At 31.3% G+C, this 144179-nt stretch overlaps 12 protein-coding genes and 2 pseudogenes across 12 annotated transcripts; 4 read left to right on the top strand and 10 right to left on the bottom strand.

Annotated features, from left to right (window-relative positions):
* Positions 1 to 8068: 8068 nt before the first annotated feature.
* LOC149063282 (uncharacterized) lies at positions 8069 to 9307 on the bottom strand. Its single transcript, XM_089215599.1, has one exon. It carries the CDS (start codon positions 9305 to 9307, stop codon positions 8069 to 8071), a length of 1239 nt encoding a protein of 412 aa, XP_089071725.1.
* Positions 9308 to 19623: 10316 nt separating this feature from the next.
* On the bottom strand, positions 19624 to 20832 carry LOC107171813 (uncharacterized). Its single transcript, XM_015522068.2, has one exon. It carries the CDS (start codon positions 20830 to 20832, stop codon positions 19624 to 19626), a length of 1209 nt encoding a protein of 402 aa, XP_015377554.2.
* Positions 20833 to 24534: 3702 nt separating this feature from the next.
* LOC107171812 (ATP-dependent DNA helicase PIF1-like) lies at positions 24535 to 25275 on the bottom strand. Its single transcript, XM_015522067.2, has one exon. The coding sequence runs from the start codon at positions 25273 to 25275 to the stop codon at positions 24535 to 24537; it is 741 nt and encodes a 246-aa protein (XP_015377553.2).
* A 7-nt stretch (positions 25276 to 25282) lies between these two features.
* Positions 25283 to 26397, bottom strand: LOC149063283 (uncharacterized). Its single transcript, XM_089215600.1, has 2 exons — positions 25515 to 26397; positions 25283 to 25317 (listed from the first exon to the last, which is right to left on the bottom strand). Exons 1-2 carry the CDS (start codon positions 26395 to 26397, stop codon positions 25283 to 25285), a joined length of 918 nt encoding a protein of 305 aa, XP_089071726.1.
* A 155-nt stretch (positions 26398 to 26552) lies between these two features.
* Positions 26553 to 26906, bottom strand: LOC149063284 (uncharacterized). The gene has a single exon (XM_089217588.1). It carries the CDS (start codon positions 26904 to 26906, stop codon positions 26553 to 26555), a length of 354 nt encoding a protein of 117 aa, XP_089073714.1.
* Positions 26907 to 27003: 97 nt separating this feature from the next.
* On the bottom strand, positions 27004 to 31534 carry LOC107171811 (uncharacterized; annotated as a pseudogene).
* Positions 31535 to 51068: 19534 nt separating this feature from the next.
* Positions 51069 to 55313, top strand: LOC149063285 (52 kDa repressor of the inhibitor of the protein kinase-like; annotated as a pseudogene).
* Positions 55314 to 60653: 5340 nt separating this feature from the next.
* LOC107172208 (uncharacterized) lies at positions 60654 to 61586 on the top strand. The gene is made up of 2 exons (XM_015522494.2): positions 60654 to 60851; positions 60984 to 61586. The coding sequence occupies exons 1-2, from the start codon at positions 60654 to 60656 to the stop codon at positions 61584 to 61586; spliced, it is 801 nt and encodes a 266-aa protein (XP_015377980.2).
* Positions 61587 to 77712: 16126 nt separating this feature from the next.
* On the top strand, positions 77713 to 78826 carry LOC149063286 (uncharacterized). Its single transcript, XM_089216979.1, has one exon. The coding sequence runs from the start codon at positions 77713 to 77715 to the stop codon at positions 78391 to 78393; it is 681 nt and encodes a 226-aa protein (XP_089073105.1). The 3' UTR covers positions 78394 to 78826.
* A 34-nt stretch (positions 78827 to 78860) lies between these two features.
* On the top strand, positions 78861 to 79960 carry LOC149063287 (uncharacterized). The gene is made up of 2 exons (XM_089216476.1): positions 78861 to 79726; positions 79787 to 79960. The coding sequence occupies exons 1-2, from the start codon at positions 79121 to 79123 to the stop codon at positions 79868 to 79870; spliced, it is 690 nt and encodes a 229-aa protein (XP_089072602.1). The 5' UTR covers positions 78861 to 79120; the 3' UTR covers positions 79871 to 79960.
* Positions 79961 to 80024: 64 nt separating this feature from the next.
* LOC149063288 (uncharacterized) lies at positions 80025 to 81281 on the bottom strand. Its single transcript, XM_089215601.1, has one exon. It carries the CDS (start codon positions 81279 to 81281, stop codon positions 80025 to 80027), a length of 1257 nt encoding a protein of 418 aa, XP_089071727.1.
* A 1189-nt stretch (positions 81282 to 82470) lies between these two features.
* On the bottom strand, positions 82471 to 83373 carry LOC149063289 (uncharacterized). The gene is made up of 2 exons (XM_089215602.1): positions 83238 to 83373; positions 82471 to 83180 (listed from the first exon to the last, which is right to left on the bottom strand). Exons 1-2 carry the CDS (start codon positions 83326 to 83328, stop codon positions 82471 to 82473), a joined length of 801 nt encoding a protein of 266 aa, XP_089071728.1. The 5' UTR covers positions 83329 to 83373.
* A 2891-nt stretch (positions 83374 to 86264) lies between these two features.
* Positions 86265 to 87915, bottom strand: LOC149063290 (uncharacterized). The gene is made up of 6 exons (XM_089215814.1): positions 87687 to 87915; positions 87494 to 87626; positions 87254 to 87430; positions 87088 to 87192; positions 86558 to 87032; positions 86265 to 86500 (listed from the first exon to the last, which is right to left on the bottom strand). Exons 1-6 carry the CDS (start codon positions 87879 to 87881, stop codon positions 86452 to 86454), a joined length of 1134 nt encoding a protein of 377 aa, XP_089071940.1. The 5' UTR covers positions 87882 to 87915; the 3' UTR covers positions 86265 to 86451.
* Positions 87916 to 88033: 118 nt separating this feature from the next.
* On the bottom strand, positions 88034 to 91228 carry LOC149063291 (uncharacterized). The gene is made up of 5 exons (XM_089215603.1): positions 91072 to 91228; positions 90831 to 91013; positions 90575 to 90757; positions 88225 to 90456; positions 88034 to 88164 (listed from the first exon to the last, which is right to left on the bottom strand). Exons 1-5 carry the CDS (start codon positions 91226 to 91228, stop codon positions 88034 to 88036), a joined length of 2886 nt encoding a protein of 961 aa, XP_089071729.1.
* Positions 91229 to 144179: the final 52951 nt, after the last annotated feature.

Consider the following 144179-nt stretch of genomic DNA (forward strand, 5'->3'; position numbering starts at 1 on the left):
ATCAATAATAGCAGTAGTCAGTTGAACAAAGCTGGTATAAGATGAGTTATGAAACTTTAATATTTGTTAATCTACTTGAATGTGCTGAGGTGAGATTTATGAAAGAAAGTCCATTATAACTTACTGTGAAATGGATAAGTGTTCTGTTCATTTGTTAAAGGCACATTTAAAATAAATGTGAGTTATAACTTATAAATAACTGTAACCTTGCTTATTGTGTGTGTGTGAACTATGCAAAAGAAACATACAGTTCGTTACAGTTATACCTTAACAACATATTATTGTACATATTATTCAATTGTAATTTATATGAGCAGTAGAACAAAACAGAAGAACGTTTAATTGGTGTGTTCATACATACATATTCATAATCTTTATAATAATTTTTATTTATAAGTGTTTAATATGCCTATGAGTTTTGCAGAAAAAAAATTTGTTGTTGACTCTACAACATTAAGTGCAGGCACCCATTACAGAATTTGGAATGATGGAATCCCTAGTACACGTCTCACAAATAAAGAATTCAGTAGAAAGCCATAATCAATAACAGCAGTAGAACAAATTATAATATTATATGATAAGTCTGAGGTGAGATTTATGTTATGCAGAATATTTATATCAGATACTTGTATAGTATCATGTGAGTGTACAGTATACATACTGTGAAATGTATAAGTGTTTTGATAATTTGTTAAAGGTAAAATAAAAGTGAGTTATAACTTATAAATAACTTAGTGTGTGTGAACTATGCAATAGAAACATAGTTCCACACAGTCCTACCTAAACAACATAAATACGGTCAACATTTTCAATTGTATTTTAAAATACAGAAGAACGGTGTGTTCATACATATTTATAATCTTTATATTAATTTATTTATGTTGATTAGGCTGAAACAATAAGTGTTAACATGCCTGTGTGTTTCGCAGTTACAAACGTGTTGTTGACTCTACAACAGTAAGTGTAGGCACCGATAACTATCGACTGCATGATCTACATTTATGTTTTAAACGAAGTTAGTTGGATAGATTGTTTTGACAAAAACATTATTGCAGCAGCATGTTAGTGTAAAACTTACAAATACAGAATTTAAAAGTGTCAATTTGGAATAATTGTTAAGCAGTAAAAATGAAATGAAATTGACATAATTTATTGTTTGTGTGACTTGCATTTGAATAACGAAATACATTTGAAACCACTGCCTAGATGATAATCTTGAATAATAATTTATTAAACTTTATGCAACCGAGTTACCGCGGTAATAAGTCATAATTCTATAAACATTTTCAACCGATTTAATGATATACTTATATGGTATTATACATAAGACGTGTGTCACCCCGTGATGTAGCAAATGCAAAAATTTAGCCGACGGTACAATAATTATCATTTATGTTTCCATTTCGTCGCGAGACAGAAAGTCGCTATTTTGTCGGCTTGGTGTAAACCCGGCATAATAATGTACGGTAATGGCGTACACGCAATATATTGTTAGAAGACGTAGGTACGATATGGATGGCTTTGAAACAGACTCGCGGCCAATAAAATTTTTTTTTTTTAAAACGTTTCCAATGAAAAATTCGAAAAAAAAAAATGCAAAAAAACACCGACCGTGCCGATTATCATTGCCGCCGCCAAATCGACGATCACGGTATCGATCTACACACCTACGGTTACTATGCCTAACGCCTAACGGGACCTACCTACTATTCGAGTTGTTAATCTCTGTGGAAACTACTACTGTTAAGCTGTTTTTTGATATAATTAATAATGAATCGTATTCCATTTAACCCATTGAATACACATGTGAATTCTATAAATCATATATTCTTACCTCTCGTGTATATATATACCGTTGTTTTATATATTATTGCATAATGCACTTATTTTACAATATATGAATACTTACACACACCATTGTTTTCATCAAATCATATACAATATATTATATATTTATGTATTCCAAATACTATTAAATATTGCATTTTAAAGGTGATCATAGTCATCCAATACGAATACATTGTGTTTTGTTAAAAAATATAAGTCATGTACTACATATTACAATATATATTGTTGTGCATTAAATACTTGCATGTTTATTTGTTTTTTAAAACATAAACAACACATAAGAGCAGCGGAACATTAACGTCGCTTACCAAATGAGATATAGGGATCATTGAAAAGAGTACAGCATGTGGAATGATGAAGCCATTTAGCAGAACTCAACATGTATTTATGTATGTATTTAAGAATTTGACACCAAGGGGCAAAAAAAATAATAAAATACGCCTCATTAATCATTATAAAAAATACAATTAGCTGCCCTCTCAGCTGCCTGGGGCAACAGTACCCTGTATCTTCCCCCCTAAATACGGCCTTAGTTATGTATATCCAGACAATTAACTGTGTAAGAAAACGTATGAGTATAAATTGATATGGTACCTAGGGAGTTATGAGTAGCTAGGTAACTTTAAAATTGTAACACTGCAGCTAATCGTAGGTGTGTGTGTGTGTGTGTTTTACCTAATTAATATTAATACAATCATAGGCAACATAATCAATAACAGCAGTAGTCAGTTGAACAAAACTGGTATAAGATGAGTTATGAAATTTTAATATTTGTTAATCTACTTGAATGTGCTGAGGTGAGATTTATGAAAGAAAGTCCATTATAACTTACTGTGAAATGTATAAGTGTTCTGTTCATTTGTTAAAGGCACATTTAAAATAAATGTGAGTTATAACTTATAAATAACTGTAACCTTGCTTATTGTGTGTGTGTGAACTATGCAAAAGAAACATACAGTTCCATACAGTTATACCTTAACAACATATTATTGTACATATTATTCAATTGTAATTTATATGAGCAGTAGAACAAAACAGAAGAACGTTTAATTGGTGTGTTCATACATACATATTCATAATCTTTATAATAATTTTTATTTATAAGTGTTTAATATGCCTATGAGTTTTGCAGAAACAAAATTTGTTGTTGACTCTACAACATTAAGTGTAGGCACCGATAACTATCGACTGCATGATCTACATTTATGTTTTAAACAAAGTTAGTTGGATAGATTGTTTTGACAAAAACATTATTGCAGCAGTATGTTAGTGTAAAACTTACAAATACAGAATTTAAAAGTGTCAATTCGGAATAATTGTTAAGCAGTAAAAATGAAATGAAATTGACATAATTTATTGTTAGTGTGACTTGCATTTGAATAACGAAATACATTTGAAACCACTGCCTAGATGATAATCTTGAATAATAATTTATTAAACTTTATGCAACCGAGTTACCGCGGTAATAAGTCATAATTCTATAAACATTAATAATGAATCATATTCCATTTGACCCATTGGATACGTAATATGTGAATTCTATGAATCATATATTCTTACCTCTCGTGTATATATATACCGTTGTTTTATAAATTATTGCATAATGCACTTATTTTACAATATATGAATACTTACAGACACCATTGTTTTCATCAAATCATATATAATGTATATATTTATGTATTCCAAATACTATTAAATATTGCATTTTAAAGGTGATCATAGTCATCCAATACGAATACATTGTGTTTTGTTAAAAAATATAAGTCATGTACTACATATTACAATATATATCGTTGTGCATTAAATACTTACATGTTTATTTGTTTTTTAAAACATAAACAACACATAAGAGCAGCGGAACATTAACGTCGCTTACCAAATGAGTACACTATAAAATCCAGTATATTACAGCAGAGTTTATAATCTACACATCACATATATTTAATTGTTATGTACCGTGTTTGGGTGAATCGTATCACAGACAACAGAAAGCACAGCAAACATAAATACCCAATTCGAATACATTGTAATGTCTGATGTGTGTTTGATAAAGAATAAAAGTCATGTACTACTTGTTTTACAACCTCTCCGGTGTATATGTTACTCCAATTAGATATATTATGCTATTAGTCACGCGAAGGCATACCGAATGCGAATACATTGCAATTACATACACTGTATATATGCGTTATTATTGTTGTGTATGTATTGCTCAATGCACCAAGTCAAACAGAATTGTGTAATTCTATAACGATATATATACAGCCGTTAAAGTGAGAACGATTTGTTACGTTGAGCTGTGATGTCCATTTGTATTTGGTCACGTAGGCACTACACATCACTACAACTCGCTCGTTTAATTGTCAAGTAGGATGTATCACATCACAGAATCGTGTGTACATCAGGCGACGTGCAGCTGTTTGCTACAATAAAGATTAAAGTTATTCTCCCGATGGCATCACGATCTGTGTCCCCGACCAACCTATGGGCACGGTACACGTTAATTACGTAGTACGCGTGGCAGTACATCCTTCTGTATGTCTATAACAACACACGTTATATTGATGCGATACACTGTCTTACGACTAAAGGAAAAAACGACAAACGCAAGGCGATATATTATAATAATGTGATTTATTGAATTCAAACAAAATCGTGTACAGGCGTAGGCACGTAAAAGACGGCGGGGAAGGCTGCGAACCGAAAAAAAGCACTCGCGGCCTTTAAAGAGACGAAACGGATCGGGGAAAAACTAAAACGTCTGGAAATCCGGGCGACTGACGACGGGCGGCGACGGTTCTGGCGATCGACGTCTCGGCCCCGGCGGACGGCGCACGGGAGAAGAGCGGACCGCGCGGACGGTAAAAACTCGCGGGGAACGCGATGAGAGCTCGAACGGGGCCGAAAAAAGGTCGAAAACGGTAGTGCGGGGGGCGAAAAGCGAAAATGTCGGCACCCGCCGGCGAGAATCTGAAGAATCGCACTCGAGTTATCAATAACGCGCAAACATCGGAAAAGGCGAAAAGCGATAAGCGAGAATCGCCGTCGAATTTTGTGATTGGTGATTCGCTATGGGACGAAATAATCGACACCGGGACGCGCCACCGTCTTAGCGTTTTATAATATACTAGCCCTCCGTGCTAGCTGGGGGAGACCCCCAGACCCCCTTGGTCGGTGAAAAGTGGGTACCGATGGCGGAGACAGAGTCGTTTGAATTATTAAAATCATTGCTGTACTCGCTGGTCAATAATCAAAAGTCGTAGAAGGTGATAACGATTTCTGTAAGGCGTAGAGGTATCGTTTCGAAAGCGGCAAATTTGAAATTCCAGTTTAACAGTCGATACGGTCCAGTCTTGTGCTGTTATGAATGTCGAAACGAAAAGCGTAAAGCCGAAAGCCGTATTTAAATGTCTAGCAAGTCGGTCACGTCAAGTGAATACCGATTTCGGAGAGTATATAGTTAGAATTATGTACGTAGCGCCTGTAACGTCGCACTACGTCCTACCATACTGCTAGACGATATGAGTAGGTAATACGATTGACGTCGCGATATGTGGATTAATGATAAAGGGTTTTTGATGAGGCCCACCGGTGAGGTGGTAATCCATCGAAAGCGACAGTATTTGAAAACCGTGTTCGAGCATCTATCCATTCGTTAGGAAGTTGGTAATCAAAAGTAGACCTTTTAGTGGGTCCCGCATGAAACGTTCAAAACTGTAAGGTTTAATGCTGTATCATATACAATATCTCAATACCATAATTAGTCAATTAATCAGCCACACCGTCACAATACAAATTAAAGGATAAATGTTAAAAAGTACCAATAAAAACGAAATGAAACCGACAGACGAATGCGAATACATTGCAATGTCTTATGCGTTTTGGCAGAGAATAAATTAAGAATAATTGTTATCGTCATTGCTCACCAAATGAGTACACTATAAAATCCTGTACACATGCCATAGTGATATACCCCCAAACCCCCTTGGTCGGTGAAAAGTGGGTACCGATGGTGGACGTAGAGTCGTTTGAATTATTAAAATCATTGCTGTACTCGCCGGACAATAATAAAAAGTCGTAGCAGGTGATAACGATTTATGATGAGGCGTGGAGGTATCGTTTCGAAAGCGGCAAATTTGAAATCCCAGTTCAACAGTCGATACGGTCCAGTCTTGTGCTGTTATGAATGTCGAAACGAAAAGCGTAAAGCCGAATGCCGTATTTAAATGTCTAGCAAGTCAGTCACCTCAAGTGAATACCGATTTCGGAGACTGTATGGTTAGAATTTTGTACATAGCGCATGTAATGTTGCACTACCATAATGGTAGACGATATGAGTAGGTAATACGATTGACGTCGCGATATGTGGATTTATAATAAAAGGTTTTTGTGGTAACCCATCGAAGGCGGCACTATTTGAAAACCGTGTTCGAGCGTCTATCAATTCGTATTAGAGAGTCGGTAATCAAAAGTCGACCCACATGAAACGTAAAATATAATACCATATACAATATCTTAATATCATAATTAATCAGCCACACTGTCATTTTTGTCGAGTGCACTAAAACAATACAAATTAAAGGATAAATGTTAAAAATTACCAATAACAATGAAATGAAACCGACGGACTACTTGTGTTGGTAAGAATGAACGTAAAAATGTCCGACGTGCCAATGACATAAAGTGAATTACACACATACCTTCTTCTTCTTCTTCGGTAAACTCGGCCACTATGACCATCCCGACATACATCCTTGCCTCCAGTTTTCTCTATTCGATGCCTGTAATCTCCAATCTTCTCCTCCACCTAATGCTTTCACATCATCCCTAACTCCATCCTCCCATCTCCGACGTGGTCTTCCCAGCGGTCTTTTTCCATTAGGGTTCTCCTCCAGTACCACACGTATGAGTGGGTTTTGACTACGCCAGGCATGCCCAGCCCAAAGCAATCTTTTGTTCTTTATCGTTTCGAGTATACTGGGTTTATGAAAGAGTGTCTCTAGTTCATCATTCTTCCTTATTCTCCATTCCCCACTAAGCCTGTCCTTTACTGGTCCAAAGATCTTCCTCAGTATTTTTCTTTCCAGAACTAAGAGTTTTCTTTCATCACTTTTCCTTAATGGCCACGCCTCAGCTCCATAAGTAATAACAGGTCGTATTAATGTGATGTATAATTGTAATTTTAACTCTCTTGAAAGTGATCTTGATCCCAGTAATTTCGCAAGACCATAAAGGCATTTATTTCCTGACTGAATTCTTGTTCCTATTTCTATTTCGATTTCATTTCTCTCTGAAAGTATGGATCCTAGGTACTTAAATTGTCTTGTTCTTTTGAAATTTCGGTTGTTGATGTTAAGAGTTGGATATAATCTTATAGTGTCTCGTCTTCCTACTACCATATATTCCGTTCTGTCCTCATTGATATGGAGTCCAACTTTCAGTGCTGCTTTCTCCAGCCGGTTTAATAAATCTTTTAGTCCGTCTTGTGAATCCTCCATGATCACCAGATCATCTGCATAAGCCAGAAGTCCTATGGAAGTTTCCTGGAATTTAACTCCTTCTTGCGGTGTAATATTCATCTCTCTTACGACTTTCTCTACTACTATATTAAATAAGATTGGTGACATAGCGTCTCCCTGTCTTAATCCCGATTTAACTAAAATTGGGTCTGATTTTGTATTTCCAACCTTAACTTTGACAAATGTATCCAAAATGCTTATCCCAACCAATTTTATAAGCTTGTCCTGGAAATGGAATTCTCTCAATATGTTTATTAAGCTTTCTCTATGGATGCTATCAAAATCTATGAAAAGAACGTGAATTTTTGAAATATTTGTCTTAAAATAAATATCTGGTCTGTGGTCGATCTTCCCGGTCTGAAGCCACCTTGGTAATTGCCAATAATTTGTTCTGCTTTTGTTTTTATTCTTGTTAATAGGCAATTTGAAAAAATTTTATACGCCACGTTTAAGAGGGCTATCCTACGATAGTTATTGCAGTCTTGTTTACTTCCCTTTTTATGAATTGGACAGATCACCGCTGTCTTCCACTCTTTAGGCATTTTTTCAGTTGTCCAGACTTCGTGAATTACCTTCCATAACCACATTACCATTTCCTCTCCGCCTTCCTTTAAGAGCTCTGATTGAATGTCATCCTCTCCGGGGGATTTGTTATTCTTTAGCATGTTTATCTGTAATTTTATTTCTTCCAAGGTCGGTTATTCACAATCCTGTGATTCTTGGATTTCCTGATTAAAATTAAAATTAAAGGTTTCATTCGGTTCTTCACAGTTTAGCAAGTTTTCAAAGTAGCTAGCCCATTTCTTTGCCAACTCTTCATTTGTAGTTATCAGGGAGCCATCATCATCCCTTAGAAATCTTTCTTTCTTTTTGTATCCACCTCTGAGATCATTCACTCGCTTATACATATCCCTAGTTCTGTGTGTTTTATAATCGAGTTCTGCTGTTTCTAATATGTTTTGAACGTATTTTCTCTTTTCACATCTCAATATCTTGCTGGCTTCTTTTTGGCGAGTTCTAAATCTTCTCAGTGTTACTCCGTTGTTAGTGTCAATTAACCACTCTTGTCTTGCTAATTTTCTTCTTTGTACAGCTTCTTCACAAATCGTATTGATCCATGGTTTTGTTTTCGATACTTTTTTTCCCAAGACTTTCGATGATGCTTTATTTATGCTTTCTTTTACATGTTCCCATGTTTTATCAACATTTAAGTTTCTTTCTATATCTAGTTGTTTACTTTTAATAATATTCTGAAAGCACTCTACATACTCTTTGCATATTTGTTTGTCCTTTAGTTTATTTATATCGGTACGTCCTTTGTTTGTTAGATTACCTTTCTTATACTTCTTAATTTTTACTTTCATCCATATACCAACCAATAGGTGGTCCGAGTCCATATCAGCTCCCCGTAAAGTTCTTATATTCAGGATACTATTTTTGAATCTATTATTTATTAGGACATGGTCAATTTGGTTTTTATGTCTCCCATTCGGCGAGATCCATGTATATTTATGTATGTCTTTTCGTTGGAACATAGTACTTTTGACCACCAAACCCTTTCCTAAAGCGAAGTCGATTAATTTAGTACCATTATCGTTGGTGCTGGAATGAAGGCTGTAGTTTCCAATAGTCGATTTGTAGCGCTCTTCCCTTCCTATTTTTGCATTGAAATCACCTAATACTAATTTTATATCACCTTTTGACGTGCTAAACGTATCTTCTAGTGTTGCATAAAACAGCTCTTTTTCTTCTTCATTCTTATCCTCAGTTGGAGCATGCGCGTTGATTAATACCATGTCAAAATTGTCTGTTTTAATTGTTAAAGTTGTAATTCTCGGATTTATATCTCTAAACTCCTTTACTGAATGTATAATTGATTCGTGCACAGCAAAACCGGTTCCCAGTTTATGACCTTTTTCGCATTTTCCGTTAAACATACCTAAACAATACCTACATCATCATGAGTGTATAGTGTAGGTACATGATAAATACCCACGCATGGAAACGCCATCGACACCGTCAACGTTTATACAGATCACACAAAGTCGAACCAAAAGTGACATTTTAACATTTTAAAAGCAAACAGAAACAGTTGTTTTTAAATATTATTTGTACATGGTACATTATTATTATTATTGCATTACTATTATTTTAACGTCAAAAGTAACATGACATCATAATATTATGGTGGTATAGAGAGTGGAAAATAACTTCTAAAAGGCAGTGATTGAAAAATATATGTGAGGGGCTGAAGGCCTCCCAATTTTTTTACTCTAATTGCGTCTATGTGCAATACAATTGAAGTACGGTTAGGTTAAAATACAGATATAAGAAGATGAGTTGATTAGTTTGTACATTCATATTTATAAAAGTAAGTGTAGATACTATAAATTATATGGTAAGTCTGAGCCATCTGAGGTGAATATTTGTATCATGTGAGTACTATGTAATTGTATGAAAGAAAGTCCATTATAAACTATATTGCGAAAACGTATAAGTGTTTTGTTCATTTGTTAAAAGTACAATAACTGTAACTCTACCTTTTATTGAGTGCGTGTGTGAACTATGCAATAGAAACATAGTTCAATATCAATACGGTCAAATTATTCAATTGTATTTTGTTTTGAGCAGTAAAACAAAACAGAAGAACTACTTTTTTGACCACTGATAACTTGCTTTATCTTACATATAAAATCAGCAACTTTCACGGCGTATATAGTAATAAACGTTATATAACAAATACAAATAGCAATTCATGGTGACACATAATAATAAGTTAACTTAAGCATATACGATGTACAGTTAGTTCTAAAGTATAGGGAGCATTGATAAGAGTATAGCATGTGGAATGATGAAATCCGTAGTACACATCTTACAATTAATAAAGAATTCAGTAGAAAGCCATTTAGCAGAACTCAACTGTTTGTAGTTAAAATACCTAGGTACCGATGTGTTATGTATGTAGGTACAGACAAACAACTGTTTAAGAAAACATATAAGTATAAGTTGATATAGTTGTGAGTTGTAACACATTTAGTGTAGGTGTAAGTGTGTGTGTCTGTCATAGGCGCTGTAGTGGGGGAGGGGCTGTAGGGGCTAAGCCCCCTAAAAAACATTCAAAGTCCCCCTAAAAACCACGCAAAGCTTTATATTAAAAAAACAATAAGTGATTACTATTGAAAAAACGAATAATAGAAAACTTGTTAACTTTGAAGGATCATCATTACTTATAAATCAATATTTGTTTGAAGTTATACCTTATGAATTGAAATGTGAGATGATTGTTTTGAAAAATATGAAGAAATGAGTTACTATAATATATCTAAAGATACAGTTCCAAATCTTTTTGAAATGATTCAATTGGCTTTCACTCATCAGGTCAATTCCGTCTACTTGCAACGGCCATTTTCTGCAATGAGAAGAAATAACAATTACCTCAAATCTACTATTATGTCAAAGGAGCGGTTTTCGAAATAAGCAATACTTCATATTGATAGAGATGTTATATTGTTGACAACGAAATTATTTTAAATAGAAAAATAAGAATATAAAATGTAAAAACTGTATTAAATCTGTTACCTATACTTATAAAAGTTTATTATTGTTTTATTTTTAAGTTTTACTTGCCTGGCAATTAGCACGTTTTTATAGAGGATAAAGGATAACTTCTGATAGTCAGTGATTGTAAAATATATGTGAGGGGCTGTGGTGTGTGTGTGTGTTCGTATGTACACAGTTTTACCTAATTAACACTAATACAATCATAATGTTGGTTAATCTACTTGTGACAGTAAACTTGAGACAAAAATTGTTGAATGTTCTCATGTGTTGTTAACTGTACAGTATAGTCTATACTATATGCATTAAGTGGGTAAGATTTATGTTTTGCAGAATATTTATATCAGATACTTATAGTATCATGTGAGTACACCTACAGTGTACTTATATGGAAGAAAGTCCATTTTAATATACTGTGAAATGTATAAGTGTTTTGTTCATTTGTTAAAGGTACATTTAAAATAAAAGTGAGCTATAACTTATAAATAACTGTAACTCTACTTATTGTGTGTGTGTGTGTGTGTGTGTGTGTGTGTGTGTGTGTGTGTGTGTGTGTGTGTGTGTGTGTGTGTGTGTGTGTGTGTGTGTGTGTGTGTGTGTGTGTGTGTGTGTGTGTGTGTGTGTGTGTGTGTGTGTGTGTGTGTGTGTGTGTGTGTGTGTGTGTGTGTGTGTGTGTGTGTGTGTGTGTGTGTGTGTGTGTGTGTGTGTGTGTGTGTGTGTGTGTGTGTGTGTGTGTGTGTGAACTATGCAAAAGAAACATAGTTCCATACAGTTATACCTCAACAACATATTATTAGGTACTTTAACAACATAAAATTTTTAATTGTATTTTATACTGAACAGTAGAACAAAACAGAAGAATGTTTAATTGGTGTGTTCATACATACATATTCATAATCTTTATAATAATTTACTTATAAGTGTTTAATATGCCTATGAGTTTTGCAGAAACAAAATTTGTTGTTGACTCTACAACATTAAGTGTAGGCACCCATATGTAGTGTTATGTAATTAACTTTCAACAGTATGATTGGAGTGAGAAATGTTTATGTCTTGAGTACAGAATTTGGAATTATGAAATCCCTAGTACACCTCTCACAAATAAAGATTTCAGTAGAAAGCCATTTAGCAGGACACAACAGGTGGTTTTAACTGTTTGTAGTTAAAGTACCTATCGATACCAATGTGTTATGAGTAACATTAAAATTGTGTAACACAATTTAATGTAGATGTGTATGTGTGCGTTAGTATGTACAATACAATTAAAACATGGTTTTACCTAATTAACAATAATGCAATCCATAGCCAAAACTGCTATAAGATGAGTTATAAAATATTTGTTTATCTACTTGAATGAGCTTATGTGTTAGTAACTGCAGTAAGTGTAGGTACTATACTATATGTATTAACTATTAAGTGAATTTATAAATTACATAGGTATATGATTGTAGCATCTCATGTGAGTAGAGTGTACTTGTAAGAAAGAAAGTCCATAATGTGTTTTGTTCATCTGTTATTGGTATATTTTAAATAAAAGTTAGTTATAACTTAAAAATAAAGTAACTCTACTTATTGTGTGTGTGTTTGTGAACTATTCACCTAAACAATATTAAAATACGGAATATTCAATTGTATATTGTTTTGAGCAGTAGAACAAAACAGAAGAATGTTTAATTGGTGTATTCATACATGCATATTTATAATCTTTATATTTATTTATTTATGTTGATTAGGCTGAAACAATAAGTGTTTAATATGCCTGTGAGTTTTGCAGAAACAAAATGTGTTGTTAACTCTACAACAGTAAGTGTGGCACCCTTAGGTATATGAGTTGTGAATAATTATCAACAGTATGATCGGAGTGATGCGTGCCATGTCAGTGGCGTAATTAGGAATTTGTCTTAGGGGAGGGAGATAAACATACTTAGATTTTCAAGTACAAAATCTGGGAAAACTATTTCATCAAAAATTCTTAAACTAATATATATGTACACAAAATGTATTAATAAATTTGTTTTAAAATTCTACACAATTTAGTACCTATACAATATTATAATAATTTCTTCAAAATGTAAATTTCGAATATATTAGAATTAAAATTTACTTTTAAACTAAATAATAATTTCCTAAAACCTAACGCCTAACGGGACCTACCTACTATTTGAGTTGTTAAACGTATGAAAACAACTACTCTTAAGCTGTTTTTTTCTCTAACGAATAGTGAATTAAATATTGTTAAACCGATTAACTTTGTATGAATTGTGTAGGTAATAAAACCTATTCGGCATGCGTAAGCCCCATAAAAAAACATTCAAAGTCCCCCTAAAAACCACGCGAAGCTTTATATTATAAAAAAACAATAAGTGATTACTTTTGAAAAAACAAATAATAGACAACTTGTTAAAATTAAACTTTGAAGCATCATCATTACTTATAAATCAATATTTGTTTGAAGTTATACCTAATGAATTGAAATGTGAGATGATTGTTTTGAAAAATATGATGAAATGAGTTACTAACTATATTTAACCGTCGAAGAAAATATATCTAACGATAAAGATATACAGTTCCAAATCTTTTTGAAATGATTCAATTGGCTATCACTCTTCAGGTCAATTCAGTCTACTTGCAATGAGAAGAAATAATAATAACCTCAGATATACTATTATGTCAAAGGAACGGTTTTCGAAATAAGCAATACTTCATATTGATAGAGATGTTATATTGTTGACAACGAAATTATTTTAAATAGAAAAATAAGAATATAAAATATGTAAAAACTGTATTAAATCTGTTACCTATACTTATAAAAGTTCATTATTGTTTTATTTCTTATTTTTAAGTTTTACTTGCCTTGCAATTAGCAAATTTTTGTAGTGTATAAAGGGCGGTAAAGAACTTCTAAGAGGCAGTGATTGAAAATATATGTGAGGGGCTGAAGCCTTTGGTGTGTGTGTGTGTGTGTGTATTGTATTTGTATCTACATTATGCAATTTAAACACTAAATATATAATACTGTATGCAGAATATTTATATCAGATATTTGTAGTATCATGTGAGTACCTACAGTGTACTTATATGAGAGAAAGTCCATTATAACATACTGTGAAATGTATAAGTGTTTTGTTATAAGTGAGTTATAACTTATAAATAACTATAACTCTACTTATTGTCTGTCACACACAGTGTGTGTGTTTGTGTATGACCTATGCAATAGAAATATTCAATTATATTTTGTTTTGAGCAGTAGAATTTTCGCAGTGTATAATAGCAATAAACGTTATATTGTTGTATAACAACATTAAAATATACATTACACATTATTTTTTAAATCTATATAACATAGTGAAATTAATTATCAGTGCCTACTATACTACAATACATTATTAAACAAATTTCAAATATTAAGTTAACCTAAGCATTTACAACGTACAATTAGTTCTATCAACACGGCAAATAAAGTATTGAAATAATCTAACGACATAGGGATCATTGAAAAGAGTACAGCATGTGGAATGATGAAGCCATTTAGCAGAACTCAACATGTATTTATGTATGTATTTAAGAATTTAACACCAAGGGGCAAAAAAATTAATAAAATACAATTAGCTGCCCTCTCAGCTGCCTGGGTCTACAGTACCCTGTATCTCCCCCCTAAATACGGCCTTAGTTATGTATATACAGACAATTAACTGTGTAAGAAAACGTATAAGTATAAATTGATATGGTACCTAGGGAGTTATGAGTAGCTAGGTAACTTTAAAATTGTAACACTGCAGCTAATTGTAGGTGTGTGTGTGTGTTTTACCTAATTAATATTAATACAATCATGGGCAACATAATCAATAACAGCAGTAGTCAGTTGAACAAAGCTGGTATAAGATGAGTTATGAAATTTTAATATTTGTTAATCTACTTGAATGTGCTGAGGTGAGATTTATGAAAGAAAGTCCATTATAACTTACTGTGAAATGGATAAGTGTTCTGTTCATTTGTTAAAGGCACATTTAAAATAAATGTGAGTTATAACTTATGAATAACTGTAACCTTGCTTATTGTGTGTGTGTGAACTATGCAAAAGAAACATACAGTTCCATACAGTTATACCTTAACAACATATTATTGTACATATTATTCAATTGTAATTTATATGAGCAGTAGAACAAAACAGAAGAACGTTTAATTGGTGTGTTCATACATACATATTCATAATCTTTATAATAATTTTTATTTATAAGTGTTTAATATGCCTATGAGTTTTGCAGAAAAAAAATTTGTTGTTGACTCTACAACATTGAGTGCAGGCACCCATTACAGAATTTGGAATGATGGAATCCCTAGTACACGTCTCACAAATAAAGAATTCAGTAGAAAGCCATAATCAATAACAGCAGTAGAACAAATTATAATATTATATGATAAGTCTGAGGTGAGATTTATGTTATGCAGAATATTTATATCAGATACTTGTATAGTATCGTGTGAGTGTACAGTATACATACTGTGAAATGTATAAGTGTTTTGATAATTTGTTAAAGGTAAAATAAAAGTGAGTTATAACTTATAAATAACTTAGTGTGTGTGAACTATGCAATAGAAACATAGTTCCACACAGTCCTACTTAAACAACATAAATACGGTCAACATTTTCAATTGTATTTTAAAATACAGAAGAACGGTGTGTTCATACATATTTATAATCTTTATATTAATTTATTTATGTTGATTAGGCTGAAACAATAAGTGTTAACATGCCTGTGTGTTTCGCAGTTACAAACGTGTTGTTGACTCTACAACAGTAAGTGTAGGCACCGATAACTATCGACTGCATGATCTACATTTATGTTTTAAACGAAGTTAGTTGGATAGATTGTTTTGACAAAAACATTATTGCAGCAGCATGTTAGTGTAAAACTTACAAATACAGAATTTAAAAGTGTCAATTTGGAATAATTGTTAAGCAGTAAAAATGAAATGAAATTGACATAATTTATTGTTTGTGTGACTTGCATTTGAATAACGAAATACATTTGAAACCACTGCCTAGATGATAATCTTGAATAATAATTTATTAAACTTTATGCAACCGAGTTACCGCGGTAATAAGTCATAATTCTATAAACATTTTCAACCGATTTAATGATATACTTATATGGTATTATACATAAGACGTGTGTCACCCCGTGATGTAGCAAATGCAAAAATTTAGCCGACGGTACAATAATTATCATTTATGTTTCCATTTCGTCGCGAGACAGAAAGTCGCTATTTTGTCGGCTTGGTGTAAACCCGGCATAATAACGTACGGTAATGTCGTACACGCAATATATTGTTAGAAGACGTAGGTACGATATGGATGGCTTTGAAACAGACTCGCGGCCAATTAAATTTTTTTTTTTTTTGAAACGTTTCCAATGAAAAATTCAAAAAAAAAAAATGCAAAAAAACACCGACCGTGCCGATTATCATTGCCGCCGCCAAATCGACGATCACGGTATCGATCTACACACCTACGGTTACTACGCCTAACGCCTAACGGGACCTACCTACTATTCGAGTTGTTAATCTCTGTGGAAACTACTACTGTTAAGCTGTATTTTGATATAATTAATAATGAATCGTATTCCATTTAACCCATTGAATACACATGTGAATTCTATAAATCATATATTCTTACCTCTCGTGTATATATATACCGTTGTTTTATATATTATTGCATAATGCACTTATTTTACAATATATGAATACTTACACACACCATTGTTTTCATCAAATCATATACAATATATATATTTATGTATTCCAAATACTATTAAATATTGCATTTTAAAGGTGATCATAGTCATCCAATACGAATACATTGTGTTTTGTTAAAAAATATAAGTCATGTACTACATATTACAATATATATCGTTGTGCATTAAATACTTGCATGTTTATTTGTTTTTTAAAACATAAACAACACATAAGAGCGGCGGAACATTAACGTCGCTTACCAAATGAGTACACTATAAAATCCAGTATATTACAGTAGAGTTTATAATCTACACATCACATATATTTAATTGTTGTGTACCGTGTTTGGGTGAAATCGTATCACAGACAACAGAAAGCACAGCAAACATATATACCCAATTCGAATACATTGTAATGTCTGATGTGTGTTTGATAAAGAATAAAAGTCATGTACTACTTCTTTTACAACCTCTCCGGTGTATATATTACTCCAATTAGATATATTATGCTATTGTTATTGTCATTGTCGTTTCTTACCAAATGAGTACACTATAAAATCCAGTATAGGAATTTAACAATATAAATCTAATAACTTTATACATGTCACAGGAATATACCTAGCAGCATACTAAATGTGAATACATTGCATATGCATTATTATTGTTGTGTATGTATTGCTCTAAGTCCAATGCTTAAAGCTATGTTACATATAATATGGTCACTGGCCAGTCTAAGGCATATATATTGTATTTTATTCGTTACCTATGCACTATGTGTGTGTGTTAAGTCAAACAGAATTGTGAAATTCTATAACAATATACAGCTGTTAAAGTAAGAACAACTTGTTATGTTAAGCTGTGTACTAACCTGGTTATGTACTACACATTACTACAACTCACATGTCTATTTGTTTGTTCAATGTATGATGTATCATATCACAGAGTTGTGCGTACATCAGTTGTTGACGTTTAGAATGTACAATAATTACTGCTGTTACTCATTATGCTTTATTTATTAAAGTTATTCTCCTGACAGTATCACAATTTGTTAAAATTAAGCTTTGAAGGATCATCATTACTTATAAAGCAATCAAGTTATACCTAATGAATTGAAATGTGAGATGACTGTTTTGAAAAATATGATGAAATGAGTAACTATTTAATATAATTAGCAATACTTTATATTGATAACTATTATTTTAAATAGAAAAATATATATATAAGAATATAAAATGTAAAAACTGTATTAAATCTGTTACCTATACTTATAAAAGTTTAAGAACTTCTGAGAGGCAGTGATTGAAAATATATGTGAGGAGCTGAAGCCTATGGTGTGTGTGTGTGTGTGTGTGTGTGTATTTGTATGTACATTATGGAATTAAAAAACAGTTTTACCTAATTAACACAAATGCAATCATACTTATTGCAACAAAATCAATAACAGCAGTAGAATAATACTAAAATTGTTGAATGTCCTCATGTGTTGGTAACTATACTATATGCATTAAGTGGGTAAGATTTATGTTTTGCTATTCTCCCGATGGCATCACGATTTGTGTCCCCGACCAACCTACGGGCACGGTACACGTTAATTATGTAGTACGCGTGGCAGTACAGCCTTCTGTATGTCTATAACGACACACATTATATTGATGTGATTTATTGAATTCAAACAAAATCGTGTACAGGCGTAGGCACGTAAAAGACGGCGGGGAAGGCTGCGAACCGAAAAAAAGCACTCGCGGCCTTTAAAGAGACGAAACGGATCGGGGAAAAACTAAAACGTCCGGAAATCCGGGCGACTGACGACGGGCGGCGACGGTTCTGGCGATCGACGTCTCGGCCCCGGCGGACGGCGCACGGGAGAACAGCTGACCGCGCGGACGGTAAAAACTCGCGGGGAACGCGATGAGAGCTCGAACGGGGCCGAAAAAAGGTCGAAAACGGTAGTGCGGGGGGCGAAAAGCGAAAATGTCGGCACCCGCCGGCGAGAATCTGAAGAATCGCACTCGAGTTATCAATAACGCGCAAACATCGGAAAAGGCGAAAAGCGATAAGCGAGAATCGCCGTCGAATTTTGTGATTGGTGATTCGCTATGGGACGAAATAATCGACACCGGGACGCGCCACCGTCTTCACGTTTTATAATATAAGACGCGCCACCGTCTTCACGTTTTATAATATAAGAAGATCGCTATGGGACGAAATAATCGACACTTGGACGCGCCACCGTCTTCACGTTTTATAATATAAGATAGCTGCCATCGGAAACTCGGAGGCCCGTTGGACTCGCTGGAAGTGGATGTCGATTTTGGGGTCAAGTTGTTGGATTTATAAAAGTCGAAAGTTTATGGAGGTGATTGAGGTTAGGATTTTTGATTGTGATAAGAATTAGTGATAAGGCTTGGAGGTTTGGCGCAATGTTTGAAAGTTTCAGCTTCAAGCAATCCGCTTCGGCCGTTGTGAATTGGTTGGAAACAATTCCCCAGTGTTTTACCTGTGCTCTCTCGTATGTAAAAATGTGTAGGCCGATTGTCTAGCTATCAGTCATCACCAGTGTAAGTCGATAGCCGACTGGGCAATCCACTCTTGCCTTATTTGGCTATATATGTACTGCCTTCATTTGTACAGTGATTTAAAAGTGTAGAGTCAATAGTTTGGTGTTTTTAATTGTCTAGCTATCAGTCATCAACGATATAAGTAAATAAATAACCGAAATAATATGGTCAATCACATGTATTTTTTTTACTATGATTCTTTTTGTTTGAGGTTTTACATTATTATTAATCTAAAAATTTAAATTAAAAAGAAAAAAGTTAATACAGAAAAATATATTCCGCAAACATATATATTTGTATTTATTCAAAGATCAATAATACTACATATTAATAATATTTTTAAGAAACACAAATATAAAATAATTCAAATTAAAGTAAGTATATACATATTACATAAATAAATTATATGTCGTCTTCCTCATCGTCGTCATCACTACTGCTGTCACCTGGTCGTATTGTGAGAATAATAGGCTCTAAAATTACTTCTCTATGTTTTTCCTTTTCATAATCTTCGTCCTGTATTCTTTCGGCATGACGAACGCAATTTACCCAATTTTCTTTATTCACCGAATCTATTGCTTCGTGCATTAATTTTTCAACATCAACCATCTTGAACGTTGTATTTTTAGATGCAACTTGTCTCTTAACTTGTGCCCATATCATTTCGATTGGATTGTACTGGCAATGATAAGGTGGTAACCGTACAACTTCATGTCCCATTTTAAGGGCCAATTCATCCAGCTCGTATTTTTTTTCGGTTGGTATTAAGACTTTAAGTCTTTCACGAAGCTCAGCAACTGTTTCAAGTGGAGAAAAATCAATATTTTTTTTGGTGAACCATTCTTGTATATCGGCTTTTCGGGCATTGCTTTTTGGAAAATTATCTTCCAACATTGAGTGGTATGGAGCGTTGTCCATGACGATGACACATGATTCTTCAAGGGATTGCAACATTTGTACGAACCAAGATCTAAAAACTTCAGCATTCATTTGATTATGGTAGTCTTCTGTATTGCCTGATTTGCTACGAAAAATTAATTTTGCTTCCTTAATAAAACCATAATGACTTGAACCTGCATGGCAAACAATGAGCCGACCTCCCTTACCGGTTGGTACTTTTAAACCTTCAGTTTCATCTTCATTTTGCCATATATACTTATTAGAGTGGTTTTGATTCACCCAGGTCTCGTCTAAGTAAATTACAGGACGGGAATCGTTATTTTTTCGGAATGTACACATCGTACGCAAAATGTTACACCTCAAGGCAACAATGTCGTTTCGCTCCATTAAAAATTTACGTCCGTCGTTACATTTTTTATACGTAAATTTTAATTTTGTCAACAATCTTTTCATGGAAGCAAGACTACCTTTATAATCAAATTTTTGTTGAATAGAATTTAAAATTAATCTTGATGTAGGATATTCACCTTTTTCATAAAATTCATACACAGTTCGTCGAACAACATCGTTATCGAAATCGTCCAGTTCTGTGGCATACTTTTTCCGTTTATACGTTTTTCGCGGTGAGTTAAATGACGGTCCAGGTTGTGACGAGTCTGAGACATCGTCAGTAGTAGAAGATCCTTCTACACACACTCGTCTTACTGTCATAAGAGATACCACACGCGTCCGCAGTAATTTTTTGAGTCTGTTTAAAATATTGTTTTAAGACCTCGTCATCTGAAGTAGCCAGATTTTTTAAATAATTGTACACATTAAAAATAACTTTTTTGGTTTGACTACGAGTGTCATTGTTTTTAAAAGGCATTTTCACAATTAAAAATTAGTATTAATTGAACAAACTATGTATGGTTATAACATCAAAAGCAGACCGAATATTGTATTACTGTTAACTAAACACGTGCGTTCACTATGTCGATCTCACGAAGAATGACAATTGTAATGTTAAACACAATGTAGGGTCTGCTTTTTAAAAAGGTAGAGTAGCAGCTGCTAACATAAAAGGAATGTCTATTGAATATGGTTCCCCCAAAACGAATCATGGATCATGAGACGGCCAGCGGTAGGTACATAGTACAAAACGGAGAACCCCTGGTTTCAACAACATTTGGACACCACCCATCGACCTTGAACGTCACTTTTCGTGAGCCGGACTGTAGTATTAGTAATAACACAATATTGAAATAGTAGCACAATGTAAAGATACTATGTATTTTATATGAACAATATTAAATTGGCATTTAGACATTATACTGTATTTAATTTACATTACATATGTTTAAAATAAAAACCAATTGGCCACAACATGTAATGGTATAAAAATACAATGGTCAAATTACAATTATGTACATGATATTTTTTTACATACTGTGGTGATTATGATTATTATTATTATTATTATTAGTTGTCTACGTTGTCCGCGTTGTCGCCGTGGTCGGCATGCATCGACACACCGATTCTAGCCGACCATTAAGATAACGAATTATGTATTATTACTCTTTTTTTTTTTGATCTAAAAGTTGTCGTACTTGTTTTGCACACAACGCACTCTCGCTCGTCGCGTTTCGGTGTGCGTTGTTACTGTTACAGTTGTAGTTAGTTATGACTTATAATAAAATGTGATTATTCTCTCGGCATTACCGTCCTATTATAAACAATTGAATAGTTTCAAATTGAATAGTTTAATTACAATAAATATAATACACATTATATGTTTATATATGTATTTTATAAAAACACATTAAGTTGCTTATAAATTTATAATGCATTTAATTTTCATTTAACAAACAAATTAATAGGCAGCAACAATTACAGAGATAAGATGGAACAAAAATGTAGTAATAAAAATATGCATAATTTTTAATGAGTATATTCAAATTTTAAAAGATATGTTTGACATTAGTTACGAATCCGCTTTTCTGCGGATTCGCATCCAGCGAGAACCACATGGAGGTTGTCGAACTTTCTCTCCGCAGTGGACAGTCGATTACTCAACAGTCCATGAAGTTCCCAAATATACTGATCCCTAAGGATTAGGGAACCTCAATGGAAAATAACGCCCGGTGGATCACATGGATCCATGACGGTACAACATAAAAATGTTGTAAGTATTTCTGTAGTCTCGGGTTAGTAAGTCTCAAAGAAAATATATCATTCAATTGAAAAAAGCTACTGTGAATATATATATAAAAAAAAAAAAATTATTGGAAGGTTGACATATTTACTTTGTTGACAATTCCCCAAGACTACTACCTGTTGGGTAATACTTCTCTGTACACAACGTTCTTTGTGACAAAACGACCGTTGCCGTCAGCATACATGCCGACTCTGACAGATTGAGCATTTCTTGCTCTCGAAAACGCAACATACAACTGCCCGTGAGTGAACACGGGAGAGGGCAGATATAAACTAACCCTGTCAAACGTCTGACCCTGAGATTTATTGATGGTCCTTGCGAATGACAACCGTACTGGAAATTGGAGCCGCTTCATTTCAAAAGGCAGATCATCCTCACTGCCCGAAGTGACCGGAATTCGAGGTATGATGATATCGTCTAGTGCGTTGTCACCACCAGTGATGTAGTCGTAATTTTTTTAGTGAGTATACGCTTAAATGTGTTTGATATGTAAACGTGGGGGCTTCGCCCCCCCACACCCCCCTATATATCCTTCGTTACTATTATATTTATATTTTAGTTGCATTTGCATACGTATAATATGTATGCTAAAATATGAAAGTAATGTGCTAACTCGAAGCTTATTTTTGTCTGGTTCCATATTTAATGATTAATATAACGGTTAATCAGTCAAATATGTAATAAAAGTTAGAAAAATACAAGACATGCACAAATATGAAATAATTATTGTAACTGGTGGTCTAAGCCGGGCATTGTTGTTCTGTAGTATCTTATCAGTTAGGTACATACTTACATAGTTACATATTATAATACGTTTTCCCACAATGTTTATAATTAACACTATGGCCAGGAGGGCGATTGTAAACTCTCCCGGATTTAGTCCAATACTACCTGAAGGGAACATGTAAACTCTCCAGGGTCTAGTTCAGTACTACTAAGCTAGCTGGGGAGCATGGGGTATTATTCGTGGCTACCATTGAATTGGCTCCCAATTTTGGGTAAATATAAATTCGATCTTTGAATTGGCTCCTTAAATTGTTAAATATTATTTTTTAACCAGGGATTCTCATATTATAGGCGTTTACTTTTACGATGTAAAATCCAAATATATTCAACTTTTTATATATATTATATAGTACTCAATCTGATACAAAAATTATTATAATTATAGACCCCGAAGAATAGTCTAATATAATATTTTTGTTTAACTTATTGATGTTTATGTATAAATTTTATAATGACGCACTTTGCTAAAATACTGACTGTTTTTTTAATTTTTAATTTATATAATATACATAAATTTTATAATGACGCACTTCGGTAAAATATTTTCCGTTTTTTAAATTTTTTAATATAATTTTGTGTAACGATATAAAATATACATAGACCTTATACTTATATACCTTATGAGTATAAGGTCTATGAAAATATATGAATTACGAATTATACGTACTTTAAATTATTAACATATTGGCAATCAATAAATTTTTGAAAAAAAAACGGTAGGGAGCCAATTCAAAGGTACTTAGTAAGGGTAAAATATTGACTAACAAGGGGATCCAATTCAATTGCTCCGTTATTCGTTTTACACAGTTAGAATTGGTTGAGTCATTGAAGTCGATATCGTTTTAAATATTTAAATTAAAAATACTTTAACGGTAATTAAATATTTAAATGACAAATACAGGTTAACACAAGATAAATACAGATTAAATACGGTAATACAATTCATAATAAAAATCATAATCACAATCTCTGCAGTGTAAGGTGTAACTAATTCATAGGGTAGCAATAACATTTTAAATAACTCGGGAGAGTTTGCACATTTCTTTCAGGTAAACATAATATTTACCCGGGAGAGTTTACTAATTTTAAAAATCGGGAGAGTTTACCACCGCCCGGCCAAGATACCAGCGGCTATATTGTATAGGTAATAGATATTAATGTCTAATTACAGTGTAATTCATTCATATATACTAAAATACCTTTAGTATAACAACTGTATAAGCAACTGTTTTCATTAGGGAAACCGTCAAATCGATAAGGTTTGTACATTTAAAAAAAAATTATTTATCAAATTGGTTTATAGAATAAATGCATTTCCATACGCGTATACCCGCGTATCATGTGTTATTCTATAAGTATACGCACTTACAGAAAAACAGAGAAGTGGTTATACGCCGTATACCCGCGTATACGCCCCACTACACCACTGGTCACCACTGGTCACCACCAGACAACATCTTCGCCTTGAAGTTGTTTTGCCTAAGTTCGGTGACCACCAGCCTCGTGCCATTACACAATCGTCTCCTTGAATCGAGATTCCTTAGCAACATAACTATAGCACCGACCCTGAGGGTCAATGTGTACGGTGGTAGTCCATTCAGTTCTAGAGAGTTGAGGAACTCGGTCGGATAGTTGGCGGCCTCGTTGAGGTCGTCGGCCACCACCGTGTCTATGGCATGGTAGGTCCTTTCGACTCCCACAACACGTTGTAACACTTGGTGATTTATTTGACGGCATTCCTCGTTTTTGGGACAAAGAACAATTTTCCGAGCAAAGCCGTCGACGTTAGCCAACGACATTTGCTGCGGGTAAACAAAATCAACAAAATCGTCAATATTACATACCATTTCCCTGGGGATGTTGGCCGTGTCCTGAATACCGTCGACCTCGAGCAGTTGACCGTTGCCGAGCAATAGCAACCAATCCGCGAAGTCCCGGTCGTTGCCGGCGCGCATGTTTTGCGTCAGTTCAAACTTTTCCGTGTTCCTCCACAAAGAGTTTTGTTTGATTGACGCCAGGACGATGGAACTTCTTGTCCCCCTTCTCACGACGGGCAATATCTGCCTGAAGTCACCCGCGAACAGGATCGGTTTACCGCCAAACGGTGTTTGTGATCCCATGACATCCCTGAGCTGAGCATCGACGATCGTGAGCTGTGTTCCCGGCGACATTGGTGATTCATCCCAGACGATGAGTGCCGCCTCGCGTATCCTCTGCGCGCGCAAGGACTGCATGGTGATGTTGGATGTGTCGTCGTCGGTCAGCGTTCCAAACGGCAATCCGAATGTTGAGTGCACAGTCATGCCACCGTCCATTAGCGACGCGGCTATCCCTGTGTATGCCACACACAATACGGATCGTCCTTGATTGCGGAGCGTCCATATGAGGCAACCGTAAAGCGTCGTCTTACCGGTACTTCCGGGTCCGTCGACGTAGAATGTTTTTGCCACGTCTCGGTTGTCGTCGACTGCCGCCATGACGCGGTCAAACACTATTCTCTGTTCGTTGTTCATGTCGGTCACTCGTTGTGCCCAGCGAGCCACCGCGTCTATTACACCGAACAGTTGATCATCCTGTTCCGGTTCCAGTAGACGGACGTCCGGGTTGGGAAAACCGTAATCGCCGAACGTTTTTCCGTGTACCCGAAGAAGGTCTCCAATGGCGTTCAGAGTCGCCGCCCTCGCGCGGTCAACGTCTTGCAAACGGCGATTGAAGTCTTCCATCATGCTCTCCTCGTTGCTCGTGTGCAACCTCAGCGGTTCCGCTGGATGGCAGTGCACCAGTATCATGACGAAGAGATACCGAAGTTGCAGGGGAGTATCCAACGCCGCAGACTCTTCCATGCACGCATGCCATGCGTGGTCGTCTTCTATGAGTCCCAGAGCGATTGCCGCAGCCCCATACGTCTCATGTACGATCCCGTCGACCGTCCTTATGTCTTGGAAAGACTGTGGGCCTCTACGATGAAGCAGCAACAGTCGTAGGTGGAATCGGTGCTGATACATTGGGCTGACGGCATACATGCGAGCCAACGTCTCATTGGCCATCCGTCGTCGCCGCGGCGACCATCTCCTGTTCGCTTGGTTCCAAGTGTAATGTACCGGTATCTCGTGATACAGGTACTGTCTTGCCTCCTCGTCGTTTGTGTTGAGTGTAAAAAACTCCGTTAGTTTCGTACGACGCTGGTTAGCATCGTGTAACCGTTCTTCGGCACGTCCAGGAGCAAAGTACACAGTCTGAAGATCTTCTAGGTGGACCGGTAGTCTAATGATTGTGTGACTTCTCTTGTGCATTTCATACGAAAACAACCGCCATATACCTTCAGGCGGCCCAACGTACCTTGAGTTGACATAGCTGAAATATATAATGGTTATAACACTAATAAAATTAAAAGCTGTATATGATACTATAAACTCTGTGTATGAAAACAATAAATGATTGAATCTGCTTACCTTAACAACTCATCGCCATCATGAATAGCCAAAGTAGCAGCATCGTGTCCCTTGAAGACGTATTTATAAAGGTATTTAACACTCTTAATGGTCGAGCACACCTCGACGTTGATGTGTGCATCATATTTGGCCAGAAGGCATGGATTGTATGGAACGACAAACTCATTACCGACTTCTTCTCGCCTGATAAGGGTCACGCAACCATTATTCGGACGGCGGTACATTGGATAGCCACCGTCAGAGACGCACACCGTCTCATCACTGTATGGTTTCGGATACTTCTTTGAACAACTGTTTTCTACCATACATAGACTGTTGAGGTTTAGTGGTCCACACGGTCCGTGAATCATGTGCGACGTAACGCAGTCAAACAGACGCCGATTAGTCACCGGGTCTGGTAAGGAGGCCCGCACAACATTGTCAACGGCCTCAACATCAAGCAACTTGCTATTCTCCTCGAGGATGATCAGTATGTGCGCGTGCGGCAAACCACGTTTCTGAAATTCAACAGTGTACATATAAGCATTTACATTACCAAAAATTTTATTGACCGTTATGTCACGTATCATCTCCTTGAGTTTAGCGTGGAACACCCTAGCCACCAGGTCAGGTCTGTCGTTTGCTGAAGTGTGTGTCCCTAGGTTCTCCGTGATCTCTCGCCACCTAGGATTGCATGTAAAAGTTATAAACAGGTCAGGCTTACCATATTTTCGCACAATGGCCATAGCGTCATGATAACACTGTTTCATATAGCGAGGACTTCCAACGAACGTCGACGGTAATATGACCCTTCGGCCGACGGCCAAAGGGTCCGGGGCGTCCAAATGGAGCTGTTGGTTGACGTGGTCCACAAGGCCTTGATACGGTTCTGCAAGGAGTGTACCCTGATTCTTACGAATGTAATTCAGATTGTTCGATTCCATCCGAACATACAGATTGCACACGTACTGCTGTAACAAAAAAAACACCTCTGTGTAATATACTAAACTGGACATTACGCAAGTCGTTGTTTTCCTGGTATCGAATAGCCATTCGATAACAACCATACTCTCGGATAGTGTTCCGTACGCGAACTGCATTGACACGGTTTCCCACTTGCCTCATGTTGATAGCCAGCCGGCTTCACCGTATGGAAACAACACTGGATCTAGCATAGGATCAGCATGAGATGAGTTCGCAGATAATGTCTGCATCCGATGTTGAGGGTCTATTGGATTCCTGTCGTAGAATACCAGATTGATGTCTCTCGGTGGTCGCCCATCATCACTGTAGGAGGGGCCTTAGTCCTACACACTAGGAAACTCACAAGCCAATTATTAAAACACAATTAGATATTTATTAAACATGAACATTATAATTATTATTAACAATTTATAAAAAGACAGCGAAACGGCCGAAACGTAGTAAATAATAATCACGCGAACGAGTGCAAGGCGGACGACTCGTCCGCTAGCGCTCGCACGACAACGACGACGACTGTGGACGAGTGTGTAGTGTCCACTCGCGCACACACACTACTGCACAGTCGTTTAACGTCGGACTGTAGGCCGACGGCACAAACAAAATATCTTATCTATGTTATCATACTACATCACCGACGAACACGGCCGCAATTTCATCTGCGGTAGGTAGACCATATCGCCATTGGTCTCTGGCTGCATCAGAAACAAAATGCATAGTGACTGGCCTCGGTGTCACTGCGGGATCATTTCTAGCCCGGGCTTGTTCATCCGAAAACAACTGACTCATGTTCCTAAAAATATATTTTTAAGTTTATTAAAGTTTATTACTAAAGCAAATTCCACATACCAAAGCAGGGAGGAGAAAATTAATATATAGATACATAATAGCTATATACTTTGTTTTGTATAATATGGTATTACAGTAGTGTTTAATATTAAGTATATACCTAGAAGTATACAGAACCACATACAACAGAATGCAGTTGGAATATTATTAAAATGAATAGTGCAAAATAATTCAACACTTTGTTCTATGCATGAAATTCTGCGTCCAAATGGATTAAGAATTAAATTTAGTGATGCATATGTAGGTTTAAAAACAGTTTGTAAAAATCATTAATAAGTGTATATTTGTACACTGCAGAGAATTTTATAACTGTTGGAAAACAATGTGAAAAATGTTTATTAATGTATTTATGTTATGTGAGAAGAATAAACAAAAAATTGAATTATTGTCACTGACATGATGGTCTAAGAAAATTACATATGAATAATAAACCCAGACTTAGGCCTGGCGCTGTAGTTATAATAGTAACTTAAGTCAGGTAGTTTAAAATTCTTGGAGTGCTACTTGGAAATTATTTTATTTTTCTAAAATATAATTATTTTACCAAATTGTGATTAACATTACACAAATATGAATTTAAAATGAAATAAATGTTAGTGAGCACTTGTGTATATAAAAAGTCTGTACAAATTATTAATTATACCTAATAACCACATCGAAATAATGAAATTGAATCAGCTTATGAGTAAAAAAAAAATTAATAATTTGTCGAATTAACTGTAATGTGTTAGAAATATAAAAATATAAGTAATGTGTTAAAGTTATGAACTCTAAGGCGGAATAATGATTGTAGATCACTTTTAATGTGATGAGTCAATTTCAAATAATTTAATAAATTTAATGACTTACTGAAATGCTTGGGCGTGTGGATTGTTATCTCTAAAAACTTGGTCTAGATCAACAATCAGTTCCTCTAACAGACGACCTGGATTCTGTTTTAGGCGAGCCAGGTTTGCTTGCGCAGAACTCACGAAATACAATTCACAATATTTCGGTTGCCTGTCTACGTTTGCAGCATCATCATTGTTAGTCCTGTAATACATCTGTCCATGAGCGTAGAATACCCTCGGGCCACGACCTGGTAGACGTCTGGGGTTGAAGTCACTGGAAAACGCAGCGAATGCCAAACAGCTGTTGTACCGACGGATTTCAGCTCTAAAGCTCTTAGCTTCCCTTGAATCAAAAGTAAACAAATTCATTAGAAACATTGGTGCGGGTTTCAACATTTGGTGACCTGTAACAGTCATTTGAACGTTGTTACAACATGTAGAAAAATGGCCAGCTATGGTTCGCTCGCACTCAAAGTGACGGGCTTGACAATGCCTACAGACAGCATTTAACATGCCAACGTAATGCTGTTCTGGAAGTTGGTGTTGAACTCCTGCAGGATGGTACACGTAGCCTAGGCTGATTGACAGGTACACCCAGGGGAATTGGTTCAAACTGAAATTATAAAATCATAAAATTGTAACAAATTTTATTTTTCATCTATATTAAAATAAAGAAATATTCACTGACCTCTTCATCAACGGCAGTTGCTGCTTTAGGTAAAGTTGTATTAAATAAAATAGTCTGGAAGGTTCCGCATATTACTGTTGATGACGAAGAAAGGTTAAAGTTATTGAAACTTGTAGAAAAAGAAAAAAGTTTGTTTATTCCTTTTAGATCTTTCGAAACTTTTGAATATCCTGAACTCGGAACTACTAAAAAAGTAGTATGGAACTTGAAAACCGCTTCAAAATTAGAAAAACCACGATTTATTATAATTGGATTACAAAAAGGTCGTAAAAATACAATAACAAAAGATTGTAGTATATTCGACCATTGTAATTTAAGACGTTAAATTTAACGTTAGAGTATATCTTAATTCTATAGCATATCCGTATGATAATTTGAATTTATTTTTCGAAAAATAATTTTACCTTATTATATGATATGTATACATCGTTTCAAGAATCGTATTATAAAAAAAGTATACGGAACCCTATATTGAGTCCATCTACTTATTGAGATTTTTTCGTTACACGGTAGACGTATGTAGAAATGTTCGCTTGAACTAATGAAATCTCCCTGTAAAAAAGGTGCTCAGAACATACAAATACATACTACTTTCGTACATAATGTTAAGTGTGTAGACGTGTAGTACATATATATATATATATATACTCAGGTATCATGTAACATATTATAATTGTTACATTACCCCCTCCCTTAAAAAAAATGAAAAATATGGTGAAGGTGGACTGTTAATTGAAGTTTACGTGATTTTTCCATGTTTTTTTTACATTTTTATACATAAATATACATTATCAAATTTAATTGGTTTTTTAATTTCTAATATTTATAACTTTATGATTGATCTAATAGCTCAGTCGGTTTTAATATCTGTGGATTTATCTGTTCTCTGTGGGCTGTTATTACTGTGTTTAATAAAATTGAAGTTTCTTTTGAAAACTGATTGATAAGCTCATTGTATATTGATTCATATTTAATTCCCCTTTTCCCTCTCATTTCCCTCAATTGCAATATTAGCAAACGTCTATTATTTAAAAGTATTATTATTATTGAAAAAAGCTTAATATTATTATTATTATTCGCGCTCCATATTTTATACTATTCACATGCTTAGATGGTTAGGTTAGGTTAGGAGCTGCGTAATTTTTATTATTATATTATTAGTCGGATGTGATCAAAAGACACATCCTGACGTATTATTGCTTAGCGTCACTGCGAATGTTGTTCTTTTATTATTTTCCAAATATTATTCTTATTATTTGTCTACCTGCCATGTGCCCCATATTATACTATATTATTGCCAAAACCATTACTGTAAAACCATTATATTATTAAAATCAACTGGTAGTATTATGTTGCAATTATTATTCTTTAAAATGAAATCTTTATTATTTAAATGTATTCTGTTAAAGTATATATTATTCTTTATTACCGTAATCCAGGCCATGTTTTAAATTATTTATTCGGGGTACCCTATGTCATTATATTATAAATCTTCGACATTCATTTGTCGATGCGTGTATCAAAACCTGTCAGTTCAACCGACGTAAGTCTCACGACTTACCACGCGGTAAGGCTGGCAGATCACGGTTTCAATGCCCCTTGGAACCTTGGGTGGTTTGTGGGGTGTAAAAAACCCCACATTCTCACACATGGAGACTCCGGAGAGATATATGGGTTCCCTGAAAATCCCCTTTTAATATTTAAAATATCTCTATAAAAAATGGTAAAATTATTATAAAGATGGCAACTTATTATTTTATTAAAAATGCAAATTTATTATTTTACACGTGGATGTGAATTATTATTTTAAATGGTAAAATTATTATGTAACACGTGAATTATTTTTTATTATTATGGCAAAACACATGGCATGGTGAACTATTATCCATTTCAATCTTATAAAATATTATTGTCCTATACGAAAAAAACATTTGATATTATTCTCCATAAGTCCCTCCATATTATTAATCCCCAAACCCCAAATTTTTTTATTAATTATATTATTACAATGTGACTTTCATGTTCTCCTCTTGTAAGAGATCATTTTATTATTATTATTTTGTTATTACTGTGTTTAATAAAATTGAAGTTTCTTTTGAAAACTGATTGATAAGCTCATTGTACATTGATTTATATAACATAATATATTCTTTTATATTTACTATCTTTAATTCTTCCTTTTGACTATATACTTCGAAGTTTATTTTATTTATATAGTCATACAAATTATTTTTAATTTTATCAAAATCTGACGAAATTGTTGTCATTGAATCAAGAGTACTTTCAAAAATTTTTATTTGATCTTTTTGAATTAAAGGTGTTTTTAATTGTTTTTCTTCCCAAAGTCTAATTTTATTATATTTTTTATCGATATTTAAATATTGTTGTAGAACGTCTCTTTCCTCATTAATTTTTTTAATAATACTGCGCTAATTTTTTTTTCAATTTATACATATATCATTAATGTCTGTTGATTTATTTTCAAAATTTAGGCAAATTAGTTTAAATCTGTTAAAATATATATTTATGAACTCATAACTATTTTTGTAATTCGAAATATTATAAAACGTCAAAAAATTCCATTGAAAAATAGTTATGTGTAGGTAGTGGGGGTATATTTTCGAAATAAATACCTGGCTTGGTGGTGAATTGTTCGTTTTCAAAAGAATTTGGATTTCCCTTAGTTAACTCAAATGCCATAAATGTAATTATTGTTAATTTCGTGTTAATTGTTTTAACTTTTTCTGGTCGGTAAATTATACTTATCCGTAACAAAGAATCTCCTATCGTCGGTCGTTTTTTTTCCAGTATATTATAGCGGTATTTAATACGTTATTATCTGTGTTTTTGTGTTTAGAGATTATTGTTAAATTTTTATTAAATTGGTCTGCTAAATATGCCAAGTCATTTTCTGTCATATAATATCCCGATCTCGTATTTGGTATATTAATTTTTCTCAGTATTTCTATTGTGGATACCTTTAGCCCTTCTTCTCTCAAACATGTGTGTGTGTTAATATTATTGTATTGAACAGCAGTTAATCGTACATAATGTTAAGTGTGTAGACGTGTAGTACATATATATATATATATATACTCAGGTATCATGTAACATATTATAATTGTTACAGTAATAAATATAAATACGTTATAATACTATTAGCTAGTTATTGATTTATCTATGATATACATTTTTTTTTTTTAAACACACCCCATTCTGAAACCCTACGCACGGGCCTGATATGAACAACCACGTCGTAGGATTTACATAGGTGGTAATGTTAAACACTCAGTACATGTAATTAAATAAGTCTAGACTAATACAATTATTTTTTTGTTTTTATATTACAACTGTAGTAAAATAACAAGCTGATTCACTAAAAAATATACATGTTTGTATTGATAGGAAATATGTTAATAATTGCTAAGCATGAAATTATATGAAATGAAAGATTGTTTACACAGTTACTATGTAATGCAAAAGTAAATATAAATTTTAAACTAAAAAATAAAAAAATAAATTTCTGTTTTTAGTAATAAAAATATTATACTTGTAATTTTCCAAGATATTATTATAGATCTCTCTATCATATGTAAGTATTCTATTTTTTTGTTTATCTATTTTAAATATTTTATTTTTATTTTTTAGATTTTAGGAGTAGGTATTTAATATTATATGCCTAATTTAGCCTGTTGAACAATGGATAATTTAAAGCATAATGACACTAGCTACAATTCGAATATATGTGACAACGTGGATAATTTTACTTTGGAAACTTGTTTAAGATTAACGGAAGGGCGTAAAAGTATGTTGCAAAGGAATGTTTCCAATTATAACCGACTTAAAGTTGAGATTAGGAGTATACATATGGAATTGGAAGATCTTCAGCAAGCGACAGCTGATATAAAGAAATATTATGATCAGTCTTACAATGATATCAATCAAGACTTAGAAGCAAATTCATTGAAGTATAATGAAGTATTGAATAGAATATATGTGTTAGAACGTATTAACCAAGAATTAAAGTATAATATAGGATATAACATGGATAAAAAAAAACAGATGATTGAAAAATATAAGAAATTAGAACTTATCTGTACAGAAACGTCAAAAGACAACAATAAACATAAAGTTAAAATTCATAGCGAAAAAGTAATATATACAATACATTAATACAACATAATTGACACATAATATTGCTATTTTGTTGTATTGTTAACGTTAAACATATTGTATATTCTAACCCTAGATTTAGAATAGGTAAAACATCGTTTACCATTCTCGAGTTAACTTTTAATTTTAATATCCTAATATTACTAACCGTGCATTTTTTTAAGTTAAATTAAATTTTTTATTTGTATTACATAGGTAACCACACTGAGAACCTAGTTTTCAGGTTTTAACTTATATATCCAGTATAATATACATCGGGATTTTATTTAAAATTTAAAATTAAGACACTTATGTACTATAATTTAAGAAATTAACTAGGTAAACTATAAAAGGTTCATAGAGATAATATAATTTAAATATATTTGCATGAAATTTACATATAAAATATTATAAAATTGTATCTGACTATGATTGATTATATTAAAAACGCCGCGATAAATTAGTTTCACAATCTAATCTAAAGCTCTTAAATTGACATATTATCCAATGTGGTTTCTGTGACTCAGGAAACTGCAAATTTGCTAAAACAGCAACTATGTGATATGGAGGACATGGTAGTTTGTAAATCAACGGAAGAGAACAAGTTGCGTAGCATCTTAACGGACAAAGAGACAGCATTACATTTCGATAACAAAAGGCTAATTGAACAGCAGCGTCAAAATTATATCAGTAATCGAATCCTCAAGTCACTGACGACTGAATGCCAGGACAGAAAAGCGGAACTGGTGGCGTTGAAAAAAGCAACTCTGGATCAAATGACCCGGACAGAACAGTGTTTAGTTGTTGTTTGCCAGGATCTGGCCACCGTAAGTGCCAAAGCAGCTAATTGGAAGAACAAAGCCGAACAATCGATCCAAATGTTCAATGAATTGAAAGCGTACAGTGAAGCAGAAATGTGTGGTTTATGGTCCATAATAGAGGAAACTTTAAGCGTTCGAGATCAACTTATTGAGCAACAGTTGGACATATCAAGCCAACTTGAAGAAACAATAGCCGATAATCAACGGTTGATGGCTGATGTTAAAACTGTGGTTGATCGGAAAGCTGGTCTAGTGACCGAAATTGAACGGCTAAAACAGAAACTAGGCTGTGACCGATTCGCGCTGGTGGTACAGCGGACAAAGTGCAATGCCGATGCTGTTTTGCATGAGGACTATATGACAGTCATGTGGCACACACTTACGTCAATTGAAAATAAAGTAGTGGTGTTGAGGCAGGTGTGCAAAGACCGTGAATCAGCAATCAGCGTTGTACATAGAAAACTCGATGCCAGTTGTTCAATCGGGTGATAGTGATGGTTAGTACGCGAAGTGTACGATCAGTGGTATTATGTAATTTACGTCATCAGTAGCTGGTGCAGATAGCTAGTTTCACTGCTTATTTCAACTTTGACGGATAGACGTAACACAATTTTAGTAACAAAATAAAACAAATAAATTATGAAATCTATTGTTACTATATTTAACTACCTATTTAATTTAAATAATATTGTTAAAATACATACGGAGGTATATTTCTGTAGCGTCCCAACATACAAGAGGACGAACGACTGGTGTTGAGGTAGATGGATTGAGTGAAATAAGTATAACAACTTGATTTGTGATTATTTATTAGATATTTATTTGATTGAGATGTGAATAAAACACAATTATTGAACAAGAATGATTTAATTGAAAAATAATTCTAAGTCCAAATGATTAATTTAGAATGTTGACTGGTGTGGAGGTGCTTGCACTGCAGTGTTGTCAGGTCAAAAATATAAGTTTCACCAGATATCATTTTGAAAAATCACCAGAATTCACCAAAAAATTAACCTCAATACTAAATTATAAGATAATGATAACAATTTGATAAATATTGAAATTTAAAATATATAAAATAAGTATAAAGTAATAACAACAAATTAACAAAACTATTTAATATTTATTATAATTTATAGTGGTAGTGTACTAGTGTGGTACCTATGGTATAATAAATTATATACATTTTGTATTATAGACAATAGAATAATATTAATTAATTTATAGTGAAAAGAAAAAAATCAGAATATCAGACATCGGTACATAACTCTTTGCCATTATTTTATAAAAACAATAACACAATAATTTTTTACACATTTTATAATAATACAATAATAATATACAAATGTCAAAAGGTAATGTAATTTATATTTTATACAATATTGTTTTAGTCATGATTAAGTCATACACCGGATACATAATACATAGCATTATTATGCTTCAATAATAAACTTTCAGATATATCATAATCATAACAATTCTGATTTGTTATTTTGTTTATAAATTGTTTGGTGTGTAATAATCCACTTAAAGTTTCCGTCGATAACCTGTTTCTCGTTTTGGTTTTGTTCAGGTTGATCACACTAAATATCCTTACCACGCATGCACTACTATGTGGAACGCTCAATAACAATTTAACAAAATTGTACAATTTGGGAAAAAGTAATTTATCATCACCCCTTTTAACTTTTAAATTGTTTTCCCAAAAAGATACATAATCATCAATAATCAATATGTTTTTATCATTTAAATATGATTTTAGCCACAATTTTGAAATAGTCGCCATTCTCTGTTCAATTAATTGAGATTGTTAACAAATGATCCAAAGTAATTTGCTACGGGACCCAACGATTGTACTTTGGAAATATTGCTTGGATCAAGAAAAGTTAATTCTTTCAACGCTTGGACTTCACTACTGTTAAATGGAAACCGTTGATGGAATTGCTTAAGCAATTCACAATAAAAAATCTAAACAGTTGGTTTAAAATAATTTTTTATCACTGTCACTTAAAATATTTTTTTGAAAAGCTATTGCCACTTTTGGACCAAAATATAAAGAATCTGCTGGTAAAAAATGTTTAGGGTTACGAAATTGTAATTTTGAAATTTCAATTGAATTAATTATATCTGGTTTAATGTTACATGTTAGAACAAATTTGTATGCAGATTCCATTCGTGAATATAATAAAAATAACTTTGGGTTTTGTGATTGATATTCTTTGTTTAAATCAATTATAACAGGAAATATAAAATGGAGAAATTCTAAATAAAGCTCATTTACTGGATTGTTTAGTTGAAAATATATTTGCTTAGCCTTATCATGGTTCAATGTGTCATTTTCAAAATCTTGAAGCCTGAAATATGATTATAATGCTTCATATTGTTCTAGCACTTGACAAACTACTGCTTTCAACGACAACCATCTCGTTTGTGACTGCTGCAGCATTTTGTGAGGTTTCAAGTCATGGAATTTCTGGAATTCTTGAAATTCTTTTTGCCTTTTATAACTTTGGTTCATGAAGTTATAAATATTTCTAACTAATTGTTCTACTTTATCTGGAAGTTTTAGGCATGCATAGTTACACAATGTGCAAGAGAATGGCAGATACATTTTATAACAAAATATTAGGGATATCTTTGACCAGTAATGTCTTCAGAGAATTTTTGTTTCCCATCATTGCGTTAGCCCCATCGGACGCGAAACCAATCAAATTTTTAATGTACGGTACTTGGTACTCTGTAAAAAAATGTTTTATAGCATCATACATACTCTGCGCAATAGCGATGTGAAGTGGAATGAATTAGTTGTAAAAAATAATCTTTCACCTTCCATTCATAATTTATTCGAACAACAAGTGCCAAATGCCACTGCTCCTAGTTGATGAGTCTACTGATGTCAACTAGGAGCAGTGGCGTAGCTAGTGGGGGGCATAGGGGCCATGCCCCCCCCCCATCGGCCGTGTTGTTTTAGAATTACGTCCATAGAGTATAAAAGAAGTCTAGGCAATATTTCAGTTGAAACTTGATACCATTATGATAACACATAGATGATAATAAATTATATAATGTAAATGTAAGCAAACAACAAACCGTTTATTGTAGAGAAATCATTCATAACAACACTCCTAGACCACCAGGTAATCATTTACAACATCAACACTAAACCACCAGAGATCGGCTACCAGACAGAGTGTCGCTTCTATATTCAGTGTATTATTCTGTGGTCTATGCGATCAGCAGTGAATTTTATATATGTTTCTTGCGGTAACCGACCGCGCTCCATACATATTATCTATGCCACGCTCGCGATTCCCAACCCCCCCACCCACCACGAGCGCCAGCTTACCACGCTGCCGGCATGTTACGGATAGCTCGTACTCTAATCTCTAGTATAGACGTATAGTTTACGACTTCGACAAAATCAATTGTAACATTCTCATCTTTTTATAGCTTCCTATAGCTTTACGCGTTTGCCGCTTAGTTTTAAGATTGTCATTCTCGACTTCTCGTTACCCGAACGTATCTAAATTGTTGTAATTTTTGCTATAATCCTACAACACTGGCTACAAAAGCGTTGATAAAATATTTACAAAAAAATCAAAAATCGAAATATTTTTTAAGTAATCGCTGTTGGCGTATTTTAAGCAGTCCAAGTGCCCACCCTTTGCAGCGTTAGCGCACGTTGTTGCGTACCAAGCACAACCGTTTTCGCGAGCGTATGCCAGGCACTATATACATCTAATATTGTACATCGTGAATATTAAAAAAAAAGGTTAACTACCAACTAGACGATCACGGCGGTACAACAAAAGCTCTGCCTAGTACAACTTTGGTTTCTTACATTTAATTAAATTAGGATTACTTAGTATTTATGTATAATCTCATTAATTGTCAGTGGATTAGGGCTATTGGCGATACCACTTAAAAAAAAACGCACCACATGCAATGGCCCCACACCAGGGCGGTGTGGAACGATTGCAAAAAACTTGTACACTGCCAATTTGGAAAATATATGCGCCAGGACCCTTGTAGAGTAAACAAAAACAGGTATGAATACAAAATTGCTTGCATTTGTTTGTGTTTCATGTAATTAATGCATAATTCTTGCATATATACTTAACTGAATATATTTAATGTAATTTATTACATTTACCATGGTAAAACATTACATTTAGATTTAGAGGATAATCCTAGTGTAACACATCCAGGTCTGCATACAAATTCATTTAAAACATTGCATTACTACATGTTTGTGTTACATGTAATTAATGCATATTTCTTGCATATATACTTATCATATATATTTTAATTCATTTTTGTAATTTTAGTTTCAAAAGAACGTAATAAAACAGTGATGATATTCTTCAATGTCAGAAGATACCTCAATACTTACCTTTACTTGTTCTTATTACAGTGGTGCTGAAGTCGAGCTGTTGGTGGTGCAGGATTAAACTTATATTGAAGACTTCTCAATTGAAAGTATGAAACATAGTTAAAGTATAATGATGTCAATTGTATAAATTATAAAGTTATATAAATATCATAAAAATCAATAACACGTGTCACAAAAAATAATACAATAATTAATATAAATGTCAATAAAAAAAATATAACAATGTCAATCCATATGCAGTCAATTGTATAAATTATAAAATTATATAAATGTCATAAAAATCAATAACACGTGTCACATAAAAATAATAAAAAATGCAAATGATTAACATATATAGTTAATCTGAAAATTATAAATGTATATATATATATATATATATAAAAATAATATAATAATTAATAAAAATGTAAAAAAAAATTATAAAGATGATAAACCATATACGGACAACTGATGGTCCAAAAATAAATCAAATGTGGTGCTGAAATTATAATTAAGAAATTATTTTATTAAATAAAAAATAAATAATTATAAATATGTTACTTACAGTCCATAGAATAATTGAGGGTTTATTATTTTAATTGTTGGGGGAGGTTGTTTGGTTTCTATTGTTTTTTTGTGCCATATAGATTTGTTTCGATTTTCGTGTATTATATCTTCTAAGCCATATTTGATTGTATTATATAATTCTTTTATTTTTAATGAATATAAATTAATTATTTTGTCCGATGTAGTGTTAAAATTCACCATAATTAAATTGTTCATTGCATGCTCTATTATTTTAATTTTATATATCATTGTGTTTTCAACTTTGTTTGTTTTAGGTAAATTATAATCATTAGGGTAACAATTAATATTTAAGTTGAACATTCTTGTATTCATCTAGGATAAGAATGTTATTATTAGTATTATTATTATTAAGAGGATGTCAGACTCGATTATGTACAATTTGCTTTATCATACACATAGAAAACATAAGCGATTGAGACATCCTCTTAAATATATCATAAACACTGTGATGGATATATATATTTACCTTATATATATGCGCATATACTTGCATTTGCTCCTTGGTTAAACTATAAAAATTGCTAATAATGCAATCTCTCATCCTTAATTCTTTATCATATATAATAGATTTAACTTTGGGGTTAGCGACATTAACATTATATATATATGCTGAGTGGTCATACCATTTATATCTTAACAATATATTTTGTTCTATCAATTTATCTAATGTGTTACTGATGAATATTTTACAATTGTTATATGTGTCATTGTTTTGTATAATATTCATAACTAACACGAATGATTCACATATATATTTAACCTGAAAATTTTGAATATTATTACATTTAAATAATAAATAATGATATTATATTGTTAAAAATGATGAGTTATTACTGTAGCGTTACGCAGTGCTGTATTTGTTACATAAACATACACAAAGTTTGTTAGCATGACATCTGTCTAATCCAGTAATTCTGATTTGATTTTTGGTGTATATATATCAAATATTTTGTTTTGTATTACCAATTGTTTATTTTTTTTAAATATACTGTAAAAATTTTTAATGTAAATATACTGTAAATAATTGTTTATTAAATGTTCTTGTACTTACGAATTAACTTTAAAATTTGTATCTAAATTTAAGTTCCGGTGAAAATATTTAAAATTTGTCTTAAATTCATAAAATTTACATTTTATAATACTGTAATATATATACCCATTGTCAACATAGACAGTTTTCTTGTATAGATTAAATATATTTAAAAATTTTGCTATACATTGTAATTTGCAACACTCAATATATAAAATAAATATTTTTTTTAAATTGTTTATACAATTGACTATACCACATCTGTAAATATTTGAATTATTATAATAATTGTTAAATACCTAATGTTAAATACTAAATGCTTAATACTCACGAATCTCTGTACATAACCATATTTAAATTTGAAATATTTGTAATATTTAATACAAACTTAATCATATTTATATAATCTACTGCATCTTTTATTTTGTTTTCTTTAATATATGACAAACAATTGTATGGTACCGTATTATTTTGAAATTGATCTATTAAAGTATTAATGCAATTTGATGTCGGATAAAAAATTTTTATTTTGTCGTCCCATTTTATATCCTTGCTATCACTATAGTTTTTTAATAAATTAATACATTGTTAATGTTAAGTTGATTGTGTAATGTATTGTTGGTATATAGTATAGCTTACTTATTTGTTAGTTCATATAATTTTATTAAATTTTTGAATTGTTTACTATTTATTTTCTGGACTGTCCTTTTATATGCAATTTTTTTAATTGTTTGACTCTTTTTTTGGTATTTAGGATGGCCATCTACAAAATTTTTGGCTAAAACATTGGTGTCATTTGTATTATCATGATCAGTAATGTGATTGAACAATTCATCATTCTCATTCGTCAGTTCGAGGGTTGACACATTACCATTGTGAATATTTATTTGGAGTATACAACCATTCTCCAAGTATTTGGGTACGTCTGTTTTATAGTGACCATAACTATTTAATATAATATTTAGTTGGTCTGTTGTCAAATGTTCATTATCCGTTTTATTATGTAATAACCTGTGCCCCAACATTATTGCCCCTGCTATATTTTTATTTGTTTCCTGTGAATGTGTACAAAAATTAATGTTATTGGAAAAAAAATATATATATACTCTATTTATACTTACATTTTTGAAAACATATTTCTTTTTTTTTTTTTGTGATCACAACAGACGAGGGTAATGCACATTTAATGGTCACAAAATTGTCTTCCGGATAATCATTAAATGGCTCACGGGGTTGCTCTAATATATATTATTATACAAAAATATATTAATTTATAATATTTGTAATTATTGTTGCACAGATTATTAATATTTAAATATTTTTTTTATTTTTTTTTAAAAATTTTAAAAATTTTAATTATTTAAGTTAAATTATTAAATATGTTTTATATATTTAAATTTAAATATTTAAATAAATTTATATATTAGATAAAATTTGTAATTAGTGATGTATAGATTGCAAATTGTCTTTTTTAATAAAAAAAAAAAAAAATTTATAATATTATAAAAAAAATAATGACTCACCAATGAAATCAGAAAATTGTATATAATCAAACACATTTCTATATGTATAGTATTCAATTATGTTTCGTTTTGATAAACCTACCATAATTAATGTTCTCTTTTTGAACATAATATAAGTTTAAATTAAATTTAAATAAATTAAAAATAAATAAAAATTTAATTTAAATCAATTAAAAAAGAATACAAATTTAATTTAAAAATATTATTAGACAAAATGGGACTTCTCAAAACTCAGACGGTGGACAACATAGATTTGGATAGTGGATCAGTAAGATTTTCAATTATATTTCGACAAGCAAACAATTTATCATCTATTGATGCGATAACAAGTGCGGGGGACGGAAAATTACGTTTATATATAGTGGTGGCTAAAAGTATCATTCAACCGTAGTAATCCTGCACCGATATACCGTTTTCTGGACAACTCGACCTCACCACAACTTTATGCAAATTGTAAGTATCCAAAATGCATTTCCCAAAAAGGGGACATCCTAACGAAGCCAGGGATGTGCTTGGCTAAGTCGTAGTACAATATTTCGATTTTTAATGAATTATAAACCGATTCGTTTCTACCGGAGTAGTGCAAATTACGTTCGCCGGCACTTATAATATGAAATAAAATTACTAAAAATCCAAATTTTGTACTACCGCTTTCAAAATGGTATCCCTCGACTCTAAATAACTTACTCTATACCCCCAAAAGGTTTTAAGTCCCCTGGTAAGCGAATTAGACTTGTAGTGGGGGCAAAATCAGTATTTTACCCATGTAATCCTGCACCGATATACCGTTTTCTGGACAACTCGACCTCACCACAACTTTATGCAAATTGTAAGTATCCAAAATGCATTTCCCAAAAAGGGGACATCCTAACGAAGCCAGAGATGTGCTTGGCTAAGTGGTAGTGCAATATTTTGATTTTTTATGAACTTTTAACCGAACGTGTCTACCGGAGTAGTCGATATTACGTCTTATTGATACATATCATACGAAATAAAATTACTTAAAATCCAAATTTTGTACTACCGCTTTCAAAATGGTATCCCTCGACTCTAAATGACTTACTCTATACCCCCAAAAGGTTTTAAGTCCCCTGGTAAGCGTATTAGACTTGTAGGGGGGGCAAAATCAGTATTTTACCCATGTAATCCTGCACCGATATACCGTTTTCTGGACAACTCGACCTCACCACAACTTTATGCAAATTGTAAGTATCCAAAATGCATTTCCCAAAAAGGGGACATCCTAAAGAAGCCAGGGATGTGCTTGGCTAAGTCGTAGTACAATATTTCGATTTTTAATGAATTATAAACAGAATCGTTTCTACTCGAGTAGTCGATATTACGTATTATTGATACATATCGTACGAAATAAAATTACTAAAAATCCAAATTTGGTACTACCGCTTTCAAAAAGATATCCCTCGACTCTAAATGACTTACTCTATTCCCCCAAACAGTTTTAAGTCCTCTGGTAGGCGGATTATACTTGTAGTGGGGGCAAAACCAGTATTTTACCCATGTAATCCTGCACCAATATACCGTTTTCTGGACAACTCGACCTCACCACCATTTTATGCATATTGTAAGTATCCAAAATGCATTTCCCAAAAAGGGGACATCCTAACGAAGCCAGGGATGTGGTTGGCTAAGTCGTAGTACAATATTTCGATTTTTAATGAATTATAAACCAATATATATCTACCGCAGTAGTGCATATATATATTGTGCCCGCCCGGCACTTATAATATGAAATAAAATTACTAAAACTCCAAATTTTGTACTACCGCTTTCAAAATGATATCCCTCGACTCTAAATGACTTACTCTATACCCCCAAATAGTTTTAAATCCTCTGGGAAGCGTATTAGACTTGTAGTGGGGGCAAAATCAGTATTTTACCCATGTAATCCTGCACCAATATACCGTTTTCTGGACAACTCGACCTCACCACAACTTTATGCAAATTGTAAGTATCCAAAATGCATTTCCCAAAAAGGGGAATCCCTCGACTCTAAATGGCTTACACTATACTACCAAGTAGCTTTAAAACCTCTGGTAAGCGAAATGAACCTGTAGTCGGGGATAAACGAGCATCCTACCCCGTAATCCTGCATCAAGTACCTTTATCATATAATCACATTATCAAAAAGCGTTTGTTTCACGCTATTTAAGAAGTCATCGATGATAACGGTGAACCTTATCACATGAACGCAGTAAATAAAATAATTGATACCAGTCTATGTTTCATTGTTTAGTTTAAACAGTGAGCATAAACATTAATGTTATCTTTATTGAGTCGGTGAATACTTATACTCAGTATAAAAAACATGAAAAATAATTATTGTGATGCATGCAATATTAAATTTATGAACCGATCAAAATTCCTGTGCCATTTGGCAAGCAATCATCGCGGTCCATTTCCTCTTGTCAATGTCACAAAAAATGTTGATGTACACACCTATACAAGTAATTTGAAAATAATGTACTTACTAACAAATTATACCTAAATGTTTTTTTTTGCTATTTTGTAGAGTCCATCGCTACAAGTCCCATCATTGTTAAAAAGTGTGATGTAGAGGCTACACCCAGTGATAAGTGTCCAATCGAGGATTGTGGCGGTCCTGGACGGATACCGCGTGAGTCAGTGGTGTCACTAGTGTAGGAGGTGGTGAAAAGAGAAACACATACAGTTCGCGGTATAATGATTTTTTATTGTGGTGGTTGTACGACCTTCTCGCGCTCTAGCGCTCCTACCTGTCCGTGTTTGCGGTGTCGCGCGCAGTGAAGTCGGTGCGTCCGTAAGTCGGGCGGCGCGGACCGTCGTTACGTACTTCAAAGTTACGTAACGCCGGTTTTTCCGTTATAGCCTGCAAACCACGATTCCATCGTATGGAATCGGGAGTTTTTCGCAAGTTGCACACCAGGGGTCTGTGATGGGGGTAGGGGGGTAGTATTGGGGTAAGTACATGATACCAAAAGTATTCACTTACCGGTGATTCCTGTTCGGGGAGCCAATTTTGTGGCGGTCCTGGACGGATACCGCGTGAGTCAGTGGTGTCACTAGTGTAGGAGGTGGTGAAAAGAGAAACACAAACAGTTCGCGGTATAATGATTTTTTATTGTGGTGGTTGAAAATACAACCGCCAGAAAATGATCAACACGAAAATCAAAATAGCGGGGTGGTGAGGAGCGTGTGTCGTTCAGTGTCGGTCAGAGAACTCACTCTACTGTCGACCGGTTCGGAGTCTCGGCGGATCGACCGTTCCAGGCGCGCTTATCGCGTGTCGGTGTCGTCCGTCGTCGATTGGCGGTTGAAAAGAGAAGTAATTGCGCGGTTTGCCGCGCAAAGGCCGTTTGAATTCAAACGGCTATTACGCGGGCCCGCGTCATACTCCCCCCCCAATCCGCCAGCGACGGTGGTGTTCCAGCCGGTACCGGTGGAGTTGTGGCTTGTTCGGTCGCGCCGTGGTTGCCGGTCGCGTCTTGGTCGCCGGTCGCGTCATGGTTGCTGGTCGCGTTTTGTGTGTAAGCGGCCCACAGTACCGGATCCCGTTGAAGCTGCGCCGTCTTCATCCACTGTACTCGTGCCGCCGTGGTGATGTAGGTTGCCTCCTCCGCGCTACTGTCCTTAGGAGCTGGTAGCTGGTGGTATGTCTTCGAACGCGGTGGTTCCACTGGTTGTCGCAGTGTGACCGTCCGCCATTCGGACGTTGTTTGGTGGTCCTTGGGGGGGGGAGGGAGGGTGATTTGCCGTATTTACGGGCTACTGTCGGATTTATGTACGTTTCTGCGGTTGTGAATATAATAGGGCTGTTACGAAGCCTGATGGAAATTCGCGTTCGACCGCATGGGTCGGAATTTTGTCCAGGCGTGTTCGCATGCCGTTATTAGTTGTATTGCCATCGGTAATGCGGGACAACTGGTTCTGAACCGCGACAGAGACTGTTCGGTAGTCGGTGTTAACCGCCATAACCATACTGTCCCTATCGGTTGCCACTGTGCCTATCCGATGCTCTACGCTCGCAGATTGATCTGACCTAATGCCAGGATGGCACGGTGTGTGTGTTTACCTGTCACCCGTGTGGGTGAGCACCCGTGTATCTGTTGCCTTTGTCCCTACACCTGCGGCTGCCCCATGAGCCGGTTGTTGTTGAACACACTTGTCACCGGTGAGGTGAGTGTGATTGGTGGTGGGGTGGTGTAGGTTGGGGGTCTGTGAACGGGTGTCATTAGGTGAGGTGGCGGAAAAAATTAGCGCTTTGTGATTACGCCTATTTTTCCCGCGTGTACTACCGAAATGTGCCAAATGTGTGTGCAATGTTCGGGCTTACATATGACTTTTGTGCTTGTGAATCGAGTAGCGCTGTTACGAAGCCTGACCTAAATTCGAGCTCGACCGCGGGGGTCGGAATATTGTCGGGGCATGTTCGTTTTTCGTTACTCGTCGTTGGTTATGTACTGTAGCGGGGCAACTGGTTCTGAACCGCGTTTCCGGTGCTCTGGTGAGCGGTTTGCACCGCCATTATCAGAGCGTCCGTTTCGGTTGCCTCTGTGCTACTTGTATGTTCCAACGGTGCACGTGTGAATTTCATAGTAGTGGTCTGTGTGTTTGTGTTTGGTGGTGATGACCTACTACTTAATGAAATAGTGTGTGTGTGGGCGGGTGATATATCTGATGACGCCGAGCTTGTCGATGAGCGTTTGACAGTTATATCCCCGTCCGTAATGCCGAACGTTATTGGTGGTGGCGTGGTTGTGTGTGTGTGTGTGTGTATGAGGCGGCGGCGCGGACAAATGTCCGCCGACTCAATTTCCGTTTACCAAAGTCGGTGTGTGCCCGGGGCAGTCACTGTTCCAGTGCGGCCCTCCGCAGTACCCTCACGGGTTAGACGGTGGCGGTTTTCCAGCCGTACCGTCCCGTGTACGCGGTTGGTGGAGCGGGCGTTGTGTCCGGACTTGGCCGGCTTGTTTGTATGCCGGTTTTGGTTGCGGTAGTGGTGGTGGTGGTATAGTGCTGACTCGACACGTTATCAAACCGTAACGATCGGTCGGCGTGTTGGTGTGCCGCGGCTGGCGGTTCGCATGCCGCGGGACAACTCGTTCCGTAGTTCGTCGCGTTTGATATATTCACGTGTGGATGTTGGTGTGCGTTATCGGTTGTTGATAATTCCGGTGTATTCCGGTGTTGTCCTGATAACATGGTTCTTTGGTGGTGGGACGGTGATGGTACTTCCGGTTGTGGTTCCGGTGTCTGGTGTGATATACCCATCTCCAGACGTCACATTATCTCTGCTATGCGACGTTGGTCGTCGCCAAAACGGATCATGCGGCCCACAAGCATGGCCAGTCGTGATTCCAAACTGTGCGCATGCGTCGAGATCGCTGCCGATTGCCGTTCCTCCTGAATTATACCGCGGGCCATTTGGATCATGTCCGTGGCTTGTTGGTTGGTTGTGTTTTTGTTGGTGGTGTTTAGCGGTGGCGGGTGTCTGTTTGGTCGTCCGCTGTGGTCTCGAGTGGTCCGGCATGGTACGCCTGACTCAAATCCGAGACACTTCCGGTTGGCCTAATGGTCTCCATAGGCTGGAACCGGATGGCGTTGGCCTGCAGGTCCATATCCGCGAAATGCTGGGACAATCGGATTTCGGGAGCGTCTTTCACGCCCCCTTCCGGTAGCCCGCGCTGTCTACACTCGTAACGTAATTCCGCAACGGTCAACTCATTAATGTATTTTCCCGACATCTCGTCCGGTTGTTTTTCCGGTGTTATTGACGGGAAAATATGTAATGCAGTTGTTGTTGTTGGCCGTTTATCAGTGTTTATTTACGTACGAATGTAGGTCAGTGTGGGTCTGTGATTACACTAGCCGGTTTTCGTGACGTTTGTTGCGGATGCGCGTGTGTGCATTGTCCAGTCGACTATCGTGATTACGAATGCAGTCCGGTTTTGTGTATTTTTGTCCCGGGTACTTGCGTGGTGGCGTTGGGTGGGTGGTGGTGCTGAGCGGTGGTTGTGTGACTTTGTCGCGCTCTAGCGTTCCTACCTATCCTACTCCGTGTGTTTGCGGTGTCGCGCGCGCTGAGATCGGTGCGTCCGTAAGTCGGGCGGCGTGGTCGGTCGGTCGTTACGTGCTTTGTGGTTATGTTACGTAACGCCGGGTTTTTCCGTTACCGCCTGCAAACCACGTTTGCGTCGTATGGGATCGGGGATTTTTCCGCGAGTTGCACAACAGGGAAATGTAATGGGGGTAGTATGGGGTAAGTTAAGATAAACAGTGTTTACTTACCGGTGATTCCTGTACGGGGAGCCAATTTTGTGGCGGTCCTGGACGGATACCGCGTGAGTCAGTGGTGTCACTAGTGTAGGAGGTGGTGAAAAGAGAAACACATACAGTTCGCGGTATAATGATTTTTTATTGTGGTGGTTGTACGACCTTCTCGCGCTCTAGCGCTCCTACCTGTCCGTGTTTGCGGTGTCGCGCGCAGTGAAGTCGGTGCGTCCGTAAGTCGGGCGGCGCGGACCGTCGTTACGTACTTCAAAGTTACGTAACGCCGGTTTTTCCGTTATAGCCTGCAAACCACGATTCCATCGTATGGAATCGGGAGTTTTTCGCAAGTTGCACACCAGGGGTCTGTGATGGGGGTAGGGGGGTAGTATTGGGGTAAGTACATGATACCAAAAGTATTCACTTACCGGTGATTCCTGTTCGGGGAGCCAATTTTGTGGCGGTCCTGGACGGATACCGCGTGAGTCAGTGGTGTCACTAGTGTAGGAGGTGGTGAAAAGAGAAACACAAACAGTTCGCGGTATAATGATTTTTTATTGTGGTGGTTGAAAATACAACCGCCAGAAAATGATCAACACGAAAATCAAAATAGCGGGGTGGTGAGGAGCGTGTGTCGTTCAGTGTCGGTCAGAGAACTCACTCTACTGTCGACCGGTTCGGAGTCTCGGCGGATCGACCGTTCCAGGCGCGCTTATCGCGTGTCGGTGTCGTCCGTCGTCGATTGGCGGTTGAAAAGAGAAGTAATTGCGCGGTTTGCCGCGCAAAGGCCGTTTGAATTCAAACGGCTATTACGCGGGCCCGCGTCAGGATGACCGCTACCATTGCAGTATATGCCAAAAAAAGTACAAAAAACATGGTTGGTTCCAAAAACATATAATAACACATTCTCCCAATAAGGTTAATAGTTGTAAAATATGCAATAAAAAACTTTCGTCTCAAAAATCAGTTAAAAGACATAAAGAAATACACAACTCTCGCAGGAAGAGGTATAAATGTAAGATGTGCAAAAGTTATTTTCTTCAAATAAGTGATCTGAATTATCACCAAAAAACCATATATATCAAACATGAGTTAATTAAATGTCTTCATTGTACCAAAACATATGCAACTGAAAAACAATTGAAAATACACACTAATGATGTACATTTACACCTCAAACCTTATAAATGTCCATTGTGCGAACTATCATTTGGTATGTCAATAGCACTCTTCCGACATCGTCAAAAAGTAATACATTAAATGTAATACTAACACAAATACAGTTTTATAAAAAAAGCTTTTTTGTTTCAGGTACACATAATAACCTCAAATGTCCATCACAATATCCTTGCACAGTCTGTTCAAAATCATTTAATATTTATCGTGGATGATAAAACACCTGATATACTTACCTGATGATACTTACTTGATACTTACCTTTACAAGATAGGTGTATGAATACAATTTAGTAAGTCAATTTAACTTTTTCATCAGTGATATAGTTAATTTAAAATATAATATAAAAAATATTATGATTTGGAATACTTTTGGTAGATTTCATTCATATAAAATATAATTTATGTACAATCTCATTAATTGTCAGTGGATTAGGGCTATTGGCGATACCACTTAAAAAAAAACGCACCACGTGCAATGGCCCCACACCAGGGTGGTGTGGAACGATTGCAAAAAACTTGTACACTGACAATTTGGAAAATATATGCGCCAGGACCTAGTAGAGTGGTTGTCTCGGCTGAACAATTATTTTTTTAAGTGATCGCATTAAATCATAGATAATTTGAACTCTTATAAATATTATAATTTCTATTTTTTATTTTACAGCATAAACTGCAATGAACTGTGGATTAGGGCTCTAGGCGATACCACCTTGATAAAAAAAACGCGCTTAGGTGTAAGACCCCTTGGGTAGTGTGGAACATTACACTTATGTTGAAGACGTCTCCATAGATAAAGATCAGAACAACGAGGTCCCTAATCATGAAACCAGTGTTAATGTGTCGGGGATAACTGATAAAAGTATGCAAAATATGTTACTTTTAGAATATAACTATATTGTTTTATATACATGCAATACATTACTTTTAGACAATGATGAATATAATTTTATCTTAATAACATTAATAAATTTAAATTATTATTGGCATGTGTTCCAGAACATTATTACAGGATTACTATTAGATCTGTTAAATAAAGAAAATAAACATTTACAAAATATTGTTAATATTTATTATATTTTATAAAATATAATTTCACATATCATAATTAAAAATAAATACATGTTATAAACATTATGCCAAATTATTTATCTGTGGGTATCCTACATAAATAGTCAATATTTTTTGTAGCATTGACATCATGAAATGGTTTTCCTTGTTTTTCTCGGTGTAGACTCTGCATCACAACTGTTTGCAATAATGGGTCTTGTACCGATGGACATAAAAGAAACTTTTAAGTATAATGTGTTAGTAAGTACTTTTCAAATTACTTGTATAAGCGTGTACATCAACATTTTTGTGGCAGTTGGTGTCTCAATTATACTTGTGTACCTGAAAACAAAAATGTTTTAATATAAATGTAAAAATGAAAATTTTGTACTACCACTTTCAAAAACAAAAGCTTTTAACTACAAGCCAGAAGACTTCTATAACAACGTTACAGCAGTGTTAAACATGACAGAAAAAAATCAAATGTTTTCCATTTTAAATTGCTCAAAAAAACAAAAACTACATGATGTAAGACATCTATGTTGTTGATTTATATTATTGTAAAATGTATTATGCATTTTTTTAACATGTATTAACCGTATTTTGTGTTGGTTCACAAAAGGCTACCAAGAATGAGAATGATAACATTTGATCTTGTTCAAATACAATATCAATATGCAAGAAAAACGTTTCATCTAGAATTGAGCAGTCAATAAATATAGTAAAAGAAGATAATATTTTGGTATGTAAAACTATGATTTAAAATACTATAGACTATGCTGTATACTACTTAGTACTTATTCATTTTAATACATTAAAAAATACTTGAGTTTTTTTTATAGGTTGACAAGGTCAATTTAAATTAATATTTTAAATTTATTTATGCATATGACACTCGGCATGAGTTCAATATTTTAAATGATAATAATACATAATTATGAATTTTATAGAGTTCTGAATCACATGCTTCTCATACACAACAGCATTTGTATGATATTGCCAATTTTGTAGTTGACCATGCTTTAACCTGCTGAAATTACCAATTGCTTAAAATTTGCTTGGCGTCCTTCACCTAATTATGCTTTTCCTCAAAAAATTGAAGGGACAGGAAAAATCCAACGCAATAGAAAGTTTAAGTACAATTACTTAGAATTGTATCCATGGCTTGCTTATAGTGAAATAAAAACCGGTGCCTTTTGTAAATGGTGTATTGTATTTGCTTTTTCTGGTGGAGGCATTGGGAAACAGGTACCTATTATTTAAATGAGTGAATGTATTTAATTTATTATTATAATTAAATATAAAATATAAATATAATGCGCCTATCTTATTTATCACTAGACTATTTATGTAAATCAATATAAATTTTTTTACAGAAATTGGGTAAACTAGTCACAAAACCAATGGTAAATTATAAAGATGCTTTGGCTGATCTTCAAGAACATAGTAAAAAAAATTACCATATTTTATCTGACAAGAGAACACATGACTTTTTATCCTATTATGATAGTGGAGGCAAAAAAGGCATAGATGTAGTTCTTAGTGATCATATGTCACAGATAGTTGAACATAATCGTAAAAGACTCATACCAATAATCAAAACAATTTTATTTTGTGCTCAAAACAATTTGGCTTTACGTAGTCATAGAGAATTAGGATCATTGAGTTCATGTGATGTATGAAAAGAATGTCTATCCGGTAAACAAGGACTTTTACGTGCTTTATTATCTTTTCGTATCGAGTCCGGAGATAAAGACCTTGAATCTCATTTTGACACAGCTGCTAAAAACTGTACTATGATTAGCCCTACAATTCAGAATGAGATCATAGAAACAATAGGTGACATCATAAAAAACAAAACTGATAATAGAGTTAAAGCTTCTAAATACTACTCCATATTATGTGACGAAACGACGGATATTAAGAGCAAATAACTATTTGTATTCGTTATGTTGATACATCAAGTTTAATTATAAGAGAAGATTTTATTGGTTTTGTGGATATAGCTTCAACTACTGGAATTTCAATAAAATAAACACTGAAGAATGAACTGGAAAAAGTTGGTTTATATTTTGATGATCTTAGAGGCTAAGGATACGACGGGGGATCCAATATGTCCGGTTAATATAATGTGGTACAAGCACTTATTGTAGATGAACAACCGTTGGCTTTTTATACCCACTGTTTTAGTCATTCTTTAAACCGTTGTCTCTCAAAGGCATGCGAGGTATCTTCAATTAAAAATATGAACGGTATAATTGGTACAATTGCTACATTTTTTTCTTATTCAGCTAAACGTATGTGTTCGAGCGCCTCAGTCGATGTATAGCCAATACGTCTATGAACCGGTCGTGCCGTTCCACCGCCCGTCTAGCATGCTGTCACCGATAAGTGAAAACGCACGTCCGCCGTAGACTCTGTGAAACGTTGACCTAGTTAGTTACCCAACGACCTTTGTCAACGTACGGTCCGTCGTTCTGTCGTTGCGCTGACCGGCTTGCGGTTAAGCGTTGCCTGTGCTTCTGTGATCGCGACTTGATTTGCCGTTCACGCGACGCGTGCCGCCATATCAGCGCCGTAATAATCGCATTATAAATATCCGTTGCCGTAACCTCCATAGGCTGTGTTTCGCCGCTCCGTTAATCGTATTAGTGTCTTTGATACGGTGCCCGGTCGTCCGACATAGATTATATTCACGTGTTGTTCGTGCGACCTGTGGTGATATTGTTATACGGTCGCTGTTTGGCAAGCAGCTGTGAATCGCCGGTAATACGCGTGCGTTCGGTTATGATTATACCGAACCCACACCGGTAGTCTCTGAAATACGTCATCTTAGCCGCCGCACCCAATGATGAGTGCTACGTGTGGACTCAATCGTCAGTGGTCATAGTGTCGCCGTACCTGTTATCAATTCAGAGTTGGCAACCACCAAGTGATCACCAACAGTCGCAGGAGACGCGCGTAATTATTGTCATAATATCTTGTGTTGTATTATTCTTTATCATAATCCGGTGTTGATTATTATTATGATTACCTATTATTACTATCATATGTGTTGATAGTACTATTTATTATTTACTTATTGATTATTTTATGTTATTACTTATACCTTGTATTCCTATTGATTGGTACTGAGGCGCCGGTACCGAGTCACTAGCGAATGATTATATTATTATTATTTCTTGTATATTTCATCAATAAATTATTGTATGTGCCTTGCCATACGTGCACGTTATATATCTCAGAGTATAGTTGATGAGGTCTTAGTCTGAAAATCCTAATATCACACTGGTCCTGGTATTCCTTTAAACTGTTGACTTTCGTTGATGTAGTCAATGAAGCCGACCACTAAATTCGTAGGAGCTTCTTGACTAAACAGTATGGATAAATTAAAACATTTTATTGACGCAGGTAATTCTAATAAAAGTGATCATAATACAAAAAAAAACAAAAATTAAAAAAATTTTGTGAAACACGCTCGGTTGATCGACATGATTCACTTATAACATTTAAAGAACTGTACATTTATATAATTTCTACTCTAGAACATCTGGAGAAATATGATACAAATCCTGAAACGTCAACCAAAGCGTCGTTATATGTGAGTGCTATAACTAAGAGTGATTTCCTTGTCTCTCTGGAAGTAGCTGTTACTTGCTTTTCATATACAATACAATTAAGTCAAGTATTACAAAGTAAACAACAGGACCTGTCTAAAGCTTTAAATAATGTTATGATTGTTAGAGAAGCTTTAGAATCCATTTGAGAAGATGCTGATAAATATTTTAAGGAAATAATGAAAAATGTTACCACAATTGCTTCTGAACTTGAAATTGAAATACGCATGCCTCGAATCTGTGGGAGACAAACTGACCGAAACAATGTCAATGCCAAAGACGCAGAGGAATATTTTAAAATAGTAATATTTATACCATTTCTGGATAATTTAATCTTGCAGTTGCATTCAAGATTTGATAAAAGGCTAGAAACAATTATACCACTAGAAGGACTCATACCATCTAATTTGTCACATTATGATGACCAAGCAATTTTAGCTGCTGCTTCTATTTATGAGGATGACTTTTTAGTTAGTATGAATATATGTTTGAAAGCCGAATTATTCATATGGAGAAACCAATGGAAATTGAGAGAAAATTTACCAGAAACTGCTGTAGAAGCAATTCAACACTGCACAGAACTTTTTCCAAATATAAAGAAGATCCTTCAATTATTTGCTACTCTGCCTGTAACATCCGCTACCCCAGAGCGTACATTTTCGGTTCTTAAAAGACTGAAAACAATTTTAAGAGCTACAATGAATGAAGGAAGATTGAATGGTTTGGCCTTAGCTACAATAAATAAAATGAACTGGAATATGAAAATATAGAAAAAGATATAATGACTGCATTTATAAACAAATCTCCTAGGAGGATGAAAGTTGTAGATTGGACGTAATAATAGTATTAAAAATATTAACCTTATATTTACAAAGTCATTTGCAATAAATAATTATAAATAAAAAGTTGTTAAAATTCATTTCAGCAGGGTGTATTTAGTATTCGATGTGGTCACATAATTAGTATACAAATTATATCTTAATTTTTTTTTTTTATTGAACAGTATGTTCGCGCCGCGATTAAATTGAGCTATCGCGTTTTCCTAATCGCTGTGCGACGGCACCAGTCGTAATCTGGTCTCCCGTCTCCTCCATCCACCACTAAAAATTTTTTTCAAGTGGAAAATTCAGTTGCGTTTTGCACACCGAACAAGCAACACGCAGTTCGCGAGATAGTGCTGACTAAGTTATTACAATTTTTTTTTTTGTTAATGTTTACAATGCAAACCACGGCCTGTCGGACGGATGGTAAGTTTTTATAAACAAATATTTTTTTTAAGTGGGTCACACTAAAACTGACCGAATTGCAAAATGTATGCAAATATGGAGGTCGATTCAAATCTGCCGCATAATATAACAGTTGATGCTAGTATTTGGACACAAATACAAAACGACAATGCGACCTTGAAACAAATGGTAACGGAATTGCGATTAAACAATGAGAAATTACAACTTCAGATTTCTGAAATGAACGCTGGGAGCTCCAAAGAAATTTTGAGCTCGCCAAAAAAAATAATCAAAGTGACGAAAGAAGTAGCGAAAACTTCTGTAAAAGTCCATAAACCACCTCCAATAACAGTATGTGGTGTAAACGATTTTAAAAAATTAATGATTAATTTAAAACTCGAAGAAGCTGAAGGACACGAGCAACAAATGAAAACTTTGGCTAATGGTGAAATTAAGATACTAACAGGCGACGAACACCAGTTTCGACGAACTATAAAAGTATTAGAAGAGCAAAAAGTTGAGTATCATAGATACCAACTTAAAACTGAAAAAAAGTTTCGGGTGGTAATTCGTGGATTACATCCTGAAACTGATCTCTGTGATATTAAAAACGAATTATCCGAGCTAAGTCGACCCTAACAACAAGTTTAGTGATCGAACTATTGTAAGACTTCCATTATTCTTCGTGGATTTGGAACCACAAGCAAACAACAAAGATATATATGATATTAAAAACTTGTGTTATCATATAATAAAAGTAGAGCCCCCAAGGAAAAAAAAAGAAGTTCCACAATGCAAAAATTGTCAACTATTTGGTCACACTCAAAACCACTGTTTCAAAACACCAAAATGTGTAAAATGTAGTGAAGGACATACTTCACTAAATTGCCCTAAGTCTAAGAAATCAAAGGCGAAATGCGCAAACTGTGGTGAAGCACATACTGCAAATTGGAAAGGATGCATCACTTATAAAAATGCAATAGAAAAAGCTCACCCTAAAAAAACTACAGCAGTACAAAGAATACAACAGAAACCTGCGAAACCAGTCACTCAAGAAGTTTCTTTTGCACAGATGGCTAGTTCTTCAAACAAAAATCAAAAGGGTCCACTGATTCAAACCCATACACAACAAAACCAAAATGTACCGTCGCTATCTGACGTTATGTCAGCATTAACAAAATTAAATGAGAAATTGGACAGGCTTGAAAATAGCCAGCCGAAAACCAAAGCGCAAAAGAAAAAGAAATGAGTAGAACGCTTCGAATCATAACATGGAAAGCTAATGGGCTTGTACAACGAAAACAAGAACTTGAACATCTTATGAATAACGAAAAAATTGATATAGCTTTAATTTCAGAAACTCACTTCACAACGTGGACCACTCTAAAATTACATGGCTATCGAATATATACAACAGAACATCCGAGCAATCGTGCTCATGGAGGAACTGCAGTAATAATAAAAGAAACAATTAAACATTATGAACTTGATAAACATCCTCAAGAATATTTACAGGCAACTAGTGTCCATATCAATGACGGCAACAATGATCTAACTATCTCTGCAATTTATTGTCCACCAAGACATAAAGTAGATGACAAAAAATTCATTGAATTCTTCCAGACACTCGGTAGCAGATTCATTGCTGGAGGAGATTATAATGCCAAACACACATTTTGGGGATCGAGATTGATTACCACCAAAGGGCGGGAATTGTTCAAATCAGCAAATACAATTAAAGCACAATTCATTTCAACTAGAAAACCAACATATTGGCCGACTGACCCAAATAAATTACCTGATCTTATTGACTTTTACGTAATGAAAGGAATTTCATCAAATTATACGGAAGTTGAAGGACTACTAGAACTTACGTCAGATCACATTCCTGTGCTTCTCTCATTAAGCTCTGATATGATAATGAAACAAAAAAAAATGTCTATAACAAACAAAAAATCAAATTGGGACCTATTCAGAAATACTCTCGAAGAAAAAATAATACTTTCAACTCGATTAAGAACAATAGCAGATATTAATATTGCCGTAAAAAAAATAACCTATGACATTGTTAGTGCGGCGAAAATAGCAACTCTGGTAGCTATCAATGGTAATCACCAGTTAACTTACCCACTAGAAATAAGAAAACTAGTCCAACATAAACGTCGAGCGAGACGAACATGGCATAGTACACGGAACCCAACGGATAAAACGGAATGGAACCGAGTAAGCAAAATTCTTCATGACAAAATCAAAAAAATGAAAAATGAAACATTCAAATCATACTTAAGTGGTCTCACTGCGACGGATAATACTGATTATTCATTATGGAAAGCCACAAGACTCATGAAGAAGCCCCGTGTTCAGATACCACCACTCCGCAAAGAAGACGGCACCTGGGCACGAAGCGAACAAGAAAAAGCCGAAATATACGCTCGGCATCTTGAACACGTATTTATGCCAAACACTATTGACTCTGAGCTTGACACCTTGCAATGCCAATCTCTTAATGCAGCACGTGAAAAAATCAAATATTTCTCACCGTTGGAAATTGCAAAAGAAATAGATAACAACTTAAACCCAAAAAAATCACCAGGCTATGATGAAATTAGTCCAAAAATACTGAAAGAACTTCCAAAGAAGGCTATCATTCATCTTACACACATATACAACGCTATTTTGCGCTTGGAATACATTCCAGAACAATGGAAACGGGCACAAGTTATTATGTTGCTCAAACCAGGAAAACCACCTGAAAATGTCACATCATACCGACCGATATCACTCCTTCCAAGTTTATCTAAACTTTTAGAGAATCTTCTGTTCAAACGCCTAAAACCGATTATAGAGGAAAAAAATCTTATACCAGAACATCAGTTTGGATTTCGCAACAAACATTCAACAATCGATCAAGTACATCGAGTTACTAATGTGATTAGTAAAGCTCTTGAAGAAAAAAAGTACTGCTGTGGAGTATTCCTTGACGTAGCTCAGGCTTTTGATAAAGTCTGGCACAAAGGACTCCTCATCAAACTGCGTGATCAGCTGCCACATACCTGGTGTGCACTTCTTGAATCATACTTGACTGACCGTCAATTTCGAGTCATACACGAAGAAGCGATAACCGAATGGAAAGATATATCAGCTGGAGTACCGCAAGGTAGTGTTTTAGGACCTATCTTGTATTTACTCTATACGGCTGATATACCAAACGACGATAACACAACATTAGCTATGTTTGCCGATGATACAGCAATTTTGTCAAAACGTAATAGTCAGCTTACTGCAACCAATAACTTACAGAGGTCAATCGACAATATCTTTGCCTGGACAAGACGTTGGAAAATTAAGATTAATGGCGATAAATCGGTGCACGTTAACTATACGTTACGCAAAACCGAAACCATCCAAATAATATTGAATCAATCGCCAATCCCACAAAAAAATTCAGCAAAATATCTTGGAATGCACCTTGACTCTCATCTAAACTGGAAACACCACGTCCGTCAGAAAAAAATTCAGATTAAAGAACAAATGCGAAAACTTTATTGGTTAGTCGGACCTCACTTCGAGTTAACCATAGAAAACAAACGTCTACTGTATGTAGCAATTATAAAACCGATCTGGATATATGGCATTCAATTGTGGGGTTGTGCCAGTAAGTCTAACATCGATGTAATACAACGCTGTCAAAATATTGCACTTAGGACCATCACTGCAGCCTACCGGTTCGAAAGAAACAATGCAATTCACCGTGATATGACGCTGCCTACAATAGCTGACGAAATCCAAAGGTTTGCTCGCAAACACGAGACGAGGCTAGATCACCATGTCAATCCATTGGCCATTCAATTATTAGATAACTCCAAGGATATCCGACGTCTTAAGCGTCTGAAACCATACGACTTAGTTTAAGATTTTAGATTAAGGCAGGAGACACTTCATTGGAAGTGACTCCATCAACGTGTAATATACATATATATTTTATGTCAAGTATGTAAAATATGTGTAATTGTCAAACATATTTATAAAGACCTTTGGGTCGTTTAAATAATAAAGCCCCAGAGCATTATAAAAAAAAAAAAGTGGAAAATTCTCCCTTGGAGCACACTGATTTACCGCGTAACACAATACAGTGATTGCACAAGATTGTCCACCTATTTGCCGCTTACACAAAAATATTTACCGTATCAAATATTTTTTTTTATTAGATTTTCAGTTTTTTTTTTTAAATTTTTATAAAAAAAGTTTATTAAATGATTTATTCTTTACTTGAAATATTATTTTTATAAAAATTAGTGATATTTGATTGAAAAAATAAGAAAAAAGAAAATCTAATAAAAAAATAGTTGATACAGTAAATATTTTTGTGTAAGAGGCAAATAGACAGACAATTTTATGTAATCACCGTATTGTGTTACGCGGTAAATCGGTGTTCTCAGAGGCGAACATGGGGCTAGGTAAATTGAGTCCGAGATAAGTTTGGTACATTTTGAAAGCGGTAAATTGAGTCCCGGGGAAAAATAGGTAGTAGGTTAGTTGAGTCCTGGAAAAATAAGGCAGTAGGTAATTTGAGTCCCAGGGGGTCAATTCTTGAACTCGCTCGAGATCAAGCGAAAATTAGTAGTATACGACAATAGTCGTATAATATTATCGTATACGCCTTCCCTTATTCGTTTATGCTTATTCTTGAATACCACTCGACAATTAGTTGTAGCATACGATAAATTCTGTCGAATAAAAATGTGGTTGTCGTGTAACCACTATTGGTTTACTCATTATCACTGAGATAAAAGTTGTTGTTGATGATAACAGTTTACATATGATAATAATAATACATAATATGATGATAACAGTTACCTTACGGCTACAGTTCTGTGGTTAAATTGAAAACGAACTTAGTGTTTAAAAGTTATAAGTTATTTAAAAGTGTTTAAAAGTGTTTAACTTAAACTATGGCGGACGTTAAAGGTCGTGCGTCAATCGATCAAATGATCGCATTAAATGGATTTTTAAAATTAGACCCACAGCTTTTGTCTGGCAAATTCAGTGCATCATTTACCTTCAAGACAGCACAAAAACGTTGGGAGGAAATCGCGAACGCACTAAATGCTATGCCCGGTGCAGTTAAAGACTGGAAAAAATGGCGCAAAGTGAGTAATTAATGTTTGTATTACATATTTAGGTAAATAATAATTACACGACGATTACTGTACACTGAAGTGCAGTTAACTTATTAAAAAACTAAAAATAGTAATTATAAATAATATTTTTATACTTTATAGACCTTTCAGGATAACCGTACTAAAACCAAAACAAAAAAGTCAGCTATCTTAGCTGCACAAAGGAGTACGGGAAAAAACACACCTATCGTCCCATTGACCACATTAGAGAATGATACATTAGAACTTATAAATTCAACCAGCATAGAAGGTCACACAGGATGTATGGTATCAAACGTATCGTTTTCATTTGATATCGATGATGAAGTAACAGAAGCACAAGAGTACATTGAGGATAGCACAATAGTACTTACACTATTAATCATAGAGAAACCCGTTAATGAAGATTTTATTGCAAGTCCTCCATTGTTCCCATCACAAATTTCCCCATTAAACGACTCTTGTACACAGGTGATTGAAGAAAGCAATGGTAATAATGAATCAATTAAACATGCGATTAAACCAAAAAAATCATGTGCAGCCAGACGATTGATACAAGGGAATGAAAGTACTGAAAAATTAGTTGATCTTGGTGAAAAAAAAATCTTGTTGAAGAAAAGGTACAATCGGGACAAACTGCAAGTTCTTAAAGACAAAAATATAATTCTTCAAGAAAAAAATATAATTCATCAACGCATAGTTGATTGTCTTGAAAAATTTCTCTAAGGTTTCTCAAAGTACCTATGTTTAGTATTCATTTTTTTGATACAGATGTCATATACCCGCATATACCTATTTAATTAGTTAAATATCCTCAATATATTATAAGAATTAATGTATTGAGATTTTCTTAAATTATGTTACTATTATAATTTTCTTTTTTTACAATGCAGTGTTCTGATAAATTTAAAACTAAATTTGTTATTGCTTGAGGAATTATTAAAACATTGTTATTAGTTATAATATACTATTATGTTCCTCATTATATTATAGGTATTAATGTATTGAGATTTTATTAAATTGTTTTAAAATAATTTTTATTTTTCAAGATTTTTATATATTAATAAAGATAACCTTATTAAAATGTACATTTTTGAACTTAAAACTAAATTTATCTATTTCTATACATATAATTTATGACTGTTGATCGCACATGTTTTCCTTGTATCGAATCATGTCCTTGTTGTTGGATCACATTCGGAAAGTGTTGTTGAAATACACCCATATCTGTTTTAACTAAATCTTCCTCAGTTGGTAATGGTATATTATAAGTTACACACATGTTGTGTAAAATTGTGCATGCATTTATAGTTTGAGTGGCTTTTTTTGGATGGTAGTGAAGAAATCTGTGTTTTAGCAAGCATCTGTAAAGTATTTAAAATATTATGAATCATTATTAATTAGATGCAATAGTAATAATGGTGCTTATTTAAGGTATATACTAATTACTACTATTATTATTGTATTTGATAATACAATTAATTACAGTGGTTGAATTTTATTAATATATAATTTATGTAGGTAACTTAACATCTTTTAAGAATATTCAAGGACTAAGGTTTAGACAAATACAAAAATTAACGGTATCGAGTCCCCTTAAGTTCATTAACAATTAATTTTTATTTTAACAAACCTAAATCTCATTTTCAAAACTCCATTGCATCTTTCCATTAAACTCCGAGTTGACATGTGCTTGGTATTATAATATTTTTCTGCTTCTGTAATTGGGTTATTAATGGGAGTCAGTAACCAAGGGCGTAGTGGGTATCCAGAATCACCTATTTTGTTCATGTATTTGTTGAATTTAAATTTAATAGGTTATCTTTTATAATTGAATCTTCTTCTTATATTATAAAACGTGAAGACGGTGGCGCGTCCAAGTGTCGATTATTTCGTCCCTTGGGTGACTACAGTGTAGCCGCTTCGCCCGAGCCGCATCGCCGTGCCGTTTCCGCCGCCGTTATCATCGCGACCGCGAACAACGGGGCCACCGCCGTTATCGGACGTCCGAATTTTTCGAAATGACGGTTTTCGTTTCGCCTTTTCGACTTTTTTTCACGTTTTCGGTTTTCGTTCGCGTCCCGTCGTCCGAGGTCCGCGTCTCGATCGGTTCGACGGCAAACGGTGCCGCCTCGAGTCGTTTGGTCGCCCGTTATTTCTCCCTTTTTACCGTTATCGGTTTCGTCTTTTTAAACGCCGTCCGTGTGCTGATCGCTCGGCGGACGTCTTTTCGAAGCCGCCGGTTAGTACCCCGATTCGGTCCGCGGCCCGCGCGGTTGCGTTTACAGACCGAGGTCCCCGTAGCCTATATTTTGACATATTATATATATATATATATATATATTAATTAAATCGACGAGAGCCGCGTTGCACGTACGCGCCGAATAGGTTTTATCGCGTACGCGAATCGTACGGAGTCTATCGGTTAAACGACGTGTGATTCGCTTTTCGTTACCGCGAAAAACGGCTTAACAGTAGTTGTTTTCTTACGAAATGTCAACTCGAATAGTAGGTAGGTCCCGTTAGGCGTTAGGCGTAGTAATCCGTAGGTGTGTAGATCGAATCCGTGAGCCGTCGATTTGGCGGTGGCAATGATATCCGTGCGTCGTGGTTTTTTTTGCATTTTTTTTTTCGAATTTTTCATTGGAAACGTTTAAAAAAAAAAAAATTTAATTGGCCGCGAGTCTGTTTCAATGCCATCCATATCGTACCTACGCCTTCTAACAATATATTGCGTGTACGACATTACCGTACGTTATTATGCCGGGTTTACACCAAGCCGACAAAACAGCGACTTTCTGTCTCGCGACGAAATGGAAACATAAATGATAATTATTGTACCGTCGGCTAAATTTTTGCATTTACTACATCACGGGGTGACACACGTCTTATGTATAATACCATATAAGTATATCATTAAATCGGTTGAAAATGTTTATAGAATTATGACTTATTACCGCGGTAACTCGGTTGCATAAAGTTTAATAAATTATTATTCAAGATTATCATCTAGGCAGTGGTTTCAAATGTATTTCGTTATTCAAATGCAAGTCACACAAACAATAAATTATGTCAATTTCATTTCATTTTTACTGCTTAACAATTATTCCAAATTGACACTTTTAAATTCTGTATTTGTAAGTTTTACACTAACGTGCTGCTGCAATAATGTTTTTGTCAAAACAATCTATCCAACTAACTTTGTTTAAAACATAAATGTAGATCATGCAGTCGATAGTTATCGGTGCCTACACTTACTGTTGTAGAGTCGACAACACGTTTGTAACTGCGAAACACACAGGCATATTAACACTTATTGTTTCAGCCTAATCAACATGAATAAACACCGTTCTTCTGTATTTTAAAATACAATTGAAAATGTTGACCGTATTTATGTTGTTTAGGTAGGACTGTGTGGAACTATGTTTCTCTTGCGTAGTTCACACACACAAAGTTATTTATAAGTTATAACTCACTTTTATTTTACCTTTAACAAATTATCAAAACACTTATACATTTCACAGTATGTATACTGTACACTCACACGATACTATACAAGTATCTGATATAAATATTCTGCATAACATAAATCTCACCTCAGACTTATCATATAATATTATAATTTGTTCTACTGCTGTTATTGATTATGGCTTTCTACTGAATTCTTTATTTGTGAGACGTGTACTAGGGATTCCATCATTCCAAATTCTGTAATGGGTGCCTGCACTTAATGTTGTAGAGTCAACAACAAATTTTTTTTCTGCAAAACTCATAGGCACACCAATTAAACGTTCTTCTGTTTTGTTCTACTGCTCATATAAATTACAATTGAATAATATGTACAATAATATGTTGTTAAGGTATAACTGTATGGAACTGTATGTTTCTTTTGCATAGTTCACACACACACACAATAAGCAAGGTTACAGTTATTTATAAGTTATAACTCACATTTATTTTAAATGTGCCTTTAACAAATGAACAGAACACTTATCCATTTCACAGTAAGTTATAATGGACTTTCTTTCATAAATATCACCTCAGCACATTCAAGTAGATTAACAAATATTAAAATTTCATAACTCATCTTATACCAGCTTTGTTCAACTGACTACTGCTGTTATTGATTATGTTGCCTATGATTGTATTAATATTAATTAGGTAAAACACACACACACACCTACAATAAGCTGCAGTGTTACAATTTTAAAGTTACCTAGCTACTCATAACTCCCTAGGTACCATATCAATTTATACATATACGTTTTCTTACACAGTTAATTGTCTGTATATACATAACTAAGGCCGTATTTAGGGGGGAGATACAGGGTACTGTTGCCCCAGGCAGCTGAGAGGGCAGCTAATTATATTTTTTATAATGATTAATGAGACGTATTTTATTATTTTTTTTGCCCCTTGGTGTTAAATTCTTAAATACATACATAAATACATGTTGAGTTCTGCTAAATGGCTTCATCATTCCACATGCTGTACTCTTTTCAATGATCCCTATGTCGTTAGATTATTTCAATACTTTATTTGCCGTGTTGATAGAACTAATTGTACGTTGTAAATGCTTAGGTTAACTTAATATTTGAAATTTGTTTAATAATGTATTGTAGTATAGTAGGCACTGATAATTAATTTCACTATGTTATATAGATTTAAAAAATAATGTGTAATGTATATTTTAATGTTGTTATACAACAATATAACGTTTATTGCTATTATACACTGCGAAAATTCTACTGCTCAAAACAAAATATAATTGAATATTTCTATTGCATAGGTCATACACAAACACACACACTGTGTGTGACAGACAATAAGTAGAGTTACAGTTATTTACAAGTTATAACTCACTTATAACAAAACACTTATACATTTCACAGTATGTTATAATGGACTTTCTTTCATATAAGTACACTGTAGGTACTCACATGATACTACAAGTATCTGATATAAATATTCTGCAAAACATAAATCTTACCCACTAAATGCATACAGTATTATATATTTAGTGTTTAAATTGCATAATGTAGATACAAATACAATACACACACACACACACCAAAGGCTTCAGCCCCTCACATATATTTTCAATCACTGCCTCTTAGAAGTTCTTTACCGCCCTTTATACACTATAAAAATTTGCTAATTGCAAGGCAAGTAAAACTTAAAAATAAGAAATAAAACAATAATGAACTTTTATAAGTATAGGTAACATATTTAATACAGTTTTTACATATTTTATATTCTTATTTTTCTATTTAAAATAATTTCGTTGTCAACAATATAACATCTCTATCAATATGAAGTATTGCTTATTTCGAAAACCGTTCCTTTGACATAATAGTAGATCTGAGGTTATTATTATTTCTTCTCATTGCAAGTAGACGGAATTGACCTGAAGAGTGATAGCCAATTGAATCATTTCAAAAAGATTTGGAACTGTATATCTTTATCTTTAGATATATTTTCTTCGACGGTTAAATATAGTTAGTAACTCATTTCATCATATTTTTCAAAACAATCATCTCACATTTCAATTCATTAGGTATAACTTCAAACAAATATTGATTTATAAGTAATGATGATCCTTCAAAGTTTAATTTTAACAAGTTGTCTATTATTCGTTTTTTCAAAAGTAATCACTTATTGTTTTTTTATAATATAAAGCTTCGCGTGGTTTTTAGGGGGACTTTGAATGTTTTTTTATGGGGCTTACGCATGCCGAATAGGTTTTATTACCTACACAATTCATACAAAGTTAATCGGTTTAACAATATTTAATTCACTATTCGTTAGAGAAAAAAACAGCTTAAGAGTAGTTGTTTTCATACGTTTAACAACTCAAATAGTAGGTAGGTCCCGTTAGGCGTTAGGTTTTAGGAAATTATTATTTAATTTAAAAGTAGATTTTAATTCTAATATATTCGAAATTTAAATTTTGAAGAAATTATTATAATATTGTATAGGTACTAAATTGTGTAGAATTTTAAAACACATTTATTAATACATTTTGTGTACATATATATTAGTTTAAGAATTTTTGATGAAATAGTTTTCCCAGATTTTGTACTTGAAAATCTAAGTATGTTTATCTCCCCCCCCTAAGACAAATTCCTAATTACGCCACTGACATGGCACGCATCACTCCGATCATACTGTTGATAATTATTCACAACTCATATACCTATGGGTGCCACACTTACTGTTGTAGAGTTAACAACACATTTTGTTTCTGCAAAACTCACATGCATATTAAACACTTATTGTTTCAGCCTAATCAACATAAATAAATTAATATAAAGATTATAAATATGCATGTATGAATACACCAATTAAACATTCTTCTGTTTTGTTCTACTGCTCAAAACAATATACAATTGAATATTCCGTATTTTAATATTGTTTAGGTGAATAGTTCACAAACACACACACAATAAGTAGAGTTACTTTATTTTTAAGTTATAACTAACTTTTATTTAAAATATACCAATAACAGATGAACAAAACACATTATGGACTTTCTTTCTTACAAGTACACTCTACTCACATGAGATGCTACAATCATATACCTATGTAATTTATAAATTCACTTAATAGTTAATACATATAGTATAGTACCTACACTTACTGCAGTTACTAACACATAAGCTCATTCAAGTAGATTAACAAATATTTTATAACTCATCTTATAGCAGTTTTGGCTATGGATTGCATTATTGTTAATTAGGTAAAACCATGTTTTAATTGTATTGTACATACTAACGCACACATACACATCTACATTAAATAGTGTTACACAATTTTAATGTTACTCATAACACATTGGTATCTATAGGTACTTTAACTACAAACAGTTAAAACCACCTGTTGTGTTCTGCTAAATGGCTTTCTACTGAAATCTTTATTTGTGAGACGTGTACTAGGGATTTCATAATTCCAAATTCTGTACTCAAGACATAAACATTTCTCACTCCAATCATACTGTTGAAAGTTAATTACATAACACTACATATGGGTGCCTACACTTAATGTTGTAGAGTCAACAACAAATTTTGTTTCTGCAAAACTCATAGGCATATTAAACACTTATAAGTAAATTATTATAAAGATTATGAATATGTATGTATGAACACAACAATTAAACATTCTTCTGTTTTGTTCTACTGTTCAGTATAAAATACAATTGAAAATTTTATGTTGTTAAAGTACCTAATAATATGTTGTTGAGGTATAACTGTATGGAACTATGTTTCTTTTGCATAGTTCACACACACACACACACACACACACAATAAGTAGAGTTACAGTTATTTATAAGTTATAGCTCACTTTTATTTTAAATGTACCTTTAACAAATTAACAAAACACTTATACATTTCACAGTATATTAAAATGTACTTTCTTCCATATAAGTACACTGTAGGTACTCACATGATACTATAAGTATCTGATATAAATATTCTGCAAAACATAAATCTTACCCACTTAATGCATATAGTATAGACTATACTGTACAGTTAACAACACATGAGAACATTCAACAATTTTTGTCTCAAATTTAGTGTCACAAGTAGATTAACCAACATTATGATTGTATTAGTGTTAATTAGGTAAAACTGTGTACATACGAACACACACACACACCACAGCCCCTCACATATATTTTACAATCACTGACTATCAGAAGTTATCCTTTATCCTCTATAAAAATGTGCTAATTGCCAGGCAAGTAAAACTTAAAAATAAAAAATAAAACAATAATGAACTTTTATAAGTATAGGTAACAGATTTAATACAGTTTTTACATTTTATATTCTTATTTTTCTATTTAAAATAATTTCGTTGTCAACAATATAACATCTCTATCAATATGAAGTATTGCTTATTTCGAAAACCGTTCCTTTGACATAATAGTAGATTTGAGGTAATTGTTATTTCTTCTCATTGCAGAAAATGGCCGTTGCAAGTAGACGGAATTGACCTGAAGAGTGAAAGCCAATTGAATCATTTCAAAAAGATTTGGAACTGTATCTTTAGATATATTATAGTAACTCATTTCATCATATTTTTCAAAACAATCATCTCACATTTCAATTCATAAGGTATAACTTCAAACAAATATTGATTTATAAGTAATGATGATCCTTCAAAGTTAACAAGTTTTCTATTATTCGTTTTTTCAATAGTAATCACTTATTGTTTTTTTACTATAAAGCTTTGCGTGGTTTTTAGGGGGACTTTGAATGTTTTTTAGGGGGCTTAGCCCCTACAGCCCCTCCCACATTACAGCGCCTATGACAGACACACACACTTACACCTACACTAAATGTGTTACAACTCACAACTATATCAACTTATACTTATATGTTTTCTTAAACAGTTGTTTGTCTGTACCTACATACATAACACATCGGTACCTAGGTATTTTAACTACAAACAGTTGAGTTCTGCTAAATGGCTTTCTACTGAATTCTTTATTAATTGTAAGATGTGTACTACGGATTTCATCATTCCACATGCTATACTCTTTTCAATGCTCCCTATACTTTAGAACTAACTGTACATCGTATATGCTTAAGTTAACTTATTATTATGTATCACCATGAATTGCTATTAACATATTAATATCATATTTCATAACAATATATTATTCGCATTGTATTTTTTGTTGTCTTAATCATAAGCGTTTTTAGACCTTTGACGCAGAGAGTGCAACCTGGTGCGTACCCAAGGGGCTAATGAGCCCTAGCCACCTTTTTTAAACAATTTTTCTTAATTCATGGTGCCACTTGAAAATGCAACTGCACCCCCCGTGGACACGCCTATGGTCTTAATGTTGTTATATAACGTTTATTACTATATACGCCGTGAAAATTGCTGATTTTATATGTAAGATAAAGCAAGTTATCAGTGGTCAAAAAAGTAGTTCTTCTGTTTTGTTTTACTGCTCAAAACAAAATACAATTGAATAATTTGACCGTATTGATATTGAACTATGTTTCTATTGCATAGTTCACACACGCACTCAATAAAAGGTAGAGTTACAGTTATTGTACTTTTAACAAATGAACAAAACACTTATACATTTTCACAGTATAGTTTATAATGGACTTTCTTTCATACAATTACATAGTACTCACATGATACAAATATTCACCTCAGATGGCTCAGACTTACCATATAATTTATAGTATCTACACTTACTTTTATAAATATGAATGTACAAACTAATCAACTCTTCTTCTTATATCTGTATTTTAACCTAACCGTACTTCAATTGTATTGCACATAGACGCAATTAGAGTAAAAAAATTGGGAAGCCTTCAGCCCCTCACATATATTTTTCAATCACTGCCTTTTAGAAGTTATTTTCCACTCTCTATACCACCATAATATTATGATGTCATGTTACTTTTGACGTTAAGATAATAGTAATGTAATAATAATAATAATGTACCATGTACAAATAATATTTAAAAACAACTGTTTCTGTTTGCTTTTAAAATGCTAAAATGTCAGTTTTGGTTTGACTTTGTGTGATCTGTATAAACGTTGACGGTGTCGATGGCGTTTCCATGCGTGGGTATTTATCATGTACCTACACTATACACTCTTGATGATGTAGGTATTGTTTAGGTATGTTTAACGGAAAATGCGAAAAAGGTCATAAACTGGGAACCGGTTTTGCTGTGCACGAATCAATTATACATTCAGTAAAGGAGTTTAGAGATATAAATCCGAGAATTACAACTTTAACAATTAAAACAGACAATTTTGACATGGTATTAATCAACGCGCATGCTCCAACTGAGGATAAGAATGAAGAAGAAAAAGAGCTGTTTTATGCAACACTAGAAGATACGTTTAGCACGTCAAAAGGTGATATAAAATTAGTACTAGGCGATTTAATAAGGGAAGAGTGCTACAAATCGACTATTGGAAACTACAGCCTACATTCCAGCACCAACGATATTGGTACTAAATTAATCGACTTCGCTTTAGGAAAGGGTTTGGTGGTCAAAAGTACTATGTTCCAACGAAAAGACATACATAAATATACATGGATCTCGCCGAATGGGAGACATAAAAACCAAATTGACCATGTCCTAATAAATAATAGATTCAAAAATAGTATCCTGAATATAAGAACTTTACGGGGAGCTGATATGGACTCGGACCACCTATTGGTTGGTATATGGATGAAAGTAAAAATTAAGAAGTATAAGAAAGGTAATCTAACAAACAAAGGACGTACCGATATAAATAAACTAAAGGACAAACAAATATGCTAAGAGTATGTAGAGTGCTTTCAGAATATTATTAAAAGTAAACAACTAGATATAGAAAGAAACTTAAATGTTGATAAAACATGGGAACATGTAAAAGAAAGCATAAATGAAGCATCATCGAAAGTCTTGGGAAAAAAACTATCGAAAACAAAACCATGGTTCAATACGATTTGTGAAGAAGCTGTACAAAGAAGAAAATTAGCAAGACAAGAGTGGTTAATTGACACTAACAACGAAGTAACACTGAGAAGATTTAGAACTCGCCAAAAAGAAGCCAGCAAGATATTGAGATGTGAAAAGAGAAAATAGGTTCAAAACATATTAGAAACAGCAGAACTCGATTATAAAACACACAGAACTAGGGATATGTATAAGCGAGTGACCTGAATGATCTCAGAGGTGGATACAAAAAGAAAGAAAGATTTCTAAGGGATGATGATGGCTCCCTGATAACTACAAATGAAGAGTTGGCAAAGAAATGGGCTAGCTACTTTGAAAACTTGCTAAACTGTGAAGAACCGAATGAAACCTTTAATTTTAATTTTAATCAGGAAATCCAAGAATCACAGGATTGTGAAGAACCGAACTTGGAAGAAAAAAAATTACAGATAAACATGCTAAAGAATAACAAATCCCCCGGAGAGGATGACATTCAATCAGAGCTCTTAAAGGAAGGCGGAGAGGAAATGGTAATGTGGTTATGGAAGGTAATTCACGAAGTCTGGACAACTGAAAAAATGCCTAAAGAGTGGAAGACAGCGGTGATCTGTCCAATTCATAAAAAGGGAAGTAAACAAGAATTGCCTATTAACAAGAATAAAAACAAAAGCAGAACAAATTATTGGCAATTAGACCGGGGTTTCTATTATTACCTAGGTGGCTTCAGACCGGGAAGATCGACCACAGACCAGATATTTATTTTAAGACAAATATTTCAAAAAATCTGGGAGTTCGATAGAGAAATACCTGTTCTTTTCATAGATTTTAAGAAGGCGTATGATAGCATCCATAGAGAAAGCTTAATAAACATCTTGAGAGAATTCCATTTCCAGGACAAGCTTATAAAATTGGTTGGGATAAGCATTTTGGATACATTTGTCAAAGTTAAGGTTGGAAATACAAACTCAGACCCAATTTTAGTTAAATCGGGATTAAGACAGGGAGACGCTATGTCACCAATCTTATTTAATATAGTAGTAGAGAAAGTCGTAAGAGAGATGAATATTACACCGCAAGAAGGAGTTAAATTCCAGGAATCGTCCATAGGACTTCTGGCTTATGCAGATGATCTGGTGATCATGGAGGATTCACAAGACGGACTAAAAGATTTATTAAACCGGCTGGAGAAAGCAGCACTGAAAGTTGGACTCCATATCAATGAGGACAAAACGGAATATATGGTAGTAGGAAGACGAGACACTATAAGATTATATCCAACTCTTAACATCAACAACCGAAATTTCAAAAGAACAAGACAATTTAAGTACCTAGGATCCATACTTTCAGAGAGAAATGAGATCGAAATAGAAATAGGAACAAGAATTCAGTCAGGAAATAAATGCCTTTATGGTCTTGCGAAATTACTGGGATCAAGATCACTTTCAAGAGAGTTAAAATTACAATTATACATCACATTAATACGACCTGTTATTACTTATGGAGCTGAGGCGTGGCCATTAAGGAAAAGTGATGAAAGAAAACTCTTAGTTCTGGAAAGAAAAATACTGAGGAAGATCTTTGGACCAGTAAAGGACAGGCTTAGTGGGGAATGGAGAATAAGGAAGAATGATGAACTAGAGACACTCTTTCATAAACCCAGAACACTTACTCGAAACAATAAAGAACAAAAGATTGCTTTGGGCTGGGCATGCCTGGCGTAGTCAAAACCCACTCATACGTATGGTACTGGAGGAGAACCCTAATGGAAAAAGACCGCTGGGAAGACCACGTCGGAGATGGGAGGATGGAGTTAGGGATGATGTGAAAGCATTAGTTGGAGGAGAAGATTGGAGATTACAGGCATCGAATAGAGAAAACTGGAGGCAAGGATGTATGTCGGGATGGTCCTAGTGGCCGAGTTTACCGAAGAAGAAGAAGAAGGTATGTGTGTAATTCACTTTATGTCATTGGCACGTCGGACATTTTTACGTTCATTCTTACCAACACAAGTAGTCCGTCGGTTTCATTTCATTGTTATTGGTAATTTTTAACATTTATCCTTTAATTTGTATTGTTTTAGTGCACTCGACAAAAATGACAGTGTGGCTGATTAATTGATTAATTATGATATTGAGATATTGTATATGATATTATATTTTACGTTTCATGTGGGTCGACTTTTGATTACCGACTCTCTAATACGAATTGATAGACGCTCGAACACGGTTTTCAAATATTGCCGCCTTCGATGGGTTACCACAAAAACCTTTTATTATAAATCCACATATCGCGACGTCAATCGTATTACCTACTCATATCGTCTACCATTATGGTAGTGCAACATTACAGGCGCTATGTACAAAATTCTAACCATATAGTCTCCGACATCGGTATTCACTTGACGTGACTGACTTGCTAGACATTTAAATACGGCATTCGGCTTTACGCTTTTCGTTTCGACATTCATAACAGCACAAGACTGGACCGTATCGACTGTTGAACTGGGATTTCAAATTTGCCGCTTTCGAAACGATACCTCCACGCCTCATCATAAATCGTTATCACCTGCTACGACTTTTGATTATTGATTGACCGGCGAGTACAGCAATGATTTTAATAATTCAAACGACTCTGTCTCCGCCATCGGTACCCACTTTTCACCGACCAAGGGGGTCTGGGGGTCTCCCCCAGCTAGCACGGAGGGCTAGTTCTTATATTATAAAACGCTAAGACGGTGGCGCGTCCCGGTGTCGATTATTTCGTCCCATAGCGAATCACCAATCACAAAATTCGACGGCGATTCCCGCTTATCGCTTTTCGCCTTTTCCGATGTTTGCGCGTTACTGATAACGGACGTGCGATTCTCGGCGGCGGGTGCCGAGATTTTTGCTTTTCGCACCCCGTACTACCGTTTTCGACCTTTTTTCGGCCCCGTTCGAGCTCTCATTGCGTTCCCCGCGAGTTTTTACCTTCCGCCGTCCGCCGGGGCCGAGACGTCGATCGCCAGAACCGTCGCCGCCCGTCGTCCGTCGCCCGGATTTCCAGACGTTTTAGTTTTTCCCCGATCCGTTTCGTCTCTTTAAAGGCCGCGAGTGCTTTTTTTCGGTTCGCAGCCTTCCCCGCCGTCTTTTACGTACCTACGCCTGTACACGATTTTGTTTGAATTCAATAAATCACATTATTATAATATCGCCTTGCGTTTGTCGTTTTTTCCTTTAGTCGTAAGACAGTGTATCGCATCAATATAACGTGTGTTGTTATAGACATACAGAAGGATGTACTGTCACGCGTACTACATAATTAACGTGTACCGTGCCCATAGGTTGGTCGGGGACACAAATCGTATAATATTATAATTTGTTCTACTGCTGTTATTGATTATGGCTTTCTACTGAATTCTTTATTTGTGAGACGTGTACTAAGGATTCCATCATTCCAAATTCTGTAATGGGTGCCTACACTTAATGTTGTAGAGTCAACAACAAATTTTGTTTCTGCAAAACTCATAGGCATATTAAACACTTATAAATAAAAATTATTATAAAGATTATGAATATGTATGTATGAACACACCAATTAAACGTTCTTCTGTTTTGTTCTACTGCTCATATAAATTACAATTGAAAATTGTATGTTGTTAAAGTACCTAATAATATGTTGTTGAGGTATAACTGTATGGAACTGTATGTTTCTTTTGCATAGTTCACACACACACAATAAGCAAGGTTACAGTTATTTATAAGTTATAACTCACATTTATTTTAAATGTGCCTTTAACAAATGAACAGAACACTTATACATTTCACAGTAAGTTATAATGGACTTTCTTTCATAAATCTCACCTCAGCACATTCAAGTAGATTAACAAATATTAAAATTTCATAACTCATCTTATACCAGTTTTGTTCAACTGACTACTGCTGTTATTGATTATGTTGCCTATGATTGTATTAATATTAATTAGGTAAAACACACACACACACACACACCTACAATTAGCTGCAGTGTTACAATTTTAAAGTTACCTAGCTACTCATAACTCCCTAGGTACCATATCAATTTATACTTATACGTTTTCTTACACAGTTAATTGTCTGGATATACATAACTAAGGCCGTATTTAGGGGGGAGATACAGGGTACTGTTGCCCCAGGCAGCTGAGAGGGCAGCTAATTGTATTTTTTATAATGATTAATGAGGCGTATTTTATTATTTTTTTTGCCCCTTGGTGTTAAATTCTTAAATACATACATAAATACATGTTGAGTTCTGCTAAATGGCTTCATCATTCCACATGCTGTACTCTTTTCAATGATCCCTATATCTCATTTGGTAAGCGACGTTAATGTTCCGCTGCTCTTATGTGTTGTTTATGTTTTAAAAAACAAATAAACATGTAAGTATTTAATGCACAACAATATATATTGTAATATGTAGTACATGACTTATATTTTTTAACAAAACACAATGTATTCGTATTGGATGACTATGATCACCTTTAAAATGCAATATTTAATAGTATTTGGAATACATAAATATATATATTATATATGATTTGATGAAAACAATGGTGTGTGTAAGTATTCATATATTGTAAAATAAGTGCATTATGCAATAATTTATAAAACAACGGTATATATATACACGAGAGGTAAGAATATATGATTTATAGAATTCACATATGTATTCAATGGGTTAAATGGAATATGATTCATTATTAATTATATCAAAAAACAGCTTAACAGTAGTAGTTTCCACAGAAATTAACAACTCGAAGAGTAGGTAGGTCCCGTTAGGCGTTAGGCGTAGTAAACCGTAGGTGTGTAGATCGAAACCGTGATCGTCAATTTGGCGGCGGCAATGATAACCGTGCAGTGGGTGTTTTTTTGCATTTTTTTTTTCGATATTTTTCAAATTTCTCATTGGAAACGTTTTAAAAAAAACAAAAATTTAATTGGCCGCGAGTCTGTCTGTATCGTACCTACATCTCAGTAGTATAAAATAGAGAATTCAATCACAAGATCCTCATCCTCCTCCTCATCCTCATCCTCCTCCTCATCATACGCCACCACCACCACCACCACCACCTCTCCTACTCACCGCTCGCCCATAGGTGCCGCCGTCCCACCACCACCACACCACCATATCCCCACCATCACCACCACCACCACCTCTCCTACTCACCGCCCGGCCAAAGTTGCCGCCGTCCCACCACCACCACCCACCCGGCCATAGGTGCCGCAACCGGTACACCGCTCCTCATCCTCATCATACACCACCACCACCACCTCTCCTACTCACCGCCCGGCCATAGGTGCCGCCGTCCCACCACCACCACCACCCGCCCGGTCGTTGGTGCCGCAACCGGTACACCACTCACCGCCCCACCACAACATCCAACTACTCGACGCCACCGCCGCCGCCGTTGTGACGTATAATATTATTATTATCAGTGGAAATAATGCAAAAATTTATTTCGATTGTCCAGGACTCGACCTCGAATCCCTTGCCTCACAGACGACTGCTATAATACCACTGGTCCACCAGACCAATTATGTGCATATTATTAGCCATTTAAGTGAAGTATATTTAATTATAGGTACGCTATCACATTCCTGCGAGCAGTTCTATACCCTAAACAGATATCACTTAACACATTACTGTGAACAAAATACCGTGAACTTAATATTATACAGTTTACGAGTAGGTACTATCTGTAATTTAATATTACATGAATATAACACAGCGGTTACAAGTCCGATCTTTGGGTACTAACTGTTATATTTTCTAGTAATGTACATCTATATACGCATACTCATCAGACTTATAATACCTTTATACCTATATTGTTCCACGCACACGCGCGCGCGCGCGCGCACACACATACACACACACACACACACACACATTATCATGTGCATTATAAGACATTATATTTACTACTTATTATATATACTAGTATACCGGCCATAGATGCCACTACTGGAACCACAGCCACCGCCACCACCGCCACCACATCCCACCGCTTCCCGCCCACCCATAGGTGCCGCCGTCGGTACACCGCTCCCCGCCCCGCCTCCACATCCCACCTCCACCACATCCCACCGCTCCCTGCCCAGCCATAGGTGCCGCCGTCGGACGTGACGTGTGATATATGGAAATAATGCAAAAATTCATTTCGATCGTCCGGGATTCGAATTGCCACGGTATACATATATAAAACACTCATATTAGGTATACTTGATATAGTCTCCCACTACAGAACCCTTTCCCCACTATAAGTTATTATCCTCACCATACTCGAAACAATTAGTTAATAATTCAGTGTATGAACATTCAGTCTTAGTTTTGTTTTAACAGTGTCAAGTCGCGAGTTTTATAACAGTGTTATTATGAGTGGATCAATCAGTGAAATGAATCGGTTGTACAAATATGTTGCGCCTACATCTCCGACTGAACTTATCGATTGCACTAATTTTACAATCGATTTTGAAAACCATAAATTTTTAAACGTTGGTTTCGATTCAAAAGATGAGTTCAATATCGTCGTGCAAATAATTACACCGTCGCGCTATGTAAATATTTCTCCAGACTTCTTGAGGCGTATTTACTCAGTGATGGGCCATGTTTTATCTTACATTCTGGATACTACTGTACGTTATAAAAAAATTATTTTTTTGGAAGATGAATTTGTATTGCTCACGAGTATGGTATATAAGGGAGAGCATGTTTTGGTCATGGAGTCTATAAAAATAGACGGATGTAGAACTATATTAAATCGAAGAGATCTTATGACAATTCAAGATTTAGAGAGCACAATTCTTGAAACCATAACAATGAAAATCGCCATCACACGACCTATTATTTTAAATCAAATCGATCAAATAACCGACTACCTTAAAACCGATTTTAATGTTGATAAAGCAGCGAAACTTGAAGAAGTAGTTTCAATAACAAAAGGAATTCATGCCGAATTAATCACAAGCCATATACCGAAAAACAAACAGAGTTTCATACATCAGATAAAATTACTCGCAACTGAACAGCTGGCTATCAAATGGATGGAAAGCTGAATAACTCTATAAATGTATGAAAATTTATTTAAATATTTCGATAGTTAAAATTTTCGTATCATGATTACTTATTTTTATTACAGAATAAAACGGAAGCTTTTAACGTTGACATATCGCCACCAAGATACTCAATTTTGTCACCGTCGATTATACATGACGAAAACGATTTATCACAGTCACTGGTAACTTAAAAATTAAAAAAAAAAAATATTTTTCTCGAGTTAACCGTTATTTTATTTTTAGGGTGCTGACGAGGAAAGGGGGTTTCGAGAATACTTTTCAACACGTTCGAGTTTACCAACGAGGGCACCAATTCGGAAAATCAAACCTATGGTAATACACACATTATTTACTTGATAAACGGATATTGATAAATTTTTATTACAGGCTGTTGACGAGAACGATGGGCCGACTTACTTTAACAGATTTTCACCATCCCCAGCATCTTTGTTTGACTAAACAGACGGCAAGTCTCAATCAACTCAGAGGAATACGAAATTAATTTTTTATTTAATAATATCTTATTAATGATGATAATAAATATTCTTTATATCATAACATGTGTGTTATTCATTTCGTTATACATATCCCCACCATAAAGGATAGAGTAGGGATTAATCCCCGCTCCACACGGCAGCACTGCATAAAACGTGTGACACGAGCATAGGACAAGTCAGTCGTAACCCGCTCTTCAAGAAGTGACAATTTGTGCGTTTGATCCATCATAATGGCTAGTCAACTTATCGACTGTTCGACTTTTTTCGTGGACGATAATATTTTTATAAATATAGGTCTAGATCCGGATTTTTTGTTAAATTGTGTTGTATGTATTACAAGTAACATGCAATGTGTAAAAATGAGTGTGGACTTATATGAATCGCTTAATGTATTACTTAAAAACATCAATTTTTCACTACCATCACATTTACTATTAGAGGAGTTTAAATTGATGTCAATCGAAGAATGCAACGGCAACAACATACTGTCAATCAAATGTTTGCTTCAAGACCAGAATGTGCAGTTGACAAAAGGGAATGTTGCAAGGATCTTACAGTTAAGTGGTGCCATTGAAGAAGTTATTCAGATTAAAACAATGTACACACGGCCCACTGCATTGGATCAGGCATGTAAGATTTCAATGTTTCTCGGAAAGGAAATGCCGTTATCTAAAGATACAGCCATAACCGATGTTGAAGATTATTTGAACCGCATCGAAGTTAGGAAACTGAAAGAATGTATTCCAGTCGCAGGTACTTGCTTAATAGCAGATTTGAAAATCAAAGCACTCAAACAATTAGCAAGAGGCTGGTTATCTTATTCGGCAAAAATTGAGGTAATACAAACATATTTTTGCATATTATTTTATACTAAACAAAAACATTTTTTTTTTTAGCCTGAAGTCAGCAGACCTAAGACAAGAGCATTCGTAGCACGTGAAAGGGAAATAGCAAGCCGTAGATTGAGTTTTGGAAAATAATTCATTATGTAATATTTTATTGTGACTTTGGTACATTAATAAAAAAAAAAAAAAAAAATGTTATATTTTATACTTACATTTTTATTGTGGCTTTGGTCGATGATAATAAAAAACAACGTGATGTTTAAAAAATGTATTTTTATTTACAAACTATTTACAATTTCCTTACATCGCCATTAAAAGGGTTATAAGTTATAATTTGATCGTGTAAAATGAGACAATAAGCTGCAGTCTTCGCTGGAATGGCTTTGCCTGTTTCGAACTCGATGCGTAAATCAACAGTCGACGATTTTACGTTGTCGTTTTGTCGTGATAAATCTACGACTATGATTGGTACGTATTGTTCAAAAATGGTTTTTGACAGTAGAGGCTCACTATATTCTCTATCGTAGTATGATTTTTGGAAATCTGTATATGCTTTATATAAAATGGCCGTAACGTTGTTTGTGAAATCTGAACGGAAATCTTCGTATGGATACACTTCAGAATTTAGATGTATTTTAAGGTTTTTCAGGTAACAGTGATCGAATCGTCCAGACGGATTAAATAAATTATTTTTTCGATCTGTTTGAAAGCCAATTAATGCAAATCTGGGTTTTTCGAGCAAACTGCTCAATTTAACCGTCCACGAATGAGAAGTGTTCTGAGGGAGAACCGGATATTCGCACAAGTCCCAATTTATGAACGCACACGAAAGTGGTTTACGAGAGTCTAATACTTTTAGTAATTTTATTTTTTCTTTGTCGCTCACCCTGATAACCGGCATCTTCCAAATAATTTTACTCAGCTCAATCACTACTTTTTTGAGTTTTTCTTTATTGTCATTCGCAGTGGTCTCGGAAACGTACAACGCATCAGAGTCCGTAGACGATCTGTTTAAAATGATTTGTTGGTTGCAGTTGAGTAGTATTTTTTTATAATCTTCACAAAATCCTAACAAGTGTTTGAGCGGGATACAACCGGCAAATTTGTTATTTAACGCGAAATTTTTATTTTCACTGACATTCATTTCTACGTCCCAAGCGGCATTTTTTAGATTGTTCAATTCATTCGGTGTGTGTGAGCAAAACCCTTTAAGACTCGATGATATTCCAGGAGATTTTAATTTTTGTATTTCAACACCGTTAATTTCATACCGGATTTCAGAAAACAAAAACGCCAAACCATTATTTGTAAAATTAATTTCGTTCGCATGTGATGCAATATCTGCCGGTATATTTAATTTACCTTCAATATAGAGATAGCTCTCGCAGGGGAGAGTGTAAGCGTCCATATTTTGAATGGATATTCTAATTTCGTCGTTATTGGATAAAGCTGTCGAAGAATAGGGGAGGAAAGAGTGGTACTGCATTTGAGTTATTTTGCATTCATCTTCATATCCGCCGGCCACGTCCAAATACATGTCATCCATGATTATAGAACTTTTAAAGACCGTAGAAATGATAGATTGTTCTTTGTTAGTTTCTTTACAATCAGCGTACGTCTCGACGTATTAATCTTGTTAGTAGAACTGTAGCGACTCTTGATAGCATTTCTTTTTATATAGCTGTTGAACTTAATAGCCATTTTAATGTTTAATTTGTATACGAACTGTGATTGGCTCCCCTCTTAAATTGATCAAATTATTATCTTGATCTCTTAGTACTATATTCACTTTACATATAGACGAAGAATTAAGCCGGTAGAAAACTAGATGTTTTGGGACTTCTATGATTTTATGTCCAGGCGGTGAAGAAGGGAAAAACTCGTGTATAGTCTGGCTCGGTATACCATTACTGAATGAACCAGAAATTAGATTGCAATCTATTTTTATACAGTTAACTTTCATTATGTTGACTATCCGTTCAGATTCGTGTAGTGTCTTGGCAGAATAAACTTTATTCTCAAACCCTAATATTTTCGATATATTATGTTCAATAGTGAAATCAACATCATGACTACACGTCATCGAGCATTTCAATGTGCTTCCATCGGCCTTGAGTTGAAACAAAGTAACATGATTCGGTAATAGTTTTTGAATCATCGACTCCAAGTTAATTATTTCGTACGATCCCGTAGGTATAGTCACAGTCACACATTTTCCGAGTGAATCGTGAAAACCTATTGTATTGCAATCCGGTTCTACGTTTGGTATAGAATTATGTGTTTGCAGGCTTAAAAGACACAGCTGAGAGGTATTTTGTACTTCTAACGGCGGGAAAATATCACAAGACATTTCGCTGGAATTACCGTTTAATGTTATCGTGTACATGATAAAAATTTCAAACACAAATGACCACAATTATATGTGTTATAACGTTGATGCCTAGTGTAATTATATTGTATTTTAAATCCACTGAGGTACGATTGTAGTTCCAGTGGTGGTGGTAGATTTCCAAAACTGTCGTAATATTCTACTTGTTTTCCGATTTTCTTATACGCTACCCAATGAGTTCCGGTACTTTTTTCAACGTCCAAATTGATTACAGCCGATTCTTTATGCTAAGCACGTTTAGGTAACCTATCTCTGGAAAACACTCCGATGAAATGAGGTATTTTCATTATGTGCGCGTGTTTTATAATTTCATAATCGTACAAAGCTCTTTTGGGTAACGTAGTAATTAGTTTTTTTTCCTTTTTACGGTTTTCTTCACAGATTTATGGACTCCCTTTCTTTTATACGAACTACCTCCTTGTGAAGAGAGATATAGTCCTTTACCTTTCTCGATCTTATACGAGCCACCTTTATTAGGGGCGAGGTATACACCTCTGCCCAAATGTGTAGGTTCATTTCTATTGAATTCGCTAACGGTCTTCACGACGTTAGCAATACCCCCCGTCAGCGCTCCGAGTGCGGATAAACCGGCAAAAATTGGTATCAGTGGTAACATTCCTCCAGTTTTCGGTAAAGGTATAACACGAGGTACCCGAGCTTTCTTGCTGTTTTTAAGAAATATTTTTTTAGCTGCCACAAAACATTTTTTTGTTAATTTCATCATGTTTTTTTCTTTCATATTTTTTTTTAATACATTTTTAGCTGCCTTGACTGCTGCGTTGAATCCACATCCAGCACCCATTTTTCGTTTTGCCTTCATGCCAGTAGTGACCAACCACGCTGCTGCCTTTTCTTTTAAATTAGAGTCTTTTGACTTGAATCTATTCCAAGCCTGGTTTTCTAATATATAATCTGCTTTTTGACGATCAGTCAAAGAGTTGCTGTGATCATAAGCGATATCGTGTTCTTTACACAACGAGTCTAGGGGGTTGATACCTTTATCGCCGCGATCTAATCGTTTTTTCAATTTTGTACCTGGGCCGCAGTACTGATAACCTAAAATTATGAGTCGATTATATTGAATGTTATGTGTGTTGTATGGTTTATAATTACCCGGTAAATGAAGTTCAAATGGTAATTTGTTTATAAGAGTGTTCACGATACCTCCGCCTTTATTCTTGTTGTTTCTTCGAACGGGTGACATCGTGTAATGATTAGATTACAGAGATTACCCAAGTATTTATAATGAAGTTTGTAGATCAAGAAATAAAACTCACAGTGGAAAATGTCGACCCGCCTACGAGTCTCCAATCGAGGCGTGGGAAGCTTTTACCGAATACTTGTCGTGCTTTAGTTGTCGGGCCTTCCGGATACGGCAAGACAAATTTGATTTATGCTTTATTGACTAACATCAATGGTATACGTTTTCACAACGTTTATATATACTCGAAAACACTCGATCAACCTAAATATAAAATGCTTTGTGAAATTTTAAAAGATGTAGAGGGCGTTCAGTTATTCACTTTTCACGAAAACGACGAGGTTATCCCACCAGAAAAAGCATTACCAGATTCTGTTTTTATATTTGACGATATTTTATGTGAAAATCAAAATATCGTACGTTCTTACTACACGCGTTGTAGACACAACAATATCGACGTGTTCTATCTAGCACAATCATTCGCTCGCATACCCAAACAACTTATTCGAGATAATAGCAACATGATTATATTATTCAAGCAAGACGAGACTAATTTAAAACACGTTTATATGGAACACTGTTCGGGTGATATGAACTATTCTGAATTTAAAGAGTTTTGTACTTTGTGTTGGAGTAGGGGGAGATTTAATTTCGTCGTGATAAGTAAAGACTGTGAACGTGACAACGGACGGTATCGACACGGTTTCGACACATTTGTCGTTGTATAAAACAATGTAGTTCATTCTCAACCATGGAAGACAGAAGTGCAGTGTTGAACGAATTAGTTATTGCCAAGAAAAACATTAAACGTAAATTTGAAGCATTGAAAAGAGGTGAAGCTGATATTCAATCTTATGTAACGCAAACATTTAAACCAATAATCGAACCGTTGAACAAATTACAAAATTCCGAAGCCGGTAATAATGAAATTATAGCTGAAGGTACCCCATATATAGCATCCGATAGCCAGTCTGAAATTTTTCGTACATTAGAAGAAGAGGAAAAAGATAAAATATATGGTCCAAAAAAATATTCTAATGGAAAAAGCAAGTTAGGTCAAGAAGAAGTAAAATTCAAAAACAACGCAATAATTATCAAAGATACGTCTTATCAGCTAACGCCTGGACTTGTTGAGTTATTATGTTTCAGATATCCAATGCAATATACTGATAATGATTTAAATACATATAAAGAAATACTAATACAAACTTCAGCACATTTGACACAGGACGGTGCAAAAATTAAGAAAGGTGGTACAAAATATACACAAATTATTCGCAAGCTATTTCCATCGGGAATGGGTGTGAAATTACAAACACATAATTTAGTATATTGGAATGACCCAAATGAGCTGGTTGATAGGTTGCGACTTCTTTTAGCCTCTCAATCTGCTGGAAACACTGGGGTTTCAAACGAAATATTATCTATTTTTGAAGAACTGTACGAATCTGGTATAACAAGGAAAATACCAAATGTATAAACGCAACATAGCTATCGAACTTCACAGACCGGCTAGGAAAAATTATACGAGGCGAAGAGTAAATGTGTATGGAAAAAACGATTTGTGGCAGGCTGACTTGGTCGAGATGATTCCACTTTCAAAGAAAAACAAAGGATATAATTATATTCTCTGTGTGATTGATTGTTTTACGAAATTCACCTGGGCCGTACCATTGAAAACAAAAACAGGGTGTGAAGTGACCAAAGCCATGTCTACAATACTTGTAGATAGGTCGCCCAAACTGTTGCAGGTAGATAATGGCAAAGAATTTTATAATTCAAAGTTTGACATGTTAATGACTAAGCATAATATAAAAAAGTATAGCACATATTCCACGACAAAAGCCTGTTTTGTGGAAAGGTTTAATCGAACTTTAAAAACAAACATGTATAGAGAATTTACTGCTCTGGGTTCACAAGAATGGATATCAATTTTACCTGACCTAATCAATAATTACAACAATGCGAAACACAGAACAATTGGGATGACACCATTGCAGGCAGACGAAAATCCTTCACTAGTTACTTTGAAACAACGTACAATCACTAATAGAAAAGTAAAATTTCATGTCGGCGATAAAGTTCGAATAAGCATTCACAAAGGAGTTTTCACAAAAGGGTATTTACCCAATTGGTCAACAGAAATATTTACAATAGTAAAAATAAATAAAACAATACCACCAACTTATCAGTTACACGATTATAATGATGGTCCAATAGCCGGCTGTTTTTACACCGAAGAATTATCTAAAACCAATTATCCAAATGATTATTTAATTGAAAAAATTGTACGAAAGAAGGGGGACCAGATATATGTCAAGTGGGTGGGGTTTGACGATTCTCACAATTCATGGATCAATAAGAATGATATTAAAAATTAGTTTCAGTGGTAGTTCAGAAGTGAATCTGTTCGGTACAACAAATTATTATAAAAACTAATTCATCTAAAAATATGTCGTCGGCTATCTTGGACGTCCAGTGCATTCTAGGAGTCAACAACAAGTACTTTATCAAAGAAATGTCTATAGTAGATACTGAAACATGGTCCAACCAACACTGGATATTTAAACATACATCTTTAAAACAAGATGCAAAAAGTCGAAGCGTAAACAGTTGGCTGAAGCGTTTATATCACGGTTTAACGTTGGAATATGGTGATGTAGAGTATGGAGAAATACAGAAAATATTTCAATCGTTTAAATTCGATAGAATTTACGTTAAGGGCTCTCAAAAACAACAGATTATCAACGAGTTTATGCCACATGCCACAGTATTCAACTTTGAAAATTTGGAATGTCCACGGCTTTGTCAATTGAACGGAGAAACACTACCATGCTGTATTTTTCATAAGGATTTCAATCCAAAACAATGTACATTGTATAAAGTATTTGCATTAAAAAAATGGTATGTTAATAATGTTTAAGATTATAACTTTTTTCTATCATGTATAAATTAAATGTATATTCAGTTTCAATCGATTTACATTATATACAGTTTATATATATATAGATTAAATTATTTTTTACATAATATACAGTTTTAATTGATTTACATATAGTTTACATTATATACAATTTTAAAAAATAAAAAGTATTTTTACTACAATTATATGCATAAAATTTAATATCAAATCTCATCCATCCGTACTCCTAAGTGTTCATCTGTTTCAGCCTCCCTATAAACATTTTTTTAAATAAAATAACTATAAACAATATTTTTTATTATAACTTACTTAATACGATAGTGACCATGGGCCAGTGTATGTACTTTATCCTCAAGTATAACTCTCTTGTCGTCAAAGCTTTTATACGTTAGTTTGCTTGATTTAATTGTTTTCAATTTATGTTTGAACGAGCGGATAGAGACATTATCTGTCTTTACCTTCAAGCTTTTATCACCAAACAGACATCGATAATGATCATTAAAGTTCATATGGTTCTTTACTACATGTCTTCGAATTCCTTTAGCCTTGATCTTCTCCTTTTCATTGATCTTATACGCGTAAGACTTTGCGCGCAGTGCACAAAACTCTGTCATAACCGCGCCCTTTGTCTCATCAGAAAACAGTCCAGGAATTTTTTTTCGTTCGGCAATATGGCATGGATGGTCTATCGGTAAATCCGAAGTATCCATCTGGTCAAGTAAGAAGGAATTATTCATTAAGTCTTCATAAAAATCATCGGTTTGAACATAGTATACCAGTGAATCTAAAATAACACAAATTAATATGCATGAACACGATATTACTTTAAAAATATTCACCTGTATCCGTATACATGAGCTCAATCTTAACACCATAATGTGCCTGCATTACGCTATAATGATAATCATACATTAAGGTCTTGGAAATTTCCAACACTGCAAAACCTGTTTAAAATTATACATATTAAAATATAGTTATTGATACTAAATTAAAAGTGTTTATTACCTATATAAATAGGCTTGCAAAATTCAATAATTTTATTCTCTAGCGATACAGCGTTCAAGTTTTCGGAATACGTGGTGCAATATTTAAACGTCGATCGATTTATTAATTTCTGCAAACGGCGTTCACTAGACACAAGCTTTATATTTAAATGCTTACGTACGTTTTCCATCGTTTTTCCTAGATGATAGCAAAAAGAAAATTAATAAAAATAGTTAGAATTAGAATTTTTTAATAAAATACCAAACACAGCATTGTACAAAAGTTTAAAGAAATCCTTCTCAAAATCATTCTTAGCGTTCTTTCTCATTTCAGTATTTAAAGCTATATACGTCTCAAGCCATGGCGATTGCTTGAATTGAACTACTCTATGCACCTGGAATATATAAAAGTTAAACGTTTATAATATAATATAAAATTGAAATACGCAGTTTACTTTTTCAACTATGAGACCATTGCTTAAGGCTTGCTGGAGATTACGATAGTGAACAATATAATTTTTCTTAGGTTCGAATGTGGCCATGAGTTTGCGAACTTTTGAACCTGGTTTTATGCTATTTTGCGGAAGAAATGGCAAGTCATTATGTTTATCGTGCAGTTCTTTTGGATAAACAATATCAACCTCGTACATCCGCCCTATGGGAGAATTCTCGGTCAAATCGTTTAATCCGTCGAGTAATGGTTTAACCCACTTGAAGTCGCCATAAGGCATGAATCTGCTCATTGCCCAGCTATAAAGATTGTTACCTAAAGTTTAAAAAGTGTATTTAACTTAAAAAATTATTATTTATAAATAAACTTACAGTCCTGATAAACAAGCCATGATTTGGGGTCTGATGGGTTATAAACTGGTGTTTTTTCATTATTTGGTTTTGCATACCGCATGCTGGCTTGTGTAAGTCCACCTCGAATACCTATAAAAAACGTAATTATATTTTATGTATATAGAAATAACACAAGTCCAATATACTAACCATTATCAAACATGAGAAGCATGTCATAATCTGTTAGTAAATCCAGTTTTATCGCTGTGTATTTCAACATGGCATCAAAGGAAAATGCTGGAGCTGTATAGTAGTACGCTGGGTCTAAACAGTAAGTGTTTAAGCATAGATCTCGAAAATTTTCGAAAACGTCAGCCAGAAGCAAAACATCAATTTTTAAATATAAATCTGAATACTCGCCCAGCGTTTGACAATTGAAATGGTTCCAGACCTTTGTTGCAAACTGATATTCAGTATCTTCAACGTGTTCTTCTGACAGAACGCTATAAAAATCTTCTATTGGTGGTAAAGAGGTTTGTTCGAGCTTAGACCAATCATCAGTAAAGTCGTAAGGATAGACACCTTTACGGGTTACCAGTGGCATATCGTTATTGGAAAAATGTTTTTCGGTTTCTCGGAATTTCTTCAAGTCTGGTGTAACCAGGTTTGTGGCTAGAGTAGACAAACGCGTGGCCATGAATCTAAATGTATCAACGAACCGGATACTGAATTTATTACTGATATATTTGGAAAACGAAATAAACTTTTCTTCGCTGTTGGGGATTACATTTATTCTATTCGAATTATAATCAAGTTCTGTAATTATGAAGTGCGCATCGTAGTTGGAGAGGTTGTGGAGAAAAACTGGTACGTACTTTGGTCGTACAAGGCTTAAATTACATTTATTGCACAAAGTCTGTCTGAATTTCCCGGTCAAATGATCGTGATCGCGGACACGGGTATGGATATTAACATCACATTTGCATAAATTACATTTAAAACAGGATTTATGCTTAGCCATGTCTTCATCGGTCATGATTAAAGTTATGTTTGTCTCCAGCAACTTTTCTATTTTAGCGGCCACATCAGTGATATTCTCCATAAAATGCTTTGCCACGTCTTGCCTGCTTTCACTTCCTCGATAAATAACTGGTTCAATTGGTATGTTAAATTTTCTCATCAACTCTATTGGAACATTTTCAGACGCCTTAACTAAAAATCCATAACTCATTGGACAATGTTTTTGAATGATTGTTGTGTTTTCCCCTTTTTTCTCATCTGTTTTTATAAGCAGTGCCTCGAAATCAGCGTAAATAACTATAGGATGTCTCTGTGCATTTTGCCATGCGGTGAATTGTAGAACATCACCCTCTTTTGGCATTATTGGCCGTACGGGTTTATGTGGTCCACATATTAGCATGTGATGTTCAAGTGCCGCCTGTCCACTTAATTTATACTTTAAATTCTGTTTGTCAAACGATGTAAAGCATCGCTTGCAGAATATAACTTGACCTTTATGACAAGTTTTTTGTGAACGAAGTAGTCTTGAAAAATTTGAGATGTACGTATAATGCATATTGTCATTATCCGTCACTAATAATAGATCAAAGTGATCTTGCTTCTCATTATCCACGACTTTGAGTGGGAAAACCTCGTATGATGGGAACTTTTTGGGCGGCTGCAAACGTTTTTCAAGTCCGTAAACATTCACAGAAACGTTATGATTATTTTTTTCAAACTTGCAAATATCAGTCAGCGGTGTTGGGAAGGAAATGCCTTCAAAACTATATCTATTCTCATGATCAGTATAATTTTTATCGACTCGGAATTTATTTTGTACTGTCACATGTTTTGCTAATATAGCCCATTTAAAACATTGTTGGTCTATATTTTTAGGATTGATTATAGCTCGTTTGTCTGCGATCGATTTAGGTAGTTCTATATACGACAAACCAGACATTGGTGTATATTTATAAATGCCTAGCAGTAAACCGTCAATAGATTGTAACGTAAACCCACTTCCGCGTGAAGAATAAGTTTCTTCTTCAGCTAATAATTTCTTAAACGATTCGTCAACTAAAGTTTCGATACTTGAAGCCTCATAAATTTCTCTAGCTGAAGTTTTAAATGCTCGATTTTCGGATGAATTTTCTACGTTTGGGCGATTATATTTTGATTCAAGTTTTAAATTTAATTTAATTGGCATATTATGTTTATTAATAGTTTCTAGCAATGCTGATCCGACGGACTCGAAGAACTCTGGATAATTCTGTATGTTATTCAAATTTTTATAATAATACCATACAACTTTACGGTTGTGGGCTGATTGAATTTCTATAAATCCTAATGTGTTTACACTTTGTAGTCTTACTTTTTTTGCTTTTACGGCGGTATAAGTATTTTCAGTATGTTTACGTTTATTACCCATGTTCGTATAATAACCTGAAATTGCAAATATATCTGAATTATTTATAATACTAACATGTCGTATAATAACATAAAATTGTATACATATCTAAATTAATTATAACATGATGTTTAATAAGAGTTTAAAACTAACCTTGTGCAGTATCCCGTTCATTTTCAAATGCATCCAAGGCAGCCATACATATATGATCATCGCGTTCTAAATCATCGGTTATCGCATTAGAGCATTCATTATTTTGATTTGATGGTCCAGCGTGTTCATTAGGTACGTGAATTTGAGGAGATATTTCAATAATGTTATTCGCGGGCGCGATTTCTTTGTAAAATTGTAAATATATCTAAATTATTTATAACTCTAACATGATGTTTAATAACAGTTTAAAACTAACCTTGTGCAGAATCCCGTTCGTTTTCAAATGCATCCAAGGCAGCCATACATATATGATCGTCGCATTCTAAATCATCGGTTATCGCATTAGAGCATTCATTATTTTGATTTGATGGTCCAGCATGTTCATTAGGTACGTGAATTTGAGAAACTACTTCAATTATATTATTTGTGGAGTTGATTCCTTTGTAAAATAATTAAATTATTGTAAAAATATTTAATTAAATATATTATATACTTACGATGAATATTTTTCATATGACGAGTACGATTTGATTTGTTGGTAAATATCGCAGTACACATAGTGCACGAAAATCGTATGCCCGCATGTTTCTTTTTATGTCTATTTAAATTATCTTTTCGCGTAAAAGACGCTGAACATGTTTCACAATTAAACATTATGACAATATATATATATATATATATATAATATTACACACACCCGGAAATATTAAAATAACGTGTTAAAAACAAAGATGTTTGTAGAACGTTTTCAATCGCGCTATATTCTACGCTACGCGATTAATGCGTTAAATAATATACATGAATAATATAATATGAACCAATGATATCGTTATAGAACGGCTGGAGATCTACTGTTAGAAAATCGCGAGGTGTTATTCTACTATATTGTAACAATTATAATATGTTACATGATACCTAAATATATATATATGTACTACACGTCTACACACTTAACATTATGTACGATGAACTGCTGACCAATACAATAATATTAACACACACTCATAACTGTAAGACCTATGGTCAATACACACCATGTATGAAGTAAGTTAGTTCACGGTGTACCTTAGACCTCAACACTCAACAAACATCGAACTCCGTATAACTACGATACAGTCAGATAGTTGGATAGAATATAATTTATATAGCTTGTGAGTATTATTATTTGTAAGTGTTTAATCTATAATAAAACTTAATGATAACTGAAACGGAATCCTAGTTATTTAAATATATTTAAGATCCTGTTATATATATATATATCTACCCCTGGCTACGGTAATTATATCTAAAGAGTCCTACGACTCTCACTGGATATCTTATATTTAACTGGTCGTTCCCCCGACCACGTTACATATTGGTGGAGGCGCCGAAGCCTGTTATAATTACAGTTGTATTTAAATACAGGGAGTCTGTTTCAGTTTTAATTAATTTATAATTTTAAGTAATTTCTTTTTTACGAGTAAAAATATAATAATAAGTGAGATACAGCTTTGAAAAGAGAATTTTCATGGAATGAATACTGAATATACGTTTTAAGAGAAAATTTTAGTTTTAAGAGAGATAAAAAAAAAGAGTGAAAGAAAAATTTTAATTAATAAGTGAGATTAAGTTTGAATAACGGATTTTGTAGTGATTAATATGGATTATAAGTTTTAAGGGAGATAAACAAAGTGAAAAATAATTTTTTTTTTAATAAGTGAGATAAAGTTTGAATAACGGATTTTGTAGTGATTAATATGGATTATAAGTTTTAAGAGAAAAATTAAGTTTTAAGGGAGATAAACAAAGTGAAAAATAATTTTTTTTCTTTTAATAAGTGAGATAAAGTTTGAATAACGGATTTTGTAGTGATTAATATGGATTATAAGTTTTAAGAGAAAAATTAAGTTTTAAGGGAGATAAACAAAGCGAAAAATAATTTTTTTTAATAAGTGAGATAAAGTTTGAATAACGGATTTTTTAGTGATTAATACGGATTATAAGTTTTAAAAGAGATAAAATAAAAAGTGAAAGAAAATTTTTTTTTTTAATAAGTGAGATAAGGTTTGAATAACGGATTTTTTAATGATTAATACGGACTATAGGTTTTAAGAGAAAATTTAAGTTTTAAGAGAGATAAAATAAAAAGTGAAAGAAAATTTTTTTTTTTTTTAATAAGTGAGATTAAGTTTGAATAACGGATTTTGTGGTGATGAATACGGATTATAAGTTTTGAGAGAAATTTTAAGTTTTAAGAAAGATAAACGGATTTGAAAGGAAAATTTTAGTTATAAGTAGAATAAAATTTTAAATAACGGACTTTTAAGTAATTATACTCAACATAAATGTTAAGCTTTAAGATAAAAATTTAGATATAAGGGAGAATATATAGCAAACGGTGTAAAATATAAATAAATAAATAAATACAAAATTAAGAACTAGATAATCTATTTAGATATAGCATGTTTATAATTAGTAATGGTAGATAAATAAGGGAATGTGGTATTTAAAAAATAACGATAATAATCTAACTATATATTTAAATACAGAAAATATTAAATTGGTTTCTCAGAGCTTTAATTTATTGAAAGCTGATAGGGAAGAATTAATAGAATTCCTCAATAATTTGACATTAGAACAAGTACAGATTTTATTTAATGCTAGTAACGCAATTCGAATAGAACATTTTAGGGGTAACATAAAAAATTTAAACAACAAACAATTAAATATTTTCGAATCTACCTTATCACAAGACGAATTTGACATATTTTTTAACGGTAAATTAGGACAACTACCTTACATAAAGAAAGATAGACTGCAAACGATTTTACATGAACAATTTGGCATAGTAACAGACGTCCACACTCAGGAACAATTAAGAGATTTAGCACGTAATATCATACGGGAAAATATTAAAGTTAATAACGAATCGTTACAGATACTAACCAATAAACTAGTTGAAAACTTAGGAAATCTAGAGGACAAAGACGATCAAGATAATTTAATTCCCAATGATACAACATCTATTCTAGACAAAACAATAGATAGTAAAAACTTCAATATAAATCAAACAAATTGCATAGAACCGACGAAATTAAATAATAATTATAACAATAAAACCGAACCGGAATCAAAAATGGAATTTAAACCAATTATCCATCAACCACAAATTTTTTCAGGGAAAATGGGAGAAGACGTTGATTCTTTTATAGAAAATTTTGATTTGGCCGCAATAATAAATAACTGGGGTGAAACAGAAAAAATTACGTTATTACCATTATATTTGAAAGATTCGGCATCAAAACTTTTTAAATTAATAAAAACCAAAACACCAAATATAAACTGGGACCAGACAAAAAAACAAATCAAAGAAAAATTTACTAATATTGGGAATGATAAACTACTTAGAATACAATTAAACCAAAGAAAGTTAATGGAGAATGAAACTTTAAATGAATTTATAATAAATATGATGGAACTTTGCTATAAAATTAATCCAAATATGATAGAGGAAGAAATTTGCGAGAAAATATTGGCGGGCTTACCAGATGAAATATACAATAAAATCGAAATATTAGATAACACTAACATAACTAAAATATCAGAAAATTTAAAAATATACGAATTAGCAAAAATGGTTAGAAAAACTGATGTAAAACAAAATTCAAGTATAGATAGATTAAATGAAGAGATAAACATTTTAAAAAAACACATTCAACAATTAACCACAGATAAAAGGGAAATACCAGTACAAAATTATACACCAAATTATACAAATAGAACTAATTGCAATGGCGAATTTTATAATCAACAATTTCCAAGTCAATATTTCCCACCGTATTTTATTCCAAGCCATCAAAACCCTAGATTCACATACAATCAAACTAGCCAAAGTATACCAAATACATTTACACAACAACAAAATCGGTATCAAAACTATCAACACGGGAATACTCCAAGGCAGATACCGACGTGTTATGGATGTGGAAAAGTTGGACATATTAAAAGAAACTGTCATGGCCAAAAAAACTAAAACTCCTGCAGGCACCTGGGTCTGTAAAGGATATACCTCAAAATACCAGGAATAACAATAGTATTATAACCAATAAAATAAACCAAGTATTATATAGTTGCTTTAAAATAAATGAACAAATAAAATATAAAATTGAAATATTAGGAAAAATTAACGATAAACCGACATTGCTACTGTTAGATACAGGAGCTAGCGTGACAGTTATAGATAAAAAAACTACATTAATTGACAATATTAAACCAATTAACGATATATACTTGGAAGCAGCCAATAATTCAAAATTAAACATTTTAGGCTCTACGATAATTAAAATACAAATTGCATCAGTCATAGTACACCATCAGGCAGTGGTAGTAGATAATTTATGCGCCCCAATCTTATTAGGTTTAGATTTTATGGTAAAAACACAAATAGTCATGAATTTAAAAGACAATATAATACTACTCAGATATGAAAATCAAGAAGTTAAATTACCAATAAAAACTCAGGAAGTAAAAAAGGATATACAGGAAACCAAACCACAATACGTTTCCCACGAAATACGAAACGAGTATCAACAATTTTTATTGCTTAACAATAATGAACAAAACTTTAACCATAAATATCAGGAAATAAATGGCGATTTGTTCAGTGATCAGTCAAGTGACGCCATCGCTCATTGCGTCAGCGAATGCCTAACAATGAATCGCGGTATCGCTTTACAGTTTCGTAAAAAATTTAATAACATCGACAATTTAATTTTACAAAAAAAAGGTGTAAGGGAAATCGCATTCATTAAAACAGAAAAACGATGGCTATTATACTTAATTACAAAAAAATACTATTACGAAAAACCAACGTACGATAACATATTTGCGACATTACAAAACCTGAGGAAATTTTGCTTAGAACAACAAATTAAAAGAATAGCATTACCGAAAATATGCGCGGGACAAGACGGAAAAGAATGGCCCATTATTTCCGGTATGCTGAGGTTCATATTTCGCAATACATGCATAACAATATCTATTCATGACATCAAAAAGCCAATATTAAATTATAACGAAACCACCAACACAAATAAGTCAATATTAAATAACAATGAGTCTACCAAAAAAATTAATAATAATGGAATGGAACTTGTTTTTACCGACATTATTGACCACACACTGATGGAGAGTATTTTATTTGATGCGTCACACTTAAACAAAATCGAAGAAGTACCTTCTGACGGTGATTGTGGTGCACATGCAATACGTGTATGTTTGAGGGAAGAAGGGCTAGAGGTATCCACAATAGAAATACTAAGAAAAATTAATATACCAAATACGAAATCGGGATATTATATGACAGAAGATGACTTGGCATATTTAGCAGACCAATTTAATAAAAATTTAACAATAATCTCTAAACACAAAACACAGATAATAACGTATTAAACACCAGTAGTATAGATGTACCATTCCTGGCGCACTTTTATTTTTATCAGTAAAAGATCACAAAGAAAACAATGTGCAAAAAGATCAGACAATTGAAATGCAATAATTATTAAAATATTTTTCATAGAACTTATGATATTAATAATTGAAAATTTAAATGCAATATTTCCCCAAAAATATTTTTCACAAAAAATATGAAATTAATAATTAAAAATTGAATTGTCTAATCTTTTTGATTTTGATTTCTAATTAGTGTATTCAGATGGTTTACAAAATCATTTCTATCTATGTTTGTTTTATAATGTCCCCAAGCTAATGTATCAATACCATTGTCCAAAATAAATCTTTTATCATCATAAACACTTAGAGCTTTTTTGTTTTGTTCTACAGTAAAAATATCATGTTTCTTAGTTCTAAATAAATTTTGTTTAACATATTTTGATTCTTTTGTTAGTAAACAATTTTCAAAATCATTAAAACATATTTTATTTTCCACAACATTTTTTTTAACACCTTTAGCTTTTTTAATTTCTTTTTCAGTATCTAAGATTCGATGTGAATATAATTTGGATCTTAAACCTATAAATTCAGTCATAATTTTTCCATTTAACTCATCTTTAAACTTTCCTAAGACTTTTTTGTTAACTAAAGGTAAACCATAAATATTATCTTTTGAATAATCTGAAGTGTCAAAATGATCTAACATAATTTTCATATCTTGATAAAAATCATTAGTTTTTATTTCTAATATTAGTGAATCTGTATCTGTATATAACAATCTAACTCTATTTCCATATTTTTTCTTTATAATATTATAATAAAAATCATACATTAACATTTTAGATAAATCTAAAATACACATTCCTAGATATATTGGTTGTTTGAAAGATATTTGTGTTCTTTTCATATGTACTGCAGCTAAATTTTCTGTAAAAATTGTCCTTCTATCAAAATTTGGTTTTGCAATTAATTTGTCTAAGCTGAGTGCATTAGAACATAATCTTATATCAACATGATTTCGAACATTCATCATAGTACGTCCATAAACACTATTATTCATTAGTTTGAAATAGTCTTTTTCAAACTCATTCTTAGCTTCTGATCTGAGATTAGTATTAAAATCAATATACACTTTTAACCAAGGAGATTGACTAAATTCTAACACTCTATGAATTTTCTCTATCTTTAATCCTAAATTAATATATAATTTTAGTGTTTCATAATGTATTATATATTTTTTCTTATCATACAAAGTTGTTAATAATTTTGGGAGTTGTTCGTTATCAAAATGTTTTTCTGGTGCTAAAGGAAAATCTGAATGTATATCATGAAGTTCTTTAGGGTAAGATAAATCTACTTCTAAAATATAACCTTTACATGATTTATCAGAAATATTCATTACATCAAAATTCTTCACATTATCAACCCATTTGAAATCTCCAGTAGGTAAATATTTACTCATTGCCCACCCATAAAGATTATTTGCATCCAAATATTGTAAAAATATTGACTCCTCCTTTTTTTTAAATTTATCTCCCATGTATTTATTGTTTGCTTTTGAATATCTTTGACTACATTGAGATAAACCACCTCGAATTCCAGATTCGAACATCAATATTTGATCTATATCTGTTAATAAATCTAATTTTACTTTTGTCATTCTTAACATACAATCCCATGCAAATCCTGGTGTTGTGTAATACCACATAGGATCTAATTTATATTTTTTTAAAGAAATATCTCTAAAATTTTCTATTATATCTGTTGATAATAAAACATCGATCTTATTATATAAACTAGTGAATTCACGCATATTTTGTATATTAAACACTTTCCAAATTTTCTGTGAGTTTTCATATTCCTCTTTAGTTATATTTTTATTAGTAAGAGAACTATAAAATTTTTCAATAGGAGGTAAACATGTTTCATTAAATTTTTCTTCACAATCCATATACTCATAGGGATAAGCTAACTTTCTAGTAACTAAATCTAAATGTTCTTCAGGAAAATATTTACTAAGTTCTTTAAATTTATTTTTTAAATTTAATTTTGAATCATTTCTTAAATTATTTGTTAACTTGTCTAAAGAACTAGGTAAAAATTTGAATGAATCAATAAATCTTAATTCTGTATAAATTTTTATTTCTTCGCCTTTCCTAGTTACTTTACGTGGCATCATTTTTGAAAAAGAAATATATTTTTCCTCATTATTTGCAAGTAATTTTATTTTTTCATTATCATTCCCAAATTCTTTTATAAATAGATGGGCATCATAACCTGAAAGATTATGAAAAACAATTGGAATAAAACGTGGATTTTGATAATTAAGATTACAGATAGAATGTGCTGCTCCTCTATATTCTCCAGTTAAGTGGTCATGATCCCGAACTTTTCGCATATTTTTATTTTTATTTTCTATTTCGTTTTTAAGTTTATCTTCATACAATTTTAATTTTTTAGCATCATCGTCTTCAACTATTTTAAAATTTTTGTAATATTTAATTACATCTTTAATTATTTTAAAATTTTTTTTATATAATTTTAATTTTTTAGCATCATCACCGTCTTTAACTATTTTAAATTTTTTGTAATATTCAATAACATCTTTAATTATTTTAAATTTTTTCTCTAGCATTGGAGGTAAATCTGATAAATATCTTTCACAAATATGACATTTATCAGATTTATTATAATAATTATTTAATTGTTCTGCATTCAAAGTTTTCATAGGAACTATTTTATCATACATTTTAGAAATAAGTATTTCTTCATTTTTCATACATTCATAAAATTTTTGAGCAACGTTTGGACCAGAATATTCTACAGGAGGTTTATAATCATCATTACTATATTTAATATAATAACAAAAATTATTAGGTATATGTTTCTGATAGCATTTTGTAAAAGATTCTGTATCATTTGGTTGACAAGTATATATTGGTTTAAGTGTACATTCAAAGTCAGCATAAATCACAAAAGGGACTCTTAATGAATGATTATAATTTTGAAATTCTAAAGTTTTATTATAGGCTTCTGGTAGAACTATTTTAGCAGCTTTATTATTAGCACAATAAATTTGATGGTCATTTAACTTATTTTTTATATCAAAACTATTTAAACACATTTTACATATAAGTCTTTTGTGACCATCTTTTGTCATTTGACTTCCACAAAGTTTCCATAAATCCTTAATCCAACAATAATGACCTTTATTCTTATTATCCTTTCTTAAATACATCAAATCTATATGATTGGTTTTTTCTATAATAGTTACTTCTAAAGGTACAATTACTTTTTTATCTAAACAATAAATATTAATAGAAATATCTTTTGTTCTTTTAACAAATTTTGGAACGTCTGTGGTTTTTACTGGAAATTCAATACCTTTTAATGCATTATCAAATTCATTTTCAAAAGGAATATATTTAGTTACTCTTTGCGCATCTTTTTTAGCAGGATGTAAAGCAGAGAGTATTGCCCAAAGAAAACATTTATCATCTTTATTTTTAACATTGATAATAGCTTTTTTATCTCCAATATGTTTAGGTAATGGAATATATGAAGAACCCTTAAAAGGAACATATTTATTTATATTTATTCCCAAACTTAAAATTTGATGAAGTCTCCATTGAGAATCTTTCATTTCAAACACTTCAATTTCATTTAAAATTTTAATTTTTTCATTTGTATAATAATCATTTAAGTCAGAATTTGTAGTTAAAATTTTATTTGTTGTTTTAAAATTATATTCTTTATATTCCATATTTTCTTCATTAGTACCTCTCTTATATATAGCAAGAAATATAATATTAACTTTTAAATTTTTCTTCTTTAATGCATGTTTAAGTTGTCCTATTACTGAATTATCTAAACGATTTAAAAACACTTGAACATCTTTAATACCCATATTATTATTTTTAATAACATAAGTTTTTAATCTACTTTGAAATGCTGTTTCTTCATTTTTTAAAATAGGGCGAATCATGTTGTTCTTTTCAAACATTTTTGCACTAAAATTGAAAACTCTATGTGGTTTGGGTATTATCTCTTTTTTTGTTCTTATTTGTTTGTTATTTGTTTTTGGTATTTTCTCTTTTTTTTGTCTTATTTGTTTTGTTGTTCTACCTTTGTATGTTTTATTAAACTTAGGTTTAATTGTTTGATCTACATCATTTGTTTGATGACGAATAGATTTCAAATGTCTAGACCAATTTTTGTAAGTAACTGTTAAGTTACATTTATCACAAGTTTTGTTAGGATATGTTTTTTTGTTATCCATTTTATTAATATTAACATTTCCTTTAACTAAGGAATCAATTTTATTTAAACTTTCCATTCTTTATTATAGAGGATATTATTTTTTTTTTACATTCAAATTTTTAATAGAAATTATTCTATTAAAAATACATTTTTTAAAAACAGATAAGAGTTGACCTACTTACTATCCCACCTCTCATCTGTTGTATTATAGATATCACTTCCTTTAACTCATGTCATTTAAAAACAATGTGAAACATATAGTCGATTTATTTAATTTAATATTATTTTAATATTAAGATCCCATAAAAAATTTACACATTTTAATATTTCCTAAATCTTGAACAACCTTAACATCTTCTAGAAAACGATGTCTATAATTACCTGTTGTAATTATCATATCATTGGCTATTCTACAAAGTTCTAACCAACTTGGTGAATGTAATAGTTTAGAAATATAAGGATTTCTAGTATTATCATCTTCTTGATCAATAATGAAAATATTTCCATAAATTGGAATTTTATGTAAATTATATTTAATTATTTCAGTATTATCATGATATTCAATAGCACAAAATTCAACATATAAATTATCTTTTTTTGAAAATTTTTTCATATATTTTTTTATATCATTTTTCATTAATTTCAAATAATTATATTTGTTTTGTTTTTCTTGATTAATTGGTAATCCTTTGTATGTTTTATTATATCTAAAAGGTACAATTGTTTGATCTATACATTTGATTGATGACGAATAGTTTTCAAATGAGCAGCCCAATTTTTGCTATCAACTGTTAAGTTACATTTATCACAAATTTTGGGAGGATATGTTTTTTTGTTATTCATTTTATTATTATCAATTTCTTTAACTAAGGGTTCAGTAATATTTAATATATTCATTATTAATTATAAAAAATATTATTATTTTTTAGATTCAATTTATTAATAGAATAATTTCGATTAAAAATAACAATACATAATATCTGGAGACAATAATATAGAAAATTTATTAGAATTTATGTAATTTATTAACATTGATCCTCTACGGGTTAAAGTTAATAACTTACATAATTCTGTTTTTTGCATCTCTTCGTTATAAAAACTCCCTTCAACCTCTTTATTGTTTAAATCTATAATTTTATAGGTTATAGGATTTGTGTTTAAAATTTCATTAACTATAAATATTTCTGTTGTCCAATTTTTACTATATTTATTAGCAAATGTTTTTTTATAAGCTTTTATTCTGACTCTATCACCCACGCTAAATTTTATTTTTAATTTAGGTTTGTTTTTTGTAAAAAATAATTTGCGTAGAACAAGGTCTTCGTTAGATTTATTTACTTCACAAGGTTTCATACCAATAGATCTATGTATATCATCAAAATTATATTCATCTATTAAAGATTGTAAAATGTTAAACCATTTTTTAGATTTTTGCATTTCAAATTTTATTCTCATTTTTTTGTTTAATGTTCTATTAAATCGCTCAATAATTGCAGATTTTTCTTCGTTTTGAGTATGATACATATGAATATTATATTTTTCCAAAGTTTGTTTAAAATGTTTATTTACAAACTCCAAGCCTTTATCAACATGTAGTAATTTTGGTGGTTGATGTTTTTGTGATTTAGATTGTTTTATTATTTTTTCAAATGTTTTTGAAACACTAATACCATCTTTATTTTTGAGTGGTAATGCCCATACAAATTTTGAAAAAGTATCTATAACAGTAATTATATAACAATAACCTTTATTTTCATTTGAATAATTTCTCATTATAACTAAATCAGCAGCCCATAGATCATCAATACCTTTAGTGTTAATCCTTCTTTTAGGAAATCTTAATCTGACTGGTTTATGAAGTTCTTTAGCTAATAAAAATTTGTCTGTATTATTTGAAATATTTTGATTTATAGATTTATTGGTGACGGGTTGTTCAATTTCAGATGATGTTGAAATTTACTTTTATTTGTTTTACAATCCAAACATTTTGTCGAAATTCTCCATCGACCATTAACTGTTTGCATTTTAATAGGATTTAAATTTTTTGTTCTTTTTTTACATTTAAGACAATGTATAGTTTGTAATAATTCATCGCGTTTATGAAGTTCTTTAGCTAATAAAAATTTGTCTGTATTATTTGAAATATTTTGATTTATAGATTTATTGGTGACGGGTTGTTCAATTTCAGATGATGTTGTAAATTTACTTTTATTTGTTTTACAATCCAAACATTTTGTTGAAATTCTCCATCGACCATTAACTGTTTGCATTTTAATAGGATTTAAATTTTTTGTTCTTTTTTTACATTTAAGACAATGTATAGTTTGTAATAATTCATCGCTCATTTTATATTGCAAAAATTTTTATTTGATTTTTCCAAAAATCTTTGGAAATAATTTTAGACTATCAGACTATGAGGGGGACTTAAAGAGAATTAAAATTAAAAATGTTTAAAGCAAAAATGAACTTTCTAACATAAATATTACCGGAGTTATACTTAAATCAAAAATATGAAGTGAGGGGTAAACTTTTAGTATATAGTGTAGATAAGTATATAAATAATATCTGTGCTGTTCCGACTTGATAATATCAATTATTAAATGAATTATCAGACTTTAAAATATTTAATAATAATAATAATAATAATAACAAATATTTTCAATTGAAAAAAAAAATCTGAAAAAAAATGCAAAAAATCGGTAAAATCATTCCCAGCTTTACAGATACCCGTTATGAAAAAAGGAGGCCGGAACTCTTTTACAGATATCTGTAAAGCTATCGTGGGAGGGAGAAATTATCCAAGTGTTGTTGATCGTCAACTACAGTTTTTCAGTAGAACTAGATAGGTGGGCGCCTACACCTATCCAATTTACTGTAAACGTCTTCAAAGCATGATTAAATTAGCAGGAGAATATGCGGCGCCACACATTCCCCACTAATTACGATCTTACTAAGAACACATTTAAAACAAACGCATTAACTGACCAGGCTACAACACTTGGACATGTATAAATGATATTTAAACACTATTTAAATAATTCGATAAATAAAAACCTCATAATATATATATATATATATGATAAGATATTCAATACCGGATGTTAAAAAAAAATAATCAGTCTAGCTACACAAACGTTGATATATTATATATTATTATTATTATACGTAAATATTATTATACGTAATTATTCATCTTATACTTATACAGTTATACGTAATTATTCAACGTAGTTATGTTGTTTTTTCATTACCTACTAATTTGATCATCGAATGTAAACATGAAAATAAACAATGTCTACGTGAAAATGGTAAATATGATAGTGATAGTGATTATAATGAATATAATATATTTAACCTGGTATTATCTCAAATCGAACTACGTAAAAAACAGTGTGAAGAATATGAACATGAAATCAAGAAACTTAAGAAACTTAAGAATATGCTTTATTTCCGCAATGTGACAATAAAGATAATAGAACTACGTGAACATGAACGTGAACGTGTACGTGAACGTGAACGTGAACGTGAACGTGAACGTGAACGTGAACGTGAACGTGAACGTGAAAATCAACAACGACAACGTGAACATAATTAATTGATTTACATAGTTATGTTGTTATGCTTAAATGTATGTTTTAATGTTTCGATGTTTAAAAATTTTTATTTTTATTATAATAAATAATAGAAATGGAAAATTTTAAAGCATCTTTAAATAAATGCGACAACACTCAATATGATTTTGTAAAATTAGATACATTAGAACAAGGAAAAAAATATGAGGTGACTTTTTTCGAATATTTTGATACAGAGCATGGTAAAACAATAACTGTTGTATTAGATAATAAAATTAGAGTATTTTTACCAAATAGATATTTAGATAATTATGAAATGACAGATGAAAATATATCGTTATATAAAAATTCGAAAACAAAATTTAATCTTATTTATAAAGGAATGAAAAAATTAAACAAAGGAAAATCAATGCATTTGATTGATTTTGAATAAATTAGAAAAAAAAATATATAAACTTTTATAAATGGTATTTATAAAAGTAAAAAAAAATGGTTATATTCATTTACCACAACCAGAATTCAATGATAATAATAAATTCAAAATAGGTCTCGAATCAATGTATTTAAAAAGTTTAAATTTGATTAATATTGAATCAGATTGTAAAATAGAAATTGAACATAGAGAAATATATATAAAAAAAGGTATATATAGCATTTCATATTTAAATAAATTAATTGAACCGGTATTCTTATCTTATAATAATAAAAAAATTCAAATTGAATCTCCTTGTTATTATAAATTAGATGAAAAATTTAAAAAAAATTTAGGATTTGAAAATACAGAATTTGATTTTTCATTAGTTGGTAATACTTTAATGTATTGTCCTACTTCTGAAGAAAAATATATAAATATAGATCAAGAATGTATAATTAGATTAGGTAGAAATGGTGAAATACCGAAGATTGAAATTCCAATAGGAATATACACAATAAATGAAATTGAAAATTTAATGAATTGTTATGATTTTCCTAAAATAAGTCTTGAATTAATTGATGATTTTTTAAATATTACAGCCTCAATCGGTCTAAGTTTTGATGAATATTTATCAAATTGTTTAGGTTTTGATTATATGGGATATTTAATCCCTATAAATAGGGTATGGCCTGATTCATGGAAACTAGGTCCTGATATTGAATATACAATAACAGGATCAAACAAACCAATTTTTTATACACAATGTTTTTTAAAAAATATAAACGGTGTTATATTTAGTCAAACAAAAAAATCTGATAAAATATATAAAACTAAAATTGAAGGTAACTATTCAATTGATCAATTGAATAGTATATTACCTTCAAATATCAAATTACTAAATGATAATAATTTTATTAAATTAACTTCAAAAAATACTTTTTTGATAGACGAAAATTTAAAATTATGTTTAGGGATTGATAATAATTTTTTATATAAACATGTAGGAGATTCTGAAAAATTAGATAGTAATATAAATAAACAATTGTTAGAAGTACATTGCAACATAATTGAAAAGTCTGTTTCATCTATTGATGAAAAAGTTATCGAAGAGGAACTTTTGTTTGTTTTTTATTATGATTCAAATAATCCTTTTATAAGATGTAATCCAATAATGTACAGACAAGTAAATGTAAGAACAATTCAAATGATAAAAATATATATTCTTGATCAAAATGGTGATATTGTTAATTTTGGTGATGATTTTATTGTTTATCTTGATCTAATTGAAGAAAAACAAAATAAATATTAAAATTATTTTTCAATAGAAAGAAAGGGCTGGGTGTATTGGACCCACCCACCCCTCATTTCCTACTAAAAAAAACAAAATAAATATTAAAATTATTTTTCAATAGAAATATTTCTATTGAAAACACAAAAATTTATTCCAGAAAGAGGTGGAGTACTATTATTGTTGTCAGAAAGACATGAAAATAATTCTCTTAAAAGAAGTGTAAATCTATTATCTAATTTAATTAGTAAAAGATTCTTCAATTGTTCCTTTTTCAATATCAAATAAAAATTCATTATTTCTGATGAAAAATACATAACAAATTGTACTTTTAGGTAAATCTTCATTGAAATCCACATGTAAAATAATATTTTGTTTAGTTGCAGAAATATTTGTTGGTTGTCTAGTCATGTTTACAAGATATATTGTTCTAAATGTTTTAAAATCGTTTGGATCATTATACATCAAAGGAAGTTCTTGATGAGTTTTATGAAAAGTTTTTTTATAATCCATTAAACTATCATAAGCTTCACAATATTTTTCATTCTTAAAATCTAAATCTTGAGTTTCTTCAGGATAACGTCTTCCATTTATTTCAAACCTAAAATTTTTCACATTACAATGATCAAATTCACAAGGATCATGTTCTTGAGTATTTAACTTGTTTGTTTGAAATACCACACCCGCAAACAAAGGACTATTAAGACTTCGATATTGAGTTGTTAAATCGAGTTTTATGGTTTTTCCTGATATATTTCTTTCTTCGATACATTGCCATGATTTAAAATTAAAAATATATTTTTTTTCTTGAGAAATTGTTTTTAAATCATTTAACAATAAAACTTTATACATAGGATTGTATTCTAAAATTGGAATTTTAATTGTAAATTCATCAATAATAATTTTTCCATCTTCTGTACCTGTAACAACTTTTTTTATTAACGCATCATCATCTGTATTTCTCGTAAAACTTATTTCCATATCACCTTGGAAAACAGGATATATTTGGTCTTTAAACCATCCTAATCCGAATTGTGATAACTTACCCATTACATTAAAACGACCTCCACCTTTATATTTACTTGAAAATCCTGAGTTTATAATTGGTCCGTTTGGATCCACAGAAAAATCTAACACACCTTTAATTGTACTAGCAACTCCTGGATTTTCGATTTCATCCAAGACTTTACCATGTTTTTTAACTTCAATTCTAGTAAATAAAAATGCAGGAAAATTATCAATTAGTTGTATTTTTGAATCTTTAGGATAATCTTTTCCATCTTTTTGCAAATATCTACCATAAATATAAAACTTTGCATCTTTAATGCTCAGAAAATCATCCATATTATCTATTCTAAAAATTGTAGTTTTATTAGGTGTATTAAGTTGTGAATTATTCAAAGGTAAAAAAGTTTTATATTGAGATCTTTCAATATATTGATCGTATTTTTTAAAAATATTATACATTATTATTTATAATAGCAAATATATATATTTTTTTTTATATAAATGGATAAATTAATGGTAAAAAAATATATTGAAGATGATAGTAAAGAAAAATCTTTATTTGAAATACCTTCACGAGTTTTAGTGGTAGGAGCATCTGGCTGTGGTAAAACAACTTTGTTGTATAATATGATTATAAGTTATTGGATTCCATATAAAAATCTATATATTTTTACAAAAAATATTGATCAGCCAGTTTATAAAAAATTAAAAAAAATATTTGATGAAATATCTTCTATAAACATTCATTTTTCTGATGGTGATATAATATCTGTTGATGATTGTGAACCTAATAGTGTAGTGGTTATTGATGATTTTCTTTTAGAAGATCAAAAGTTGATAATGGAATATTTTATAAGATCGAGATCAAAGAATATTAGTGTTATTTATTTAACACAAAGTTATACTTCAGTAGATATAAAAACAATAAGAAATAATTTAACTGTTTTAATTGTTTTTAATCAATCAAATTATTATATTAAAAAAATATGGTCCGATTTTATTAGTAAAATTATACCATTAGACAAATTTAAAGACATTTTTAGAACTTATTGTAAAACATATGATAAAAAAAATAAAATAAAAACATATGGTTTCATAACAATAGACATAATAAAAAATGTTATCTATGACAATAAAGGTAATGATATTTTAAGTATTGATGAACGATAAAAATTTTTTTTTATTTAATAAATGGATATCAAACAAATTCAAAATGAATTAAAAAAAAAAATTAAAAAAAATTTAACATTTGAAGATCAAAACAATTCCAAGGTAGGAAATAACTTAGAAAACGAAACAGACAAAATGAAACAATTAATTCATCTTAGACAAAATTTACAAAAAACTTTTAAAAAATCAGATTTAGAACAATCCGAAAAAAATTTAAATTTTATAAAAAAAGATGAAGATGAAGATGAAGGTGACAACAATAACGCGTCCCCTATTCTCGGGCACGTTGAATATACACCAAAAAATATCCAAAAAATAATTAATCTTAAAAAAAATTTACAAAATAACTATAGAAAAACAGTTTTAAACGATAAATATACATCAGAAGAAAAAGTAAAACATTATGAACCAATATTAAAAGCCTTATCAAATGTTGAATCATCTGTTAATGATGTTAAAGAGGTTGCTATTAAAACCGATAATGATATTCAAAAGATGATAATACCTACTCCTTATAAACCTCGTAATCCAGAATTATTACGATTAACAGAAGATCAAGATAATATGAAAACACCTAAAAGTTCTCCACTAATAACAACAAATAAATCTCCTATGCCTAAAAATATAATAATATTAGGTGAAAATGCGCAAAAATATTTACCAACTTTACCAAATGAAGCTAAAGGTGTTAATCCATTTGGAATATATTATATAAGTAAAACTGATGAATTCATGATCGGAAAATACCCTATAATATTTGACTTTGATGATATAATTTTAAATGGAAAAAAACATATACTAACCCCAGGTATGTGGAGATTATTAACTCATACAGATGTTACAAAATCAGAATTTTATACAAAAGAAGATTTTGAAAATTATGAAAAAATATTAATTGAAACAGATTCAATATACCAAAATAATGATATTAACACAGGAAAACCTAAATCAAGTGGAAGTGCTAAATATAATGAAATGATTAAACCTATTTGGGAAAAAATTAAACTAACATCAACAAAAACTAAAGAAAGTAAACCAAAAACATCAAAAAAAGATAAATCACCAACACTGAAAGAATCACAAAGTTTACCCAAAGGAGAAGGTTTAATAAAATATACAAATAATCCTATTGAATTTATTTATATCGATAATATAATAAAAATAATTGACAGACTATATTTTATATTAGCAGAAGAAATAGCGGGAAATTATGGTTTTCATAATGAAAAACTTGGTATTGTTCATTTGTTTAAACGAAACATGGAAACACTGATTGATACTCCCAAAAAAGGTGTTGAATATTTACTACAATCTTTGTTAAATTTACCAAAAGAAACAACAAATAAGTTAGAATATAATATTAAACAATTAATTGACAGACTACATGTTATATCATCTGCAGAAAGATCGGGAAAAAACACTTATCATGATGAAAAACTTGAAATTCTTAATTTTTGTATTAAAAAAATAGAAAAGATAATTGATATTCCCGTTAAAGGTGTAGAATACTTAATGTCGTATATTTCACATTTACCAAAGGATATTATAAAAGGTTCAGGGTTTTTTAATGATTTTTTAAATTGTTCAAAATTACCTCCGATACATTGGCCTGGATATAATTATCTAGGACCATTTACAAATTTAGATGAAAATATTCCCCCGATTAACAAGTTAGACGAATATGCAAGAGAACATGATTATTTTTATAAAGATCATAAAGATACTAAAACAAGACATATCGCTGATAAAAATTTACAACAAAAAGCAATGGAAAGATTTTATGCTTCTGATAGTTCTTTGAATGAAAAAATTGCTGCTTTGACAACTGCAAATGTAATGAAAACAAAAAGATATTTAGGAATGAATTTAATATTTGAATAAAATTTAATATTTTGTATAATAAAATGCATTTTAAATTAACTGAAAACCATAAAAAAAAGTTGGCTGAAGCTCATAAAAAAAATTCTAATGCAACAATTCATATTGCTAGTGATAAAATATATAAAGGAGAAAATAAATATTATTTAGATCAAAATCAAATAGATAAATTAAAAAATGCCAAGAAAAAAAATTCTGGAGTAAGGTTGGAGATTACACCGAAGCAAATTAAAGGTGGATTTTTACCATTAATTTTACCTTTTCTAGAAGCTGCAGCAGTAGCTACTCCAGCTTTAATTGCATTGTATGATAGTTATAAAGATACTAAACATAAGAAAAAAATAGAAGAGGAAATAATTCGACACAATAAAGAAATGGAAAAAAATAAAGGTTCTGGATTGAAGACAAATAAAAAAAAAAAATCGAAAAAATGATTAATTTCGATATATCAACATTTAGAAAAAACATTAAAAATTATCCAGGTTGTTATACAACTTTTTGGAGTAAAATAAAATACATAAATATCGAACCGTTAAGTAATTTTGATATAATAAAATTTGGAAATAATATAAAAAATTTTAGAGGTTGTTTCATGATAAATGAATTACCTGAAAAACCTTGGTTAAATGAATGTGGGATATTTAATTTAAATAATTCTACTCAAAATGGTTCTCATTGGGTTGCATGGAAAAAAATAAAAAATTATAAAATATATTTTGATTCATTTTGGAGTACTCCTCCTCCTGAAATTTTAAATTATTTAGGTGATGATAATCTGTGGTATAACAATGACAAGTTTCAAAACTATGATGATCCACCTATATGTGGACATTTATGTTTAGAATTTATTGACAATTATAAAAAATTTATTTAAATATAATTTATTAAGATATTTTTAATAGAAATATTTCTATTAAAAAATGATGATTATTTAGTTATATTCTAAGCAATTTGTGATCGGAATCTGTACCTCCCATGCCAAGACAACAAATTTTAATATTTCCTAAATCTTGAAAAACACAAATATCATGAAGATATTTGAATAAAAAAGTACCTGTTGTAATTATCATATCATTGGCTATCTTACAAATTTCGAGCCAAGTTGGTGATTCTAGTATTTTAGAAGCATAAGGCTTTCCATTTCCAGAAATATTGTGTCCATTATCGACGATTATAATATTTCCTTTAATAGGGATTGCATTTAGATTATATTTCATGATTTTAATATTTTTATTATTAGTAATATAGTATTCATATTTACAAAACTTAACTAATATTTTATTATTTAATATTGATTTTTCTATTTCATTTTGCATTTCATTTTCTTGTAATTTATTAAAATCTTTGATAGTTGTATCCATTGTTTTATTATACATTTCAATTCCTTTAACTAAGGTATTCAATTTCTTTTTAATAATTATTATATTTCAATTTTAATTATTAATAATATAAGTTTTGTAAAAAAAAAAATATTTTAATAATTATTGAAATTCAATTTTTAATTATTAATTTCATATTTTTTGTGAAAAATATTTTAATAATTATTGCAATTCAATTTTTAATTATTAATTTCATATTTTTTGTGAAAAATATTTTTGGGGAAATATTGCATTTAAATTTTCAATTATTAATATCATAAGTTCTATGAAAAATATTTTAATAATTATTGCATTTCAATTGTCTGATCTTTTTGCACATTGTTTTCTTTGTGATCTTTTACTGATAAAATAAAAGTGCGCCAGGAATGGTACATCTATACTACTAACACCGCTATAATATACTGGAAAAAAAACCGACCAACGATAGGAGTAATTCATGAAAATAATCATTGGACTCCAGCATTAATAAATCAAGAGTCATCACCACTCACTGTACATAACACATGCATGTATACAGTTATACCCGATGTAAATATTATTACAAAAATACAAATCGGTACTTAGACGAATGCTACAATCGATTAAATTTATCTAATCTTAATGAAAAAAAATACTCATTAGACAATATTAACATAAACAATCCCGTAGAAATAAAAAATAACGATGTAAGCAAAACACCTATTCTGTGGTACACTCAGTTTTGCCAGGATTGTGAACATCTGTCAACATCTGAGTCAGCATTAAAATCTCATGAATATACGAACCATCCTTACTGGACCGAGGGGGGAGAGGTAATGTTTTGCGAGGTGTGCGGAAGCTATATTAGAGAATATCGTAATATACCAATGAATGAAAAATAAGAAAAATTACTAGATAGACACAAAAAAACAAGATTTCATCATATAAACAACTTAAAACAAAGTAACCTGAACAACGATATTGAAATATTAAAATATAACAGTACACAATATATAGATAAACAAAACACGGACGAATTAAAATTTGATATAAACCCGGAGCTAACCCAAACACAACAGACACAATTAAAAATAATTTTAAATAAATATACAGATTGCTTTGCCAAACATTCCATGGACTTAGGGGCAATAGACATAGGAGACGTACCTATACCAACAATAACAACAGAACCTGTTAACTTACCACCATATAGATTAGCGTTGACAGAACAACAGGAACTACAGAGACAAATTAAAGAATTACTAAAATCTGGTCTTATAACTCCATCTATCTCCTCATACGCCAGTCCGGCATTTCTAGTGAACAATAAGCAGACGGTTCGAAGAGATTAGTGATAGATTATAGACGGTTGAATAAACAGGTACCACATCAAAATTTCCCAATAACTCACATGCAAACGGTTTTCGATTGTTTAGAAGGGGCAAAGTATTTTAATATAATGGACATGCAACAGGGATTTCTGAATATTCTATTAGGAACAACAGATAGGTACAAATTAGCATTTATAACACCATTTGGGCTGTACGAATGGACACGATTTCCGTTTGGTTATAAAAATTCACCACGACAGTTTTCAAAAGCAGTAACAGTATTTGAGTTAACTAAGGGAGACCAAAATTTTTTTGAGAATAAACAATTCACTACCAACCCAGGTATTTATTTCGAGAATATATCCCCACTACACATAGCTATTTCTCAATGGAATTTTTTGACGTTTTAGAATATTTCGAATTACGAAAGTAGTTATGAGTTCATAAATATATATTTTAATAGATTTAAACTAATTTGCCAAAAATTTGAAAATAAATCAACAGACATTAATGATATATGTATGAATTTTTAAAAAAATTAACGCAGTACTATTAGACAAAATTAATGAGGAAAGAGATGTTCTACAACAATATTTAAATATCGATAAAAAATATAATGTAAACCCTAAGGACTATAGAACAAAACGAAGCTCATTTTTCGGGGGGATTGGAAAATTACAACGAGCCCTATTTGGAGTTTTGACTGAGGAAGAGGGTGAAGAATACCAAAATAAAATTAGAATTTTGGAAGAAAAACAATTAAAAACACTTTTAATACAGAAAGATCAAATTAAAATTTTTGAAAGTACTCTTGATTCAGTGACAACAATTTCATCAGATTTTACTAAAATCAAAAATAATTTGAATGGCTATATAAATAAAATAAATTTCGAAGTAAATAGTCAAAAGGAAGAATTAAAGATAGTAAATATAAAGGAATATATTATGTTATATAACTCAATATACAATGAGCTTATCAATCAATTTTCAAAAGAAACTTCAATTTTATTAAACACAGTAACAACAGCCCACAGAGGGCAGATAAATCCACAGATATTAAAACAACTGAGTTATTAGATCAATTTAAAGACGTCAAAATAAATTTACCTTCAAATTTAAACATGCCAATTGAAATAAACATTAAAAATTACTTTGATTATATGAAAATTATAGAGTTAAATATATTTTATCAGAATAATTTAATTATTTATTCAATAAATGTACCACTAATAGAAAATCTAAATTTTAATTTATGTCGTATCATTAGCTTACCGGTAAACATCAATAAGAATAGGTTTATTTTTATACAATCCCCTGAAGAATATTTAGTCGTAGAAAGTAATAAACAATACTATACATTTTTTTCTCAAGATCAGGTGGACAAGTGTAAATATATTAGAATGAATACGATTTGCAGTGTAAGCATCCCGTTATCTAACGCAATTAAGCCGAATTGTGAATTCCAAATGTTTAAAAAGGGTAACATTATACCATCCAACTGTGAAGTTAAGACGATCAACATGGTCCACGATATTTTGTACCACTTAAAAAATAATAACCAATGGTTATATGCCACTCCCGAACCGATGGAAATAGTTATTAGTTGTGGAGAAGAAACGGAAAACACGATTATTAATCAAACAGGCCTATTGTCCCTAAAAGCTAATTGCAAAGCATTTACAAAAAACACTCTCATAATTTCAAAATATAAAAACCAAAGTCATTTTTCAAAAGACTACTTACCTCCTTTCCATCTACCTAACTTTACCAAAAACTTAAATAAGATAATCATGAAACAAAATGTACCACACGATAACGTAGATACGATTGAAATACCCAGAAAATTCAATGACTTAAAACTTCATGCAAAATCACTTTCAGTTTTAAATAGAGAAATAGAAAATCTTTTAAGAGATAATGCTAAAGAAAAAACAACAAATATTCACTCTACCGGAATTACAGCATTAATAATAATAACAATAGTGGTAATAACATATAAAATAATTAGATACGTAAAAAATAGGGGTAAAAAAACTAATAACAAAACCAAGGATAAAGTCAATGTAGTATATGACGTGAATAAGAATAAAATACAAAAAGATAACAATATAACAGTTGAAGAAATTGTCGAAACTTAAATATATTACGTGATAATTGATAGACGAAAAATTATAGTAAAAATCAGTGCAACTTGGTACCGGTTTATAATTAACTAAATTATGTAATACTTAAATATTTATATATATATATATATATATATTAATTTTTTTTTCTCTTTATAATGTTAACATAAAAGTCGAGTTTCAGATATAGCAGATGTCAAACACCAATTTAGCTGGGTTAATCAACCTAAAAGAACCAACAATATTCAAATTATTTATGGATTAAGGTTATTGTATTAAATTATAATTTTTTTTTTTATGTTCATTTTTGAGTACTATATTTTTATATCATCAGAAATACTTATATTGTCGATTATTGCTATTAAATGGGAATATTATTAAATTATTAAAAAAAATAATAACAATAAAACATAATCGTATTTATAATACGTAAAACCAACACTATTTGTATAAATAAAAAGTATAATTTGCCTCTGGCGGGGTAGAAATACTCGCAAGCAAATACTTATAATATACAAATAGTCTACACATGGTTAAAAAGGAATATGGTTCTAGAAAGTTTTGAAAAGCATCCAATTAAAATAAATTGTTAATGGTCATAATTGACAATATAAGAAAGTTAATTAAGGTTATAGAGATTAGAAATTACAAAACCAATTAAATTTGATAATGTATACATATGTAGATTAGGTTAAAAATGTATAAAAATGTAAAAAAAAAAAAACATGGAAAATCATGAAAAACTTCACCATGTTCAGTCATTTTTTTTTTAAATTTTTTTTTAAGGGAGGGAGTAATGTAACAATTATAATATGTTACATGATACCTAAATATATATATATGTACTAGGTACACGTCTACACACTTAACATTATGTACGATGAACTGCTGACCAATACAATAATATTAACACACACTCATAACTGTAAGACCTATGGTCAATACACACCATGTATGAAGTAAGTTAGTTCACGGTGTACCTTAGACCTCAACACTCAACAAACATCGAACTCCGTATAACTACGATACAGTCAGATAGTTGGATAGAATATAATTTATATAGCTTGTGAGTATTATTATTTGTAAGTGTTTAATCTATAATAAAACTTAATGATAACTGAAACGGAATCCTAGTTATTTAAATATATTTAAGATCCTGTTATATATATATATATCTACCCCTGGCTACGGTAATTATATCTATAGAGTCCTACGACTCTCACTGGATATCTTATATTTAACTGGTCGTTCCCCCGACCACGTTACAATATAATGTAATATAAGAAAATGCAATTTTGCAGAAAAATGTCATAAAGGTGGGATTTATGAGAGTCACACGCTACGACAATATAATGCATGATAATATTAATAATAATATATAATAAATTTGTCATTATATATATATTAATGATTTAAATGTATATGTTGCAAATATTAAATGCTCTATGGATACGTATATAATGCACATGATAATGTGTGTGTGTGTGTGTGTGTGTGTGTGTGTGTAGCGTGGAACAATATAGGTATAAAGGTATTATAAGTCTGATGAGTATGCGTATATAGATGTACATTACTAGAAAATATAACAGTTAGTACCCAAAGATCGGACTTGTAACCGCTGTGTTATATTCATGTAATATTAAATTACAGATAGTACCTACTCGTAAACTGTATAATATTAAGTTCACGGTATTTTGTTCACAGTAATGTGTTAAGTGATATCTGTTTAGGGCATAGAACTGCTCGCAGGAATGTGATAGCGTACCTATAAACATTGATTATACATATTATAGATAGCTCACTGAGCGGTTTTTCGGCGGCGTACAATAAAACTCTCGGTAGATGGCGATAAGAGCCAAGAACATTAATAAATTCGTATTTCATTCCAGTCACCATAACTATGATCGAGTTCGGAACGGGGATAACAGGTTTTTATCGTCACCAGCTGGTAGCTATCATGATTTATGTATTGATTGTATTGCCCTTGTCCATAACCCGTCGCATTGTCGTGCACGTTTCCGATATAAGCTAATAATAATTAAATTGTTTATTTGAGCATTTTTGATCGACCCATATTATTATTCTGTTTAATAAATTATAACTGTACGCGACCAACAAATGTTGGGGTACCCGAAGGACCACTCGGTAACGTCCGAGAGCGAAGAGTATAAGACTCTGTTAAGGGGCGTAGGTAGGCAACTAAAGAGCCGTCGCCTTACACTCTCTAGGATAGGCAATATGAAATGCACTACGAACAACGACGACGTGGACAGGAACTAATGTACAATGGAAAGAGGATGTGACAGTTTAGTTATGGGCGGGGGTCTCTGTGGTCGATCCGGTCTGGTGCAATGACCACAGAGCTCACAACAAGTCAGGGACAATACTTAAACTAAACTTAAATTAATGAGGTCTTGAGGTGATTGGCTTGCAATGACGTTGGTCTGGACGGCCTGGGCGGCCTCCCACACACCACGGCGAGTGCTGGCGGTCTTACGCGGGTGTGAACAGCACGATGCTTAGATGAAGATGGCCTCGAGGAACTCGAGGAAGCTGAGGACCTTGTCAACCTGGGTGGCCTCCCACGCAACACGGCTAGTGCTGGCGGTCTTACGCAACGGTGAACAGTCCGAAGTCGTAATCGACGGGTATGCAATATATATGAGTACGTACTAACCTTAAGTAGGAGTCGAAGTAGTGATAGTCACACACGACAAATCGAGTGATGAATAAAATAGTAAAAACAACACCAATGAATTTTACGCCTTACTGGCGAGACAAATATAATGAAATTTCGTATCGCATTGACAACGAATAAACCAAATCTTACAACAATATGAAGATAATAATAATAATTGATGATTGCGCTCAATGCGACTTACAAAAGAAAACACTACATAATTCAGCACGACAAAACAACGCTACAGTAGCGGCTTAGAGAAAATCAACATAACCATATACGGCATAAGAAAAAAACACGTAGACACCGAGACGCCAATATTAATAATAATAATAATTAGGGCGTTGGCCGCATAATAATAACAATAATAATAATAATAATTGATAGGAACATATGGTATTTAAGATAATAATCGTACGGCAATAACCGACCATTAATTAAAACACAGAGAACATATAAACAAAGAGAATAAATAATACACAGGTATAATAATTTGACAATTAAAAACACAAAAAGAAGGAGTGGTGTTCGGGGAAGACGGAAAAAAGTGGACAGACCGATAAGAACTTCCACGTTGCCGCGCACCGCTCGCATTAGCATATCGCGATAAAATTTTCAGCGCCAACAATTACAATGTATTATTTTTTTTTAATTTTTTTTTTATTTATGTCAACTAATGCTTTTCTAAGTAAAAAATATTAAAAATTTAATACAAGGTCACCATAAATCGATGTTGCTGGAATAAAAAAAATGTTTAACAAACCGTAGGTACCTATATCTATTTTAATTTTTTATGAATTATTGTAAAATAATCTGTAAAACATAACAGGACATTTTATTTACATCGGTCATAAATATACAAAATATAAAATACAAGTAAATAAAGATAAAACTTCTGAGGCAGATAATAGATTTTTACATATTATTGTCACTTGCACGTGTTTTCTTTGAACAAAATAAGGTAACTACTAACTACTAAGTACTAATTTACATTAAAATATAGACAATTTAAAAATGTTTTAAAATTATCCAAAAAAGTAGATAAATTAACAATAAAAAAATAAACTATTTTGTGTTGGTTGTTGTGTTTATTGATGTTGAAATATTCTTAATTTTTGTATCTTTTTAATTGAGTTATGTATCTGCTTTTTTGCCATTTACATTCTTTATATATACGAATAATCAATAAAAGATTAATCATATAATCTACATGCTGCTGACATGGGAAATTTTTAAATTCTAGCATATTATTCTTATTTAATTTTGTTAAAATCAAATTTTTCAGTATTTATAGAATTTTATTTTCACTTTTTATGTTTTCAAAATGTTTTTCAAATATTGTCAAACTTATGCGACACACATTTATTTGCCAATTAGATGGCAATTTTAAGCCTCCAGTTCCTAATGGATCAATATGTTCAAAAGTTTTGTACAAAGTCAACATTTTATTTGGATCGTTGTCTTCTGTGTCAGTTAACATAATATTTGTACAGTCTATACAATTAAAATTGTCAACACAACGTTTAGCCAAATACCCAGCAAAGTATGTAATTGAACAATCTTCTAGTGTTGTTTTGGAATTTTGCATATATTCAGGTTCAGATTCTGACGAGGACGAACTATATGATGAGTTTTGAAAAACTATATTACTACTATTATTATTTTTATATTCTTCTACTGGTTCAGATTCTTGGTGATTTACGTTAGTTTGATTTTGCGTTACGTCTACATCGTTTAATATGTCCACAGTTAAAAAATCGTCTTGGTCTAACTCACAATTACATTTTTCCGACGCCTTCATTAGAGAAAAAGAAGAAATACTTGCAAAGCAACTACGAAACATTCTAGCAGTCGGGTTCCTTGTATATCCGTTTTTTTGTCTTACTATAGAAAACATATTTTCTAATGGGTCTTGGTTTAGTCTATTTGTTAATAAGAAGTATTCTTTATTATTATTTTCTGGTTGAATATTATTGTGAAAATCTAATAATTCTGATTCATATAAATTAAGTACAGATGTTAAAGACCAAATCATACCCTTAAAACACGGTGGTACTGATATTTTTTTGTCCTTGTGACTAATTTTTTTAGCGTCTTGAAATTCTGATATGGTTTTTTTAATAATTTTAAATAAATGATGATTGTTATTGCTTAATGGTCGTCTATTTAAGTTCATATCATATAAATTTTTACTGTTACAGACATCAAATACATTATTTATTAAGAGTAAAAATTCTGCCGTATCTTTTGCAGTATTTGATTTTAACTCTCCCGTTTGAATACATGTTTTAATTGCAGCCGCGACACTATTACTGAAAATTTAGATTGCTAATTTACATGACATCTTTTGAAAAGGATTCGGATAAAGATGTACAGATGACAGTTTACACATTGCCCTTGCTGTATTATTTTTTATATCAATCTCGTATGTCTTAATCACGTCGCCAAAAGATATTATTTTATTTTTAATCTGTACATTTCCTGTTAGTAGATTATTTCTGAGACTTTTTATTAGATGTGGAATATCATATAAAAGATGGATTTTTTGACCATGTATTTCAGTAATGGGATTTACTTCAGTTCCACCGAGAAGCGTAAACAACTTTTGGTTTTGTGTCCCCTGATCACACACAATAGATGTTGGTAGTAATCCGACGTCAACTATGCATTTTACACTTTCTTTTATTAAAATACTTAGGTGGTTCCCATTAACTCCGTTGTTAGCCAAAAAATAACACAAAGGGAATTTCCAATTTTTGTACAGTCCTCTAACCATAATGACCAATGCATGTTTAGCTACTTTTGGTGTACGACCTAAGGGACCCAAGTCTTCAAAACCTTCGATTAAGTCTAGAGATTTATTATACTCAATATCTGTCATTATTGACATCTCATCATGTAAAATAATACATTTTTTATCACTATTAGACATTTCTGATACTTTCAATTTTATATGATATAAGTACTCCTTGTTAAAACCAGGAAGGAAATTTATAGATTTTAACCATCGGCGCACTGTACTTTCACCAGGTAAAACTATACCACTTTTTCGCATATATTTATACGTCGAAGGTGATTTATAAAAGAGTGATAGTGCAAATCTTTTTTCAGCCTTTAACCAAGGTTTACGCTTTTTATGTATAATTTGCATGGACATGAGAGCTTTTGAATTAGCAGAAGGAAAATGCACTTGACTAAATAAATTATGATTTTGATTTTTTTCCATATTACGTTTTATTTCAACTTTTTTTTTTAACGATGCAATAACTGCTCTATTTCGTTTTAATAATTTTCTAGAGTTTTTCAGTTTTTCTTGGAGAATTTTATTTTTATCTTGTAATTTTTTTGGACTTAAGCTTTTATAATTTACAGTAGAATCTAGAGCTTTCTGTGGACTTGGAATAGTTGTTAGTTCTGAAACCCAAGCTTTTGTACTTGGTGAAATTGATAACGAAGGACTGTTACAGAATACAAACGTTGATTTTGGAGACATTGTTGGAGTATGCATTTTGAAATTATTTTCATATTTATTCGTAGGAGTTAATACTTTTAAAACGTTTGGCGAAAATAAAGTATTGTTATGACCCAGGGAACCTAAAAATAAATGATTTATTAGATCATAATTTGTATTCTACCCATAATTTAAGTAATATTTGAGCTCATGGGCTTATTTACCATGCTATATGATAAATCAGTTAAGTATGTTAAGAGGACGCGATGTCCGCATGTGTTGCCTCCGTCTTATAAGTGCGTAACATAGCAAATTTTGCAATTGGCAGAATACGTGTAGCTCCGTTAGTTTAAAAATTAGAGTGAATTGACCACTTGTAAAATTTAAAGGTAAAATCCAGGCAATTCCATTTTCCAAATTTTAATTTTAAAGCGAGTTGTGAGTATTTTAAGATGTCCGAAGAATTTACAATTTTATGATACTCACAACTCGCTTTAAAATTAAAAAATAATAAAAAGCATATACATTGCCAAGATAATAATCTAATCTTACCTTTAAATTTTATAAGAGGTAAATTCTACTGAGTATATAACTTGCGATATTACACACTTATAAGACGGAGGCAACACATGCGGGTGTAACGTCCTCGTATGCGCACAAATCTGAACATTCTGAGCCACTATAAAAGAAAATATTCGACTGCAATTGATACAATTTTACATACCTACAACGACATTTCTAGCGTTTAAATTCTGAGCGAAGATTCTTAAAAACTTGTTTTAAGTGAAAATTAAAAAAAAAAAGTTGAAAGCAAATATTTGATTGTTTTTTATTAGCGTCCGTTGGCGCTGAAAATTTTATCGCGATATGCTAATGCGAGCGGTGCGCGGCAACGTGGAAGTTCTTATCGGTCTGTCCACTTTTTTCCGTCTTCCCCGAACACCACTCCTTCTTTTTGTGTTTTTAATTGTCAAATTATTATACCTGTGTATTATTTATTCTCTTTGTTTATATGTTCTCTGTGTTTTAATTAATGGTCGGTTATTGCCGTACGATTATTATCTTAAATACCATATGTTCCTATCAATTATTATTATTATTATTGTTATTATTATGCGGCCAACGCCCTAATTATTATTATTATTAATATTGGCGTCTCGGTGTCTACGTGTTTTTTTCTTATGCCGTATATGGTTATGTTGATTTTCTCTAAGCCGCTACTGTAGCGTTGTTTTGTCGTGCTGAATTATGTAGTGTTTTCTTTTGTAAGTCGCATTGAGCGCAATCATCAATTATTATTATTATCTTCATATTGTTGTAAGATTTGGTTTATTCGTTGTCAATGCGATACGAAATTTCATTATATTTGTCTCGCCAGTAAGGCGTAAAATTCATTGGTGTTGTTTTTACTATTTTATTCATCACTCGATTTGTCGTGTGTGACTATCACTACTTCGACTCCTACTTAAGGTTAGTACGTACTCATATATATTGCATACCCGTCGATTACGACTTCGGACTGTTCACCGTTGCGTAAGACCGCCAGCACTAGCCGTGTTGCGTGGGAGGCCACCCAGGTTGACAAGGTCCTCAGCTTCCTCGAGTTCCTCGAGGCCATCTTCATCTAAGCATCGTGCTGTCCACACCCGCGTAAGACCGCCAGCACTCGCCGTGGTGTGTGGGAGGCCGCCCAGGCCGCCCAGACCAACGTCATTGCAAGCCAATCACCTCAAGACCTCATTAATTTAAGTTTAGTTTAAGTATTGTCCCTGACTTGTTGTGAGCTCTGTGGTCATTGCACCAGACCGGATCGACCACAGAGACCCCCGCCCATAACTAAACTGTCACATCCTCTTTCCATTGTACATTAGTTCCTGTCCACGTCGTCGTTGTTCGTAGTGCATTTCATATTGCCTATCCTAGAGAGTATAAGGCGACGGCTCTTTAGTTGCCTACCTACGCCCCTTAACAGAGTCTTATACTCTTCGCTCTCGGACGTTACCGAGTGGTCCTTCGGGTACCCCAACATTTGTTGGTCGCGTACAGCGTCTAAAGTTCGAAATTAGAAAAAAATACGTACAAATCATAAAATTTCGCAGTTTTTTTTATCTAGAAATTCATAAAAAAAATTTGGATAGTGTCTAAGATTTTAAAATTTGACAAGAGATTCTCCATAAGTTTTTCTACCTTTTTTAAAGAAAAAAAAACTTCCCAGAAAGTCAAACTAAATCTTTATGATCGTTTGAAATTAGACATTGGATGCTCGCCGGTTTTTTCAGAATCGTTTTTCGTATACAATGATATATTATTGAATTCAAATTTAACACCATCCATTATATCCAGGGGCGTATACAAGGGAGGGGATGTGGGGGTCAGATCCCCCCATTTGTCTTTTTTTTAAATTTTATAAAATAGTGTTCTTAGTGTTAGCGCATTACAAGGAAACATCGAGAAAAAATTAAATAAATTGTTTAAACCTACTATAATTGTTTAATTCAGGGGCGTCTTTTCAACTTTTTGAAAGGCATGCTATCAACTAGTAGGAAGTCCAAAACCAAATTCAGCAGACCGATATAATATATTATTATATAATAATTATTTAAATAACGTTGGGTTCTATCACTGGATGGCCTCCCTCCTCATGTGTTCATGTTGTAAAAATAAATTTATGTATTTGTTCAAATTTGCTTATTATGCCTATTGTAGCATAGATTGTAAATATTCTAATAAAAAAAAAAAAAAAAATAATAATTATTACAAAAAAAAAAATGTCTCGCTTCACTCGACAATTTTCAATTTTATATTTCGCATGTATTTAATTTATTATGTATATACTAATATAGTATAGAACTTATAATACACCTAATAAATTAATTTTATACTTTATTATATTATTTAAACGCAAATTTAAATATTTATGGTTACGCTTTGTCCTTTAATATCTTCATGTAAAATCACTATATTTAAACGCGGTTTTTTTTACAGTACTAAGTATAAAAATTTTGATTGAATGGCATAAAATTAATTTTTTTCTTTAAAAAATTCAAAAATTTTCCAAAAAAATTTTTACGCATTTAAGAATTTATAATTTTTAAAATGGCTATTTTGTTGAACATATTTTTTAAAACAGTTAAAAAAAAATTAAATAAAAATTGACCAAGTTAGAGCAAGTTATGTTTTTGAATAATTGTAGTAAAAAAATGTAAAACAATGAAACTGGTTACCTATTTTTAAGTTTTTTAATTATCATGAATTGAACCTAAAATTATGATATTTCACTTCATAATAATTAAAATACTTGAAAATAGGTAACCAATTTCACTGTTTAGCAATCGATATAACACGGCTATTTTTATTTCTATTCAAATCAAAACATTAATTAGGAATGTAAAATTATTGTCGTGTGCTGAAATTAGATATTTCATTATTGAAATGTGAAACAATTGATTTTTTTTACTACAATTATTCAAAAACATAACTTGCTCTAACTTGGTCAATTTTTATTTAATTTTTTTTTTGAACTGTTTTAAAAAATATGTTCAACAAAATGGCATCTTAAAAATTTTAAATTCTTAAATGCGTAAAAATTTTTTAATTTTTAAAAGAACAAAAATGAATTTTATATTTTTATGCAATTCAATCAAAATTTTTATACTTAGTACTGTAAAAAAAACCGCGTTTAAATATAATGATTTTACATGGAAATATTAAGTGTGATACGGGACTTTTGGGACATAGTGTAATTACCTATATTTTGTTATTTATTATTTTAATGTGATAGGTTTAAATTTTTTTTCTGACCCCCCCCCCCCCCCCCCCACACACAAAATGTGTGTATATGCCACTGATTATATTGATCTTCTATATAGTAACCTACTCTACAGCAGAGCGACATCTACTTACCCGCTTTTTTAAACTTAGTCGGAGTCGTATCCAATATTTCGTTGACATTACTATTAGCATGTGCTTTTATTTCAGAAGCATTGGAGATTTTCCATCTCCAAGATTTGGGTGAGCTTAAATTAGTGTCCAACGTTGTCTTTAAAACTGGGTCATCAACTTTTTTGACTAGATTATAATAAAATAATTTATTTAAATGCAGTATTTAAAAAATAATATATTGGTGGGGGGGGGGGGGGGGTGTTGTAAATTTACCTTCATAGTTCCTTTTGGGTATAGCATTAGCATTGAGTCTCGATTTAACATCATTTTGATTGCTATATTGGTCTTTATCAAAATGTTCTGAGCATATAAACTTTTTTTTTAACTGTTTTGGGCTTAGTAAGTCCAACTCAATGTTCCCTAAAAGGAAAATTGTGAATCAAAAATCTTAATCTAAGTAGATAGATTTAAGTAAATCGTAGTTCGAATAAAAATAATTACTTGTTAAAAATATTATGATAGTATGGTTACTGGTTAGCAATTATTAATCATTAAGTATACATTAAGATTATTCGTATAAATAATGAGTTGATAAATAAATACATCTAAATACATACCAGAATTAATAATCCATTTTTTTATTAAATCAGTATTCGATGGAAATGTATGAAAACGTAACCCTTTATTTGAACTTCTGTGTGCATTTTTGCAATTAGCAAAAGAGCATTTTCTTCCTGACATTTATATTCCTTTCCTTATTAAGTACGTTCGAAAAAAAAATAAACAGTATTGTAATAATGTAATACTGTGAAAGTTAATTATTTAATTTAATAAAATTGAAATTTATTGATAACAAGTTAAAAGCAAAAGGAACGAGTTGACATGTTCAATTCAACGCAGCCAACGGTGTAATGAATATTGAATGTAAAAACTAATAAACAAAATTCCAAATATCATAGGACAACACTATACATTTAAATATATCAGTCTTAAAATGTTTAAAAATAATTATTTTTCCAGAAATAGGCGTGTAGCGTGTTACAATGTCGCACCTCGTTCAGATTGTAAACAATAATTGGTGCACTGCGATATCCTTAATATAAGTTTCTATTAGTGTTTGAATGTTTGATATTTAGTTTATTTTTATTATTCATTTTCTAACAGAATAATTTACTATAGATCTATTATTATATCGTTGAATTGTAATTCAATATATCACGGGTGTCAAAATTTGACAAAACTCTGGGGTAGCAAAAATAAATAACTGACAAAAAATTGCCTTCTGTTTATTAAAAAAAAATTGTATCAGTATCATATAATCAATGGCATTATTTATTTTGTGGTAGCAAAATTGTACCCTTGCGCCATAAAGGCATAAAACAATGTAGAAGTCCCCTACAATGTGACACCTATGCAATATACTCAGACACTCAGTTCAATTTAACAAAAGTATAGTCGGGCAACAGTCTAAAACACGTCATTACAATACATTTGGGTGTATATAAAAGGTCGTAAAAAAATTTTGAAAAACAGGTGATGAATCCGCTAAATATCGTCTTAAGTCATTTCTATTAAACTAATCATACTTTTTATATTTTTAACGTTAAGTTCACATTATTTTACATCTAAAAAACGTATTTACAATACATTTGGGTGTATATAAAAGGTCGTAAAAAAATTTTGAAAAACAGGTGATGAATCCGCTAAATATCGTCTTAAGTCATTTCTATTAAACTAATCATACTTTTTATATTTTTATCGTTAAGTTCACATAATTTTACATCTAAAACACGTCTTTACAATACATTTGGGTGTATATAAAAGGTCGTAAAAAAATTTTGAAAAACAGGTGATGAATCCGCTAAATATCGTCTTAAGTCATTTCTATTAAACTAATCATACTTTTTATATTTTTAACGTTAAGTTCACATTATTTTACATCTAAAAAACGTATTTACAATACATTTGGGTGAATACAAAAGATAGAAAAAAAATTTGGGAAAAAATTTGGTAAAAACTGGTGATAATTCCGCTAAATATCGTTTAAAGTCATTTGTATTGACCTAATCATACTTTTTATATTTTTAACGTTAAGTTCACATAAATTTACATCTAAAACCCGTCTTTACAATACATTTGGGTGAATACAAAAAATAGAAAAAAAATTTGGTAAAAAATGGTGATAATTCCGCTAAATATCGTTTAAAGTCATTTGTATTGAACTAATCATACATTTTATATTCTTATCGTTAAGTTCACATAATTTTACATCTAAAACACGTCTTTACAATACATTTGGGTGTATATAAAAGGTCGTAAAAAAATTTTGAAAAACAGGTGATGAATCCGCTAAATATCGTCTTAAGTCATTTCTATTAAACTAATCATACTTTTTATATTTTTATCGTTAAGTTCACATAATTTTACATCTAAACCACGTCTTTACAATACATTTGGGTGGATATAAAAGGTCGTAAAAAAATTTTGAAAAACAGGTGATGAATCCGCTAAATATCGTCTTAAGTCATTTCTATTAAACTAATCATACTTTTTATATTTTTAACGTTAAGTTCACATTATTTTACATCTAAAAAACGTATTTACAATACATTTGGGTGAATACAAAAAATAGAAAAAAAATTTGGGAAAAAATTTGGTAAAAACTGGTGATAATTCCGCTAAATATCGTTTAAAGTCATTTGTATTGAACTAATCATACTTTTTATATTTTTATCGTTAAGTTCACATAATTTTACATCTAAAACACGTCTTTACAATACATTTGGGTGAATACAAAAAATAGAAAAAAAATTTGAGAAAAAATTTGGTAAAAAATGATGATAATTCCGCTAAATATCGTTTAAAGTCATTTGTATTGAACTAATCATACTTTTTATATTTTTATCGTTAAGTTCACATAATTTTACATCTAAAACACGTCTTTACAATACATTTGGGTGTATATAAAAGGTCGTAAAAAAATTTTGAAAAACAGGTGATGAATCCGCTAAATATCGTCTTAAGTCATTTCTATTAAACTAATCATACTTTTTATATTTTTAACGTTAAGTTCACATTATTTTACATCTAAAAAACGTATTTACAATACATTTGAGTGAATACAAATAATAGAAAAAAAATTTGGGAAAAAATTTGGTAAAAAATGGTGATAATTCCGCTAAATATCGTTTAAAGTCATTTGTATTGACCTAATCATACTTTTTATATTTTTATCGTTAAGTTCACATAATTTTACATATAAAACACGTCTTTACAATACATTTGGGTGTATATAAAAGGTCGTAAAAAAATTTTGAAAAACAGGTGATGAATCCGCTAAATATCGTCTTAAGTCATTTCTATTAAACTAATCATACTTTTTATATTTTTATCGTTAAGTTCACATAATTTTACATCTAAACCACGTCTTTACAATACATTTGGGTGGATATAAAAGGTCGTAAAAAAATTTTGAAAAACAGGTGATGAATCCGCTAAATATCGTCTTAAGTCATTTCTATTAAACTAATCATACTTTTTATATTTTTAACGTTAAGTTCACATTATTTTACATCTAAAAAACGTATTTACAATACATTTGGGCGAATACAAAAAATAGAAAAAAAATTTGGGAAAAAATTTGGTAAAAACTGGTGATAATTCCGCTAAATATCGTTTAAAGTCATTTGTATTGAACTAATCATACTTTTTATATTTTTATCGTTAAGTTCACATAATTTTACATCTAAAACACGTCTTTACAATACATTTGGGTGAATACAAAAAATAGAAAAAAAATTTGAGAAAAAATTTGGTAAAAAATGATGATAATTCCGCTAAATATCGTTTAAAGTCATTTGTATTGAACTAATCATACTTTTTATATTTTTATCGTTAAGTTCACATAATTTTACATCTAAAACCCGTCTTTACAATACATTTGGGTGAATACAAAAAATAGAAAAAAAATTTGAGAAAAAATTTGGTAAAAAATGGTGATAATTCCGCTAAATATCGTTTAAAGTCATTTGTATTGAACTAATCATACTTTTTATATTTTTATCGTTAAGTTCACATAATTTTACATCTAATACACGTCATTACAATACATTTGGGTGTATATAAAAGGTCGTAAAAAAATTTTGAAAAACAGGTGATGAATCCGCTAAATATCGTCTTAAGTCATTTCTATTAAACTAATCATACTTTTTATATTTTTATCGTTAAGTTCACATAATTTTACATCTAAAACACGTCTTTACAATACATTTGGGTGTATATAAAAGGTCGTAAAAAAATTTTGAAAAACAGGTGATGAATCCGCTAAATATCGTCTTAAGTCATTTCTATTAAACTAATCATACTTTTTATATTTTTAACGTTAAGTTCACATTATTTTACATCTAAAACCCGTCTTTACAATACATTTGAGTGAATACAAAAAATAGAAAAAAAATTTGAGAAAAAATTTGGTAAAAAATGGTGATAATTCCGCTAAATATCGTTTAAAGTCATTTGTATTGAACTAATCATACTTTTTATATTTTTATCGTTAAGTTCACATAATTTTACATCTAAAACACGTCTTTACAATACATTTGGGTGTATATAAAAGGTCGTAAAAAAATTTTGAAAAACAGGTGATGAATCCGCTAAATATCGTCTTAAGTCATTTCTATTAAACTAATCATACTTTTTATATTTTTAACGTTAAGTTCACATTATTTTACATCTAAAAAACGTATTTACAATACATTTGGGTGAATACAAAAAATAGAAAAAAAATTTGGGAAAAAATTTGGTAAAAACTGGTGATAATTCCGCTAAATATCGTTTAAAGTCATTTGTATTGACCTAATCATACTTTTTATATTTTTAACGTTAAGTTCACATTATTTTACATCTAAAAAACGTATTTACAATACATTTGAGTGAATACAAATAATAGAAAAAAAATTTGGGAAAAAATTTGGTAAAAAATGGTGATAATTTCGCTAAATATCGTTTAAAGTCATTTGTATTGAACTAATCATACTTTTTATATTTTTAACGTTAAGTTCACATTATTTTACATCTAAAAAACGTATTTACAATACATTTGGGTGAATACAAAAAATAGAAAAAAAATTTGGGAAAAAATTTTGTAAAAACTGGTGATAATTCCGCTAAATATCGTATAAAGTCATTTCAATTAAACTAATCATACTTTTTATATTTTTAACGTTAAGTTCACATTATTTTACATCTAAAAAACGTCTTTACAATACATTTGGGTGAATACAAAAAATAGAAAAAAAATTTGGGAAAAAATTTGGTAAAAACTGGTGATAATTCCGCTAAATATCGTTTAAAGTCATTTCTATTAAACTAATCATACTTTTTATATTTTTAACGTTAAGTTCACATAATTTTACATCTAAAACACGTCTTTACAATACAATTGGGTGTATATAAAAGGTCGTAAAAAAATTTTGAAAAACAGGTGATGAATCCGCTAAATATCGTCTTAAGTCATTTCTATTAAACTAATCATACTTTTTATATTTTTAACGTTAAGTTCACATTATTTTACATCTAAAAAACGTATTTACAATACATTTGGGTGAATACAAAAAATAGAAAAAAAATTTGGGAAAAAATTTTGTAAAAACTGGTGATAATTCCGCTAAATATCGTATAAAGTCATTTCAATTAAACTAATCATACTTTTTATATTTTTAACGTTAAGTTCACATTATTTTACATCTAAAAAACGTCTTTACAATACATTTGGGTGAATACAAAAAATAGAAAAAAAATTTGGGAAAAAATTTGGTAAAAACTGGTGATAATTCCGCTAAATATCGTTTAAAGTCATTTCTATTAAACTAATCATACTTTTTATATTTTTAACGTTAAGTTCACATAATTTTACATCTAAAACACGTCTTTACAATACAATTGGGTGTATATAAAAGGTCGTAAAAAAATTTTGAAAAACAGGTGATGAATCCGCTAAATATCGTCTTAAGTCATTTCTATTAAACTAATCATACTTTTTATATTTTTAACGTTAAGTTCACATTATTTTACATCTAAAAAACGTATTTACAATACATTTGGGTGAATACAAAAAATAGAAAAAAAATTTTGTAAAAACTGGTGATAATTCCGCTAAATATCGTATAAAGTCATTTCTATTAAACTAATCATACTTTTTATATTTTTAACGTTAAGTTCACATAATTTTACATCTAAAACACGTCTTTACAATACAATTGGGTGTATATAAAAGGTCGTAAAAAAATTTTGAAAAACAGGTGATGAATCCGCTAAATATCGTCTTAAGTCATTTCTATTAAACTAATCATACTTTTTATATTTTTAACGTTAAGTTCACATTATTTTACATCTAAAAAACGTATTTACAATACATTTGGGTGAATACAAAAAATAGAAAAAAAATTTGGTAAAAACTGGTGATAATTCCGCTAAATATCGTTTAAAGTCATTTGTATTGACCTAATCATACTTTTTATATTTTTAACGTTAAGTTCACATAATTTTACATCTAAAACCCGTCTTTACAATACATTTGAGTGAATACAAAAAATAGAAAAAAAATTTGAGAAAAAATTTGGTAAAAAATGGTGATAATTCCGCTAAATATCGTTTAAAGTCATTTCAATTAAACTAATCATACTTTTTATATTTTTAACGTTAAGTTCACATTATTTTACATCTAAAAAACGTCTTTACAATACATTTGGGTGAATACAAAAAATAGAAAAAAAATTTGGGAAAAAATTTGGTAAAAACTGGTGATAATTCCGCTAAATATCGTTTAAAGTCATTTCTATTAAACTAATCATACTTTTTATATTTTTAACGTTAAGTTCACATAATTTTACATCTAAAACCCGTCTTTACAATACATTTGGGTGAATACAAAAAATAGAAAAAAAATTTGAGAAAAAATTTGGTAAAAAATGGTGATAATTCCGCTAAATATCGTTTAAAGTCATTTGTATTGAACTAATCATACTTTTTATATTTTTAACGTTAAGTTCACATAATTTTACATCTAAAACCCGTCTTTACAATACATTTGAGTGAATACAAAAAATAGAAAAAAAATTTGAGAAAAAATTTGGTAAAAAATGGTGATAATTCCGCTAAATATCGTTTAAAGTCATTTCAATTAAACTAATCATACTTTTTATATTTTTAACGTTAAGTTCACATTATTTTACATCTAAAAAACGTATTTACAATACATTTGGGTGTATATAAAAGGTCGTAAAAAAATTTTGAAAAACAGGTGATGAATCCGCTAAATATCGTCTTAAGTCATTTCTATTAAACTAATCATACTTTTTATATTTTTATCGTTAAGTTCACATAATTTTACATCTAAAACACGTCTTTACAATACATTTGGGTGTATATAAAAGGTCGTAAACAAATTTTGAAAAACAGGTGATGAATCCGCTAAATATCGTCTTAAGTCATTTCTATTAAACTAATCATACTTTTTATATTTTTAACGTTAAGTTCACATTATTTTACATCTAAAAAACGTATTTACAATACATTTGGGTGAATACAAAAAATAGAAAAAAAATTTGGGAAAAAATTTGGTAAAAACTGGTGATAATTCCGCTAAATATCGTTTAAAGTCATTTGTATTGACCTAATCATACTTTTTATATTTTTAACGTTAAGTTCACATAATTTTACATCTAAAACCCGTCTTTACAATACATTTGAGTGAATACAAAAAATAGAAAAAAAATTTGAGAAAAAATTTGGTAAAAAATGGTGATAATTCCGCTAAATATCGTTTAAAGTCATTTGTATTGAACTAATCATACTTTTTATATTATTAACGTTAAGTTAACATAATTTTACATCTAAAACACGTCTTTACAATACATTTGGGTGTATATAAAAGGTCGTAAAAAAATTTTGAAAAACAGGTGATGAATCCGCTAAATATCGTCTTAAGTCATTTCTATTAAACTAATCATACTTTTTATATTTTTAACGTTAAGTTCACATTATTTTACATTTAAAAAACGTATTTACAATACATTTGGGTGTATATAAAAGGTCGTAAAAAAATTTTGAAAAACAGGTGATGAATCCGCTAAATATCGTCTTAAGTCATTTCTATTAAACTAATCATACTTTTTATATTTTTAACGTTAAGTTCACATTATTTTACATCTAAAACCCGTCTTTACAATACATTTGAGTGAATACAAAAAATAGAAAAAAAATTTGAGAAAAAATTTGGTAAAAAATGGTGATAATTCCGCTAAATATCGTTTAAAGTCATTTGTATTGAACTAATCATACTTTTTATATTTTTATCGTTAAGTTCACATAAATTTACATCTAAAACACGTCTTTACAATACATTTGGGTGTATATAAAAGGTCGTAAAAAAATTTTGAAAAACAGGTGATGAATCCGCTAAATATCGTCTTAAGTCATTTCTATTAAACTAATCATATTTTTTATATTTTTAACGTTAAGTTCACATTATTTTACATCTAAAAAACGTATTTACAATACATTTGAGTGAATACAAAAAATAGAAAAAAAATTTGAGAAAAAATTTGGTAAAAAATGGTGATAATTCCGCTAAATATCGTTTAAAGTCATTTGTATTGACCTAATCATACTTTTTATATTTTTAACGTTAAGTTCACATAATTTTACATCTAAAACCCGTCTTTACAATACATTTGAGTGAATACAAAAAATAGAAAAAAAATTTGAGAAAAAATTTGGTAAAAAATGGTGATAATTCCGCTAAATATCGTTTAAAGTCATTTGTATTGAACTAATCATACTTTTTATATTATTAACGTTAAATTAACATAATTTTACATCTAAAACACGTCTTTACAATACATTTGGGTGTATATAAAAGGTCGTAAAAAAATTTTGAAAAACAGGTGATGAATCCGCTAAATATCGTCTTAAGTCATTTCTATTAAACTAATCATACTTTTTATATTTTTAACGTTAAGTTCACATTATTTTACATCTAAAAAACGTATTTACAATACATTTGGGTGTATATAAAAGGTCGTAAAAAAATTTTGAAAAACAGGTGATGAATCCGCTAAATATCGTCTTAAGTCATTTCTATTAAACTAATCATACTTTTTATATTTTTATCGTTAAGTTCACATAATTTTACATCTAAAACACGTCTTTACAATACATTTGGGTGTATATAAAAGGTCGTAAAAAAATTTTGAAAAACAGGTGATGAATCCGCTAAATATCGTCTTAAGTCATTTCTATTAAACTAATCATACTTTTTATATTTTTATCGTTAAGTTCACATAATTTTACATCTAAAACACGTCTTTACAATACGTTTGGGTGTATATAAAAGGTAGTAAAAAAATTTTGAAAAACAGGTGATGAATCCGCTAAATATCGTCTTAAGTCATTTCTATTAAACTAATCATACTTTTTATATTTTTAACGTTAAGTTCACATTATTTTACATCTAAAACCCGTCTTTACAATACATTTGAGTGAATACAAAAAATAGAAAAAAAATTTGGGAAAAAATTTGGTAAAAACTGGTGATAATTCCGCTAAATATCGTTTAAAGTCATTTGTATTGACCTAATCATACTTTTTATATTTTTAACGTTAAGTTCACATAATTTTACATCTAAAACCCGTCTTTACAATACATTTGAGTGAATACAAAAAATAGAAAAAAAATTTGAGAAAAAATTTGGTAAAAAATGGTGATAATTCCGCTAAATATCGTTTAAAGTCATTTGTATTGAACTAATCATACTTTTTATATTATTAACGTTAAGTTAACATAATTTTACATCTAAAACACGTCTTTACAATACATTTGGGTGTATATAAAAGGTCGTAAAAAAATTTTGAAAAACAGGTGATGAATCCGCTAAATATCGTCTTAAGTCATTTCTATTAAACTAATCATACTTTTTATATTTTTAACGTTAAGTTCACATTATTTTACATTTAAAAAACGTATTTACAATACATTTGGGTGTGTATAAAAGGTCGTAAAAAAATTTTGAAAAACAGGTGATGAATCCGCTAAATATCGTCTTAAGTCATTTCTATTAAACTAATCATACTTTTTATATTTTTAACGTTAAGTTCACATTATTTTACATCTAAAACCCGTCTTTACAATACATTTGAGTGAATACAAAAAATAGAAAAAAAATTTGAGAAAAAATTTGGTAAAAAATGGTGATAATTCCGCTAAATATCGTTTAAAGTCATTTGTATTGAACTAATCATACTTTTTATATTTTTATCGTTAAGTTCACATAAATTTACATCTAAAACACGTCTTTACAATACATTTGGGTGTATATAAAAGGTCGTAAAAAAATTTTGAAAAACAGGTGATGAATCCGCTAAATATCGTCTTAAGTCATTTCTATTAAACTAATCATATTTTTTATATTTTTAACGTTAAGTTCACATTATTTTACATCTAAAAAACGTATTTACAATACATTTGAGTGAATACAAAAAATAGAAAAAAAATTTGAGAAAAAATTTGGTAAAAAATGGTGATAATTCCGCTAAATATCGTTTAAAGTCATTTGTATTGACCTAATCATACTTTTTATATTTTTAACGTTAAGTTCACATAATTTTACATCTAAAACCCGTCTTTACAATACATTTGAGTGAATACAAAAAATAGAAAAAAAATTTGAGAAAAAATTTGGTAAAAAATGGTGATAATTCCGCTAAATATCGTTTAAAGTCATTTGTATTGAACTAATCATACTTTTTATATTATTAACGTTAAGTTAACATAATTTTACATCTAAAACACGTCTTTACAATACATTTGGGTGTATATAAAAGGTCGTAAAAAAATTTTGAAAAACAGGTGATGAATCCGCTAAATATCGTCTTAAGTCATTTCTATTAAACTAATCATACTTTTTATATTTTTAACGTTAAGTTCACATTATTTTACATTTAAAAAACGTATTTACAATACATTTGGGTGTGTATAAAAGGTCGTAAAAAAATTTTGAAAAACAGGTGATGAATCCGCTAAATATCGTCTTAAGTCATTTCTATTAAACTAATCATACTTTTTATATTTTTAACGTTAAGTTCACATTATTTTACATCTAAAACCCGTCTTTACAATACATTTGAGTGAATACAAAAAATAGAAAAAAAATTTGAGAAAAAATTTGGTAAAAAATGGTGATAATTCCGCTAAATATCGTTTAAAGTCATTTGTATTGAACTAATCATACTTTTTATATTTTTATCGTTAAGTTCACATAAATTTACATCTAAAACACGTCTTTACAATACATTTGGGTGTATATAAAAGGTCGTAAAAAAATTTTGAAAAACAGGTGATGAATCCGCTAAATATCGTCTTAAGTCATTTCTATTAAACTAATCATATTTTTTATATTTTTAACGTTAAGTTCACATTATTTTACATCTAAAAAACGTATTTACAATACATTTGAGTGAATACAAAAAATAGAAAAAAAATTTGAGAAAAAATTTGGTAAAAAATGGTGATAATTCCGCTAAATATCGTTTAAAGTCATTTGTATTGACCTAATCATACTTTTTATATTTTTAACGTTAAGTTCACATAATTTTACATCTAAAACCCGTCTTTACAATACATTTGAGTGAATACAAAAAATAGAAAAAAAATTTGAGAAAAAATTTGGTAAAAAATGGTGATAGTTCCGCTAAATATCGTTTAAAGTCATTTGTATTGAACTAATCATACTTTTTATATTATTAACGTTAAATTAACATAATTTTACATCTAAAACACGTCTTTACAATACATTTGGGTGTATATAAAAGGTCGTAAAAAAATTTTGAAAAACAGGTGATGAATCCGCTAAATATCGTCTTAAGTCATTTCTATTAAACTAATCATACTTTTTATATTTTTAACGTTAAGTTCACATTATTTTACATCTAAAAAACGTATTTACAATACATTTGGGTGTATATAAAAGGTCGTAAAAAAATTTTGAAAAACAGGTGATGAATCCGCTAAATATCGTCTTAAGTCATTTCTATTAAACTAATCATACTTTTTATATTTTTATCGTTAAGTTCACATAATTTTACATCTAAAACACGTCTTTACAATACATTTGGGTGTATATAAAAGGTCGTAAAAAAATTTTGAAAAACAGGTGATGAATCCGCTAAATATCGTCTTAAGTCATTTCTATTAAACTAATCATACTTTTTATATTTTTATCGTTAAGTTCACATAATTTTACATCTAAAACACGTCTTTACAATACGTTTGGGTGTATATAAAAGGTAGTAAAAAAATTTTGAAAAACAGGTGATGAATCCGCTAAATATCGTCTTAAGTCATTTCTATTAAACTAATCATACTTTTTATATTTTTAACGTTAAGTTCACATTATTTTACATCTAAAAAACGTATTTACAATACATTTGGGTGAATACAAAAGATAGAAAAAAAATTTGGGAAAAAATTTGGTAAAAACTGGTGATAATTCCGCTAAATATCGTCTTAAGTCATTTCTATTAAACTAATCATACTTTTTATATTTTTATCGTTAAGTTCACATAATTTTACATCTAAAACACGTCTTTACAATACGTTTGGGTGTATATAAAAGGTAGTAAAAAAATTTTGAAAAACAGGTGATGAATCCGCTAAATATCGTCTTAAGTCATTTCTATTAAACTAATCATACTTTTTATATTTTTAACGTTAAGTTCACATTATTTTACATCTAAAAAACGTATTTACAATACATTTGGGTGAATACAAAAGATAGAAAAAAAATTTGGGAAAAAATTTGGTAAAAACTGGTGATAATTCCGCTAAATATCGTTTAAAGTCATTTGTATTGACCTAATCATACTTTTTATATTTTTAACGTTAAGTTCACATAATTTTACATCTAAAACCCGTCTTTACAATACATTTGAGTGAATACAAAAAATAGAAAAAAAATTTGAGAAAAAATTTGGTAAAAAATGGTGATAATTCCGCTAAATATCGTTTAAAGTCATTTGTATTGAACTAATCATACTTTTTATATTATTAACGTTAAGTTAACATAATTTTACATCTAAAACACGTCTTTACAATACATTTGGGTGTATATAAAAGGTCGTAAAAAAATTTTGAAAAACAGGTGATGAATCCGCTAAATATCGTCTTAAGTCATTTCTATTAAACTAATCATACTTTTTATATTTTTAACGTTAAGTTCACATTATTTTACATCTAAAACCCGTCTTTACAATACATTTGAGTGAATACAAAAAATAGAAAAAAAATTTGAGAAAAAATTTGGTAAAAAATGGTGATAATTCCGCTAAATATCGTTTAAAGTCATTTGTATTGAACTAATCATACTTTTTATATTTTTATCGTTAAGTTCACATAATTTTACATCTAAAACACGTCTTTACAATACATTTGGGTGTATATAAAAGGTCGTAAAAAAATTTTGAAAAACAGGTGATGAATCCGCTAAATATCGTCTTAAGTCATTTCTATTAAACTAATCATACTTTTTATATTTTTAACGTTAAGTTCACATTATTTTACATCTAAAAAACGTATTTACAATACATTTGGGTGAATACAAAAAATAGAAAAAAAATTTGGGAAAAAATTTGGTAAAAACTGGTGATAATTCCGCTAAATATCGTATAAAGTCATTTCTATTAAACTAATCATACTTTTTATATTTTTAACGTTAAGTTCACATAATTTTACATCTAAAACACGTCTTTACAATACAATTGGGTGTATATAAAAGGTCGTAAAAAAATTTTGAAAAACAGGTGATGAATCCGCTAAATATCGTCTTAAGTCATTTCTATTAAACTAATCATACTTTTTATATTTTTAACGTTAAGTTCACATTATTTTACATCTAAAAAACGTATTTACAATACATTTGGGTGAATACAAAAAATAGAAAAAAAATTTGGTAAAAACTGGTGATAATTCCGCTAAATATCGTTTAAAGTCATTTGTATTGACCTAATCATACTTTTTATATTTTTAACGTTAAGTTCACATAATTTTACATCTAAAACCCGTCTTTACAATACATTTGAGTGAATACAAAAAATAGAAAAAAAATTTGAGAAAAAATTTGGTAAAAAATGGTGATAATTCCGCTAAATATCGTTTAAAGTCATTTCAATTAAACTAATCATACTTTTTATATTTTTAACGTTAAGTTCACATTATCTTACATCTAAAAAACGTATTTACAATACATTTGGGTGAATACAAAAAATAGAAAAAAAATTTGGGAAAAAATTTGGTAAAAACTGGTGATAATTCCGCTAAATATCGTTTAAAGTCATTTGTATTGAACTAATCATACTTTTTATATTTTTATCGTTAAGTTCACATAATTTTACATCTAAAACACGTCATTACAATACATTTGGGTGTATATAAAAGGTCGTAAAAAAATTTTGAAAAACAGGTGATGAATCCGCTAAATATCGTCTTAAGTCATTTCTATTAAACTAATCATACTTTTTATATTTTTAACGTTAAGTTCACATTATTTTACATCTAAAAAACGTATTTACAATACATTTGGGTGAATACAAAAAATAGAAAAAAAATTTGGGAAAAAATTTGGTAAAAACTGGTGATAATTCCGCTAAATATCGTTTAAAGTCATTTGTATTGACCTAATCATACTTTTTATATTTTTAACGTTAAGTTCACATTATTTTACATCTAAAACACGACTTTACAATACATTTGGGTGTATATAAATGGTCGTAAAAAACTTTTGAAAAACAGGTGATGAATCCGCTAAATATCGTCTTAAGTCATTTCTATTAAACTAATCATACTTTTTATATTTTTAACGTTAAGTTCACATTATTTTACATCTAAAAAACGTATTTACAATATATTTGGGTGAATACAAAAAATAGAAAAAAAATTTGGGAAAAAATTTGGTAAAAACTGGTGATAATTCCGCTAAATATCGTATAAAGTCATTTGCATTGAACTAATCATACTTTTTATATTTTTATCGTTAAGTTCACATAATTTTACATCTAAAACACGTCTTTACAATACATTTGGGTGTATATAAAAGGTCGTAAAACAATTTTGAAAAACAGGTGATGAATCCGCTAAATATCGTCTTAAGTCATTTCTATTAAACTAATCATGCTTTTTATATTTTTAACGTTAAGTTCACATTATTTTACATCTAAAAAACGTATTTACATTACATTTGGGTGTATATAAAAGGTCGTAAAAAAATTTTGAAAAACAGGTGATGAATCCGCTAAATATCGTCTTAAGTCATTTCTATTAAACTAATCATACTTTTTATATTTTTATCGTTAAGTTCACATAATGTTACATCTAAAACACGTCTTTACAATACATTTGGGTGTATATTAAAGGTCGTAAAAAATTTTGAAAAACAGGTTATGAATCCGCTAAATATCGTTTAAAGTCATTTGTATTGAACTAATCATACTTTTTATATTTTTAACGTTAAGTTCACATTATTTTACATCTAAAAAACGTATTTACAATACATTTGGGTGAATACAAAAAATAGAAAAAAAATTTGGGAAAAAATTTGGTAAAAACTGGTGATAATTCCGCTAAATATCGTTTAAAGTCATTTGTATTGACCTAATCATACTTTTTATATTTTTAACGTTAAGTTCACATAATTTTACATCTAAAACCCGTCTTTACAATACATTTGAGTGAATACAAAAAATAAAAAAAAAATTTGAGAAAAAATTTGGTAAAAAATGGTGATAATTCCGCTAAATATCGTTTAAAGTCATTTGTATTGAACTAATCATACTTTTTATATTTTTAACGTTAAGTTCACATTATTTTACATCTAAAAAACGTATTTACAATACATTTGGGTGTATATAAAAGGTCGTAAAAAAATTTTGAAAAACAGGTGATGAATCCGCTAAATATCGTCTTAAGTCATTTCTATTAAACTAATCATACTTTTTATATTTTTATCGTTAAGTTCACATAATTTTACATCTAAAACACGTCTTTACAATACATTTGGGTGTATATAAAAGGTCGTAAAAAAATTTTGAAAAACAGGTGATGAATCCGCTAAATATCGTCTTAAGTCATTTCTATTAAACTAATCATACTTTTTATATTTTTAACGTTAAGTTCACATTATTTTACATCTAAAACACGTCTTTACAATACATTTGGGTGTATATAAAAGGTCGTAAAAAAATTTTGAAAAACAGGTGATGAATCCGCTAAATATCGTCTTAAGTCATTTCTATTAAACTAATCATACTTTTTATATTTTTAACGTTAAGTTCACATAATTTTACATCTAAAACCCGTCTTTACAATACATTTGAGTGAATACAAAAAATAGAAAAAAAATTTGAGAAAAAATTTGGTAAAAAATGGTGATAATTCCGCTAAATATCGTTTAAAGTCATTTGTATTGAACTAATCATACTTTTTATATTATTAACGTTAAGTTAACATAATTTTACATCTAAAACACGTCTTTACAATACATTTGGGTTTATATAAAAGGTCGTAAAAAAATTTTGAAAAACAGGTGATGAATCCGCTAAATATCGTCTTAAGTCATTTCTATTAAACTAATCATACTTTTTATATTTTTAACGTTAAGTTCACATAATTTTACATCTAAAACCCGTCTTTACAATACATTTGAGTGAATACAAAAAATAGAAAAAAAATTTGAGAAAAAATTTGGTAAAAAATGGTGATAATTCCGCTAAATATCGTTTAAAGTCATTTGTATTGAACTAATCATACTTTTTATATTATTAACGTTAAGTTAACATAATTTTACATCTAAAACACGTCTTTACAATACATTTGGGTGTATATAAAAGGTCGTAAAAAAATTTTGAAAAACAGGTGATGAATCCGCTAAATATCGTCTTAAGTCATTTCTATTAAACTAATCATACTTTTTATATTTTTAACGTTAAGTTCACATTATTTTACATCTAAAACCCGTCTTTACAATACATTTGAGTGAATACAAAAAATAGAAAAAAAATTTGAGAAAAAATTTGGTAAAAAATGGTGATAATTCCGCTAAATATCGTTTAAAGTCATTTGTATTGAACTAATCATACTTTTTATATTTTTAACGTTAAGTTCACATAATTTTACATCTAAAACCCGTCTTTACAATACATTTGAGTGAATACAAAAAATAGAAAAAAAATTTGAGAAAAAATTTGGTAAAAAATGGTGATAATTCCGCTAAATATCGTTTAAAGTCATTTCTATTAAACTAATCATACTTTTTATATTTTTAACGTTAAGTTCACATTATTTTACATCTAAAACCCGTCTTTACAATACATTTGAGTGAATACAAAAAATAGAAAAAAAATTTGAGAAAAAATTTGGTAAAAAATGGTGATAATTCCGCTAAATATCGTTTAAAGTCATTTGTATTGAACTAATCATACTTTTTATATTATTAACGTTAAGTTAACATAATTTTACATCTAAAACACGTCTTTACAATACATTTGGGTGTATATAAAAGGTCGTAAAAAAATTTTGAAAAACAGGTGATGAATCCGCTAAATATCGTCTTAAGTCATTTCTATTAAACTAATCATACTTTTTATATTTTTAACGTTAAGTTCACATTATTTTACATCTAAAACCCGTCTTTACAATACATTTGAGTGAATACAAAAAATAGAAAAAAAATTTGAGAAAAAATTTGGTAAAAAATGGTGATAATTCCGCTAAATATCGTTTAAAGTCATTTGTATTGAACTAATCATACTTTTTATATTTTTAACGTTAAGTTCACATAATTTTACATCTAAAACCCGTCTTTACAATACATTTGAGTGAATACAAAAAATAGAAAAAAAATTTGAGAAAAAATTTGGTAAAAAATGGTGATAATTCCGCTAAATATCGTTTAAAGTCATTTCTATTAAACTAATCATACTTTTTATATTTTTAACGTTAAGTTCACATTATTTTACATCTAAAACCCGTCTTTACAATACATTTGAGTGAATACAAAAAATAGAAAAAAAATTTGAGAAAAAATTTGGTAAAAAATGGTGATAATTCCGCTAAATATCGTTTAAAGTCATTTGTATTGAACTAATCATACTTTTTATATTTTTATCGTTAAGTTCACATAATTTTACATCTAAAACACGTCTTTACAATACATTTGGGTGTATATAAAAGGTCGTAAAAAAATTTTGAAAAACAGGTGATGAATCCGCTAAATATCGTCTTAAGTCATTTCTATTAAACTAATCATACTTTTTATATTTTTAACGTTAAGTTCACATTATTTTACATCTAAAAAACGTATTTACAATACATTTGGGTGAATACAAAAAATAGAAAAAAAATTTGGGAAAAAATTTGGTAAAAACTGGTGATAATTCCGCTAAATATCGTTTAAAGTCATTTGTATTGACCTAATCATACTTTTTATATTTTTAACGTTAAGTTCACATTATTTTACATCTAAAAAACGTATTTACAATACATTTGAGTGAATACAAATAATAGAAAAAAAATTTGGGAAAAAATTTGGTAAAAAATGGTGATAATTTCGCTAAATATCGTTTAAAGTCATTTGTATTGAACTAATCATACTTTTTATATTATTAACGTTAAGTTAACATAATTTTACATCTAAAACACGTCTTTACAATACATTTGGGTGTATATAAAAGGTCGTAAAAAAATTTTGAAAAACAGGTGATGAATCCGCTAAATATCGTCTTAAGTCATTTCTATTAAACTAATCATACTTTTTATATTTTTAACGTTAAGTTCACATAATTTTACATCTAAAACCCGTCTTTACAATACATTTGAGTGAATACAAAAAATAGAAAAAAAATTTGAGAAAAAATTTGGTAAAAAATGGTGATAATTCCGCTAAATATCGTTTAAAGTCATTTGTATTGAACTAATCATACTTTTTATATTATTAACGTTAAGTTAACATAATTTTACATCTAAAACACGTCTTTACAATACATTTGGGTGTATATAAAAGGTCGTAAAAAAATTTTGAAAAACAGGTGATGAATCCGCTAAATATCGTCTTAAGTCATTTCTATTAAACTAATCATACTTTTTATATTTTTAACGTTAAGTTCACATTATTTTACATTTAAAAAACGTATTTACAATACATTTGGGTGTATATAAAAGGTCGTAAAAAAATTTTGAAAAACAGGTGATGAATCCGCTAAATATCGTCTTAAGTCATTTCTATTAAACTAATCATACTTTTTATATTTTTATCGTTAAGTTCACATAATTTTACATCTAAAACACGTCTTTACAATACATTTGGGTGTATATAAAAGGTCGTAAAAAAATTTTGAAAAACAGGTGATGAATCCGCTAAATATCGTCTTAAGTCATTTCTATTAAACTAATCATACTTTTTATATTTTTAACGTTAAGTTCACATAATTTTACATCTAAAACCCGTCTTTACAATACATTTGAGTGAATACAAAAAATAGAAAAAAAATTTGAGAAAAAATTTGGTAAAAAATGGTGATAATTCCGCTAAATATCGTTTAAAGTCATTTGTATTGAACTAATCATACTTTTTATATTATTAACGTTAAGTTAACATAATTTTACATCTAAAACACGTCTTTACAATACATTTGGGTGTATATAAAAGGTCGTAAAAAAATTTTGAAAAACAGGTGA

The sequence above is a fragment of the Diuraphis noxia genome, unplaced genomic scaffold (genome assembly GCF_037042655.1).
Source record: "Diuraphis noxia isolate RWA-SAM2 unplaced genomic scaffold, SU_Dnox_SAM2 contig0001, whole genome shotgun sequence".
NCBI classification, from domain to species: Eukaryota; Metazoa; Arthropoda; class Insecta; order Hemiptera; family Aphididae; genus Diuraphis; species Diuraphis noxia.

Bases quoted from the DNA above. Each gene is read 5' to 3' on its own strand.
- LOC149063289 (XM_089215602.1), bottom strand. From the start codon at position 83,328: ATGTCACCCGTTCGAAGAAACAACAAGAATAAAGGCGGAGGTATCGTG. The intron at 83,181-83,237 runs GTAATTATAAAC...TCATAATTTTAG, and splicing joins ATTTGAACTTCATTTACCGG to GTTATCAGTACTGCGGCCCA.
- LOC149063290 (XM_089215814.1), bottom strand. From the start codon at position 87,881: ATGTACGAGGTTGATATTGTTTATCCAAAAGAACTGCACGATAAACAT. The intron at 87,193-87,253 runs GTAATAAACACT...AATTTTAAACAG, and splicing joins TTGCAAGCCTATTTATATAG to GTTTTGCAGTGTTGGAAATT. The intron at 86,501-86,557 runs GTAAGTTATAAT...AAATGTTTATAG, and splicing joins CATGGTCACTATCGTATTAA to GGAGGCTGAAACAGATGAAC.
- LOC149063284 (XM_089217588.1), bottom strand. From the start codon at position 26,906: ATGATTCACGGACCGTGTGGACCACTAAACCTCAACAGTCTATGTATG.
- LOC107171812 (XM_015522067.2), bottom strand. From the start codon at position 25,275: ATGTCGCCGGGAACACAGCTCACGATCGTCGATGCTCAGCTCAGGGAT.
- LOC107171813 (XM_015522068.2), bottom strand. From the start codon at position 20,832: ATGACAGTAAGACGAGTGTGTGTAGAAGGATCTTCTACTACTGACGAT.
- LOC149063291 (XM_089215603.1), bottom strand. From the start codon at position 91,228: ATGTTTAATTGTGAAACATGTTCAGCGTCTTTTACGCGAAAAGATAAT. The intron at 90,758-90,830 runs GTTAGTTTTAAA...AATTTTACAAAG, and splicing joins CGAACGGGATTCTGCACAAG to AAATCGCGCCCGCGAATAAC. The intron at 90,457-90,574 runs GTTAGTTTTAAA...TTGCAATTTCAG, and splicing joins TGAACGGGATACTGCACAAG to GTTATTATACGAACATGGGT.
- LOC149063288 (XM_089215601.1), bottom strand. From the start codon at position 81,281: ATGGATGACATGTATTTGGACGTGGCCGGCGGATATGAAGATGAATGC.
- LOC149063283 (XM_089215600.1), bottom strand. From the start codon at position 26,397: ATGCACAAGAGAAGTCACACAATCATTAGACTACCGGTCCACCTAGAA. The intron at 25,318-25,514 runs GTAAGACGACGC...TTGCGCGCGCAG, and splicing joins CGACGGACCCGGAAGTACCG to AGGATACGCGAGGCGGCACT.
- LOC149063282 (XM_089215599.1), bottom strand. From the start codon at position 9,307: ATGTTTAACGGAAAATGCGAAAAAGGTCATAAACTGGGAACCGGTTTT.
- LOC149063286 (XM_089216979.1), top strand. From the start codon at position 77,713: ATGAGTGGATCAATCAGTGAAATGAATCGGTTGTACAAATATGTTGCG.
- LOC107172208 (XM_015522494.2), top strand. From the start codon at position 60,654: ATGGCGGACGTTAAAGGTCGTGCGTCAATCGATCAAATGATCGCATTA. The intron at 60,852-60,983 runs GTGAGTAATTAA...TATACTTTATAG, and splicing joins ACTGGAAAAAATGGCGCAAA to ACCTTTCAGGATAACCGTAC.
- LOC149063287 (XM_089216476.1), top strand. From the start codon at position 79,121: ATGGCTAGTCAACTTATCGACTGTTCGACTTTTTTCGTGGACGATAAT. The intron at 79,727-79,786 runs GTAATACAAACA...TTTTTTTTTTAG, and splicing joins CTTATTCGGCAAAAATTGAG to CCTGAAGTCAGCAGACCTAA.